Source organism: Labeo rohita, chromosome 17 (assembly GCF_022985175.1).
Source record: "Labeo rohita strain BAU-BD-2019 chromosome 17, IGBB_LRoh.1.0, whole genome shotgun sequence".
Classification (NCBI taxonomy): Eukaryota; Metazoa; Chordata; class Actinopteri; order Cypriniformes; family Cyprinidae; genus Labeo; species Labeo rohita.
In genome coordinates, this window is record NC_066885.1 from 11,403,054 (window position 1) to 11,512,495 (window position 109,442).

The 109,442-nt window shown below is 36.8% G+C and overlaps 3 protein-coding genes across 4 annotated transcripts; 2 read left to right on the forward strand and 1 right to left on the reverse strand.

The window, feature by feature from the left end:
- Positions 1-29,788: 29,788 nt before the first annotated feature.
- Positions 29,789-30,536, forward strand: LOC127179627 (uncharacterized). The gene has a single exon (XM_051133289.1). It carries the CDS (start codon positions 29,868-29,870, stop codon positions 30,534-30,536), a length of 669 nt encoding a protein of 222 aa, XP_050989246.1. The 5' UTR covers positions 29,789-29,867.
- Positions 30,537-34,643: 4,107 nt separating this feature from the next.
- On the reverse strand, positions 34,644-60,645 carry vrk1 (VRK serine/threonine kinase 1). Of its 2 annotated transcripts, none has more exons than XM_051133506.1 (14): positions 60,541-60,645; positions 53,232-53,363; positions 51,361-51,530; positions 51,216-51,271; positions 49,744-49,813; positions 49,078-49,165; positions 48,803-48,911; positions 47,380-47,472; positions 45,805-45,937; positions 42,063-42,183; positions 41,724-41,782; positions 38,757-38,929; positions 35,031-35,124; positions 34,644-34,926 (listed from the first exon to the last, which is right to left on the reverse strand). In XM_051133506.1, exons 3-14 carry the CDS (start codon positions 51,524-51,526, stop codon positions 34,808-34,810), a joined length of 1,281 nt encoding a protein of 426 aa, XP_050989463.1. In that variant the 5' UTR covers positions 51,527-51,530; positions 53,232-53,363; positions 60,541-60,645; the 3' UTR covers positions 34,644-34,807. The 2 variants fall into 2 exon arrangements, with proteins under 2 accessions (XP_050989463.1, XP_050989464.1); XM_051133507.1 differs by having other exon boundaries at positions 34,644-34,923; positions 60,541-60,636.
- si:dkey-288a3.2 (protein phosphatase 1 regulatory subunit 37) lies at positions 54,244-108,752 on the forward strand. Its single transcript, XM_051133290.1, has 11 exons — positions 54,244-54,337; positions 55,935-56,032; positions 60,385-60,430; positions 63,125-63,225; positions 65,134-65,253; positions 66,201-66,348; positions 69,504-69,659; positions 69,782-69,894; positions 74,179-74,320; positions 74,435-74,601; positions 106,994-108,752. Exons 1-11 carry the CDS (start codon positions 54,247-54,249, stop codon positions 107,156-107,158), a joined length of 1,347 nt encoding a protein of 448 aa, XP_050989247.1. The 5' UTR covers positions 54,244-54,246; the 3' UTR covers positions 107,159-108,752.
- The last annotated feature ends 690 nt before the right edge of the window (positions 108,753-109,442 follow it).

Genomic DNA, 109,442 nt, shown 5'->3' on the forward strand with positions numbered 1-109,442 from the left:
TATGATAGCACTGAGCGGGGGCTGATTGGGAGGGGGGGCGGCTAACAGCTAGGAGGATTTCGGAAAGGAAAAAATACATGTATCATTCACCTGATTTGAATTGTAGCTCCCTTTTTTGAACCTCTGCCAATTCATTTTGTACATTAAAAATTGGTCAGGGTTGATAAGATTCCATTTTCACGGTTGGCAATGCAGAACTGGAGAAAGAATACAATTACAGACCCCAGAGTAAACTCTCCGAATGTCAACTTGATGTAAATGATCAAGAGCGGCTGCACAAAAGAACAGGCTTCAACTTCAACGTCAAACCCCCCCTCTAACTCTCTCTCTCTCTTTTCTCTCACAGGGACCTTTTCACCCCAGTGATCTTGCCCCCGCATAGCCGGTTATGTAAACCAAAGCTCTGGTTCAGTCTGTTATGGAAACGCTGGTAGAAAAACAGGCATTTTAAAAATAGGACGGGGTTAATTGACTCGTAAAATGTTTAAATTAGGGGTTCCCGAAACTTTTTTTGTCGGTCGAACCCCTAAAACATAAAATATTTACTTGAAGAAGCCCCTTAATATTTTCATAATTTCACAAGCAGAGCTGGGTCGTTTACTTCAAATTGTAATACATTACTGAATCTAATCTAGGTTACTCATTTTAGGTAATGTGTTCTGACTACTTTTTAGATTACTTTTAGGTTACTTTTTTTATCTAACTGGTTTAACAATTGAACGTACCATACTATCTCTAAAAAGCAAAGAGAAAGAAAATACATTCAATATTTATTTAATTCAACATTATAAAATGCATTAAGCATTACATTTTAACCAGGGTTTCCCAATTTGGGCTTAATATAAGAACTGCAGTGGGTTTGCGATTTGATAAAAAGCTAATTATTAATTAAACACTAATAGAAATAGAAAAATATATAAAATTTGTTTACCTGCATGTCAATGTGACCATTAAATGGCATTAAACTGTAAACGTGAATGTGTTGTTAAATGTTTTAAATATTAACTTTCTCAGAGATATTTTAAGAAAATACTTCACGTCAAAGTGGTTTTGGCTGACAAAATGTTTGGGAATCAATTTAAAAGTTATGAAGTTATGAATAATTTATATTAAAAATACAATAGCTAAAAATGCATTGTATGGGTCAAAATAATTCATTTTTCATTTATGCCAAAAATCATTAGGATATTAAGTAAAGATCATGCTCCATGAAGATATTATGTAGATTTCCAACCATAAATATATCAAAACATAACTTTTGATTAGTAATTTGCATTGCTAAGAACTTCATTTGGACAATTTTAAAGCCGATTTTCTCAATATTTCGATTTTTTGCACTCTCAGACTCCAGATTTTCAAATAGTTGTATCACACTAGATTACATTACTATTATGTTAATATCACAAATATTGTCCTATTCTAACAAACCATACATCAATGGAAAGCTTATTTATTCAGAATTCAGATGGTGTGTAAATCTCAATTTCAAAAAATTGACCCTTATGACTGGTTTTGTGGTCCAGGGTCACAAATGCATTAAACGTTGCATTTAAACTAGGGTTTTCCAATTTGGGCTTAATCATTAATTAAACACTAAAAATAGAAATATCTTATTTGTTTACCTGCATGTCAATGTGACCATTAAGCAACACTGAACTGTAAACATGCGAATGTGTTGTTACATTTTTTAAATATAATCTTTCCCAGAGATATTTCAAGAAAATATTTCATTGCAAAAACGGTTTTGGCTGACAAAAATATTTGGAAATCCATTTAAAATAAGTTACGATGCTATGAATAATTTACTGCCATTGTGTGAATTATATGTAATCATGTAATCCATAAAAAATAACTGTAATCTAATACACGTCTAGTTACTATTCAAATATTTTTGTCTTAAATTCTTCACCACCGTCTAGTTACAATCCATTTCAAGCTTTTAGTTTGACAGAATATTGGTAAAATGTTATAAAGTTCTGTCCACAAGCATGTTGAAATAATTTGCAAATGTGAAGGTAAATAAAATGAAGCTAGCATTAGAGCTGCTCTGAAAACAGTATTATAAGCTGTATGTGTGTAAATAAACACAGTGCCACTCTTCACTTCACTATTTAAATCACAGTCTTCAATTACTATTAATGATTTAAAACGATATCACTATTACTAATATTACTATATCAACAAGCAACAAAAATACCTTCGGCATGTAAGTTTAGCCCTGGTGCTCTCGTGGGAAACGCGGGTTTGATTATGACTTGCATCATTTTCTGGTCCCCTTCTCCTTTCTACTTCCTATCGATGAAAAGGAAAAAGAAACACAGTCATTAATTGCATTTACTTTGCGTTTCAACAGTAAAGTCAACATGAACTCTTTGTATGTTGTCTGAAAGTACAGTCACGGATAAATGTCTGGTAATGAGAGCAGTATGTAAATGTCTCTGGGCACATCAGAATTCAAATGTCAACCCCTTTGACACTAGGGCTGTTTGGAGAGACCTCCGTGCTATATTTCGCTCTGGTGTCATCACCCAGTGCCAGCCAGGGCGGAAGCAGCTGCATGGGGCGACACCTCATAATTACAGAGCCGTGCTACCGCCATATTATCAGACAATATTGGCCTTTCTCTACAGTCATCTCCATCTAACCTTTACAGACAGCTGCCCTCTTTCTTTATCACCATTTATGCATATGTCCCCTCAACCAAACGGATTAGATTTCGATAATGACCGCCATGGCCCCATTAACAGGAGCTAGACACACGGACATCGGAAAATAGGATGGAAATCAAACGCAGGTCAGTCGTGCGCAACCTGTGTACAAAGTTAGCATTATCATAGGTGAGAGGTCCTGATGAATAAATGCACAAACTACATGATAATGCCTAAATGGCACACAATGCTGCCTCGTGGGTCATTGTCATAGTTTAATAAAATGTTCTGGCAACAAAAAGTGTTGTTTATAAGAGTATAATTTGTGCATATTTAATTTGGAGTTTACTAATTACTGTTTTAATTACATTTTTTCTAATCAAAAATCACTTTTAATTTATATAAGATTTGTAATGGTCACTATTTTGCATCCAACTACAAAGAATGGGTCTTTCAAGCTTCAAAATGTGAGAAATGTGCTCCATACAGCTTTTGTGTTAAATACAATGAATAAATAAAGTTGTTTATTGATAATTCTTTTTTTTTTTCCATTAAGGTGTGACTGGATCACTGAGTCATTAAGAGAATTAGAACAGTACAAATTGTGAATGAATCATTAGGATCCGTTTGATGGATCAGTGATTCATTTAAATAATTAAAACAAAAGAATAATTCCTTTTTTTGCAAATTAAACCTCAAAACAAGTTTGAAAGACCCCAGTCATTGGATGACAAACAGTTGTTTGTAGAATTCTTTAAAATTCCATGGAATGAAAAAGTCAAAAAGGTTTGGAATGGCAGAAAGGTGAGTAATAACAGTTTTCATTTTATGGTGAACTATCCCTTTAAGCATCAAAACCTATTGAACACAAGGAGAATGCATATTTTGTAATCTGCACATGGCGCAGCAATATGGACATGAACACAGCAGAACATACCCCTGCGGACCCACTATCAAAGTCACAAGGAGACTAGATTAGAGGAAATAGACCCCGTATCTGTTTGACTGCAGTAAACACACTGGAAAGCGAGATTCATGGGAATATGGAGGAAAAATAAAGTGGAGTCCAAACAAACGGCACACTCAGAGGACTCGTTTTCTTGTTACGCCGGTATCATCGTATCATAGCAGTTTGGCTACTCTCACATCTGTTGCACTGCCTACAAAAAATGTAAACGGCACTATAGAATACAAATTTTGCTGTCTGACAGGCAGTCTGACAAAGTGGAAAGTGCTCTGAGATTTCTTCTTGCATAGAGAAGGCGCAGACAGATAGCTAATGGTCAAGTGGCTTAACTTTAAACAGCCAGCAAGTAATGCCTAAAAATAGAGAAAATCATGTTTTTTAGAGGTTTAAAAGTTCACTGAAATTTTGACAGTTCACATCACTCTTTTCCATGCAATTAAATTAATTTAGACTGAAGCTTAAAAGTTTTTTAAGGTACTGTAAAGTTTTTATAATACTTATGCTTTATATTCTTTATATTATTATTATTCTTTATAAGTCTTCAGAAGCCATAAAATATTTTGTCTGACCCAAAAATGGCACATATTTATTATTTCATGGCGTCAATGGTTCATACCATTTTGTGAATTAAATGAACTAATCACTGAAATGAACTAAGTTAGAATAATGATTCATTCATGTATCCAACATCGCTGATTTCCAAAGAATAACACAGGGTTTGTACAAGGTGCTTAACGTGCTTGAAGTGCTTGAATCTGACTTTTTGAAAGTTAAGGCCTGGAAAACCCTTGAAAATATCAATATTCCTGAAGAGGTACTTGAATTATTGAAATACAATGTTATCTATGAAGTAAGTGTTTAATATTTTTAATAAGCACATATCTTTTCATGCAAATTTTTCCTATTTCAGTTAATGCCATAAAACTATCGAGCTAAACCAGTAGTAGCACTGACCGTGTCGTGTAAACATAGCTAAAGACGCAAAAAGAGGAACAAAAGAACCACATCAATTGAGGGAGTCATTTAGGCTGGAACTGCTCTGATTGATTTAAACTCCTGATGACTTTTCATTTCAAGTGATTCACTTGCAAAAACCAGATCAAATTAAAAGAGCCATTCATTTTCGATTTTCAACATCACTTGTAACCATTTTAAAAACTTTTAAAAACCATTGCGTCGCAGCATGATTCATTGTTTTGATGTGCTCCAACTGGATCACATATTGTGAATCATTTTATTCAGATCGGGATTTAAATCTTGTATCATGAATCATTTGATTTAGATCAGAACTTTGGAGTGGGTTTGTGAATAATTTGACTTAAAACGGAACTTTGTGTATTGCAAATTAACTAATTTAGATCGGAACCTCAAGCCACATATTGTAAATCATTTTTAGATCAAACTTTGCGTATTGCGAATCATTTGATTCAGGCTTCATTTACACTAGTGTGTTTTTGTTTTAAAACGCATAACTTTTGCTACGGTTACACCTGTCGTTTACACTACTTCGGGGTTTTCGACCCTTGAAAACGGAGACTTGCAAAAAATGCTGCAGAGCCCGTTTTAGTTTGAAAATTCTGGGGTTGCATTTCAGTGTAAACAGACCAAATCTGAGACTTTTGAAAACAATGGCATGGCTGCCGTGTAAACATGGCTAAGGACGCAAAAAGAGGAACTAAATCAATTGAGTGAGTTATTTAGGCTGGAACTGCTAGGATTTATTTAAACTCCTGATGACTCTTCATTTCAAGTGAATCACTTGCAAAAACCAGATCAAATTAAAAGAGCCATTCATTTTCGAATTTCAACATCACTTGTAACAACTTTTAAAACCATTGCGTTGCAACATGATTCATTGTTTCGATGCGCTCCACTCAGATCGCATATCACACATTTAATTTAGATCCCGATTCAAATTTCGTATTGCAAATCATTTGATTTACATCAGAACTTTGGAGCGGGTTCACAAACCATTCGACTTAGATCAGAACCTCAAGTCGTGTATTGTGAATCATTTTTAGATTCTACGTTTTTGATCCTCGAAAACTGAGACTTTCAAAAAAGCTGCAGACCGTGTTTTAGTTTGAAAACTTTGGGGGTGCGTTTCAGTGTAAACAGACCAAAACGGAGTATAAACAGGGCCTCAGTTTGGGACTTTGGAACTCATATTACGATTTATATCATTTAGATCGTAACTTCAGAGCAGGTTCTTGAATCATTCTGCGAATTGAAGTCCTGAGTCCTGATTGGAACGTTGCTTATCGTGAATCATTCGATTCAGATTGGGACTTTGGAATTCATCTCACAAATCATTTGATTTAGATTGGAACTTCAGAGCGGGTTCTTAAATCATTCCGCGAGTCGAATGAACCATGAGTCCTGATCTGAAACAATGGTTTGCAAATCATTATTCAGAACAGGACTTCAGAGCATGCATCACAAATCATTTGATTTAGATCAGAACTTTGGAGTGGGTTCGCAAAATATTTGCTTTAGATTGGAACATAGGAGTGCGAATCACTAATTTCATTTAGGAGTGGTTTCGGAGTGGTTTCGCAAATCCTTTTGTTTTTCTCAAACAGTAGAAAACATCAAACCATAAGTGAGATCTCTGACTGGAGTCCTTGAAATTCCAAAAAGTCGTGAAAATCCTTGAACGTCCTGGAATTTTATTTTACAATATCTGTATGAACCCTGATAACAGCATTTTTAGGGTCTGTCAATTATAATCAAATGGAAAAGAGCATGAAAAAATGACTTTTAAATTAGAACAACATGAATGGTACAGTAAATGACAAGAGTTTTTTCATTTTTGGACAAGCCATTTCTTTAAATGTTGGCTCAAGCATTTTAAGATGTCCACTCATCCCTGACTGTATTCAAATGATTATCTGTCAAACACATAACAGAAGCCCAAAACTTTAGCATAAAAGTTCCAAAGTGCCTCAGTGTGTGATGCAGCTTTGATGTGCTTTAAGTGGGCTGATGAATTTCAAGCATAACATCCTGCTTTCATGATGCTTAAGATCATCAATATTCATTCCCTTCTGACAGCCCCAGTCGACTTTGCGTAACAGTAAACGCTTTAAAGACCGCACGGAAAATTTGAGGACGTCAGTCTGTCTTTGAGCCACGTTCATCAACTAAGAGCGTACACAAGTCGCACTGGACACAGGTCCTGCGACTCTTCTGGAGCGGCTCGACGAAAATGGGAGCTGACACCATTTGCGAAGTGGAAATGAGGATAGGCAACGCGCATAGCTGGAGCGGATGCCAGGGAGCTGACGATCTCTCACCCCGACTGGAGAAACAGCCTTTGACACCCGCGTGGCACCGCCATCTCTAATGACCACATGGCCATTTCAAAGAGATAAAGAAACACGCTCCGACAACCATCTGATGGGCCTAAAGCCGCAGCGCAGGAAGAGGAAATGGATCGGAAGGGGTTACTTCATTATGCAGCAAATTAGAAAAATTCATAATTTATCATTACACCCAGCCGAAATGCCACCCGACTGAGCCTCACCCTGTGAAAAACATCACGCGGAAAGGGAAAAAAAAAAAAAATTACTGTCAGAGGCCTGCAGCAGCCAACGGGCAAAATTAATATGCAAATGTATGCAAGAAATTAAAAAGCAGAATTACACAGGCAAATGAGGTAGCTACACTTGAATTGTTAGGATTATGAATAATTACTGCGAATTTCCTGCTCCTAATATAACTTGTTTTTTGATAAACAAAGACTTAATTATCGAGATGCGCTGGAGAATTTCCGCGGCACTCATTAATCTTGCAGAAAAAACAAGTCCCCGGTGGCCGGCGGTAATGAAGAGAGCGTGCCCTGAATCGGCAGAAAGATCAGAGGCACCAGGGTGCCAGGGTAGCAGGAATGAGATGACAGTGCCACTGTCCCTCACGCGTACCCAAGAGTGTCATAACTTCTTCCCCTAACTATCAAAGGGACTTATTTATGCTGGCAACCGAGCCATAAGTCCAATTTTACGAGGCCTGGAGCGCTTGAGGGATAGTATGTTGATGCGCTCTGGAAATGCCACTTTTGTCGGCTCCCCCAGCTTGGTCCCCGCTGATAGCGAACGGTAATGGACCTGAAGGTTGCTGGCAGAGGAAGGGAGTTGGCACGCCGTGGTGCCAACCTACGGGGGGCCATCGGGGCCAGGCACTTTGGGGACACGTGCCATAGGTCTTCGGTAAGGAGCTGGAGTCCGGTGGTGCAGTGGGGGTTGGGGGGAAAGCCTTCCCGGAGGACGGGGGAGCAGATAAACATGGACGCACGCTACAGATGGCTTTAATGGGGCCTGCAGGTACCGTTTGTTCTTTGGGGAAATCAGCAATCTTCCAACCTTTCCAACCGGTCTCAGACAGACAGGACGTACACACACAAAGCCGAACCTGCACGTGATAAACAGAGAGAGATGAGAGAGACGGAGACAAAACACACACACAGAAAGGCACAAACACAAGTCAAGGGCACACTCCTTCTTGGCTCGCTCGGTGTCATCTGATCTGCTGCGCTGCTCCCAAAAGTGAAATCTGAACCTGGAATGAAGATGAATCCAGGGCCCAAGTCTGGCAACAATATTTCATTTATTTATTTATTTGACGTGCTCCGAAGTATATACTTCCTTTATGTTTCTAAAGGCATATATAAGGCACTTCAGAGACTTGACAGCGTTATGGGCATTAGGTGAGACGGTCGTCCATCTCCAAGACGTCAAAACAAACCCAGAACAGACCAAACAGTTAATAGAGGATAAAGAATGGCACATCAAAGAGTGAGATCTTGAAAATACTTTACATCTTGTGCATCTGTTTTTACCATGAAATATGGATATGTTATCAAATGGATAGTAGAATGTTCGTTCATTCTTTGGTCAACATAGGTGTCCACAAGTCGTGCTTAAATAAATAAGCCATGCTTAAAAAACGACGCTGTGAGACTCTTGCGTCATACTTTATTTTAAGGTCCAATTCCCACTATTAACTATGACCTTCGCCTCAATAAACTCTTTAATTTACTGCTTATTAACAGTTAGTAAGGTAGTTGTTAAGTTTAGGTATTAGGTAGGATTAGGGATGTAGAATATGTTCACGCAGAATATGTGCTTTATAAGTACTAATAAACAACCAATATGTTAAAAATAAGCACGCTAATAAGCAACTAGTTAATAGTGAGAATTGCTCCCTATACTAAAGTGTTACCAACTCAATTAAATGTGTTGACAAAATGAAGCAAGCTATAAATTATCATCTTATGATGACTGAATGTGTGATGTAACAACAGAATGCAAAGTATGTCCCTATAATTCAAGATATGAAGACAAAAAAGTCACTTGGTTTGTTTCCGAATTAATCAGCTGTTTGTATAATTCAGTTAAATGTATGATTGATTGACTCACTCATTAAGATAGTGACTTGCCATCACCTACTGGTGGTTTTAGTTTCATATTTTGGGTATAATTCCATTTAAAAAAAAATAAATAAATAAATAATATATACCGATACTAGCCGATTATTAAGAATGATATCGGCCAGTACCGATAATTTGATTTCTTCTTGAACTAAAGCATAAAATATGAATAAAAATATCCTGATAATTTACTCACCCCCATGCCATCCAAGATGTTCATGTCTTTCTTTCTTCAGTCGAAAAGTAATTAGGATTTTTGAGGACAACATTCCAGGATTTTTCTCCATATAGTGAACTTCAGTGGGAACCAATGGGTTGAAGGTCCAAACTGCAGTTTCAATGCAGCTTCAAAGAGCTCTACACTATTCCAACTGAGGAATAAGGGTCTTATGTAGCAAAACGATCAGCCATTTTCAAAAAAAGAATAAAAATGTATATACTTTTTAACTGCATCAAAAAACTATTGCAAGACGAGCATTTGTGGTTAAAAGTATACTATTTACATATATATATATATATATATCACTAGACAAGACCCTTCATTCTCGACTGGGATCGTGTAAAGCCCTTTGAAGCTGCACTGAAACTACAATTTGGACCTTCAACCCGCTGGTTCCCATTGAAGTCCTTCATTTCTTTGTGACTGAAGACAGAAAGACATGAACATCTTGAATGACATGTGGGTGAGAAAATTATCAGGAAATTTATTTTGGAAGTGAACTAATCCTTTAATGGCATTATGTTAATTCATTATTATTGCTTTAACACTGATCACAAGCTATTTTTAAAAATCAAATAATTGCAGATAATCAGTATTGGCCAATAAAAGCAATTGTTTGCTATATAGGCTACCAAGCGATTTAAATTTATAATCTATATATCTATATGTAATGATTAATTACCTAATGTGTCAAATAAAAATCTAAGAAATCTAATATACAGTGGCATGCAAAAGTTTGGGAACCCCTTGCAGAATCTGTGAAAATGTGAATACTAAGATGATGTCATAAAAAATGCATGTTATTTTTCATTTAGTACTGTCCTGAGTAAGATACTTACATTACATTACACTTACATTAAAGATGTTTACATATAGTCCACAAGACATTTTTAAAATAACCCCCTTCAAAAGTTTTCTTAATACTGTGTGTGGTTACCTAGATGATATACGACTGTTTTTATTTCTGTTTTGTTTTGTGCTGGTTGCTCATGAGTCCCTTGTTAGTTCTGAAGAGTTAGTCCACAAGACAAAAAAATAGCTGAAATTATTAAAATAACCCCCTTCAAAAATCCTCCAGGTCCTGCAGATTTCCAGCATCTTTTGCATATTTGAACCCTTTCCAGCAGTGACTGTATGGTTTTGAGATCCATCTTTTTACACTGAGGACAATCAAGGGGCTTAAACACAGCTATTCAAAAAGGTTCAAACATTCACTGATGCTCCAAAAGGAAACAAGATGCATTAAGATCTGGGGGTGAAAACTTTTTAATTTGAAGATCAAGGTAAATTGTTCATAATTTGTCCTCCAGGAAATATGCAAGTATCTTCTAAAATGATATTTTAACAAAACAAGAAAAATTTCTTCATCCTGTTCAAAAGTTTTCACCCCGGCTCTTAATACATTGTGTTTCCTTCTGGAGCATCAGTGAATGTTTGAACCTTTTTTAATAGTTGCGTTTGACTCCCTCAGTTGAACTCAGTATGAAAACATGGATCTCAAAATCATATCGAATCAATCAAATATGCAAAAGATGCTGGAAAACTGAAGAATCTGCAGGAACTGGAAGAATTTTAAAAGGGGTTCTTTTAGCCATTTTTTGTCTTGTGGACTATATGTAAACATCTTTTATGTAAAATATCTTACTCAGGACAGTACTAAATAAAAAACAACATGCATTTTGTATGATCTCTCTTATTTTGTTAAAAAAAAACCTTTCGTATGTCACTGTATATATACTCCTGACATGCCATAAGGTCTACCTACAGTTACTAATTATATTTATGAAAGGAAAAAAAAAATACTTTACCAGTTGTAAAATTTTGTAGGTCAACATCAGATACTTTTGTATCAATTAGCCAACACTCCTGTCACACTGGCAGCTCCTGTCTGTTGTTTCAAAACAAAACCATCTATCCCAGTGATGTCTAGCTTTAAGCTGACAGGGGGCTTTGATGCTGCGATGCTGCTCTCCTATGGAACACTTCCACCCAACACTCACCTCTCACCACACAGCCAGCGCTGTCTACAGCCGGCCTGATAGACATGAAAAGCAAAATATATCTTTAAGGAAGCCCTGCCATGCCCCATAAATTACCTCTGAAAAATCTGAAAACAAGCCTTTCGACACTTGTCAAAAGCATCATTTCGGAAAAGCGGGGTATGGAAATTAATAGGCAACAGTTCCTCACAGGTGATGGAGAAGAGGGAAATAAAAGAATAGAGGTGGTTTTAATTTTCAAAGGCTGTTCTATCAACAAGCATGCCATGGATGCTGTTAAATCACTGTGAAATAAGCACAATGGACAATTTGACTACATAATCAAGTCTTGCTTAAAAATAAATAAAACAGATACTGCAACAGAGGTCCAAAAGTTCGCTCTTATTTTGCAGAGCTGCATGAACGATGCTAGTATACTGACTACAAAGTGGCCACAGGAGGTCATGGAACCTCCAACATTAAGAGACCACTAAGACCCAATTAGAAGCATGGTGACCCAGAGGAACATGGCCCTTTTCCTTCAACCACCCTCTGTGGAGCTTCATTACAGGAAAGATGCACAGATCTGATCTCCAAGGACGTTTTGGACAAACCAACAGGGCTCATCTTCCTCTAAACACACGCACACAAACACACCATTAGCACAACATCCAAAAAAACAACAACAACAAGCAGGGTTTATGTCCACGATGAGTTGAGCATGCATGCAATTAGGCGCAGTGGAAAAAGAAGAGACAACAGATGGTGAAGTGTTGAACATGCCATGATCTGGTCAAGCAAGGACATGGCAAGCTGGTGATTACACCAGCACCCAAAAACAACAACTGCATTAGAGCTGAAAATGAGGTGATAACTGTCGTGCTATATGACAGGCTACAAGACCGGCTAGTAGGGAATAGATTACTGAACAACATGTTTTATGCTGGTTTATAATCGAAAAGGGATGATATTTAAAAGGGAAGCAAAGGACAAATGTTTGCACTTAAAGAGACAATTCACCCAAATCAAAGCAGTCTGTTTACTCACCAGTTCGGTTGTTCCAAATCTTTATGGCTTTCTTTCTTCAGTGAAACAACGAAACACAACACACACACACACATAATCAAAACAAAAAAAAGTTAAACAAAAAGTAAAACCAAAAATAAAAAAAGAAACTAAAACAAAACAAAAAAAAAATCTAGAAACGAAAATAAAACAAAAGAAAAAAGAAAAATTAAAAACAAAAAAGAAAACAAAAGGGAAAAAAAAAAATCTAAACTAAAAAGTAAACTAAAATAAAACAAAACAAAAAGTAAAAGTAAAAACAAAAAAGAAAAGAGAACTAAAGTAAAACAAAAAACAAAAAAACAAAAAATGTATATCAAAACAAACAAAACACAACGCAAAAGGTGCAATAAAATCCTAGCAAGTTGTGTGTAACAAATGTAAATGAAGATTAAAGCAGTCAAGATAAAAAAAATAAATAAATAAATAAATAAAATAAAATAACAAAATAAAAATTAAAATAAAATAATATGTACATATATATAATTCAAGACCCTTTGTGTTCCACAGAGAACAATAATTCTTACAAAAATGATGAGGTATATGAAAAAGGTTAAAAAAAGTATAAAAATAAATAAATAATTTTACAACAACAAATTTTTAACAACAGCATTGTTAATAATAATAATAATAATAATAATAATAATAAAAACACAGGAAATGTACTGCCAGATTTTCTGCCAGAATATTATCCAGTAATTTTATGGACATTTTCGTTAACATTAATAAAGTGCAAATTTCAGCAGTGATGCCAAAATCCACGGTTTTCCTGTGGAATTGGGCTGCTTTAACACTGTTGCCGTGGGTTGTTTTTCATGTCCGCAGGTTGAAGCGACCCCGTAATATTTAGCCCCTGGAATGCTAATTTTACCAGGGTAATCCTGCCCAAAAATATGTATTTTAACCCAAAATTATTTTTCCCAGGGGACCCCTCTCAAAACGTGATTGGGCTATTTTTGGGCTAGTTTTGAGTTGCAATTGGGCAGGTTTTGTTGTGAAAACCTGGCAACCCTGAAATACAGTTAAAACACCTGTAAAAATATATACAGAAAATTCCTTCATATTAAAAGAGGTACATTGTGCCCTATTTTTACGGATTTTTTACAGGTGCAAAAGTATATACCCATTGCATAACAAGTCTTTCTAAGAGTATCTCATGAATAAACGGTGGCAGAATGTAGTACTCTTGCCCAGGGCTTTCCAATACTGTCCATATCTCCCTCAGTGTCTAATAGAAAGAACTGCTTTCTTATGGCTCGGGAGCCCTAAAGACATGCCTCTGGATATCCTGGCAGAGAGATGGCAGTTAATGTGTTTGACCAAAGATCTGAGTCTCACAAGCCAGAAGGATCTTGTTTTAATTGAAGCCCAGTCCAAACCAAAGCACCAGGATTTTTAACACATGCTTGGGAGTTATAAATGCAAATTTACAGCCCTCGATTTGCCACAAATGTGCCCGTCTTGATACTTAAAAAGCCAAGATTTATACCCACGGTGCAGTGGACACTGTCTGATGCGATGCCAGTTATTGCAGGGCGCAGGGGCATGTTTTCGCCCTGGCGCAGAGGCAGGGTGGGTTCTGGTGGGTTGGAGTCGAGCTCCATTTGCACAGAGAGCGTGAGGGTGGCTGTTAACGGATGTGATTGCGCTGTGAAGCGAGCGGTTTGTGTGAAGAGGTGATTAACATAGGTGGGAGATCGCACGTATACGTGTCATCAAGAGGAGCTGTTGATTCTAGCCTGGGGACCAGAGACAGTGGTTTCTTAACTCTTGTACTATATGTGTGTGTGTGTGAGAGAGAAAGACAGAGACACAGAGGGTGTGTTTGATTGTTCTCAGCAGGCTAAGCCCAGAGTAAGAGTACAAAAATGATTAGCCAGTCTTTCAGTTATCATTTGAAGTTGACAACGATATATTATGGTTTGTGTCCCTTTTAATTAATAAATTAAGTCAAGCTAGCTCTTTCATGCCAAGCCCATATACTGTACGTCATCATGTCAATTGCCACTTAAAATACCTGACTTTTCCTTTAACTTAACAAAAATCATGTACTGTAACATCTATTTTTACATTCAGATGACCTTTTTCAGGCCATAATACATACTTAAAGTTAATCTCGCAAAAACTGTATTAATACAAATGCAAATCTCAAAATTAATATCCATTTTACAAACTGTAAGTGATGCCTAAACTCAGGTGATCAGACTTATTTATAATTACTTGTAAAAATTTCTTTGCTAACCTATGTTTATTTTTTATTAAAATAAACTCTTATGCAATTTATATATATTTGCTTATTGGTTATTGGCGATTACATCAAAATAATTAATAAAATAATGATAATTATTATTTTATTTTTAATAATGATTATAATACTGATTAATAATTATTATCAAAAAGCTTTCACAAAAATGTGAAATGCATTCATATTTTTGTATCATTTATATATTTTTTTAATAATTTTGTTTTTGTTAATGTCGTTTGTTAGTAGTTTTTGTTTTATATTTTTATTTTGCTTTTACTTTATTATTTTATGTTATTTAAGTTAATCATTAAAAAGATGAATAATATTATTAATACAAATGCTATATTTAGCAAATCTCAAAATTAATATCCATTTTACAAATGGTAAATGATTCCTAATTACTTCTAATTATTAACTATTATTTCTAATTTATTAAGAAATCTTTTGTCATTTCTATTTAATTTGTTAGTTATCGGCATTACATCAAAATAATTAATAAAATAATAATAATAATTATTATTATTTTTTTAATATTAATTATAGTAATTATTAATATTATCACTAAAAAGCTTTCACAAAAAATATGAGCTGCATTCTTATTTTAGTAGTATAGACCATTATAGAATTTTTTTTTTTAAATTGTTATGTGAATGTCGTTTTTAGTAGTTTGTTTTTTATATTTCTATTTAGCTGTTTCTGTTTTATTATTTTATTTTATATTATTTAAATTAATTCTCAAAAAGATTGTTATATTTAGAATATCCCAAAATGAATATCCGTTTTACAAACTGTAAGTGATGCCTAAATTCAGATATTTCTAATTATTACTATTATTTCTAATTTATTAAGACAAAAGCGTATGTAATTTATATATAATTTGTTTGGTTATCAGCCATTACATCAAAATAATTAATAAAATTATAATAATTATTATTATTTTATCTTTAATAATAATTATAAGAACTATTATTATCAGTAAAAAGCTTTCACAAGAATATGAGCTGCATTCTTATTTTTAGTATTATTTATATATGCTTATAGTTTTTTTAATATTTTGATTTTTTTTTATAATTTTGTTTTGTGAATGCTGTTTTTAGTAGCTTTTGTTTTTTATACAGCATTTCTATTTATATTATTTATATATCATTTATTTTATTTTATTTTCGATTAATCTGTTTATTTAACTTTTACAATAACAGGATAAAAATACAGGAGAACACTGAACAAAATATTGTTCCCACTCCACTCCACCCCATCCCCACCCCAAAAAAATTATAAATGAAAAACTAAATTAAACAAACTAAATTAAAAATATATACAAAAAATAAAATAAATAAATAAATAAATACATAGTCAATACATAATCAAACTGAAATACAGAGTACGTCAAGCATGTATAGAATCATTAATTTAGCTATATTTCAAGTATACATATATACAAGTATACAAGTATATACCTACATAGGTATCCACACAGAAGAAATTCAATATTTAGGTTTATTTTTATTTATAACATTTTTAACAAATGTAGTATTTTAACATTAGTTGAAAGTAATAGCTTAAATTAAAAAAAAATACCGTTTTAACCATGCAGAATCCATTGTTAGTGCATTACTATAAATCCAATTGTTTTTACAACCTGACGGCCGAGTCAAAATGATTGTCTGTGGTAATCGATAGCACGCCACAGATGTTGTCGACAGAGCTTAACTTATTTTGAACAATCCTTTAAAATCTAAAAGGATAATGCGGTTAACCATTCCCATTCCCCTGTGCAAATGTGCCTTCCTGCATTTTCCCTTCATTAAAATTAAAACCGAGTGAATACACCCACTCGTATTCCTACCTACATTTCAGAGAAACATCTTCCAAAGCGGTTAGCCAGGCTCGCGTAGTTGCTGGCAGCCGATTGGCTGACGTGGGGTGAAGGGAGGGAAGTTCAGTAGGCTCATGGACTCCTCTGAGAAGTTCCCCTCAAGGCAGTCTTCAGGCAAGCTTCAGGACAACACCAACATGCTATCACCACCCTGTGGAAAAACAGTCTGGAGAGGACGGCACTATGCGCCGCTAAGAACCCATCTAATTGTAAATTTATAGCTGCATTAAAAGTTAACATTACCCTGATAACTATTTCCATACCAACCACGGGAAACAACAGCCATTGTGTTAAAAGACATTTCAGTACCCGTAAAAAGACTCGAAGTAAGAGGTTACGTCTCCGAACAAAGCACACATGGTGTTTCGTCATTCAGTGAGGAATTTAACATCGCCATACACACACAAACAAAATCAACATCTAGCGAGCTCTGATTCGACTGAAACGCTTCACGCTCACTGCTATCACTTTTAGCTGGAGCTTCCAGTCAAAATAAATAGCAACTGATTGGGGGGTAGGCTGGTCTTTGTGATTAGCCTGCCTTTTATCCTGTGTGGCAGAAACATTAAAAAATCAACTTCATTACAGTATACAGCATGCTTTTTGCGGCGGTGTCCGTGTCCTACTATCCTTAAAATGAAAAGACACGCGAGTCACAAATTGTTACGTGCAAACCTCGCGCCTGATGAATTTATGAGTAAACTACAACCTCGTTCTAGCGAAGAGGGACGGAGGGAGGGGGATGCGAGAGCAAAAGAGAGGGGCGGTAAACACAAGCGGACTGGTTTGAGGCCACATTTCCATCCACAGAGGGCAAATTCAACATGCATTTAAAAAGGACAGTTCACCAGAGATGAACATGCTTTTATTTACTCACCCTCATGTTGGTTTAAACCTGTATGACTGACTTTCTTCTGTGGAACACAAAAAAGATTTTGATTAATGCGCTCGTTGCTCTTTTCTATGCAATTATTAAGAATCAGCACACTTTCAAGCTTCAAAAAGAATGTAAAAGTATTATGAAAGTATAATGGTAACACTTTACTTTGTGTCATTTATAAATTCTGTTGACTTTGAATCAACTTCGCAAATATCTGTAAGCTTATTTTACTTACCCTAACAGTATACTAATACTCTAACACTCCAATGACAAATAATTGACATGTACATTAGTTGAAAATTTCCTTATAGCCAACTATTTCTAAAGGGGGCCATCAAAATAAAGTGTAACCAGTATTATAAAAGTAGTCCATGTGATGACTGAAGTTTTAAAAAGCCATATGATGGTTTTGTGTTAGAAATATGTGACCCTGAACCACAAAAACAGTCATAAGGGTCAGTTTTTTTTATTTATACATCATCCAAAACCCGAAACCAGAATATAAAAGCTCTCCATTGATGTATGGTTTGTTAGGATATGACAACATTTGGCAGAGATACAACTATTTGAAAATCTAAGGGTGCAAAAAAAACTAAATATTAAGAAAATCACCTTTAAATGAAGTTCAAATGAAGTTCTTAGCAATGCATATTACTAATCAAATTAAATTTTGATATATTTACTATAGAAAATTTACAAATTATCTTCATGGAACATGATTTTTACTTAATATCCTAATGATATTTGGCATAAAAGATAAATAGTTCATTTTGACCCATACAATGTTTTGGCTAATGCTACAAATATACCCGTGATACTTAAGACTGTTTTTTTTATCCTGCTAGCTCTTAAAACAAAGTTTTAAAGGGATAGTTTATCCGAAAATGAAAATTACCCCACAATTTACTTATCTAGTTAAACGATGGGTTATTTTCATTAAAAAAAATACAATTTAAAAATACAAACTGCATTTTGGAAGTTCAAAATTGGGGCACCATAGAAGTCCACTATATGGAGAAAAATGCTGAAATGTTTTCCTCAAAAAACATAATTTCTTTAAACCCGAAGAAAGACAGACATGAACATCTTGGATGACAAGGGGGTGAGTACATTATCGGTAAATATTTGTTCTGGAAGTGGACTTTTCCTTTAAAAGCTTCCTAGTTTATTAACACAGCGTCATGTGAACCACTTTTATCATTCACTTGCATTATAATGAAAAAGAGAAAAGAAAAAACACTTGCGTTCCACAGAAGAGAGAAAATCACAGGTTCAGATATTATGAAAGCGAATAAACGATGACAGAAGTTCTATACTTAAACGAAACGATTCCTTTAACACTACAACACACACTCCATGTTTCTACACGGATATCGAAGGCATATTGATTTTGTTAATGAATTCCAAATATTTCACACGAGTGAGAAACACACAGTGTGTAATTAACTTCTCTCCAGCTTCACTCTCCCAACGCTGCCGCCCCTTCGCTCGAGCCATGTCACCGGCCTATTGTGTTTACCGTGCGTGTGCGAGTGTGTGTGTGTGTACACCACTGTCCTCTCTCTCCCCAAGGATGTTGCAGCAGTAGCCGTCTAATGAAGTCCCACAGAAGGGAGCTAAACCTGTCTTGTTTTTTCATGCTCTCCTTTTGGGCCAAGAACTTAATTGGGGACTGAGTATCCAATTAACGCTGAACGATTGAAGGGACTCATGTGGAGAGCATAAGGTGGCTCGGCTAATATTGTTTGGTGCTGCCTTGTACGGGAGCAGGAGACGGTGGAGGCGGGGGCTTTAAGTGGGTAGGAGGGTGCTTTGGGGAGGGTCTAAATGGAACCATCGTTTAGCCTAGTGGCCGGAGGGACGTTTAATATCGAGGGACACTGATCGTTTACTGTAAGTGCTCGCTCCTTCTCCACCCCTGTCCAGCTGCCGCTGTGAAAAACCCATTAGTGTGTTTATGAGCACGGAGGACACTGGATGTTCACGCAAACAAAGCCGGATGTCCTTTCCGGAGACCAGCGCAACTAGGTCACAAACAAATGCGAGGACAGGCAGGCGCTTCTTTGGAGAGGGAAAAATCACATTAATGCCACCGGGACAGGGAGTCCCTCAATCCCTTCTTCATTAAAACTAAATAAAAAAGCCAGGTCATTTATCTCCTTCCCTCTAAAGCCATAAACACAAATACGTTCGCTCTCCTATTTTTCTCTCACTCAGTACTACAGCATATATCATTGACAATAAAAGTCCGCTTTTCCTGATTTACTGTACTAAATTGGAATGTAAAGAAAGAGAGAGATTACGGGGTAATTGGAAGAAATATGGTAAGGATAATGACACCAGGGTTGCCATTAAGTTGTCCGCTTTGAAGAAGAGAGAGTCGCACCGGAGAGGGCCACTGGCACCGCAGCCCACCGTTGGCCGCCAGTCAACGGATTTAATAAAAACTAGCCTTGCATACTGAGCAAGCCAACAATGGCGGGCGAACCCTGGGGGGGCGTGAACCCTCAAAAGCGTTTCAGCTGGGTCCTGAAATAACAAACGGACGCTAGATCATTGTGTCTGTTATTAATTGGATTACAATTAGCCAGATTTAACCCTTATTAATGGGGCTCCCGTATAGATGACGTGGCAGTCGCCCGTACGCCCCTGCCGGAGTGGGGCCCAACCGCGGTCTCAGGGTACAGCGGGAAGCTGGAGGATGACAGTGACAAATCATCACTAAATTACAATAACTTCACGCCATCCCATGCAAGGTGCAGAGAGAGGAAGGGAGGGTGAAGAGGAAAGAGAGAGCATGACTATATAAATCATGACATTCATCCACAAAAGGAGCCTGTAAGTTGGAAGTGCTTATGTAAAGGAAACGTATTAAAGAAAGGGAAAGCATGACATTTAAAGAGAAAAAAAGGCATATAAAGAAAATCAGACTATTAATTGTGCATACACTTCCAGTCAAAAGTTTTTGAACAGTGAGATTTCTAATGTTTTTAAAGACGTCTCTTCTGCTCACAAAGCCTGCATTTATTTATTTATTTTTTGCGTTTTAATGCCTTTATTTGGCAAGTTGATAGGACAAGTGTAGATGGACAGGAAGTGGGAGAGAGAGAAGGGGATGGGATCGGGAAAGGTCCATGACCCGGGATTCGAACTCGGGTGGCCCGCAGCGCAATAGCACCATATGTCGACGCGCCAACCACAAAGCTATTGGTGTCGACAAAAACAGGACATTTTTAAAATGTTTTTATTATTTAAAATAACTGATTTCTATCTGAATATATTTTAAAATGTAATTTTTAGCATCATTACTCCAGTCACGTGATCCTTCAGAAATCATTCTAATATTAAGATTTGCTGCTGAAAAACCATTTATTATGTTGAAAACAGCTGAATTTTTTCAGGTTGTTTGATGAATAGAAAGTTGAATTTAAATGAATTTAAAGCATTCTTGCTAAAAGAATATATATATATATATATATATATATATATATATATATATATATATATATATATCCAAGAATCCCCAAAAAATGTACTCAACTGTTTTAAATATTGATAATAAAAATAATTAAAAATGTTTCTTGAACAGCAAATCAGCATATTAGAATGATTTCTGAAGGATCATGTAACAATAAAGAGTGGAGTAATGATGCTGAAAATTTAGATTTGATCACAGGAACAAATTACATTTTATAAAATATATTCAAATAAAAAAATAAAAAGCATTTTAAATAGTACTATTTTATTTTAAATAGTAAAAATATTTTACAATATATCTGCTTTTGCTGTATTTTGGATCAAATAAATGCAGGCTTGGTGAGCAGAACAGTGAGTATTTGTAACTAAAAAAAAATACAGGTTAAATTTCAAGGAAGCATGTTTATGTCTTAAGAGTATGAAACAGATGATGTAAAATGATATTTACAACAAGGAATAAAGCATTTAGCATTGTGACATTATTCTCATTAATATTAAGCATATTATATATTCAGCCCAATTATCATTACCGTAATGCATCAAGATGTTTTACAGTGTAGCTATTTTAAATAATTAGCACATTTCAATATTTATGTAATATCTAAATAAATATTATAAATTAAAATGTTTAAAAACTTTTTCAGATTTTTTTCGTTGTTTTTTTGTTTTTGTTTTTTTAATGAAAATTGGGTGATTAATTTTGCTGCGAAAAAAATAAAGTCTCAAACCTTAATGATCTACAAGCTTAATTTTTGTTATAACTTTTTTTTTTTTTTTTAATTTAGATACTGTGGTGAAATAAGAGCTGGATATATATCCTAACACAATATTCTGTATATATTCACTTAATTTTGATAACAAAAATTCTTCCCACTTTATATTAGGTGGCCTTAACTACTATGTACTTACATCAAAATATAAATACAATGTACTTATTGTGGTCATACTGTATTGCAAAACACTTTTGCTGCTATCGAGGTGGGACATGGGTAAAGTTAGGGACAGGTTTGGTGGTACGGGTAGGTTTAAAGTTGGGTTAAGGTGTAAGATATGGGTCAACAGTGTAATTATGAAGGTAATTACAGAAATGAATTACAATGTAAAAATATGTATGTACACAAAACGCGCATTGCATCAAATTATTAATTTAAATGTAAGTACATAGTAGTTAAGGCCACTTAATATAAAGTGGGACCCCAAAATTTTGATATCAATTAATTGTTTGCTTCTCACCGACATGATCATAGCAAGTGTGTATGTAAAGCTTTCTAAACGTGTGCATGTTACCAAGGGGACAGTAACCAGGGCACGCTCAGGAGCACCATGGGAGAAGGGGAACATTATTACTGTGTATTCAGCTCAAAGCCACCACAGGAGGCCACCGTACCACATGCAGGCAGACTTATCATCAAAAGTGTTCGAAATGGCTCATTCATTACATTTGGTGATGGGGTTAGTCGATCACACGAAGCAATTTCTGCTTCTCATTCGGACAGTATTCCTTTATGTTTTTTTCACAATGTCCTTACAAACTCCAGGCAGCAAATGGACAGCAATGAGAGATATCTGAACAGCTTTGTAGTTTATCTTGCTCGCTCTCGACCCATACGCGACAGGAAAAACCTTTGATACTGAATCTATTCGCTGACACTGCTCACGTCCCCAAAGCTAGCCACTTCCGACCTCCGGCCTCTCCCACCGTGCCCTCGGTATGTATAAACGGTTTATGTTTTTACCCTCAGCAACGCAGTGTATGTATAACTGCTCTTTTGCTTCTACTTTTTGCCCTCCCAGCAAAGAACCAGAAATGTTAAGGACGTCCTATTTGAATGACACCTCTATTGTATCAGCGGAGGCAGGGACAGCGGTCCTTTGGACTTGAACTTCAACTTGACCTCCTCGCCTGGATCGGATATCAAAACACAGTGCCATCTGGCCCAAGTTCTGCCCCCAGTGTGGGCTCAGGAGCGCAAGGTTAATATCATACGGTTAGGGAGCGGAATAGAGACTGCAATTATCTTCAATTCCAGGACAGAAAATCCTATTATTTGATCCCCGGTCTGACAGATGGAGCGGCAGACACATCCTCTCCCATTCCTGAGCAAACCAATCTGGTGGCTGGAGCCACAGCTACAGAGCAAGAACACAATGGTGGGAGAGGGCAGAGGGTCAGCAAGGTTGGCCCTTTTTTGTGTCAAGCAGGAGTGGTGCTTCGTGAAACCTGAGCTGGTCGCTTCTTCTCCTCCCCACAAGCCGGACACCACAATAGAAGCCGCAGGGCTGTTTGAAGCCCTCAAGCATTAGCTGCTGCTGGGAGCTGGAGAAGCTGATGATGTTATATGATGGGAACCACTCTCTCAGAGGGCTCTCGCAACCTGACGATTCATCATCATCATCATCATCATAATTCTGCCAAATTAAAAAAAAAAAAAAAAAAATCTTCCACATTTTTATCTGTAGAAAGCATATAAATCCAATACACAAATATACAATCTGAAAATCTGACAATAAATCACAGTAAATGACAAAAATGTATAGAAATATTTAAAAATTAACAATTAAATATTGTAATATTTAAATATACACATATGGATATATGAATGTATATACTGTATACATATACATATACATACACACACACTACACACATATTAATAAATACATACACTACACACACATATACATATATATAAATAAATTATATTTAGTAAAAATTATAAATATATACTTACATTATATGTTTGTGTGTGCATGTAAAAAAATGTAAAAACAAATTGACAACAAATCACAATAAATTAGAAAAATGTATAGAAATATTAATATGTATGAATTTAAATATATATATATATATATATATATATATATATATTATAATTATATATTTGCATTATATATTTGTATATGTGCACATAAAAATTGGCAAAAATCTGACAACAAATCACAGTAAATTATAAAAATGTATATAATTTATGAAAATTATATACATATATATATATATATATATATATACATATATACATATATATATATATATACATACATATATATATATATATATATATATATATACACATACACTACCGTTCTAAAGTTTGGGTTTGGGGTCAGTACATTTTTATTGTTTCTTTTTCTTTTTTTTTTAAGAAATTAATACTTTTATTCACCAAGGATGTATTAAGTTAATAATTAAAAGTTTATTAAAAGTTAATAATAAATAATTTACATTGTTATAAAATATTTATATTTTGAATAACCACTGTACTTTTTAAACTTGTTATTCATGAAAGAATCCTGAAAAAAAAAAAAAAAAAAAAAAATCACAGGTTCCAAAAAATATTTGGCAGCACAACTGTTGATATTATCCAACATTGATCATTCTAATAATAAATCCGCATATTAGAATGATTTCTGAAGGATCATGTGACACTTAAGACTGGAGTAACAGCTGATAAAAATTCAGCTTTTCATCACAGGAATAAATTCTATTTTAAAGTATGTTAAAATAAAAAAACATTATTTTATATTGTAAAAACATTTTGCAATATTACTGTTTTTTTCTATATTTTTAATCAAATAAATGCAGCCTTGATGAGCATAAGAGACTTCTTTAAAGACTATTACAAGTCTTACTGACCCCAAACTTTTGAACGGTAGTGTATATATATATATAATTTAATGAAAATCAAATATATATATGTGTGTGCATGTAAAAATTGTCAACAACAAATCACAGTAAATTACAAAAATGTATAGTTTTTTATACTTAATTATACTCATATACATGGATATACAGTGTGTATGAATGTATGTTTCTATCTATATCTCTATCTATCTATGTATATATATATATATATATATATATATATATATATATATATTACTATCTATTTATCTATATCTACTCTATGTATATGTATATGTATATGTATATGTATATATATATATATATATATATATATATATATATGCGTGTGTGTATTTGCATATATATGCATGTATAATTCCATTAAATACACAGTATTATTTTTTATTTTACTATTACATTACAAAATAAATGCTCTGTTTACATGCTATCCTTTTGAAAAAAGACAAAAAATATGGCTGTTGGAGTGATTCATACGATTTCTAGAAGGCCGTTCTCTTATCTCAAGGGCTGAAAATGACATTTTTAATAACTAAGGAGCTGCGAAAGCCATCAAAGCTTGTTAAAGGTAGTTCATAAAATACCGTGACAAATCCAGCCACAAACTGACCACAACAGTGGTGTTCGATTGCCTCCAAATAGGCACGCCGTGTTCCATAGGCCACATGCAAGGCATTGCCTCAGGCATCCCACAGGCCCTACACTAAAGAAAAGATCTCAGCTCCCTGCTGAACCGTCGCCTGCACTTACTGTAGCAAAACTGATGGTCCAGGACAAAACCACTAAGATGGACTGAACGTATTAATTGCAAACCCTACATCACTGATCTCCACCGAAGCATCGACAGTATCATGGCAAACATTTCCATCAGCACAGCCATCCATCAGGAAAGATAATTGACTCCCTGTTAATAAAATTATGTTCAGCGTCCCATAAATTGCTTAAATAAATACGTTTTGTTGCCTTAAACGACACACCCAGCGTGAAGACCATTAGACAGTGGGACCTAATCGAAGACCCGTAGCTCGCGAGCAAGCATCCAGGCGTATTTTTTAAGCCGTGTGATTTTGATATCACTGAGAGACAACGATCACGGGCTAACGGGGCGGAACGCAAGTTTGAACATCCTCTTTAGGACCCCTTCAGAGTTCATTAGAACATCAACCAGCACTTCATTAGCCATCTTTCAGTGGGCATGAGATACGTGTCCATGTCACATTAATTAAGACTCCTGCCTCTTCTATTTTCTCGCCCATGTCACCAGCAGTTACTGGGTCCGTGCTTGGCACTCATCACTTGTCTGAGACACGGAGAGGTTGAGGGAGTCGTCTGAGAGAGTCCCGATGAACGGCACGGACAGTTCGGAGTAAGAGAGCTCGCCTCACGCTGATGAACATGTCTTTTTGATGACCACTAAACCCACTCAACTCCGCTGCCAAGGGTAAATCGAATTAAAGATTGCAATTTGGCCCGCAGACTTGGACTTGGCACTTTGGTTTTGGACAAGTCTTTCGCCTGGAGGATCGACGGCTTACGAGATGTACGAACGAACAGTAAAAGCACACACTGCGCTGGAAGAATCCAGCCCGTAATGCGGAAAAGAAACAGAAAAATCAGTTCATTTATTTATTTTTTAGAGTTTCTCCCCTGTTTCCCCCAAAACAGAAATTAAGCGTGTATCTACATTTTATCATGTGTAGTATCACCTTTGAAAATTGCAGGTAGTGGAGTGTTTAACATTCTCTTGTCAAGCATACCCCTGCTGGGACAATAAATGCCTGTCCAGTTTTGCTCACAGCGGCGGCGGCAGATTAGAAACAGCAGGAGGACGGTGTAGTGTGAATACAATACCGATAAGAACGCGCGTCTTAGCCCCATTGCTATGCCTTTCCTCGGTGAATGTGAGAACCTGCTGTTTTCTAATATTTACACACAACTAGAATCGCAAATGTACCATAACTGCATTGAAAGAGCTCTTTCTCTCTCTGCCATGTAAAATCAGTATATTTCTTTTTCCATGTGTGGGTATTTCGGAATAGGGGCACATGGGGACGGGAATAAATACAAACACAATAACAGTGAAATTTATTTCATCTAAAGGAGGGGAGAACGACAGAGAAGAAAAAATAGAGCTGGTGTTGATAAGTCAGAAAAAAAATCTATTCTTTTACACTTCCAAAACACACAAATGAAGATACAAGCTGGACAAACGATGGCCTAACAGACCGTAACAACGTAAAAAGTATGAAGTCTGCTATTATAATTAGCTTGGAACCATCGATGACCACCTTTAATGTTGATATTCTATCACTGTTGCCTTCCATACAATGTTGGATTTCTGTAAGACAAATAAATGTCACTGAAATGATAGAAATGAATACTTTATTTAGCAAGGATGCTTTAAATTGATCAAAAGTGACGATAAAGGCATTTATGATGTTACAATGATTTCTATTTCGGATAAATTCTGTTCTTCTGAACTTTCTCTTCATCAAAGAAACCTGAAAAAACTCATTACATAATAATAAATGTTTTTTGAGCAGCAAATCAGAATATTAGAATGATTTCTGAAGTATCATGTGACTGGGGTAATGATGTTAAAAATTCAGCTTTGAAATCACAGGGATAAATTACATTTAAAATATATATATATATATATATATATATATATATAAAGTGCTACTTTAAAAAGTAAAAATATTTCAAAATTTTACTGTTTTTGTTGTACTTTGGATTTTTGAACTGTAGTTTCTATTCCAACATGCAGCCATAAGTTCCCAAAATCACTGGGAACCCTTCCAGGTGAATTTACAAGCTTCTGTAATACATTACATTCAGAAAAAGTAAAATTATGAAGGTAAGTTAATGGTTTTTTTTTTGTTTGTTTTGCTTAGACAACTCAACAAGGTTGCATTTATTTGATCAAAAATTTAGAAAAAACAGTAACATTGTAAAATATCATTATAACTTAAAATATTACAACACAAAATGTTATTTAGTTACATTTTTAAATGTATATTTTTTTCTGTAATGGCAATCATTAGTGTCATGATCCTTCAGAAATCAATCTAATATGCTGATTTATATGGAGTGAATTTTGTGCCTCCCGTGGGCCCACCACCTGCGGGAGGGACCATAGGGGACCGGTGCATTGTGGGATGGGTGGCGGTCGAAGGCGGGGGCCTCGGCGACCCAATCCTCGGACGCAGAATCTGGCTATAGGAACATGGAATGTTACCTCACTGGGGGGGAAGGAGCCTGAGTTGGTGCGGGAGGTTGAGAGGTACCGACTAGAGATAGTCGGGCTCGCCTCCACGCACATCTCGGGCTCTGGAACCCAACTCCTCGAAAGGGGATGGACTCTTCACTATTCTGGAGTCGCCTGCGGTGAGAGGAGGCGGGCTGGTGTGGGCTTGCTTATAGCCCCCCAGCTTAGCCGCCATGTGTTGGAGTTTACTCCGGTGGATGAGAGGGTCGTTTCCCTACGCCTTCGGGTTGGGGATAGGTCTCTCACGGTCGTTTGTGCCTACGGGCCGAATGGCAGTGTAGAGTACCCGGCCTTTCTGGAGTCACTGGGAGGGGTGCTGGAAAGCTCTCCGACCGGGGACTCCGTTGTTCTACTGGGGGACTTCAACGCTCACGTGGGCGATTCTAGTGATACCTGGAGGGGCGTGATTGGGAGGAACGGTCCCCCTGATCTGAACCCGAGTGGTGTTTTGTTGTTGGACTTCTGTGCTAGTCACGGTTTGTCCATAACGAACACCATGTTCGAGCATAAGGGTGTCCATCAGTACACGTGGTACCGGGACACCCTGGGGCGGAGGTCGATGATCGACTTTGTGGTTGTTTCGTCTGACCTCCGGCCGTATGTCTTGGACACTCGGGTGAAGAGAGGGGCGGAGCTGTCAACTGATCACCACCTGGTGGTGAGTTGGATCCGTTGGCGGGGAGGAAGCTGGACAGACTCGGCAGGCCCAAACGTACTGTGAGGGTCTGTTGGGAAAGCTTGGCAGAGCCCCCTGTCAGAGAGGTCTTCAACTCTCATCTCCGGCAGAGCTTTAACCAGATTCCGAGGGAGGATGGAGACATTGAGTCCGAGTGGACTATGTTCTCCGCCTCCATTGTTAACGCGGCTGTTCGGAGCTGTGGCTGTAGGGTCTCTGGTGCCTCTCGTGGCGGCAATCCCGAACCCGGTGGTGGACATCGGAAGTAAGGGATGCCGTCAGGCTGAAGAAGGAGTCCTATCGAGCCTGGTTGGTTCGTGGGACTCCAGAAGCAGCTGAGAGGTACCGGTGGGCCAAGCGGACGGCAGCCCGGGTGGTTGTGGAGGCAAAAACTCGGGTCTGGGAGGAGTTCGGCGAGGCCATGGAGAAGGACTATCGGTCGGCCTCGAAGAGATTCTGGCAAACCGTCCGGCGCCTCAGGAGGGGGAAGCAGTGCCCTACCAACACTGTGTACAGTGGGAGTGGGAATCTGCTGACCTCAACTGGGGACATTGTCGGGCGGTGGAAGGAATACTTCGAGGATCTCCTCAATTCCGTCAACACGCCTTCCATTGAGGAAGACAATAACATGTCTTCCATTGAGGAAGCAGAGGCCGGGGGTTCAGAGGCGGACTCGACCATCTCCCGGGCTGAAGTTGCCGAGGTAGTTGAGAAGCTGCCCGGTGGCAAGGCCCCGGGGGTGGATGAGATCCGCCCTGAGTACCTAAAGTCTCTGGATGTTGTAGGGCTGTCTTGGTTGACACGCCTTTGCAACATCGCGTGGAGGCTGGGGACAGTGCCTCTGGATTGGCAGACCGGGGTGGTGGTCCCTCTTTTTAAGAAGGGGGACCGGAGAGTGTGTTCCAACTATAGGGGGATCACACTTCTCAGCCTCCCTGGGAAGGTCTACGCCAGGGTACTGGAGAGGAGAATTCGTCCGATAGTCGAACCTCGGATTCAAGAGGAACAATGTGGTTTTCGTCCTGGTCGTGGAACAATGGACCAGCTCTATACCCTCTTCAGGGTGCTGGAGGGTTCATGGGAGTTTGCTCAACCAGTCCACATGTGTTTTGTGGATCTGGAGAAGGCATTCGACCGTGTCCCTCGCGGTGTCCTGTGGGGGGTGCTCTGGGAGTATGGGGTCCGGGGTCCTTTGTTAAGGGCTGTTCGGTCCCTGTATGACCAGAGCAGGAGTCTGGTTCGTATTGCTGGCAGTAAGTCGGACCTGTTCCCGGTGCGTGTTGGACTCCGGCAGGGCTGCCCTTTGTCACCGGTCCTGTTCATTATTTTTATGGACAGGATTTCTAGGCGCAGCCAGGGGCCGGAGGGGGTCTGGTTTGGGAACCACAGGATCTCATCTCTGCTTTTTGCGGATGATGTTGTCCTGTTGGCTTCCTCGAACCAGGACCTACAGCAGGCACTGGGGCGGTTTGCAGTTCAGTGTGAAGCGGCTGGGATGGGAATCAGCACCTCTAAGTCTGAGGTCATGGTTCTCAGTCGGAAAAGGGTGGCTTGTCCTCTTCAGGTTGGTGTGGAGTCCCTGCCCCAGGTGGAGGAGTTTAAGTATCTGGGGGTCTTGTTCACGAGTGAGGGAAGGATGGAGCGGGAGATCGACAGACGGATCGGTGCAGCTTCTGCAGTAATGCAGTCGCTGTACCGGTCTGTCGTGGTGAAGAAAGAGCTGAGCTGTAAGGCGAAGCTCTCGATTTACCGGTCGATCTACGTTCCTACTCTCACCTATGGTCATGAGCTTTGGGTCATGACCGAAAGGATAAGATCCCGGATACAAGCGGCCGAAATGAGTTTTCTCCGTAGGGTGGCTGGGCGCTCCCTTAGAGATAGGGTGAGGAGCTCGGTCACTCGGGAGGAGCTCGGAGTAGACCCGCTGCTCCTTCACATCGAGAGAGGCCAGTTGAGGTGGCTCGGGCATCTGTTCCGGATGCCTCCTGGACGCCTCCCTGGGGAGGTGTTCCGGGCATGTCCCACCGGGAGGAGGCCCCGGGGGAAGACCCAGGACACGCTGGAGGGACTATGTCTCTCGGCTGGCCTGGGAACGCCTCGGTGTTCCGCCGGAAGAGCTGGAGGAAGTGTCTGGGGAGAGGGAAGTCTGGGCGTCTCTGCTTAGACTGCTGCCCCCGCGACCCGGTTCCGGATAAGCGGGTGAAAATGGATGGATGGATGGAATTTTGTGCCAATATTCATCAAACCAATGCAGCATTTTACAAATAAACAATCTGATTTGCAAAGAAAAAACGCGACTTTCAAACAAACGCAAAGTGATTTGAAAATATAAAACTCTATTTGAGAGAAAATGCAGTGGTATAGACAAATATATTTAGGCCCAATCCCAATTCTATTTTCTACCCCTTTGCCTACCCCTCGCCCCTTGAAACGAAGAGGAAAGGGGAAGGGTTAAACATTTTTCCTAAGAAATGGGACACCACTACTAAACGGTTATACACGTCATCATACGTTGTCGCTAGCTACTAATGTTACGTCAGCGGACATGCGCTGATGTTTATCACAAATTCCAAAGATGTCAGTCATAGCAGTTGTGTGGGTTGCAGCGATTTTTTTTTGCAAACGTTTCTTTACAGAACATCACCGTAAACACAAACACAAGATTGAAGGAAATATACATATAATAAAAATTGTCATAAAAATCTCAAGTGAGCAGCCATGTTGGAAATTTCTCTTAGCCCTTCGTTTGAAGTGAGGTCCCGAAAAATCTTCGTTTGGAGGGCTATCTAGCCCTTCCCCTTCCCCCTACCCCGCCAACAAAAAAAAAAAAAAAAAATTGAGACACCCTTACCCCTTCACGTAAACGCACCAAACGGAGGGACAGGGGAAAGTGTAAGGGGTAAGGGGTAAAACTGGGATTGGGCCTTATTGTATATTACAACTGTGAGACTCAGTTGCCTTTTTATGAGGAAACTTGGCTTGATTTTCTCACAAATGCGTGCAGGCAGATTTTCTCACAAAGGCAATTGAGCAACTTCCTTTTCCAAAAAAACAGCAGATGGCGCTGTCGGTCAATTTACACAAGTCTCCACAAAGTGTTTTCACAAACATTTGGTACATTTACATAGCTGAATCACAATAAAGCTCACATGAACTTAAACTAGTTTGATTATAGTAGCCTATTTGTATAATTAGATTAGCCTACTAGGTTGTCTATATGTAGTTTTATACTTATACCTTATACTATATTTCTCTCCACTGTAGACTATGTCTCAACACAAAGCAGAATTACAATAAATGTTCACAATAAAGGTGTTTTGGGTCTCAGGAGACTAGTGTAAATTGACCGACAGCACTATCTGTCGCTTTTTTGGAAAAGGAAGTTGCTCAGTTGCATTTGTGAGAAAATCTGCCTGCACACATCTGTGAGAAAATCAGGCCAAGTTTCCTCAGAAAAAGGCAACTGAGTCTCACAGTTGTAACACCCAATACATATGTTTGTCCATACCACTGCATTTTTTCTCAAATAGAGTTTTGTATTTGCAAATCACTTCGCGTTTGTTTGAAAGGGGAGTTTTCTTTGCAAAGCAGATTTTATTTGCAAAACGCTGGATTTGTTTGACGAATATTGGCACAAAATTCACTCCATAGATTTAGTGCTTAAGAACCATTTCTTATTATTGTAAATGTGGAAAATGTTAGCTGCTTAATATTTTTCTAGAAACAATTTTTTTAATCCTTTGATAAAAAGTTCAAAAGAACAGCACTGTTATTAAAGAGAAATTTTGTAACAATATAAAATGTCTTTACTGTCACTTTTAATCAATTTAAAGCATGGAGAATAAAGATTTTAATAAATTTGGAGAATAAAATTATTAATTAAAAAAACAAACAAACAAACAAAAAAAAAAACACCTTACTGACCCCCAAAATTTAAATGGTAATGTATCATAAATAATAAATAAATAAATATGAATTTTCCATAATTTAACTGTTTTATTACAATAAATAGTGTTTTAAAAAAAATGGAGTGCCATCTTGCCATTCACTTATCCACAAAGTTTCAAAAATGCATCTAGCCAATAAAACCCAAAAGTTTCAACCCACGAGCACTGGTAACCGTTAATAACCACAAACCCGTTCCAAAACGTTGAGGAAGGCAGAAAGCCAGTGAAACCTCTGTGAGGAGAAATTATTTTCCAGCATGCAGCCCTCCAGCAAAGCCCAACAGCCCAAGACAAACTCTGCAAAACTAAGAGAGTGGATATAAACACAGGTCAATCAATGGCCACAGTCAGGCCCATCAAAGCAGCATGTCCTCCAGTGAGGTACAGGTGGTAATGTTGTGTTTAAGGTTTGCCTCCCCCACCCACCCTCCACCCCCCAGCTGTGCAATCATTATGTACTACTGCCCCCTACTGCGGAGCAATGGCTGTGCGCCCTGAAGGTCAGTGGTGAGGAAGGGGAAGAAAGCACACAGGGGTGCACTTTAGTCCTCACTGTTGGAACAATCGATGCCGGCATCAACTCAGGGCTCACGCAGCTCCGCTCTGAAAACAAACATTAGGAGAAACATCTTCCTCTTTCACTGTTCTTGCTGGGCCAACAGAGTCTAACTAGAGTTAACAAGGCAACCAAGGCTCGGGGTCTCCCTCAGCAAGGAAACCAGAGAGGGTGAAAGGTGGGAGATTGGCCTCAGAGGAGCTACGAAATGGGCAAATTGGGTATAAAAGCACCAACGATGGTTTTTGTGTACATGAGGGAGAATTGCTACATCTGACCTAGAGCAGATGACGGACAACTCAGTTCAGTGTTAAAAGAAAGTTGGGGTTTTTGGGAACCACACAAATGGTTTGGCAACTCAAGTGCATCCATTTACTGTCCCTTACTTTGGTTTTAATGGTTTGGCTTTGATGATAGGACACATCAAATTTCACAGATTTTCCAATTAATTCTGAAATTCATTTGAATAATCCTAGTACTGGTTCCCAAAAATCATAAAATCTTTTACCCTATGCCCATTACTCAGTTGCACGCAAAAAAACCCCAACATACAACGTGACCGGTGTAGTGCAATTCATGAACAAATGACTTTTACAAGCATAAAAGTTCAAATAATTACGCAGTTTAAATCGTTAAGTCAGTTAGCACTGTTACTACAATATTGAAGGTTAATATCATAATACTAAATATTAACTTTAAATTATGTAATTTTGTATTATGTGTATATATATATATATATATATATATATATATATCTTGTATATTTAATAAAGAAAATGACTTATCCGATTACTCGATTTACCGACGGAATAATCGGTAGAATACTCTATTCCTAAAATAATCGATAGAATAGATTTAACAGATTGATTTATTCATTTGTAACAAAACAGACATTCTTACTGAAATATAACCAAATAAATCAGAATGTGCATAAGATTCAAATCAAAACGTGAGCCTGTGAAACAGAATTGAATCAGCAGATGTGCTGATACCCTATATTGATTCTTTCTTTGAAAAAAAACCCCTACACTACTGAGTTTGTTTTTATCTATTACAAGTACATCTCCCCGAACTCTTGGAAAACACAACTCTGCTCTTCCAGTCACGACCCTGTATACATGCCATATCTATTATTCATGTATTCTAACCTGTCCTCATCAAATTATTCCCGTCCCCTCAATGTCATATCAATTTTACCGCGATTACAAAGCAAACAATTCAAGCTGACATTTGGACCTAAAAATACGCCTGCGAATGCTGTCGGTGCGTTATCAAAACCAGCGATAAAGTTACAATGCATAACAAGTGGTGCAGCCACAACTAACTTTTAATGATAGCTCTTTGAAGCCATTTCCTAGCGGAGAACAGGAAGTTAAGAAAGACTCAAGCGAGAGTGACACAGAAAGTAGGACCCAAGTGCTAGTCTTTTGTCTCCACCTGATCAAATGGCAGCCGAGCGGAAAGGCGCAGAGCCCCCTTCTCCAAACGCACGTACCCGGCTCTGTGGCGTCTGCCACACGTTCGCCTGCCTCGATGCAGGTATCAAAGACCAGCTCGCCTCTCCCACAGACGTCGGAGTGCCAGCCGTACGCCGGCTTTCATAGCACAACAACAAGGGGAAAATGTGGCGGGGGAAGAGTCGGGACTCTGAGCTCCTTCAGGGATTTCCTTATCGGGGGCAAAGCAATCCCCCCTGGACCTCATCCGCATAGGCTTGATTATTCAGGCATTACAAAGGAATGAAAATAACTCACAACTCAAAGCCACTGTCGTTTTTTTTTTTTTTACCCTTATTTATTATCATTTCACTGCGAGAGAGTGTGCCCAACACCCTGCTAAAGTTTAAGAAAATGCAACCACAGAGAACAAATACAGACCAGACAATTTAAAAGATACAAAAAGGAAACAACTTGAACTAGAGTGCAAAAAGGATTAAGAGTTCTTCTTAGGCCTTCCCCGGGTTTTCTTCACCGCTGGTTCAGACGAGGCCTGAGCTTCTTTCTTCGCTGGACGCTTGGCAGGACTTGCCGTCTTTTTAGCCCCCTTCTCTTCTAAACAGATTACACATTTGGTTCAAAACATTTACCACAACCAAAGTTACTGATATTGATAATAGGTGAACAGGCCAGCTCAAAAATCCATAAACATGACTTACCCTTCTTTTGAGGAGCTCGCCTCTTCTTTGCAGGGGCTCCGTCGGTTTCATCAGCAGACTGGCCTTTTTCTTCGGCTTTCTTTCGCTTGGGAGTCTTCCAGTCAAAAATAAAGACACAAACATGGAGATGGAAAAGATGGAAGAGCAGTGGTCAATTCACTTGCCTAGAGCAACCTTGGAGGAAGTTCAAATCAAATATTAAGAAGGGACCTTTTGCTCTGTATACACATGGAAACTATTATGCGCGCCTTGAGCGCTGTGAACGCTTGAGAAAATGTAATTACAATTTAGCTATCCAGTAAATCGGGAAAGAACAAATAAAATAATTTTAATGTCAAATGCAATATGCACACTACTGTTCAAACGTTTGGGGTCAGTATGATTATTTATTTGTATTTTTTAAAAGAATAATACTTCTATTCAGCAAGGATGCATTAAATGGATTAAAACTAGCACTGAAGACTATAAATAAAAATATAAAAAAATAAAAAGGAAATGACCAGTACTGGGAATATGGCTGGGCGATATGGCCAAAAAATTATCATGATATTTTTTTCATATCAGTCTATATCGATGATTAATCGATAATTATCACATAAATGTCATATTTTTATTTCTTTCAAGTTTAAAGGCAGATTTTTGCTACAATGTGAAAGTTGTAAAAAACAAACCGTTAATTGTGGCTTTAAACTATTTTTTATGGTCAGAACATTCATGTTTCTTAAATTCTGAAATGAGTGTTTTTTTTGTTTTTTTAACCATTGGTCTTCTATAGTAGCATACATTTAAAACATGATAACAGTTAAAACCACAAATATAGCACCTCAATACCATGGTAAAAATGTAATATGGTTTCTAGGTATTTGTATGAAAAACAATAGTCTAAATACATTCAGTATAAATGCATAAATGCTATAGCTTCACAAGAAATATTATATTCCATGACTCCTCTTCAGTATGTTTAATAATGTCTACATTAATAATATAATAAAATTAGACACAAATACCCACATTTCTGACACAATAGCACTGTGCAGCAAGTGCTACTAATGTAAATCTATGTTAAATGATGGCGATTTGTACTGTAGATTAAAAAGCTATGTGACTGTATTGTTGCGCACAGCCTTTCTTCTGTTTGTCATCTGGCTATAAACTGACTTACTTGTGTTCTTCGCTGAATCGACCATATGCATGGATTATTTCCTTGTTTTAGACAAGCCAGCTCAGTCAATCAACCATACTGTGCCGTAATAGGAGCGTCCTTTGCTTGATTTCTCTACATAATCCATTCACAATTCGAAAAGTTTTGTCTAAGAGGAACAAACGTCCATGTATACTGTAAAAAATTACACGAGTAAATCTGCTAAAAACACGAGAGTAATTGCTATGATTGACAGCGATAACCGAACAAAACATCTGACAAGCCGATGTCAAAAATAGAGCTGTGCATTAAATGATTCAGAATAAATTCAGAGTAACAAAACCACAGCAGTAACAAGTTTGTATTGGTTAAATATAGGCTATTTAATAGCTTTTATGGCTCAAGATAAAACTTAAAGGATGTAGTTATTAAATTAAATCTAAAATATTTCAAATTCATATTGATTCATATTGAATGCATTATTTAATTCTTAATATTTAACTCATTTAATTTGAAGTGAACTATATGTATTTAAATAATTTACCCTTATTCACCCTGTTAGTGTCTGGGCTTATTTATGCATTTATTTATTTATTTTAATGATTTTCTGCACCTGCTATACTATATACCTCAGTGCGGTAAAAAGTACTAAAATTTGTTATACTAGCAAATTTTATAAAAAACTGAAAAGCAAGACTTGAAAAAACTAGGGAGTTGAAATGGCAGCTGCAGCCAATGAGTGATCCTCTGCTGCCATCTTCTGGTTCTAAGGGTAATTTCATGTCATTTTCATCTTAAAAAGTCGTCTTCCGTGAAAAGACATTTTTTATGTCTTCTATATGAATGAAAAGTGAATCTTTGAAGTGATTTTTGCACAAAATTTTAAAAAGGTGTTAATGACTTTGAAGGCAAGTTATTGATCATCAAGAATACTATTAAGACGTCGTTGAAGAGAAGCCTCGTTAGCTAGCTAAAATTAGCCTAAACAGTTATAATAGAGTTTAGCTGTCAGCATTTAAATGTACAAGCGAATAAACGGTCCGAGTGGCGCACTTTAAATGACTAGCGCTCTTTTGTTTCGCCTTTGCCGCATAAACATTGTATCGAACATTTATCGAACTTGTCATCATTGGTCGAGGAAATTGATATCACGCGATAATTATCGTTATCGATTTGTCGCCCAGCCTAACCGATTTCAATGTTGGGAATTTTTCATAGAATTGCAAACAATAAAACCTACTATGAGTTAATCTATTTTAACAAGTTCATCAATCAAAAATCCTTGTTTTTTTTTCTCTCCTCAAATGAAAATTCTAGCATAGAAGCTCAAGTCTTCAATTCAAGGAAATCGTACTAACCGAACCAGGGGTTATGAAGAAGATGCACTTAACGACAGCAATCAAATTCTCCCTTTTCTTCACTCAGACTGCATAATGAATGCTCGCCCCTCTCTCGGACTTGAACTATCATCCTTACTAGCCCCCCCCACACCCCCTCACATTTCCCTTCCATTTTGCCAATTGCTGCCTCATGATTACCATCCAGACCCTGCTGAGCTGAACAGATTGGCTCGATAATTACATACAATAACGGCAGTGGGCAGGTAACCCTCAGCTGGCATGGGCCAGCTCCCTGGTGGCACCTTCCATATGCAAACTGCATTGTGGGAAGCGAGGAGAGTCCGTCCCCTCCCCTGTCGTAAGTGCGGCTCGCTGATTGCCGGCCCGCGCCGACTCCAAGGTTACCGTGTCAGCAAATTTGTGATACATTAGCAGGGAATAAACACAGGCACTCAGGACCTGTCTGTGGGAGGAAGAGGAGGGGCCACTGGGATAAACACCCGGGCGCTGGAGAGAACCTGAGATGCAGACGGCTTTGTTGCCAAGAGCTCTTTGTGCCGGACCCCATGAATGAAGCCACAGTCTTATCGCTTTCACAAAGTATATGCCATCAAGGGCATCTTTGTGGGCTCGGACGGTTTGTTTTACACGAAATACACAAAAAAGAAACACGACGGCTGCAGAATTCGCTTCTAAAGATCGTTTAACTTGCAATCCAGACAAAACAATTCAGTGATTAATAACCTCTTCCCAAGTATTCAGAGAAGCGGTAGTATTTCAGAAGTGTGAGATCTCATTCCAGCTGACACCTTGAGGGTGTTGACTGGTCAAATGACATCCCACCATCTGAAAAATACTAAAAATAAATCAGACAAAAAGCTATTCAAAAAAAATATTAACATCAAGACACACTAAGGTAAAATGAGGGCACGTCTGTGTGTCGTTTCCAAGAATCCAAATAAGCTCAAGAAACGTTGGTTAAAAGCATCACGCATTAATCGTATTTGAAAATCAATGCACTCGACAGCATTTCCTACTAACCCGAGCAATTAGTCTTGGATCGTGTGTGGGCATTTTCAAATTTGAATCTGCTTTCAACAGGTAAACAAATTATAGGATGTTGAAATGGGCTCGTTTTTAAACAGCGGGCTTCAAAAAGGGACTGTCGCAGCATTTTCAATGCGCCGTGAATGAGGGAGGGCGACAGAGGTCGGTTTTTGATGTTCTGCTGAAGGTGGCTCTCACCTTGACAGAGGGCGGGCTTGTGCCGTTGGTCGACACGCCGAAGTCCAGCTTTTTGTCGTCGGACGCTCCTATGGTCTTCAGGCCTTGTTGCAAAATACCTCGCAATTTTGCGTAATCTGGCTTGTCTGTGTACCCGAGAGCCTTGACCTCTTGCATGAACTTCTTCATTTCCTCTAGAAATTGAAAAAGACATTAAGCACAACAATTTAATCTTAATGCAGATTTACTTTTTCAGACTTAGCAAAAGAAAGCTGTTAAAGACGCTTCTGGGTCAATAAACAAACGAAAGTTACTTGGACCTCCGTCTCAAATGAACACGCAAAAGTCCGACGTTAATAAGCTGCACGTGCACGTTTATGTAGGAAAGACAGAACAGTCCCTGTAGGGCAGTGTCTTCTTAGCAGACGCTCACACTTTAACCTTCAGGCTAAGTTTAGAGGAGAGGGGCTGACATTTGTCACTTTGTTCCTTATACTTCTCCGCTCTCAAACTGTTGTTTACTGTCGGCTGCTAAAATAGTCACACCAAACAGAATTAGTCGTGATGGCCGTGCTAACAGTGCCGCCTCCCATCACCTCGGTGTTGTGATGCGGCGTGTACGCACAAGACAACAGCCTGAGGAGGGATCTCGCCGTCTGCCGCGCGGCTGTCACAGGGCTTAAGAACTGCCATCACATCAGCGACTGAGCAAAGGGAGCCAATGACATCTTTGATTTTTAAACGACACAAAGAAAGAACACCCTAAAGTTCTGCAAAAGTAAAGACTGCCGCACGCTGACTGCAAAACTAGGCAATGCAGAGGTCGAGAACGGAGAAGGGTGAAAAACAAGTTTGTTTAAAAACTTCAGCTTTTATTTATTTCGTCATTTTGTGGTCGAGTAGGGTTGCTAATACAACACACTATTTATTATATGTATATGGGTCATTCTATGGAAATGTCCATTTTTCTGTCCTTTGCCTTTACAGAAATATAACACTTGAAAAAGACTTTAGAATTTCTTTATATTTTAAAACGAAAATGTTATTTGAACAATGACACCTTCTTGAGCAATTAATGTGGAACATTTGTTTTTAAATTAATTATATGAATTTCAAGCACCACAAAACCACTCGTCCCCACAGCCATGTACAGAGGGGAAGTGCTTTATTTTGAGGTCAAAAACAGGTTTTTCCTACCATTTAAAACACAATAATATATTCATGACTATCAAATATATGATGTAAACTGCATAAAAAACTAAATGTCGATTAAATATTATAAATTATATAATAAAAGTAGTGGTCCCCTGGAGTTGTCACTGGTGTTACCGTTTAACAAAAATCGTTTATTTTGAAATACAAATCACACTCATAACATCACTTAACTTCCTTCTTCCCATTTCCTAAAGATCCATGAAAAACCGCACGTTAAGTCTACTATCTCTTTTCAGTTATCAGAAATGTTCTTATTTATCTCATGATTTCATATGAAGCTTCATAGTTGAAGTCACTGGTGTGACCTACTTTATCGCTAAGGAATTGTTTAAAAAAAAAAAACTAAAATACAAATGGATTAAACTACTTAATTTAGTGAGTGACAACATGTTGTTTGATACCTTGCAGCAGCCATTTTATAAAATGCATTTTTCAAGAAAATTTTCATTGGTGTTACTGTCACTGGTGTCACCTTCCTTATGGGTAACAACAGTGAAGATCAGTATATATCAGGTCTTATGTATGTCACTGGTGATTCATTGCGTCACTGATATTACTGTTTTTTTTCTGTCACATTAAATAAATCTCCTTATTTCTTGCATTTTCATAATTTTTCTGTAACTTTGACTACATGTGCTGAAAAAAAAAAAACCCTAATATTTCATAAAAAAAAACATTAATATTTAATGAACAAAGGTACATGTGATCTTTAAATAATCACACAAAAAAAGATTAAAAAAAAAAAACAATAAGTTGTCATTTATATGTATTCAAAGTCAAATGGTATCTAATAATGTTGTCTAAGTTTAAATGTTAGAAAAATAAAAACATTTTAAGACCTCTTGCCAACTGATATTTCTTTAGAATTACCCATATATATATATATATATATTCATATTCTGACTATTTCTAGATAAATTTGGGACATTGAGTACAAAAAATAATCAAGAAAATGCAACAATTCATGATTCTAAAGACTACAGTATTAATATTTATTTCAATTGTGCATTCAACATTTCACCCAATTAATAAAGAAGCAAAAACAGTGGTCAGAGCCATTTTTATGACGCACTGCACTGGACAAAAACAAAAACATGTACACTTTTTGGTTACACTTTATTTTAAGGTGTCCTTGTTACAGTGTAATTATATATTTAAGTACTAAGTAATATTAATCAACTACATGTGGATATGGTTAGGATTAGGGTTTGGCTTACAGATACTTAACAAATAATTATGCATAATTACATATATTACAATAGTATGTACATGTAATGTGTAACAAGGACACCTTAAAATAAAGTGGCACCCACTTTTTTATATTTACTAAACATTTTACACAAAGATATTTGTCAACAGAAAATGCTCCAGTTTAAAGTTAGTGTGAGAAGTTGCTGGGAATTAGCACAGAGCTGATAGATTAGCTCTAATTAAGACTAAATCACCAGGTCCACACTCATTATCAAGAGAAGAGGCCCTCATGCTCTTGTTTGTGCATCAGAGCTCGTAAGTGCGTCACTCCAATTACCGCTTGGCAGACAAACAAAAAGTAATACTGCAGAATTCACAGGTGCTTCTGCGGTCGCGACACGGTTAAAAAAAATAAATATGTTTAAATCCCATTTAGATGAAAGAAATTTCCTAAGATTTAAGACTATTAACCTACCATATTACAAACTATTTAATTGATATTTCAAAACCAAAGTGCATTCACCTTTTTAAATATATGAAAGCTTCTCTTGAGAACTTCAAGATTGCTCAGTTTTTCCTCACCTGGTTTATTTTCTGAAGGGAAACAGCTTTTCAAGAACTCATCGATATTGTCTCTACACCTGGAGAGAAGGATATTTAAAAATGGATCAAACAAAATCAAAATCTTAAATGTATAATTATAATTATGATTCATTAAATCTAATACTCCATTATTATCGGTAAAAAGAAATTGGCTGCAAGGAAATTAATGGGAGAAAAATGAATTAGTTATACTGCAAAGAGGCATATTAGTTATTCATTACTCATTATCCTAAAATTCATTATCCCATGGCAAAAAAATAAGTGACAGGTAAAATAGGTAGATTACGTTCAGAAATAAGTGAGGTTAAAGACAGTCACCTGAGTTTGGAGTCTCTGACATACAGTGGGTCCTGAAGTTTGTCCTCCCAAGGTAGTCGACCACAAAGCCACTGGATCATGCAGTAGCCCATGATTTCCAGATCTCCTCTTCTTGAAGGGGCTGAAATGTAATATACAACCACACACTTTAAGGGGAAGCCTATCTCTGTAGTATCTGATGCAAAGTACCATTACATCAACACTTAATATAAGTTCTCTTCACAATTAATAATCTCTAAGACCACGTACACACTGCAAGTTTAAGGAGTGACAACCGTATATGTGACCCTGGACCACAAAACGTCTTAAGTCGCTGGGGTTTATTTGTAGCAATAGCCAAAAACACATTGTATGGGTCAAAATTATTGATTTTTATTTTATGGCAAAAATCATTATGAAATTAAGTAAAGATCATGTTCCATGAAGATATTTTGTAAAATTCCTACTGTAAATGTATGAAAACTTAATTTTTGATTAGTCATATACATTGTTAAGAACATTATTTGAAGAACTTTAAAGGCAATTTTCTCAATATTTTTATTTTTTTGCACCCTCAGATTCCTGATTTTTAAATAGCTGTATACTGGCCAAATGTTGTCCTATCCTAACAAACCACACATCAATGGAAAGCTTATTTTCTCAATTTTGAAACAATGGTGATATGACTGGTTTTGTGAACCAGGGTCACATATAAAGGAGAAGTCCACTTCCAAAACAAAGATTCACAAATAATGTACTCACCTCCTCGTCATCCAAGATGTTCATGTCTTTCTTTCTTCAGTCGTAAAGAAATTATATTTTTTGAGGAAAACATTTCAGCATTTTTCTCCATATAATGAACTGATATGGTGCCCCGCTTTTGAACTGCCAAAATGCAATTTAAATGTGGCTTCAAACAATCAAAAAATGGGGTTGTAAAACGATCCCAACCGAGAAAAAAGGGTCTTATCTAGTGTAACGATCAGTTATTTTAATAAAAATAATAAAATTTATACATGTTTTAATGCCAAAAGCTTGTCTTGTCTCACTCTGTCTGGACTGTTGTGTCGAAAAACTCCCATCTCATGTTCTCCCTCAACTTCAAAATCGTCCTATATCGCTGTTTTACCTTTTTTGTTAAGAGTGTTTGATCTTCTTTGCACTGGGTCGGCACTTCTGCAGCGATGTAGGGTGATTTTGAAATGATTTTTGAAGTTGAGGGAGAAAATATGACTGTTTTTTGACATACCCTAACAGGCTTGCCACGATAGACGGTGTAGACGGTGTTGACGGTGTTACCGGTTTTAAGACGCAACACCGGTGACATCACTTTTCCACCGTGACTCCGTCCCCATATTTGTTTTTTTTTTTTTTTTTTTTAAGTATTTGTTTTTTTATTAAACATTTATTTGAATTAAATGGAAAATACAATTCTAAATAATTTACTTAAGACGAGAGCATGCACTATAAAAACTGAACATAGCTACAATACGTCATATTTCATTTATCACGTGAGGAGAACGAGAGGAGTCGAATTTACAGAAAGAGAATGGCGGACGATTTAGTGTCAAAACGCAATGCAAAAGCGCCTGTTTGGCAATATTTTGGGTTCAAACCAAATGCAAAAAGGGAACCTGAAAACGTTAATGAGGCAATCTGCAAACTTTGCCTGACAAAGGTGGCAGCATCTGGAGGAAACACAACTAATTTATAAACGCACCTTCAAGCGCGCCACAAGAATGAGGCTGCCAAAATCTTTGCGTGTGCGCAACAAGCTGCGCATCCGAGAGAGTGTTCAGCACGATGGGGAACATAGTGAGCCTCACAAGATCCCATCTTAAGCCAGAGATGGTCAACATGTTGGGTTTCCTGGCATAGAACATGTAGACTGCACTGTTAATAAATGCCAATTTATAGTGTTTTTGTTTATTTATTTATTTTTTTAAAGACTGCTGACTTGTCATTTTTGTAGCCTAATGTCATTTTGGAAGTTTTTCTTTTATATTCGTTTCTTGTTCATTCGTTTAATCTTATTTAAACTTTGTGCAATTTGTTGATTTATCTTTCTATTTTATTTTCTTATTCGTTTTAAAAACGTTCTAACATAGGCTACGTAATAAACGTTCTATGGTTGTTATTTGTTTGGTTCCAACTTCCACAGTTTTTTCAGCCTGTAGCATTGTTGTGTTTTTTTTTTCGTTATGTTAATAAAAGTTCTGTTTAATATCAGTAATTTTTTTTTTGTTTGTTTCACTGTCGTCCATTCAAACAATTGACGCCGAATTGCCAATTCCCGCAAAACTGAAAGTGAAAGTATAATACGCACGCATTTATAAGCTATTTAAAAGCAGAAAAAACGAAGAAAAGAGGAAACCCCCACCCCCACGGTGATACCGGTATTACCGGTGTTGTCACATGTCGATTAACTGGTTGGGAAATTTCCTCATCGTCACAACCCTATACCCTAACTGTCTTGAGTCAGAATACACAGAGTTCAGGGAGAGAAAGCCAAGACGAGCATTTGAGATTAAAAAGTATTTAAATTGATTTTTTTAATGAAAATAACCGATTGTTTCACTAGATAAGACCCTTCTTCCTCGGCTGGGATCGTTTACAATCACATTTGGGATTGTTTGAAGCTGCACTTAAACTGCATTTTGGAAGTTTAAAATCGGGCCACCATATCAGTCCATTATATGAAAAAAGAAAAATGCAGAAATTTTTTTCTTCAAAAAACAATTTTTAACGAGTGAAGAAAGAAAGACATGAACATCTTGGATGACAAAGGTGTGAGTACATTATATGTGAATCTTTGTTTTGGAAGTGGACTTCTCCTGTAAATGCAGGAGTGCATCTCGTAAATTATCATTCCATAATACGGAACAGCAGTCACTCCCGCATTTGTAACCAGAGCAACATTTTGGCGTCTTGTGGGAGTTAATAAGAATTTAATCATTTGGTATCTGCCATTTTTTGTCTGCCGATTTTATCTAACTACCGCTAATAGATGCGCCGTGTTTCGTTTATGCTCGGGAGGCTGCTTTAGAGAGCGCTGTCTTGCAGTGTTGCCATGTCCTCATATTTACAAGCACTTTTAGGCATTTGGTCTTAGCTCATAAAGCTAGCCACTTTATGAAGTTATTATAGTGGTTTGTGGATATGAGATATATGATTTTTTGGTGTTATAAGACAAAGCATTTGGGTGTTTTAGTGTTTTTTTGCACTTGTCCTTGTTTGTTGATGTTTTTTTCTTCTTTATGAGATCTGGCAACACTGACAGTTTACCACAGGACTCATGAACGCAAGTAGCCCCGTGTCAAAATGTGCCAAGGTTAAGACTTCTTTTACTGTTATTTTCTTGCATCTCACATACATACAAAGACACATTTGTGATGCATCTTTAAATACATCAACAACTAGTTGTTCAGTTCAGTTCCCTACACACTGTGTAGAATTTCTGTAAATTGACACTACCTGTATTTTTCCGAAGTTAATACGGTTGTCGAATGCGGCTGTCACTCATGTATTTTAGTAAATTATGTGCGTATAGAATGCAATTAAGGAGTAAAAGGTGAACTGACAACCGACTTTAGCTGCAGTGTGTATGCAGTTTTCTCCTAATAATCACAATGTGATGTTCTACAGAATTAATACTTAAACGGCTCCTTAAATGTGCGCTACCTGAACCTCCAGGGGTTAAAAAAACATTTTTCAAACTATAGAGATTCCCCTAGGCTTAGAACTGATTGTTACAATTTCTTACAGACTCCTTTGTGCGCATCAATGCTAGTGAACTCGATGGTCCCATCATGACACCTCTTTGGGTCTTCTTTGTACTCCTTTGGCACTCCTTCTGGAGAATATCTGTAGGCCAATCCATAATCCACTAAATACACCTGGATTAAAAAAACAAATCAAAATCAAATGGTTACTGTGCAACAAAAATTTAAAGCACTGTTAAATCAATTACAGAAAATAAAAATAAATAAATAAAATTGACAGGGAAATGAAATATTATTTAGAGATATAACACATCCGAGGTAATAAAGTCACCGTAATTTGACGATTACTACAAATAAATCACATTTGAAGCTGCAAACAGACTGATTGCCAATTAGCAGTATGTGTCACTCATAAAAGAGATCTGACAATTAGCACTTTGTTTTCAAAGCAACAGGAAGCAGTTAACAGAGTTCCAAAGATACCCAAAGAATCAGTGCACAAATTGCAGGTGCACTTATTACCTCCCCAAAAAGTGCAAAATTATTTGATGTGTCCAGGAAGTGTGTTTCAGAAATAACTGCACACGCCAATTTGCAACAGTAAAGATTAACAGCTCACCTACAGTGACAAACATCACAAACTTTTTAAAAAAGTATTTCAACTAAACTTCGTCATGTGGTGTTCAAAGCTGGGGCTGCTGATTAGAAACTGCCAGCATCAACACTCAGTGCACAAAAAATATTATCAAGAAGACAAAACTGCCCTCCCCAGTCTTAAAATACAAAACATACTTCATTTTTGAACAGAAAGAAATTCCTACAAGTGGTAAATGAATGAACACCTTGCTAAAACTGCATGTATAATTACTATTAGTTATTCGTTTAATAACCACTGGATGGACTTTGTCAGACTGATTCAAACTGGTAACTTATGAGTTTGAATCTTTTGGAATCATTTGTTAAAAGAACCAGTTCATAGGAGTCATTCACATTCAATTCAAAATTCAGTGTTCTAAAGTCATAAGAGAGTTAATTATAATGGTACAGTTTCTATACCAATGGGTTAAAATACAAAAACATTATTAAGCATTTCTGCAATTTAATCTACAACCACTACATTTATTATACACAGATATATGTGTATTCAGAAGCCAAAAGAACACCCTAGCAATTTCAAAAAAGGATGCTCAGTCACCAAGTAAGCAGCGACTAATCCCAAGAGGCCGAGTTTTAAATTGTGACTTTAAAAATAGCAGCTTAATAATACACCACTGATACATTATTAATCTTCAAATTAAATATTTGCCCCTGCCCAGCCCCCAAACCTTATTTGCTAGCGACAGCTTCAATACTGTCTCTAATCTCTCCAGTTTATGAGCCGCATTAAAGGCTTAAATTGTTTTGCTTTTTTTCTCCACCCAAATCTCATTAACAGATGGAAAAAAAATAAGACAAGTAGTTTCTTACATTGCAAATCACTGGTACTCCAATTAAAAGAAGCAGGAGCTCTGTATAGTACTGCAGTCTACACGCACTGCCTTCCAAGTCTCTACAGTTAGAGCCGTACAGCCATGGCAACAGAGATCTGTTTAACATGTGGAAGGCTTGAAACAAACCTGATTGGGGTTGGTGTAGGACAGAAGGAGGTTGGAGGCTTTGATGTCTGCATGCACATATTCATGGTCATGGATGTACTCCAGAATGTCAAGCTAGAGATGAAAGATATGTTAGAATATGAGATTTTTATAATAATAAAGGAATATAAGATTTGCTCCCACTGCCTGCAATGCCAAAACAGTCACTGGAAAAAAATGTGCATGTTTAAAAGGTTTTCATTTATAATCTATAGATATAAAATTTATTTGCATTTAGTGACAAATATGTTGAATAATTATTAGTATTTTATTCTACATAAGAGTGGCCTCCTGCACTGTTCATTTTGTTTAGTAAACCCATTTATTATGAGACATTTATCATATACATACACTGCTGTTCAAAAGTTTGGAATCAGTAAGATTTTTAATCTTTTTTAAAGAAGTCTCTTATGCTCATCAATGTTCCATTTATGTAATCACAAATATAAAAGGTATATGAAATATTATTGCAGTTTAAATTGACTTTTTTTACTTTAATATACTTAAAAAAATTATTTATTTCTCTGAATTTCATCAGACATTATTCTGGTCTTCAGTGTCATATGATCCTTCAGAAATCATTCTAACATGCAAATTTATTATCAATAAAAAATGTACAGCTGTGCTGCTTAATGTTTTTTTGGAACCTGTGATACTTTTTCAGAATTATTTGACAAACAAAAATAACAGCTTTTATTCAAAATATACATTTTCTAACAATGTAAGTCTTCACTATCACTTTTTATCAATATAACACATCACACATTTAACAAAGTATTAATTTCTTTCAAAGAAAGAAATTTGTTAGAATTAAATTAATTTGTAAGAAATATTGTTAGAAAAGATTTCTATTTTAAATAAATGATATTTTTTATGTTCCAGCCATCAACAAAATCCTAAAAAAAAAAAAAAAAAAAAAAAGTATCAGAGGTTCCAATAAAAAAAAAAAAAAAAAAAAAAAAAAAAAAAAATAGCATTACAACCCTTTCCAACATCTATAATAAATTAATATGTTGGAATGATTTCTGAAGGATCATGTGACATTGAAGACTGGAGTAATGATGCTGAAAATTCAGGTTTGCATCACAGGAATAAATTAAGTTAAGTTTTAAAGTATATTAAAATAAAAAAACACTATTTAAATTGCAATAATATTTCACAATATGACTCTTTTTTTCTGTGTTTTTGGTCAAATAACCAGCCTTGAGCAGAAAAGACTTCTTTAAAAAACATTAAAAATCATACTGTTCCTAAACTTTTGAATGGCAGTGTGCGTGAAGTGGCCATTTCTACAGTGATATTTGTAACATTAAATATTTGCTTTGTCAGCAAAAAAAAAAAAAAAAATTATAATTTTCAGCATACATTGCTACGTTTGACAGAGATGCTTTTAGAAGAAACCTACAAGTCTGAGTCCCAACTGAAGAACCAGTTTCCTTGGAAATTTCTTTCCATTTCCCTCAAACTTCTTCTGTAGGTCCATTCCAAATCGATCCATGACCATAAATCTGTACCTGTCATGAAGATTTAGGTTAAATCATTATACTTTAAATGTCCTAGTTGCATGTTCAAAAGATCAAAAATGTTTGTAAATTTTCTACATATTTTATTAATTAAAAACAAACAAACAAACATAAGATTTGTCGTGTTATTTATCATGTAAAGTTTTTTCCCCCATACCTCTTACCACCTTTCTCATGAAAACCAGAGCCCCAATATTTTGGAACTCCCAAATAGTCCATTTTCCTAGACTTCATCCAAGCCCCAACTGAAAAACAAAAAACACTGTCATAACATGACTCACAACATATTAACTAATCCATATCACAACAAAATCATGAAACACTACTGTGTTCTAAATCAGTTCTAAAATAGCTAAATGAGATTATAACAGTTACCGTTAAATGCAATCATATTGATCAATTCCTAAATAAAGTGGGTAAATTATTCAAAACTTTTATTCTTTAAACTTGTTGGTGCTCAAAGTAATATAAGAGTATTCCTCGGGGACCAAACTGCAAGTGCGCCGCAAGGTAATCTGCTGGTGGGACAAATATTTACCAACATTACAATATTCCAATGAATAAAACATGAGCATCCCTTAGTAATATAGCAGTTAATTGTCAAGGGAGACTGACATTTGGATTGTTATTAAATAAAGCGTAATGCTGTGGCCTTGGGGCAGCCATAAGAGCCACCAAAGGCAGAGAGTTGTGGTTTGTCTGTCTCCATAAGGCCCTCAATGGTGAGCTCACAACTTTCTTTAATTAAAAGAGTTGCTCTTCGACTTTTTTCAGTCTGGCTCATCATGCATATGAGGGTGTATTTGCAGTCACAGGGGCATACTTAGATCAGGTTTGGCAGCTCGCATGTAGAACTTCAGTTCAGAGAAGAGAGGGCCGTTGTCACTGGGCTCCTGCAAGACACAGTGAAAAATGATCACCAAAAATAACTGACATTTAATAGAAAATATAGAAATGTGAACCCACATACATTAAAAAAATAAATAAATAAAATAACAGCAGAGGGAAAGTATATTATCGCACTTCCATGCAATGTCATTTTACCATAGCACTAGATTTTTCTATTTAGTTTGCTTGTAAAATGTAAACATTTGTTTACACGCCCATAAAAATGTTACTAGGACACTGCTGGATCTCTAGGTCTCCATGATATTATGGTCTTTAATGTAAGTCACACTCTGTAACCCAAGTTATTATCTATCAGGTAATAATCGTAAGTTTTATTGCTTTGTTTACTTAAAATTAAATAATAATAAAATTGATGGTTGTTAAACATCGTTTTGATTTCAAATAATTCCTCTAAGTTTATTCCTTTTTAATCATTTGTTTACAGTATTACTTAAGGTCACAGAAAAGCCTCTCACTGATTGACATTACATTGCTGACTACCCAAACCTCACAGGCATTCAAAAAGTTTAAGATCAAGACATATAGTTGAGGTCAAAAATGTATGTAAACCTTGCAGAATCTGCAAAATATTAATTATTTTACTATTTTAACAAAATAAGAGGCATCATACAAAATGCATGTTACTTTTTATTTAGTACTGACCTGAATAAGATATTTCACATAAAAGATGTTTACACATAGTCCACAAGATAAAATAATAGCTGAATTTATAAAAAAGGCCCCATTCAAAAGTTTACATACTCTTGTTTCTTAAAAGTGATTTGTTACCTGAATGATACATGAATGATTTTTTAAATATTGATAATTGTTCATGATTTCCTTGTTTGTCCTTCTTCAGAAAAATCATTCAGGTTCCACAAATTCTTTCGTTTTTCAGCATATTTGAACCCTTTCCAACAATGACTATGATTTTGAAATCCATCTTTTCACACTGAAGACAACTGAGGGACTCATATGCAACTATTACAGAAGGTTCAAACGCTCACTGACGCTTCAGAAAGAAAAAAAAATGCATTAAGAGCTGGGGGGAGAAAACATTCTGAATTTGAAGATCAGGGTAAGTTTAACTTATTTCGTCTTCTGGGAAACATGTAAGTATCTTCTGTAGCTTCTGAAGGGCAGTACTAAATGAAAAAAATATGATATTTAGGCAAAATAAGAGAAACATACACATCTTCATTCAGTTCAAAAGTTTTCACCCCTGGCTCTTAATGCATTGTTTTTCCTTCTGGAGCATCAGTGAGCGTTTGAACCTTCTGTAATAGTTGCATATGAGTATGATCCCTCTCATTTTGGTAAAAAAATTAACGTTTTGCAGATTCTGCAAGGTGTATGTAAACTTTTTATTTTAACTGTATCTTCTTGGAAGCAACAAGAGTCCCTTACCACTTTAATTACATAAGGTGCATCAGCACCAACAGATCCTGAAGAGTCTTCGTTTGCTAAAAGATATGAGACAAATTTACATTTGAGCAACTGATAAACAAAACAAAATAAGGCATTAGACCTTAACAACTTTTTTGAATCTTACCAAGATACAACAGGCCAAAACCTCCCTGCCCCACAGCTGATCCAAGCTTCCATTTTTTCTTTCCATTATCGATTAGAACTTCTCCAGGTGGGAATTCTTCAGCCAGTTTCCTCTTGGGTGGAGCTCTCGCTTTCTTCGCCCCATCTGCCTTGGACTTCGGTGGCATTGTACTGTATAATTGAAAGTATCAAACAAGAGAAACACAAATTAGAACCGAACTAAAGTTGGGACCATTAGGGATAATGATTTTCATTTGCATTATTTTCTATTTGTATATAACATTACCCATTACAAATACATTAGCAACATTGCTTATATAATAAAAATTTAAAATCAAAATGTTACTTAATTTGTCTAAATGTTTAGCTATTTGTATCTATATTTACATGACTTTTTAAGATTGTAGAAATGCTTAATTTCTATGACTTTTGCAGCTTTGGAAATCACGTTTTTGAAATTCTCTGCCACGTACAGATTTTCTATGATGAGATGAACCCTGTCAGTTCCACATATTTACTTTAAATTAGTGATCAACAAATAGTGTTTTCACGACACGTCATCAGTTGGCCATATTGGCGACACTGAACGTAATCAATGCCACTGAACCAAATGGAACTCTCTATTTTTGCTGATTATTGCTGTTGAAAATGGTCAATTATTGTCATGTTTTGGGCTAAACTAATTGGTTGGACCAGAAAAAACATTTGGATTAGTATAGAGTGCCAAAATTTATAACAAATCAAGGAGAAGAGTGCAAAAAACTGTCTGAGGAACAAAAGGCTTTTGTGGTTGGCCAAACTGAACCATGATTTCCATGGCAAGAATTCTGAATTCAAACACATTCGTGTTTGTTCTTATAATTTCCAGTCAGGTAAGTGAAATATTAGACTAATATCTTAATTAACACTGCTCGTACATATCTTTACCACCTATTAACTTTAGTTTGTCAAAATATTGCACCCTTTCCTGCTTACTAAATCTTTCTCTATATGATTTAGCAGCTTCCACACATTTTTTCAGTGGTCTAGACAGCATAAATTAGCAGAACAACGTATTCAGTAGTACATTACCTATACAATCAATGATGTTGTTTACATCCGAGTATCTCCAATATGGCCATGTATCCAGGTAATTAACCAAACGGTGACCTAAGTGCAAACCCTCTATATTGCAAAACCTTAAAAAATTCCATCCAGTGGTTTTGTGGTTTTACATTTCTCAACCTCACCATAAAATCTGAATCTAATCATCAGATGTAGTCACTTCATATCAATACAGATATATAAACAACAGACAGCAACTCTGAACATCCATCTTTTCTTAGACAGAGGCCTACTAATAGTTACACTACAAGTATAAACAAGAAATAATAATACAAGGGTGTGTCATAAAAGTCATTAAAACTGTCATACAGGTGAGTGTTTGTGCTTTGTTGACATGAAAAGTAAATATATTGAAGACTTTCAGCATCACAGATGCACTTAAGCACTACAACTGATGACAAACTCATTGTGATATGGATACAGTTTCAATTTGCACTCCTGCCAATGATGCTTTTTGTTTCACTTTTTCAACAGACATTAAAAGCTGTGGTTTCATTTTTTTTATGTGATACAAGTTTTTAAGAGTGATAAAACATGCGGTTAATGTCACACATGTTATCAGTAAGAGTAACACTGGGCTGTTGATATTGTATTTGGGAGGAAACTGCAAAAGGCGGCTCAACTATTTCAACTTGCTATGCTAGTACGATTAGCTGCCTTCTTACGGCTTTTTATCACAACAGGGCTGATGATTTGTCCTCATAATTCGCTACTGAATACATACGGACATTATGCTTTATTAAAGCAGATAGAGAATATTCTACTAACCTTTCCGCAGTTAAGTGGCAGGTTGTAACAGCTCTTCCTCTCCAAAGTTCCCGCAAAACTGCTTATCAGAGTGAGGCTCAACGAACGCGATTGGTTAGAGACAGGGCTGCGTGGTTCCTGGTTGTGCAATGCCTGATGGGATATGTAGTTTTAATATCAGTTTTTCCACAAAAGGTTACAAAAGTCAAATTACGATGTTTTGTAATCATAATAAATAGACCAGTTTAATAAACTGCTACAAAAGAGCATTTTTAAACATTACACTAAAACGAATGACTGAATTATATTGTCTTCGATTAAATTACGTTTTCACAGGTGGTGGAACTCACCAGAAATAAATATGAATTGGCTGCTAGAACATTGTATGTTAATTTTACGGACATTTCTAAAACACAACGCAATTTAAAAATCTAAATATAGGTAAAATAGCTGTAAAAAAAAATCAATATGGACAATTCCTTCATATTTATAAAAAAACATTGTGCCTTATTTTTATATATTTGTTAGAGTGTACTGCTATACATTTAATGTGAGGTATATTTACATAAGTATCCCTCAAAAATATTTTAGGCTCTGTTTCCCCATGTGCATATTTGATATTGACTTATATAGAGCTGTACTAGCGTTGAGAGGCACATAGTTTATGAATAATTGACCATGTGGTATCCTGTAACTGTTTTGTAGAAGTGCTATGCTGCGAGTTTAAGTTTCCTTTTGCCTAGTGACTATTGGGGTACAGAATAACAACACAAGAACTCACAGCTGCAGATTTTGGAGGACATCTCATGGTTTGTTTCCTGCAGCAATGAGGGATAGATAATGTGTCTGGAGATGACATATATAAAGGATTTTATAGTTTAGAGGACTGATGTCTGAGCTAATGGGATGTCTGACATAGAAGTACATGACATCAGAGCTACATATTGATAGGAATTTTGGTTAATCAACTTTGTGGGACATCGCTTATAGCAGAAGAATGACAGGGCACTCAGAGGAAGAGGCAACATCTCAGTCTATGAAGGAGGGCAGAGAAAAACGCGTATCATTTCCCCCAGATGAGCAGATGGTGTCTGACTTTGTGGAGAGAAGGGCTGAACTTCAAGAGGGTGAGACGGCGTTGATGTTATGCTGACGGCCTCTTCAGATCAGCTGTGCTCGGTTTTTTTTTCGTGTAACATCATGCATTTGCCATAAGCAAAATCAGCATTGATTATATACAGCTGAAGTCAAAAGAATCTGCAAAATGTTAATTATTTTACCAAAATAAGAGGGATTATACATTTTTTTAGTACTGACCTGAATAAGATATTTTCCATAAAAGACATTTACATATACACTACCGTTCAAAAGTTTGGGGTCAGTACATTTTTATTGTTTCTTTTTTTTTTTTTTTTAAGAAATTAATACTTTTATTCACCAAGGATGTATTAAGTTAATAATTAAAAGTTTATTAAAAGTTAATAATAAATAATTTACATTGTTATAAAATATTTATATTTTGAATAAACACTGTACTTTTTAAACTTGTTATTCATGAAAGAATCCTGAAAAAAAAAATTACAGGTTCCAAAAAATATTTGGCAGCACAACTGTTGATATTATCCAACATTGATCATTCTAATAATAAATCCGCATATTAGAATGATTTCTGAAGGATCATGTGACACTTAAGACTGGAGTAACAGCTGATAAAAATTCAGCTTTTCATCACAGGAATAAATTCTATTTTAAAGTATGTTAAAATAAAAAACATTATTTTATATTGTAAAAACATTTTGCAATATTACTGTTTTTTTTTATTTTTAATCAAATAAATGCAGCCTTGATGAGCATAAGAGACTACTTTAAAGACTATTACAAGTCTTACTGACCCAAAACTTTTGAATGGTAGTGTACGTTCACAAGAGAAAATAATAGTTGAATTTATAAAAATGACCCTGTTCAAAAGTTTACACACACTTGATTCTTAATACTGTGTTGTACCTGAATGATCCACAGCTGTGTGTGTGTCTTTTAGTGATAGTTCATTAGTTTCTTGTTTGTCCTGAACAGTTAAACTGCCTGCTGTTCTTCAGAAAATCCTTCAGGTCCCACAAATCTTTGGTTTTTCAGCATTTTTGTGTATTTGAACCTTTTCCAACAATGACTGTATGTTTTTAAGATTCATCTTTCCACACTGAGGACAACTGAGGGATATACAACTATTATAGAAGGTTAAAACACTCACTGATGCATTAAGTGCCAGGCAGGTGAATTTTTTTTAATTTGAAGATCAGGATTAATGTAACTTATTTTGTTTTTTGGGGAACATGTAAGTATCCTCTGTAGCTTCTAAAGGGCAGTACTAAATGAAGAAAAAAATATGAAAAATGTACACATCCTCATTCTGTTCAAAAGTTTACACCTCTGGCTCTTAATGCATCGTTCTTTCTTTCTGGAGCATCAGCGAGCATTTGAACTTTCTGTAATAGTTGTAAATTTGTAGTGTATGTATGTAAATTTTAGAAAAGGGTCAATTTTGTAAATTAATTTGTAAATTAATTGTATGATCCCTCTTATTTTGGTTAAATAATTAACATTTAGCAGTTTCTGCAAGGTGTATGTAAACTTTTGACTTTAACTGTATATATATATATTGCTTTTTTTAATTATAAATTCTTGATGTGGCTCTAATATATGGGTTTTACATTTGTTCTGTTTTAGCTGACAGTCTCACTCTGACAGATATAATTCTGGCCTACAAGCAGAGCTGTGAAAAGCACCACGTGAAACCAAACCCAAAGGCTCTTGATCAATTAAAGGTACAGTAAAGTAATGTGCAATAATACACATAGCACTTCTCATGCTTTGATTTCTTGCTAATATTAGGTTATTTGTGCAGAAGGTTTGAAATAGCTATGTGTAATGAACATTATTTGGTGAAAATAACTTTGAAATTAAAGAAAGAAGGAGGATGAAAAGAAAAATAAACACATTTTAATCCCTCTTAGGGAGCAGGTTAATTAGCCAACCACGTTTTATTGAACTAAAAAAGCTAGACAATAACAAACAGGTAAATGAAAGGAAATGAGAAGCACACACACAAATACACACACTCGCACGTGAGCACGCATGCATAATTCACGCGCCGCACTTGCTTATTTTACTTTGACCAGCAACGTTAAGAGCATCGGTTTTCTCTTCTGCATAAATTTACGTTTAGATCAAGGAGAATTATTTGTGGAAAATTAGGGACTTAGCAGTGCTTACATTAAACACACTCTCGGCATTATCTCCACGCCGCTAATGAACCCCACTGCATTTGAAAGGAATGTAGGTGGTCCCCCTAAAAGGGTGAAATATGTATGGTTAAGCAGAAGCTAAAAGGATGGATATTTAGTTGAGGACTGTGTGTGAATTTCTAATAAGAGAATGCTAAATGAAATTTGCTGCTTAAAGAGCATATTTATCAAATTAGGTGTTTTTTTTTTTTTTTTTTCCAGGCAGGATCGTCCCTAGAGGATGACTGCTGAAAACTATTTAAAGCTTTTATTGTACCCGTGGGCTTTCTCTTTTCTTTGATTTTTTTAAAAGTGGGTAAAACAGTATTGCTTTTGGTTACATCTTCACAGAAGTGGTAAACAAACAAAAGGCCTGTATGAAGGACTCCAGGCCCCCTTAGTTCAACACTGGCTAAATGCTTAAAGGAATAGCTCACACAAAAATGAAAAATTGCTTAAAATTTACCACACAAAAGATCTGGAGAAATTTAGCATTACATCACTTGCTCACGAATCGATCCACTACAGTAAATGGGTGCCGTCAGAATGAGAATCCAAGAAAACTGTAGTGTTGTAGAGTTTTCTTGATCAAAATAAAATGGACTGAAGAGGTTTTGAAGCCAGATAGACCTTTATTAACAACAAAAGGCAGAGTAACGTTCGCGAATTCCACTCGGCTTTGTTACCTTGTTAATAAAGTCTGGCTTCAAAACCTGTTTAGAGCACTTTATTTTGATCAAGAAAGCTATACAACACTATTTGCATTCTCATTCTGACGGCACCCATTCACTGCAGAGCACAACAATAGCTGGTAAAAACATCACAATAATTCACAAATAATTTGTGAAAAGCTGTGTGTTTGTAAGGAACAAATCCATCATCCAAATGTTCAAAATGTCCAAAAATCCAAATGTTTTTAACTTCAAACCGTTGTTTCCGGCTAAAATACTCCTTGATTCATAATATTGTTTTCTTGAGTGAATCAGGAGAGAAATATGCTCAAAACAGTTCTAAACAAATATATGGTGGAATTTGATCTGAGTGGACAACAAGGGATGCTTTTCACTGGAAATACAACAGTGTATTATGGACTCCTATTTTGGCCAGACGGCTTTAAAATTAAAATGCATGATTAATGGATTTGTTTTTTGTTGTTATTGTTTTTTCAAACAGACAGTATTTTAACTTAACAGAAAGTTAACTGATGGACCAGAGTTGTAAGGATTACTTGTGGATTATTGTGACGTTTTTATCAGGTGTTTGAACTCTCATTCCGACGGCACCCATTCACTGCAGAGGATCAGTGTTGGGGAAAGTTACTTTTAAAAGTAATGGATTACAATATCGCATTACTCTATAAAAAAGCAACTATTGCGCTACTTAGTTATTTTTTATGAAAAGTAATGCATTATGTTAGTTTTGCATTACTTTTTGTCAGCTGGATTGCTTATTCATTTTTAATGACAGAAACCCCAAAAGTTATATTTTTTGGCAACTGTAAAGGCCCTTTCATACCAAAAGTGAAATTAATAAGCCTCAGTGTCTGCACCTCACTCCCAGTTTCTCTCAACATGGGGACAGGAATCAGTCAATAAATGAGAAAACAAAGTAACTTGTAAGTAGTCTGATTACGTAACTCACACTACTTCTGTGGAGGATCCACTGATGAACAAGTGATGTAATGCTAAATTTCTCCAAAACTGTTTGGATGAAGAATTTTGGATGGCCTGAGTTTTCATTTTTGGGTGAATTATTCCTATTCCTATCATTTTCATTCTCATTATTCTTTGTTAAGCGTTCTGTGCTCGGGCTGGAAGTTTCTCATTCAAAGTTTTCCGTGTCCAGTCCGTCTCAGAACACACAGAAACTTCTTGATACGAGTTACTATCCCAGGGGCTTGTAAATGAGTAACGTTTGTTGAAGTGTCACCGCCACTGAAGTGCAAATCCTGTCGGAGGTGGTGGCAATTGTAGTATCAGAAAATAACAAAGAGAAAAGACTTACAGAAGCGCCCCATACAGTATGAGTGCTCGCCTCAGAAGCCGAGGAAGCATCATCAAACGATTCAGCATTTCACATCTCCCTGCAGGATAAGGCGTAGATTTTGTGAGAAGTTTGTATTTCAGACTGAACCGTCCTCCCATTAGAGCGAATGCAGCGCTGCAGAGCTCCCCGAAAACATCCTTGCTCCCAGCCTGACTCTGTCGAGCTGCTTAGCTGTGAGCGCTGAACATTCATCAGAAAGCCAGAGAGTGTCTGAAGTGAAATAACTGTCCTCCCCCCTCAATACGGAGTGGAATTTCACAATCTCTCACATCTAAACACCGTCGAGTATAAATAACTTTCCTACTTTTAATCTTTAATGTCCATCGCACCCTCTAGACTGTGAGGATTCGCAGTGATTTCTTTCTTTACTGCACAGAATAGGCATGTTTATTTCCTTCCCAGCCGTCTGGAGATGCAACGCTGCAGTCACCATCCATGTAGCCAATCATGTTGTTTTTGAGGCTAGTTATTTATCATTTTCCATGACAAGCACCAAATTGTTCTATTAAATGTCTTTTTTTCCCAGCTCTGGTGCTGATGAAGAGGCAGGGAGACAGCGTAACAATTTTAAAACTAAAAAAATTTTGTACATTTTCATTTTGTTAATGATAAATTAAGTTATTAATTTTGTCTATGCTCTTTCTAGACACTGCAGGTTTAATTGCTAATTGTTAACTGGGAATGAATATATTTGCATATTAATTAGATCCCAATTTACATTTTTAATTTGCTGCCTTCAAAGGGTGTGAGATAAAAGGTCGTGTTATTTTAAATAATTTATCCTTTATTGCAGAAAAGATGCTGAAAGGAAAATGTGCGGCTGATTTTAATCCCTGAGAGCTCTTACTGTATAAAATGTTTCGAAATCATTTTTTCAACTAATTAAATGAGGAAAAAAGGCGAAATATACGCTCTCAAACAGTTGCTAATACAAAGCCACCCAGACTGCAGAGCGCTGGAGTGGGTCTCCAGGAGTCTTTGAGTGAAGAATTGGAAATGCACTTGAGATGCCGTCTGTGGAAGTCAAGTTTATAAGCTGTGTCCCGTTCTGCCTGGAGGAAGCAAAGCTCTTTTTATCACTTCATTTTGTCCTCTCCCTCCTGACACATCAATGCATTTTGTACTTTGTCATTTCATTTTCCTCAATACACAGCACAGAACATTGCTTAGCAGCGAAGGGCTTCAGAAGTTTCCACATTTATTAAGATGGAAAACATCAAACAAAGAAAGAGAGCTACAAAACCATGGCCTTAAGTCATCCTTGTCGAGACTTTTCTTTCCGAATAATATTAAACCGTGAGAGCGTTCGTCCGCACATTGCGCTGCTTAATTTGTTTTGCTCTAAACGCAAAATCCCATATGACGTCCTGTTCGTGTTTACAGCAGGTTGACTGAGGGACTTCATCAGTCCGTCGCCTGATAGATGCTAACTGCCATCTGCTAGCTACAGTCTAGCGGCTAGATTGCCAGATTGAGCTCAAATGATCTGCGCTGTGACGTACTTGAAATCAACATAAACTGTTTGGTGTCACTTTCAAACGTTGATGATTGCATTTTGTTTGAGGTATATTAGTGACGGTACGATTACAAGCTTCACTAAATACTTTGTGATACCTATCACTCGCTGCTTTCATTTTAGATGCGATAAAATCAACTCTCTAATATAAATAATTGGGACCTAAATGTAATTTTTAATTAGAGACCACTGCGATGAGAATTAACTTTAGTTTTTACTGTATGAAGCACATTTCCAAGGTTTTACCTTTTTTGAAATATTCAATATTGGTGAATATTGAAACTTTGAGTACATAAATCTCTTGATTTCGATCTGTCTCTTTTTCATACAGCAAATTACTTGTGTTACTGACAGAGCCAGGTGTTTTGACCTGTCAGGTAAGTTCAGTAATTCACTATTTATTATTTTTGCTATCCCTCTTGAACAGCATTATTGGTTTTTCAAAGCTAAACACCACCAGAAAAATCCCCCAGTGCTATCATTTCACCTGAGACGCTCATCCCTTCATCCGTCCAGGTATGCCAGCTTTATTCATCTTTCCATCAGCACGTATTTGGCATCACTAGTCTGACCTGCTGTAAACGCTCTACTGCGCGATCCTAAAACAAACAGAAAATCTTTCAAATTCATAGACACAACTCTGGGAGGAGATGCACACCAACCGTGACAACATAATGGAAGGTTCAAACATGCATTTTAGCAATCAGATGTTTTGTTTATCTTTCCTTCAGTTGTAAAACTCGGGTAATTTGCCCTTTTGTGCTGCGCTAAAATGTGGAATCACGTATAAGTGTATTTGTTCTAAGAATCTATGGAAATTATATAGAGCCATAAGAACATGTAGCCTGGTTTCATTCATTGAGAATTGTAAACAACAACTAGAATTGTAAAACACTGCCCTAAAATCTTGCCTTTTATATGAAACAAGATATGGGAGAAATGAGCATTCACAGAACAGTGGCTTTGTTTTAACCAATAGGGATAATTGACTCAAAAATTTTAATTCTGGCATTATGTTGTTCCAAACCCGTAAGACCTTCGTTCATCTTGAGAACACAAATTAATATATTTTTTATAAAATTCGAGAGCTTTCTGACCCTTCATAGACAGTAGTTCAACTGACACGTTCAAGGCCCAGAAAGTTGGTAAGCCCATGTGACATGAGTAGTTCAGCCGTAATTTTCTGACACGTAATTTTTTTTGTGTGTCCAGAGAAAACAAAAATAACGACTTGTTTCAACAATTTCTTCTCTTCCGTGTCAGACTTCGACATACATTCACGAGAGTACCGTGACGGGTGTGGTGATGTTGACGTAGGAACCAATGTTATTTTTGTTTTCTTTGCGTGCAAAAAGTATTCTCATAGCTTCATAAAATTACAGTTGAACCACTGATGTCACATGGACTATTTTAAAGATGTCCCTACTACCTTTCTGGCCCTTGAATGTGTCAGTTGCGTTGCATGGAAGAGAAGAAATTGTTGAAATCTTTGTGCACAAAAAAATTACGCTTCATAAAATTACGGTCGAACCACTAATGTCACATGGGCTTACCAATATTCTGGGCCTTGAACATGTCAGTTGAATTACTATGCAGGGTCAGAAAGCTCTCGGATTTCATCAAAAACATCTTAATTTGTGTTCTGAAGATCTAACTTACAAGGTGGGGATTTTGTACAATGTGATTTGTATGTAAACTTATGAAAAAGACAACCCAATCTCACAGCAATTTGTAAATACTTTACAAGGTTTTTGCTAAATCATACGTATTTTACGAGTTTCGTATTAATTTATGTGAATGATCTACCCCTAACCCCACCCCTAAACCTTCCCGTCACTGGGGTCTAGACAAATCGTACAAAATCGTACGAGCGAGGTTGTACGAATTTTCACCAATTAGACAACTCTTAAAATACGTATGAACTGGTCATGAGATAGCATTGGAAAAGGGGAAAAAACTCATGAAAGCATGAAAGTTTGCCAAAAACATCAACATGAGAATATGAAAACATGCAAATGAGATTGTACAAATTCATACGAATTAGTCACAATTCACCAAACTGTGAAATAGTTACAAACTTCCATAAAGTGTGTTGACCAGTTTCAGTTACTAAAATTTAGCTTTGTCATGGAAGACGGCAAATATAAGAAAATATTTTTCTGCTGAATGTTGTGATTAACCAATCAGAATCAGTATTTCAGACAGTCCTGTTATAAGTTTGACTATTGTTCTACTAAAGACCGTTTCTGATTTTTATATTTACACTGTGTATTTTAAGCAGTTTTGTATGTGTATTTTAAGTTGCTTAGCAGTAGCAGTCCCGTTATCCCTGAAGTGTGGTTTAAGCAAACTGCCACTGTACTTTTTAGAGCTACCACACTTTGATAAGATCAGAACTGTTAATTGAAATGTACATGCCGATGCTGAAGGGCATTAGTTTGGGATTAAACTGCTGTCCCTTTGATGACTGAAACAGCGGTTATTGATACCAGCAGAAGTGAGCTTGAAGTGCGGGTCAGCATGTTCTGGCTTCCTGCGCCCTGTCACACACTGATGCCATCTAACTCCAAGTCTCAGTGTCATTATCTGCACATGGCAGAGGGGATTAGAAAAATGGGATTTCTGATCCCCCCTTCCTATGGTACAGTTAAGTGATTATTGTTAAAAAAATTACAAATGATTATGCTAATGATGAATAAATTATTATCTCCCCAACATGCAGCTTTGAGCGATCTGGCTTCTCCCCGACCAGGAAGATAAGAGTTTATGAGGGGAAGGGGGCCTTTGCAACGCGTGTCTAATATAGACGGACTGCTGTGGCCATCAAAGTATTTCTCAGGGCTTTGTTTAAAAGTCATCTGTTCCTGCATAATCAGAAGCTCTTTGATTGTCTCCTCCACTGAAGGGAGGGGATCAGACGTGATCGTGTTATGTGTGTTAGTGTCTAATATGCCTCACTACAGAGGGGCAGAGATTGTGTAGCATAGATCTAGGTTTGGTATTAGCGCTTGGTCGAGAGAGGGTCACCCAAAGTGTAAATAGTGGTATCTCCATTTTGATTGCTTTTCCAGGTGAGAAGTTAGATTATTGCTCCTGCGAATCTCTTGAAGAGATCCTGAAATCAGTGCAATTTGATTTTATCAGTCTGCAGGGGGCCGAGCTTGAGGAAAATGTAAGTATATGAACATTTGCATTTAAGGCTGTTTTCACACTTGGTTCAATTGCTAGGTCACATGTCAATTTTCAAAATGTACTTATTTTTGGTAAACTTTTACGAACCACAGTACAACTGTGTTATCGGCATTAGTGCTACCACCTTGATTAAAAAAAATCTATATGTATATATCTATAACAATAATGAATATATTATTAAATTGTATTTTATTTAAATTATACAACATAGCAGTGAAAGTAATGACTTGGTTTGATGATTCCAATGGACCCTTTTCACATTTTTTTCTCAGAAATGTAAGTCGTCATAGTTGTGCAAACTTGACTTACTTGAGTTCACACTTTTGTCACGATTTGGTTAGTTACTCGGATGCTGATACTTGAATGTAAACACCTACCCTGGAAATCCTGGTTCAGTTTGGTCAACCACAAACGCCCTTTGTTCTTCAGACAGTTTTTTGCACTATTCTCCTTGATTTGTTATAACTTTTGTCAGACTATAGTACTCCAAATGTTTTTCTCAGTCTAAACGATTAGTAAAGCCCAAAACATGGCAATAACTCACTATTTTCAGCAGCAATAATCAGCTAAATTTGCGAGTTCCATTCGGTTCAGTGGCATTGTTTACGTTTAGTGCCACCAATATGGCTGATTGATGACGCTTCATAAAAACACTCTTCTATATGAACTTTTTTCCAGAGTAATGGATGAGCGGCACCATGATAGATTCTAACTTCCATTTGGGTGCTTTTGTATTTCGGTCTCCATAGAAATACATGATAAATCAGGGTAAAAAAAGATAGATTGAATTAAACTTTTTCAGTATAACTAAATGTAAAAATGTGCGTAGGTTTACGTTATATTAACAGCTCGGAAAATATATTTGACTAGAAACACCAGAGACTGGAAATGTAAAGCACCGTTCCAGTTGGACAGACTTTCCCGTTTAGAAAAAGGTGGATAGGCATAGTAGAGAATTTAAACTACAACAAAAATATATGAGTTTTAATTTGCCCCAATAACAAAAAGCAAAAAGATATCCACACTATAACTTTCCAAAGAGTTTAAAAAAGGTCAAATTTGCCGTCACTTCCTCAGCCTTTGTATTACAAACACCTACCCTGGTGAAAAAACCAGCATATGCTGGTAGGTATGTTTTGATTCTGGGATGCTGGTTAGGTAGGTTTTGATGCTGGTTTAAGCTGGGCCTTTGGTGGTTTATGCTGGTCCTTAGCTGGTTCATGCTGGTCCTTGACCAGCAACATGACCAGCAAAGGACCAGCTTAAACCAGCTAAGGACCAGCATAAACCAGCAAAGGACCAGCTTAAACCAGCATCAAAACCTACCTAACCAGCATTCCAGGATCAAAACACACCTACCAGCATATGCTGGTTTTTTCACCAGGGTAGAAAATGACAGTGCCATTAGTATACATAATGTATTATTTATTTTTACACTGAAAATAACAATACTTTGCTAAGATGTCAATAACTGTGAAAACGTGTCATCACTGTCTGTGAAAAGGGTCCTTGGTAACGTTTGAATTTGGGAATCATTCGAATGATTCATTAAGAGCTGGCTGCTCGATTCATTTGTTCATGTCTAAGCTTGTCGTGCTGTATGAATTGCGTGAAACACGAAGCCGTGTTTTCTTACCATTATTTCGCGGCAGACGATGCTTTTATCTTAAAACTTCGAACTTAACCCATTTGGGTTAAATAGGATTTCTTTCGCCCTTTTGATTCAATAGCGGTCGCATAGATTCCCGAACTGCCGCATTCGCGCCAAACAAAGCAAACAAGCCTTTGACGTCATGCTCGTGTCCGCTCCTAACGCTATAAAAATATTTCTTTTTTAATATCAGGGTTCTGTTTATTTGTTAATACTGATTCATTTTTTTCTCATTAGGGAGCATCATCTTTGCTAGATATGTTTTTGTACTACGAGTCAGCTACACACCTCGATGTGTCCTCGAACTCAGGCATGGGTTTCTCAGGTTGGCTGTCACTGTCTCACCTCCTCCGACAGGTAAGATTTGAATATTTTCACACACTGCACATGAAATCCTACTGGCCAATGAGTCAGGATATAATTAAGTTATAATATGCTGTTTTTAACCTTTTAGTAGTAAGCTACAATGCAAAAATGATTCTTTTAATCAAGTAAATAATGCCGTGCGTGTAAATGGATTCCTTTACTTTGTGATTCACAGATTTGTTCATGAACAAAACAAAATAAAAAATCTTAATGATGTAAATACTTTTAACAGTTTGTATCTCTAATGCCTTTTTTGGTTGATTTAGTTAAAATAAAATCAACAACTGGCAACTTGAGAATTTATCTTAAAAGTAAATGAATTCAACAAAAAAAATCTATGCAAACAGCTGCCTTCATTTTTTAAGTTCTATAACACGCCTCATGTTTTAAATGTGTCATGAAGTGTGAAACGATACCTCACAGTGGTATTCAGATTGAATTGGAAGCAATGAATTACCACGCATCAAAGATGAAAATGTCCGCACTGCTGAATAAAGCCACGTTCACACTTTGATTTTAATGGACATCATTATAGTCCTCATAAAACTCCTGACAATATGTGTTCATTTAGCAACAGCTCTAGATGAAAGACGGCATCACCTCATGGTGATGAGGACTTCAATGGTAAAAACCAAAGGCACGCTCTCAGGCAGTATTATATGAGATCAATCAAAATCTCCCAAGAAAGGGAGAGAAGAAAAAAATCTGGACACTTTTGAAGTGGTGGACTAAAGGATGAAACTCCGGAATGGCCTGCAGATCTTTGGGAACCTCCCGTCAGAATTGTTTTCCGGTTTTGACATTTCTGCTTCTGTAGACAGGGTGGTTTTTTTGATGAGAGAGGGTGAGACAGAGAGGCCAGTCCGCAGCGAGGGCAAAACCAGGCCTCTGAGTCTCTCTGTCTCTCTCTCTGATGGTTTGCTGTCTGGTCTCTTCAGAGTGGATGCCTGTGGAGGCTGGATGCTTGCAACATGCCCATGGTGGACTACGCCGCACAGGCCTTGTCAAAAGCCCTTCTCACCAGCAGGCTGACAGTGCTACACCTTGAAAACACCTGCCTGAGCGGCAAACCTCTCTTCACACTTGGTATGCCCAGCACACACCATTCACTTGAAGTGCATGCGATCTAAGAATGGAAGAAAGTTTGGGTGCTAGCGGCCTGAGAATGTGACCCTGTGCTGTGAAATGCAAATGATGCAAACAGGTGCATTGTGGGAAATGGGGTCAACTGCATTACTTAAAGGAGTAGTTCGACCTCCACAAAAAAGTCTGTGAATGGGTGCCGTCAGAATGCAAATCCAAACATCTGATAAAAACTCTGGTGAACTGAAAAGCTGCTTTAATTATAAGCCATTTTAAAGGAGTAGTTCACTTCCAGAACAAAAATTTAAAGATAATGTATTCACCCCGTTGTGATCCAAAATGTTAATGTTCAATGAACTTCAGTGGTGCCCATGAGTTTGAACGTCCAAAATGCAGTTCAAATGCAGCTTCAAAGGGCACTTCACAGGGTGCCCAACCCTGTTCCTGGAGATCTACCTTTCTGTAGAGTTTAGTTCCAACCCTGATCAAACACACCTGTCTGTAATTATCAAGTGCTTCTTCAGATCCTAATTAGTTGGTTCAGGTGTTTATGATCAGGGTTGGAGCTGAACTCTGCAGGAAGGAAGATCTCCAGGAAGTGAACATGCAAAGGAGGTCAAATGCCCTTTACAAAAAAGGTAAAACAGCGATGTAGGACGATTTTGAAGTTGGAGGAGAAAATGAGATGGGAGTTTTCCAACCTACCCCAACTGTGTCTGTATTACACAGAATATGCATGCGCATCAGAGAGCTAGACAAGATGAGCATTTGAGGTTACGAAGTATATAAATTTTCATTTTTAAAGAGTAAAGGAAAGGCATGAACATCTTGGATGACAACAGGGTCGGTACCTTATCTGTAATTTTATCTGTATTTTTGTTCTGGATGTGAACTAATCCTTTAACTTTAAACTATCACTTTTGGCCAAAATATGAGTCCATAATTCATAATAACATCTCCTGTAAGTCCTCTCATATATAATTTTCTCATGTTTGTTTAGAATTGTTTTGGACTATTTTCACTTGTAAGCCTTGTTTGATTTGTGCATGTTTCTCTCAAAGTAATAATAAGGATTATGGATTTGCATTTTAGCTGGAAGCAACAGTATGAAGTTAATTTTATGGACTTGAGTCGAGTGGATTACTTGTGGATTATTGTGATGTTTTTATCAGCTGTTTCGACTCTCATTCTAACGGCACCCATTCACTTCAGAGGATTGGTAAGCAAGTGATGTAATGCTAAATTTCTCCAGATTTTTTTTAATAAAGAAACCAAACCAACTCGTCTACATTTTAAATGGTCTGAGGGTAAGTGAATTTTCATCAAAATGTAATTTCTGCATTAACTTTTCCTTACAAAACTCTTTTTACATTTGAATTAATGTGGCTAAATAGTGAAAAACACAGCAATGCGCATCTCTGCTAATATAGACTCATCACAAGGGTGGCCAAATGTTTTTTATTTTTTTTATAGTGACATTTGGCTTGGTGTTGGTCTAGCAAGTGCTGTGCAAAATTTCCCACTGCATAAGTACATTTACTCCAGGCAGAGTTTTAAATCCTTTAATGATATCATGACAGCACAACATACTGTCCCAAAGGGCACGCTATCTTCAAAAATCACACCTAATGTTCACAAAGATTTTTTTTAACAATACAGAAAGTGTTAATATCAGTCTACGAGCTTCTCCGTTTGCCCTCGTGTGAATACTGCAATATGTCAGTACTAAAGTACAGATAGCATGTGTTTGAAATGAGCGTTCTCCATGAGTGGCCCTGGCCAGCAGGAACAGATGAAGCAGGACAAGGGGAGGAGTGGCAGATTTTGGCCCAGTGACCCTAACAGCTAGACTGGGCTTGGATTAGATGTCGTAATCTTCTTCCTGTCACTTTACACATTGCTGCACCGATCCATTCAGGACACTTCGGCCAGCACACTGTGAGATGGAGTCTTTCCCACGGCACTGTAGAGCTAGCCTCCTAAAAAGGACACGGGACTACAGCCACAGCTTTTACAGAAATGCAGTGGCCCTTATAGGGATAATTAAGCCAAAATGAAAATTCTGTCATTAATTACTTACCTTCATGTTGTTCCAAACCTGTAAGACCTTCGTACATTTTTGGAACACAAATTAAGATATTTTTGATGAAACATGAGAGCTTTCTGACCCTGCATAGACAGCAACGCAACTACCACATTCATCAAGGCCTATAAAAGGTTGTAAGGGCATCGTTTAAATAGCCCATGTGACATCAGTGGTTCAACCATAATTTTATGAAGCAACAAGAATACTTCTTCTGCACAAAGAAATAAAGCATATCATACTGCTTTTTGTTCATCAGGATATTCTGTGCATAGAAAGAGTCTGTTGCCACTGCTGAATCATCATGCCATTTTCTGAATAGAAATGTCAGCTCCGGAAATGAATGGGTAAAAGACAGAGAAAAAAGAAATAGTGTAGACATAGGCCATTAACAGAACCCAAGTAAAATGACCTTAAATGAGACGGAGGAGTGGAGTGGCACATCCTGTGTCTTCACGGCTCTGTCTCTTTAAGCGGCATGTGGATCCATTTGATATTTTGGGGCCACTCGGCCGCCCCCCTCATTCTTCCCAGCGGGACGCCCAGCTTCTGATCATTGCTATTGATCGGTGGGGCCCTGATTGCGGGACTCGCTGACTCGCACAGTGGAGTCCCTCCGATCAATTCAACGATCCCCCTATTTGGTTCCTACTGTGTATGATGACGATGTTGGCATTCCGCATGCAACCGAAAGGGTCTGATCAAATCTGCCGCATTGATTTGGACAGACAGCTCTGTGAGGCCACAGACAAAAAGCCCATGAAAGCTTCTCCGGCCCTAAAAGGGACATGTAATGATGTTGACGATTAAAATGATGACCGTGATAATAACAGCGATGTAAATAAAAATGATAATGGAGTTAGTCCTGCACAACCTTAAAGTTTTCAATGAGCCTTTGTTGTCATTGGGAAGAAGAGCTGTGGGCATTCACAGAAATTCGTTCTTCTTTTTTTCTGCAGATTGTCTTACATGACATCTTTTGTTGTTGCACTGTGCCAGAGTTCTTCAGCACACATACCTCGGACAAGGACAAAGCACCGTGCTTATTGAAGATTTTTCTCAATTCTTGCCCTAGTCGGTGCTCTGAAAAGGAACGTCGCTTTGCAGGAGCTTTACCTCTGTGAAAACAACCTCAACGGCTACCAGGACTCCATGCAACTTGGCGACCTCCTCAAATACAACAGCACTCTTAAAACCTTGGACCTAAGCAACAATACCATGTGTGACTCAGGTATGCCCATTTTGTTTGAGGACGTATTGTGCGCTTCCAATAGCATGCCTGAAAAGGTTTTTTGTAGTTAAAATGCACAATTTGTTTCAGCTCTTGTGTAGTCATCTCTCTTTGTTCCACAGGTTTGGAGGAGATTTGTGATGCTTTGAGCTCTCAGAAGACTGGTTTGAGAACGCTGATACTGAGTAACAATCACATCACTCATCTTGGCATGAGCCATCTACAGAATATTCTGGTGAGATTTTCTCTCAGGCAAGATAATAGAGATATGTGCAATTTTAATCATTACAACAGCACTTCTACACCCGCGAAGTGTGATTAAAAAAGCAGAGGAAGTTAAAAAAGTAACACATCTGGAAGATTGTGCATCAGTAATTTGCTGAAACATTTTCACAACTGCTTTTCACACTGTGTTTTATTTAAAGAGAAAGGTTCCCCAAAATGGAAAGTTCTGTCATCATTTACACACTCTGATGTTTTTCCAAACCTGTATGGCTTTTCTTTCTTCTGTGGAACGGAAAAGAAGATATTTGGAAGGAATGCAAAATTCATTCTTTTCTATGCAATTACAATAATTTACTCATGCCTATGTCATCCAAGATGCACATAGCTTTCTTTCTTTAGTTGAAAAGAAATGTAAAACATTTCAGGATTATTCCCCATATAGTGGACTTCAATGGAGATCAGCGAAGGTCGAAATTGCTGTTTTAATGCAGCTTCAAAAAGTTCTACATGGTCCCAGCCAAGGAATAAGAGTCTTATCTAGCAAAACGATCTGTCATTTTCTAAAAAAAAAAAAAACACAAAACGTATATACTTTTAACCACAAATGCTTATTTTGCACTAGCTCTGTGATGCATGTCTACGACTTCACGCATTATGCAATCACGTTGTTGCTTTTAATAGATTCTCATTTTTATGAACCAATATCGCTTCTTAAATTCCAATCGATCTTTTAGTCTGTGCTGTTTTCAGTTGATCAATGAACAGTACATAGTGCGCCTCCCATCCAATAAATCACAATAGGCTAAGCTCTGTGCTTTGTTACTGAGACTACTTTGTTAGTCTCAGATTTCAGATTCTGTCCATTTCATTAGGAAATTCAAGCAATAAATACTGTTTTGGCGCTCTTTAATGTGGCATGATAAATTGTTGTAGCTTAAACTTACCAGGGTTGCCAGGTTTTCACAATGAATCCCACCCAATTGCTACTCAAAACGCGTTTGGCGAGGTAAAATACTACATGCGTAGTCTCTGTAATCCGGGTCAGTGCAGTTGGGGTATGTCGAAAAACTCCCGTCTCGTTCTCTTCTTCAACGTCAAAATCGCCCTACATCGCTGTTTTAACTTTTTTTTTTGTAAAGGACCTTTGATCTTCTCTGCATATTCACTTTGTAAACACTGGGTTGGTACTTCTGCAGCGATGTAGGACAATTTTGAAGTTGGGGATAAAAATGAGATGAGAGTTTTTTCGACATACCCTAACTGTGTTGACCTTATTGAACCGGAAAAAACAGAGTTCGCGCAGACTTAGACAAGATGAGCGTTTGAGGTTAAAAAGTATATAAATTGTCAATTTGTTTCGAAAATGACCAATGGTTTTGCTAGATAAGACCCTTCTTCCTCGGCTGGGATTGTTTAGAGTTATTTGAAGCTGGATTTAAACTGCATTTTGGAAGTTTAAACTTGGGGGCACCATTGAAGTCCACTATATGGAGAATTTTGGAATGTTTTCTCAAGAAACAAAATTTCTTATTGACTGAAGAAAGAAAGACATGAACATCTTGGATGACAAGGGGGTGAGTAAATTATCTGTAAATTTTTGTTCTGGAAGTGAACTACTCCTTTAAAGTAACCAAATTCTGCAGAAAACCACGGACTTGGCAACACTGCTAGGTACTTGCCTGTGCTTAATCAAACACATAGCAAAAGACCTGTGACAGTTTCGTTTTTGTTTTGGATCCTGTGCTCTGCTGCCACACTGGAGCGCAGTCACCACCAACTGGAAAGGGGTGGGAATTCCAATTATAAGTTACAACAGATCACTCTCAGTGCAGTCTGTCAAAGTGACGTACTGCCTTAATATGTTTCCGTCACTTATAAAAAAAAAAAAAAAAAAAATCTGTAAATGACGGACAGTTTTCTGTTAATGCGACCCCTGGTCATGTGTGACCTTTCCAACGTGATTATGTAATGCATGAAGTAGTGGAAGCAGAGCTAGTGCAAAATGAGCATTTGTGGTTAAAAAGTATATAAATTGTAATTTCTTTTCAGAAAATGGACGGTCATTTCACTAGATAAGACCATTATTCCTCGGCTGGGATCATGTAGAGCCTTTTGAAGCCACTGAAACTGTAATTTCTTTTTGACTAAAGAAAGAAAGACATGAATATCTTATCAGAACTATATCATCATCATAACATTTATTTATATGATTATAAATTGCTATATTACAAGTCTTCTGAATCCATACAGTACAATAGCTATATGTGACTTGCGTTTGGAAATTTATGTTTTTATTCACTCATAAATTTGTTTACTGTTGTAAACGGATCACTAAGCCAGTAAACTGAATCAGTTTGATTTGATAAGACTTACATTAGGTTTGTGAACTGGATCAGCTGATTCGTTGAAAAGATCTTTTTTCAAAGAGCAGTTAATTCACGAATGGTTGTCAGGATTTTTACTGAATAACAATTCGATTTGACTCACCTTTTGTATTCCAGGGAAGTTTCATTTTGGAGTGGGTCTGTTCCTGTAGAATAAACTGCGGGTTGCATATAGTAGTAAATACAATGATTTTCACTCAGTATGTTACTTTTTTAGTCAGTTATTCATTCCTATTTTATCTGAGTGTGGCTTTGATTAAAGACGAACAGTGACACTGCATGTGGCCCCTGCTTGGCTTTGGAGAGGAAGTACCCAAACCATCAACACGACAGCTACTGGATATATCTCTCTTTTTTTTTGTGGTCTACGGCAGAGTTTGACACACAGAGAGAAAAGAGAAGAGAACAAAAGGAAATGGCTTGTCTCATCCTCACTGGAAAGCTCATCTCTAATCCTTAATAATATCTATTCCTCTTCAGCAGCTCTGATTGTCAGAATAAACTGTACCTTTCTGTCATCTGAATGGCGATTCAAATCAAAAGCTACAAATTAAAGGCCTGCTTTCTCTTCTCTCGGCCTTTGGCGTGTTCACAGAGAATTCATTCAGGCCAAAAATAAAGCCTGCTCATTCCATTTTGCCTGTACCAAATGGGAACAGTTTGATTAAATAATAGATATGTGTTTAGAGGGCTTTTTCATGTGGTCTGTCATTAAGAAGGATAAGTAGACATCCATGCGGCCATAATGAATATAATTAGTCCAATGGCTGGTCGTGTCGAATATGACACAGGAAGGGTTGTTATTAACCTTTCTTTCTTTTTTTTCCTGGGGTTTCTTTAAAGGCAGAAGAAGAGAGAGAGTGAATAAATGGGTTATTTGGGCAGACACACAACTCTCTGATGTCAGCAGAACATAATTAAATCACAATGTTATCCACATTTTTCAGCGGATCCTTGTCTGACCAATTGGAAATCGGAAGACTGAAGTTGTCAGCCATAGGCTGTTAGAATAACGCTACTTCAGTTAACTTTCAACACTGTGTTACATTATGTTAACAATACTTGTCTGTAGTAAAATGAATCCTACTTTTTATTGATTGATTGCTTAATTTAAATACTTTGCATTTTCTTAATGCTGTTTTTTTCTGTTATCAGCATCATTTGCAAACAAAAATGTATTTAAAAAAAAATATATTATTATTATTCAGAGACTCTCATTGTATGGGGAAAACACTGAGACATTAGTCAAAATATCTTCTTATATCTATGTACTAAAATAAGTTTATATTGGTGCATTATTATATTTACAGGTAAAAACACACCTGATAACAAAGCAAATACATAAGTGTTTTACATTTGAAATGACATTTCAGTGACATTTTCTCTAGTTTCTTTCTCTGAATCTTTGACTGGGCTTGTTGGTTGTGTCTGCATACATATACCGTATATGTGCTTGTGTGTATATATATGTGTGTGGGTGTTTACATCCTTGAGTGTTGTAATAGTGACGCAAATGAACTGCGAGTTGATCTCTGAGCTTGTTTTTTAGCTGTCTGTGGTTTTTCATTTAAAGCAGGAGACTAAGTGAGAATAATGAGTGTAGCGAGCTGGCATGGTGTACGTTCTGTTATGCAACATGGCTTTTCCCTCATGTGCTCCGCTATCTCCTGCTTTATATGGCTGCTAATCGTGCTTCATAAATGACGCGGCTAATATGCTCTTGAGAGCCAATCTATTGCCACGGCGCGGCGTGACACTTAAAGCTCTCAAAGTGACACAAATTCACCATCCATAATTGGATTCAAATGCACAGAAAAAAGACACTTTTGAGTTATAAAAAGTGATTTAAAAACAAGCTCATCAGTGCATGTTTTTTTTAACATCCTGTTTCAGTTTTTTTTTTATTCCAGCCCCGCTTAAAAACGCTCGAAACGTTGAACCTTGGCAAAAACATCCTTGAGAACAGAGGCATTCACACATTAAAAGAGTCCCTCATGATCAATCGCTCTTTATTGCAACTTGGCCTAGCCTCCACAGGAATAACATGCGAGGGTAGGGTTTGTAATATTGCTTTTTGACTTCTTTGGCACATTATCTACTTTTTTACTGGGATGCATTTCTGTTTTACCTTATAACTAAGCCTGTGTTTTCTACCGAACGTGCCAGGTGCGGTGACTTTGGCTGAGATCCTTGCAGAAAGTCCACAGATCCAGCGTTTGGATGTACGGCAGAACCAGGTGCTTGCTGGGGGCCTCATGGCTCTGGCGTTGGCCTTAAAGATCAACCGTTCACTCATCAGACTGGATCTGGACCAACATCTGAAAGAGGAAAAGGTCAGTTGTCAGCTTTACCCCATCCTGATTATCTAAGTGTTTAGAACAGTAATTGTGCATGCAGATGGTCTTCAGGTCTGCCTGGAAATATCAGGATTTTTTTTTTAAACTCTAGTTTTCAGACATGGAATATCCTGGACCACAAAACCAGTCTTAAGTAGCACAGGTATATTTTCAGCAATAGCCAAAATGGGTCAAAATGATCTATTTTTCTTTTATGCCAAAAATCATTAGGATATTAAGTAAAGATCATGTTCCATGAAGATATTTTGTAAATTTCCTATCATAAATATATCAAAACTTAATTTTTAATTATTAATATGCATTGCTAGTAACTTCATTTGGACAACTATAAATGCAATTTTCTCAGTATTTTGATTTTATTTGATTACCTCAGATTACAGATATTCAAACAAGTTGTAACTCAGCCAGATATTGCCCTTTCCTAACAAACCATACATCAATGGAAAGCTTATTTATTCAGTTTTCAGATGATGTATAAATCTCAATTTTAAAAAATTGACCCTTATGACTGATTTTGTGGTCCTGAGTCACACACACACACACATACACACTGGAGTAACAAAAATTAACTTTTAAGTTGATATAGATTTTTACCTTTTATGGGCATTTTTGCCTTTATAGGGCTATTTTTTTCTAACCTAAATATATGCAGCATTTTAATTCTTAAATTGAATCAGTAAATTCAAATAGTAAGACACTATACAGCTGTTAGCAATCAAATGAAATCAGTATCAACAAAACTTGTGTTTGCAATACAGAGGTGGCACAGAATCTGAAGAGAATCTGAACAGACTGTTTAATGCAGAACATGAACGCATTTACAAATGTAAATGCAGGTTAATTAATGTTTTAACAACTTTGAACTACTGAAATTTGAAATTATTTGGTTGAAAAAAGGGAAAATATACTTTAAATGTAAACCTAAAATCGCCAGTAGGTGGTGGCGAATCACTGCATAAGTGAGTCATTAGCTATGTTTCCATCACCCTGTTTTTATGCGCATTTTGAAGTATCGCATCAGAAACAAGTGATGGAAATGCTAAAATTAGAAAAGAAAACCCCTTAATTCACAAAAAAGTTTTTTGCGCTCACTTGAGGTGGTTTTTGAATTGTGCGAAAAAGAGTTAATGTGAATAATGGGATATGGAAACGCATTTTGCGAATAAATTCCTCCATGCGCACCAAAAAAAATTTGACTTTGCGGTATGGGACGGGATAACTTGACTAACCAGTGGACTGATCTCATTGCACAGAATCTGAAATGTTATGGTCAGTGTTGTGCAAGTTACTCTGAAAATGTAATTAAATGATTACTGATTACTGATTACTCCTCTAAAAAGTAATTAAATTACTGTTCTGATTACTGTATTTCAAAAGTAATTACTTACATTACTCGTTACGTTACTTTCTTCTGTACATCCAATTTACGTAAAATCGTGAACTTGTAACTGCCTACCATCCCAGCATAAACGCTCCGATAAAATATTTGTTATTAAAGCATCACCATTCACAAACCGCTGTTATTTTAACTAAAAGCAATAGGCTGCTGTGTGCGTGGTTGCAGAATGCACGGCATTTCAAGCGGTGAGTGGATTCTCTGATTGTCCATTGCATTTCAGAAATCAACATTGTTCAACACTGCAAACACGTTATAAATAGAAACTCCACCTATGCTTACGCCTGTTAATCGTGTTTGTTTTATATAGTTGGTCTTGTTGCTTTTGTGCAATACATGAATAGCAGTTCATTTGTTTTAGATATTTTATTTTAGACAGTTCTATTTTGTGGGAGTCCCACAAATCATTTTATTTTATTGCATCCCGCACACACGAGTCTCTGCCCGAACGCGCCCGCACCCGCACTCGCCCATCAAGTCTTGTACCGCGCAAGTCTTGTACTCTCTGTTGTGTCGAGTCCAGTACCAGTAGATTAGAGACCACTCTCATTGGACTCGACGCAACAGAGAGCGGCGCGGTACGACAACGGAAGCTGATGTGTTGCTCTCCGCACCCGGTAGGTTCTCAATAAGTTTTAATGTGCCGTGCTGCCCTTTCAGAGGTTTTAAATTGGATATGGAGTTTTTCACGGTTGAAAAGGCTTTCTTCCCCTCTAATTGACAACGCACAATAATGTTCTTGCTTTTGACAGAAATAAACTCAAAATAATGATTGTATTTCCAGCTACAGAACGTGTGCTTTCCACTCTCCATGCTGACTATGTTTTCATTGGTAGTATCCGCCTCACAGGCGCTTTCCAGTCAAAGTAGTTCTCACGTAGAGGACGTCGCGTGTGGTAGCCAACACCCTTTTTATAATCTACATTATAAATCACATTCTGTCAGCAGTGATGTAACGCAGCAGTAACGCATGCTTGTAACGATACTCTAATTACTAATTTAAAAATTATAACGCATTAAATTACTCTGTTACTAAAAAAATAATCTAATTACAGTAACGCGTTACAAAGTAATGTGTTACTGCCCAACACTGGTTATGGTCATTCTGAAATGCTTGAGCAAAGTCTGTCGTCAAAGTATTTCTGTATAATTGCCTCCAAGAACTGTCTTACAAGACTGCGTTCCCAAACAGCTGACATCTGAAAGCAATGACCGGATTTTTTGTGTTTCGTCTGCTTGCTCTGAGGCACAAGTAATTTATAATATATGAAAATGGTAATATTCATTGGCTTCTCCTACTTTTGTTAGAGATATTTAGTGCTAGTTTATCTGGAAATAATGATTTTGTTCTCTTTGACTCGTTGGATAGAAATGGTGCTTTTTTGCAAATGTTTTATGCAATATTCCTATTTTGCAACTAAATTCGAAACTTTGGATGAAAACGTGGCTGTTGAGTCATTCATTCAACCGATTCATTCAAACGGCTGATTGATTCAGTCACACAACACTGTTGTGTGTTGTTCAGAGCCACGAAACAGTTCTGCTGTGGCTTTGTTTGGAACTACTTTCGTTGTTAAAATAAAGCAAAAACAATAACTGTTGTGTCTAAAATGTAAGTCACTTAATTTCAGCTTCTTGTTTATTGAACTGTACATCAACTCAGTATCACATCTGCAATTGTGCTGATATTCGGAGAAAAACGTCACTCTTCGTGTAATAATAACTATATATCAGATGATACAAATATAAAAGGGGATTTTTGCCTATTTATCATGAATTTTGGGGGAATTATCCCTAAGGCCTTATCCACACTAATATGTTTTTGTTTGAAAATGCATCTTTTTGTCTCCATTTTGGCTTTCCGTCCACAGTTTTTGTCAAGGAACTTTTTACGATTACAATATTATCATAGACAATATATATCACACACCCCTAATTGAGGATCCAAATATAATAGAATTAAACTGAATTTACTTTTTTTTTCACACAAAATTTGGTGGCTTCATCCTATCATTCCAAGTCTGGTGATGCAAATTGTGGATTTTTCTTTTACAATTAATATTGTAAAGTTGCTCAGGTAAACTAACTTTTGCTATAGAGTGGTTAAACTTTAATCAAGTCTTCAAAGACAGAAGTTCCCATCAAAGTTAGACAAAGACACGAGTTGTTGCTGATCTCTTAGAGCTGCTGCTTCACACATCGTTGCAGACGCCCTGAAAAAAAAATTGATACCGCAACTTAAGAACATGCCAGAACAGAGAAAGTTCACTTGCCATCTGTTTGTCAGGATTTTATCTCCTCTATCTTATTTGCATATTAAAGCATTAATTAAAATCGTGAAAGGACAGAATGCTCTCTTTAAAACAGATTCTAAAGCTAGAAACGGACTTGTTTTTTTATTTTTTTCTATCAGTCATTTGTTTGGATTCTGATGTTGTTCCCCCCGTCAATCGGTCGCACCTCGAAATGTATTTTCATCGATAAACGGCCTGAAAACACACCATCTGTCTTAAATGTGTATAAATGTGTCATATTTAAGCTCAGCTGAAACAGAGGACGATGTTATTAACATTTCCACCGTGATAGATTACAGCAGGGTGGTATTTAACCGATGGAGAATGAGACATTTCACTGTGGCAGTACAAGAAGACACACTGCTGGGATTTGTCTGGGCCAGGCACAACGTGGCAGAACGACTGACGATTGTATTAAAAAGCAAATCTTTCCATCAGAAATCAGCGGGTGGTCAGATCAAGTGTTCTGATTCAGTTTCGTAAAATTCCCTGGGACTGAGAAAAGCGAAAATTCCATTCTTCAAAAGAAAAGTGTATGCGGATGTGTGCGTGTGTGCGTGGCGCGATTTTACATGCGCATATTTAAACGAGAGGAAGGTGGTAGGGAGGGAATGTAGGTCCTTGGGTCTTTGTTTACAGCATCTGATTTGGCGTGTCTGTTGAAGCCCAAGTCTATTTGATCATTGGCCTGTTTGGTATTAATTATTAATTATTTACTGGTCTAAAATATTTATTGTGGGAGTCTTAGGAAGTTCAGATATTTGGGACCATGTTATCCATCTCTTTAGCAAGGTGCTTGTACTCTTAATTAAGGTCAGACTTTACACATTCAACATTTCTCATCAAATTCTTGCCTCATTTTTGTCTTTTTATTTCTTCCAAAGAAATTTATTTTAAAATTCTTGACTTAAAGGGAAAGTTCACCCAAAAATGAAAATTCTGTCATTACTCACCCTCATGTCGTTCCAAACCCGTAAGACCTTCGTTCATCTTCAGAACACGAATTAAGATATTTTTAGATACTCTCGTGAACGGATGGCGAAGACTGACATGTGTTTCTTTGCACACAAAAAGTATTCCCGTTGCTTCATAACATTAAGTTTAACCACATTTTTGTTCGCGTTGCTGTCTATGCAGTGTCAGAAAGCTCTTAGATTTCATCAAAAATATCTTAACTTGTGTTACGAAGATGAACGAAAGTCTTATGGGTTTGGAACGACATGAGGGTGAGTAATTAATGACAGAATTTTCATTTTTGGGTGAACTATCCCTTTAAAAAACATTCTTGTCTTAAAGTGACAGTTTACCCAAAAATAAAAAAACCCTCTCATTTCCTCATCATCATGGAACAAAAAAGACTATATATATTTTTTGTCCATGCAGTGAAAGTCAGTAGGGTCCCAAATAGTGTTGTCACTATACCAAAATTTTGATTTTGATACGATACCTGAATAAATATCACGATACTACTACTGAACCAATACTATTTTAATGGTTACATTAAAAAATATATTTATCAAAAGCATGTCTAATTAATTGAAATCATGAAACTTGCAGAATTTACCAGCAATTTATTAAAAGTTTAACAGAAATTACATTTGCATTTCAAAATTTAAGGCCCCATAAAATGCTTTTTTTTTCTCAAATTCAGTTTCGTTTGTGAATCTCTGTTTTCCATTAATTTTCTGGATTCTGTTTTAATCGTTTCATTACATGCATGTATAATGAATTTATAAAGGATAATTAGATTTGATAAAGAATTAATTTATTATAGGCTATTTCTTTTTTTCAGAAATACTGCGTTGTGTATTTACAGTTTTATTAGTAGTAGTGCTACCTTTACATTAAGTAATATATTAATGTATTTCTAGCTGTCAAGTTAAACCAAACTTTTATTTTGACGGGTTGCTGTGAAGACCTTTAGGGTCTTCATTCATATGACGATAGTTTTCTGCAAAAGAAACGGTGAAATGCTCATGAAGTGACTCTCCGAGCAGTTCTAGAGATAATGTTAATGTGCTCATGTACTCATATATTGAGGCGGCAAAGGCTGAAAACACCACGAGCGTCACGCGTATGTGTGTAGAAAACAAAACTGCGCATCTCTGCCATTCACTAACACATACACACAGAAATACGGCTCTTATTAAAATGTGTTCTTAAAGTACCGGTACTAGTAAAATGCAGAATCATACCGTTTTTAAAAGCAGGGAATCGCAATACTTTTAAAGTACTGGTATATTGTGCAACACTAGTGCCAAATGACACTGGACCCCATTGCCCTTTATTGCATGGATAAAACAGATTGAGGTGAACTATATCCTTTTACGACAATGATGTGCAACAGTGGCATCATATTGTTTCCTTTGCTGTTTGCTCAAAGTCACTGTTGTTGTGCATGACACAGTCAGGTTGCTGTGATGTCTCTCATTAAGGATCATTAGAGATGCAGGTAGGGCTGCAGGGGGGCAGGTGGTCTTGTGGGACAGACTCCAAGTGGAACTAAGAGTTGGTTAGTGTTTGTGGTCGGTCATGGTGTCTGACTCTATGATGGCTGGAGTTGAGTGAGTGAGCAGACAGAGAGCAGGTCCTGCTCATGGGACCTCTGATGAGCTGCTTATGATGAGCTTTACACACACACACACACACACACACACACACACTTGTAGAGAGCTCAGTTTTTTAACTTGATTCTTTGTGAATATTTACATGGCTTCAACCCATTGCACTACATTGCTATTTTTCTGCCTATTCAAAATGAAAAACAAAATGTTTTTTTTCAACACTGTCTTTGATTTTTAGAAACTGTAACATGAAATAAGAAAAATTGTAAGAGGGGAAAAAGGGGTAATTTAAAGATTACATATATGTGATGCGATCTAGGAAACCCCAAAACATGGTGAAATTTTACCTTTTTAGGGTTTGATACCATATGAAAGCTGGGTTCAAGCCCTTTTTGTTTTTAAAAATGGGTTTTCCCATATCGCATCAAAATACTGACCAAAAACCAGTCATAAAGTTTTTTTTGAATTGAGATTTACAGTATCTGAAAGCTGAATAAAAAATATCTTTGATGTATGAACATGATAGAACAATATTTGGCCGATATACAACTATTTGATTTTTGGCAAAAAAAAAAAATCAAAATACTGAGAAAATCACCTTTAAAGTTTTGATATATTTACAGTAGGAATTTTACAAAATATCTTCATGGAACATGATCTTTAAATATCTGGATTTTTGGCATAAAAGAAAAATCAGTAATTACAGGGTATTCTTGGCACATATAATAAATTAAAACTGGTTTTGTGGTCCAGGGTCACATATATAAATACATGTCCATATATATATATATATATATATATAATACACACAAAGATGCCAAAACAGTGGTACATTAATCATTAATATCAGGTGATGCGTGATGCCCAGTTACACAGAAAATTGTTTTGGATCAGCTTCCTTCAAAAATCCTATTAAGGGATTCCATACTTTAAAAAACTTCTCAAGTTTTCCCTTAACAATTTTTGTAAGTTTTTCTAAAACCAAGCAATAAGACAATTCTTGTAACCATTGTTTAAAATGAGGGCTTTCTGTGTTTTTCCAATGACAAGCTACTATAAGTTTTGTTTGTAATAAACAGAATTTCAACATTTTCTTATCAGAGCTAGTAAAAGTGCATGTTACAGAGGAAAAACTAAATTTATTTTAAAAAATCTAGTTCATGCTATTTTTTTCCATCAAAGTTGTGTTAATGAATTTCTGAAATAAAATAATATATATATATAAATAAATAAAACAAAAAATGTAAAAAAAAAAAAAAAAGTTTGGGGTTGGTAATAATTTTTAATTCAAAATCATTTAATATATATATATTAAATTATTAGTTTTGGATTAAAAATGGTTTGTAATTATTTCTTAATTTATACTTCTTGTAAATGTAAAGTAATTTAATAAATTAAATAAAAGTAACAGAGAAGGGAGGAGGGGCCTGAATATTGCTCCTATAACTGTAGTCTTGCTTTCTTTTAATGGGGCAAAATCATGTGGTAATAGGGTTGTACATACACCAGATGTGTGATACATTTTTGTAAATTAAGATTAATAATTAAAAACATTAATAATTAAAACAGTTACTGCAATTAATTGAATATCAATTCAACGGTTTGTCAAAATTATGACATGTTTTATGATTTCAGTTGTTGAATACAATTGGGACAGGGCAAAATTACCATTGTAGGGGGCAAAACAGACGTTTGATGTGTGTAAAACCCACTATTTTCCTAATCTGATGTTAAATAGTAGTTTATCTAATGTAGATAATCTTGTCTCTTTATTGTTTTCTTCCGCTCCTATGTCTAATTAAATTTTAAATTTATTTGCCATTATTTTGAATAAAACTCAAAGTTCCTATGCATTGCACTACAGCTTCATATTTTTTCTGCTTTTATCTCTTGAGTGACTGCAAAAAATATCTTTAAAGTTCCGTGCGGCCTTATACTTTAATTAGAGAAGTGGAGTTTGTGAGTAACATGTTCCATATTTTAGTGATACTTTCACAGAATCTTCTCCCATCAACTTCACATGGTTGTAGGGCATGAAAACGACAGCCGTATATAGCAAAGCAGTCAAGTGTCATATGTTTATCAAAGCTAAACCAAATCACACTCTCACATCTCTCTGTTTCTTTGCATCTGCTCTCACTGTCATGGAAAAAAATAGCACTTGTCACCAATATCTTGTTGCAGAAGTCAGTCTGCTTCGACACTAAACACTGTATACTTACTAGAAAACATATGTGAACAGATATGAGGTTGTGAAGTGCAATATTTGTGCAATAGTTGTGAAGGTCTGTGTGTATATATATATATATATATATTTTTTTTTTTTTTTAACATTTTATCAACTGTACAACATACTGATTGGACTGTATCTGCTTCTCTCACTGCCTTTTTTCATTTGTGTTAAATTAAATGTGGCGTCTAATTGCATTCAAAGAACCTTTGTACTGTCCTAAAATATAGCTGTGCAAAACACTGTTCAGATCTCCCAGATACACTGTTCATAAACTTTTACCCTTTCACCAGTAAAACTTTGAGGTGAAATTGTCTTCGCAGTTTCGAAATAAACCTTCTGTCTCTTTGCATTCACAATCCACATGCAGTCTTGCTCATTTCCTGATGTAGTTTTGGGGGCAAAACAGGCATATTTGCCAGCTGTGTAATTTACTGTGGCACTCATTTGCATATTAAAGCATTAATTAGCCCCTCTGAGCGCAAGAGCGGGAATAGTGTAATCATTGGACGTGTAGTCGCGGGGGACGAGTCTGTGTTTGGGTCTGGGGGGAGGCCGAGAGGAGAGCGCGGGAGTCTCTGGGTGCTTGTGTTGACCATGCGGCGCGTGCTTGTCGGCTTTGTGTTATTTTTTTTTTTTCTCTTCTCTTTCCCGCCGGAGGGTGGATGAGGAGGTTGCGCTGCTCAGTTTTCCAGCTTTTTCCAGACCCTTTGAAGTGTCACACACGATCTGTCTCCGTGTCATTTTAATGGCTTTACTCTCCCCCGTCAGTGCAGTCAGAGGTGCGACCAACAGTTTCACAGGAAGTAGAGGTTGTTGTTGTTTTTTTTCCATCCGTTTTTTTTCATTTGAGGGTGAAAAGGGGGATGGGGGTTGAGGATTGTGGGAAGAGCATATGAAAAACAAACTGATGAGATGTAAAGGCTGTTTAGAAGTTGTGGCGCTAGCAATACAAAATGGACACAAATCTTGTGGAGATCTTAAACACATATTACACTGCTTACTTGAACATGACAGTTCATTTTATTAGTAATGTTCCTGTGAATATTCACACTTTTTGACATTTTGGTCTGTGAACAGTATTCTCATAGCTTTATAAAATTAAGGTTGAACCACTGACGTCACAAGGACTATTTTAACAATGTCCTTTCTACCTTTCTGGGCCTTGAGCGTGTCATTTGCGTCACTGTCTATGCAGGGCCAGAAACTCTCAGATTTCATCAAAAATATCTTAATTTGTGTTCTTGTGTTCTTGAGTAATTAAAGAAGAACTCCACTTCGAGAACAAAAATTTACAGATAATTTACTCACCCCCTTGTCATCCAAGATGTTCATGTCTTTCTTTCTTCAGTCGATAAGAAATTATGTTTCTTGAGGAAAACTTTCCAGATTTTTTCTCTATACAGTGGACTTTAATGGTGCTCCCAAGTTTGAACTTCCAAAATGCAGTTTAAATGCAGCTTCAAATCTCTAAACGATCCCAGCCGAGGAAGAAGGGTCTTCTTCTTCTTCGTCTTGTCTCATCTCTGCGATGCACATGTGTAGTCTGTGTAATCCGGGTCAATACAGTTGGGGTATGTCGAAAAACTCCCGTCTTGTTTTCTTCTTAAATGTCAAAATCGTCCTACATCGCTGTTTTACCTTTTTTTTGTAAATAGTGTTCGATCTTCTCTGCATGTTCATTTTGTAAACACTGGGTTGGTACTTCTGCAGCAATGTAGGATGATTTTGAAGTTGGGAAAGAAAACAAGATGGGAGTTTTTGAAAATGACTGATCGTTTTGCTGGATAAGAACCTTCTTCCTCGGATGGGATCGTTTAGAGCCATTTGAACCTGCATTTAAACTGCATTTTGGAAGTTAAAACTTGGGGGAACCATTGAATTCCACTAAATGAAACAAATTTGGGAATGTTTTCCTCAAGAAACATGATTTCTTATCGACTGAAGAAAGAAAGACATGAACATCTTGGATGACAAGGGGGTGAGTAAATTATCTGTAAATTTTTGTTGTGGAAGTGGACTTCTTGAATGACAGAATTGTCATTTTTGGATGAACTATCCCTTTAAATTTCTGTAGTAATGCATATAGTCGCCAATGTGTCTATATAGACAGGTGGAGTAAATGTCCAGTAAAGTGTGAGAAGCCTTTGCTTCAGTGGTTCTTTGTTAAGCTGTCTCAGAAGCCTTTGCCTGAAACACACTGGCTCATATTTTGATGGGACTGGATGCTATCTTTTCCCTCTACTCCACTAGAAATGGCCCATTGGATGAGTTGGTCCATCAGAATTTCAGAATCTCCCTCTGGGCATGTCCTCCAACTCCATGCTCAAGCGCCCTGAGTCACCAGTCACCCACAGTGAAGGCTCATCTGAATATCATGAAACCTGTGAGTCACTGCCTTTATCAGAGGGCTTCAGCCAGAATCTTTTTTTCCTTTTCAAATTAACAGGACTGCAGTGGCATGATCTGCATATGAATATGCATGATCTATTAGGTCATCTTTGCAAGTAGTGTAAGTGTGCAGCACTCAGCTGTCTATTTGTTTTTTCAACTTTTTTTGCTTGAATGTTTGAGCGTTGTGACCTATCACAGATATTTTTGATTTTTAAATTATTGGTAGGCCTTTAGACCTGCAACAACCAGTCCTAATAAGCAAGATTAAGGGTTTACTAGGTTAACCATTTTGTTTTTCATGCTACTATGAGGGCCTATCTGAACTGTTGTCTTGTCTTTTAGTGATGGACTTTGTAAAGTCATGTTTTCTGGCTATTGCTATTTAAGCAAAAATTCAATAATAACCATTAAGTTAATAATGAGTACCTCACTACTTTGAAAATTGTTTTAAATGAAGCAACAGTGACCAACACACCCTTGAGCGTCTCAGAGCAACACGCAGCAGTCGCATTTAATGAATCAGAGTTTTAAACAAATAATTTAAATGAACAGTTCAGTGACTCAGCAAAGCACAATCAGCTGTTGCATCTCTGCAGGCAAGACATATTAATGGTGTTTAGTTCCTGAATGAGTCAGTGTTTTTGAATGAATCATTTCAATGAACTCACTAAACCTGGAACAGCCTCATGTCTACAAGTGACATTTTATTCCTAAATGAATAGGTATTGTTGAACAAATCTGTTGGGTAATTGATTTAATGACTTGTTTGAGGACGATTGAATGATTTGCAATAGAAGTCAATAGAAGTAGTTCATTCAAACTTTAAAACTCATGTTGTTCCAGACTCATAGAACTTTTTTTGTCTTCTGTTCAGCAACCACACAAACACACACAAGTAACATGTCTTGTTCCTCAATGAATAGTTGTTGAACAAATCAGTTCAGTAATTGATTCAATGACTTGTTTGAGAGTGACCAAATGATTTGCAATACAAGTCTATAGAAGTAGTTCACTCAAAAATGTAAACTCATGTTGTTTAAAGCATGTACTTGAAGCTTAAAGTTAAGAACTTGTAACTCGACTTGGACTTGCCCGTCTGGACTCGGGACTTGACTTGGGACTTGTCTGTCTTGACTCGGGACTTGACTCGAGACTTGCAGGGACTCGAGACTGACTTGTGACTTGCAAAACTATGTCTTGGTCCCACCTCTGGTTTTTATACTGTACAAAGCATATTTTCTATCGCCCTACACCAATCCTACACCTAAACCTAGCCCCCACAGGAAACTCTGCACATTTTTACTTTCTCAAAAAAGCTCATTCTGTATGATTTTATAAGCCTTTTGAAAAATGGGGACATGGGACAATGTCCTCATAAGTCACGCTCTCCTTGTAATACCTATGTCATACCCATGTCATTATACAAATTCGTGTCCTGATATGTCACAAAAACACACACACATAAAGTAATTAATTCAATGACTCGTCTGAGATCATTTAGTTGTTTTGCATCTCAGTAGTGGGTTTTTCGATTATGAATGAATCGGTGTTTTGAACAAATTTGCTGATGAATCATAGTTTGGTTACTTGTCATTCAAGTGATTCCCTTCTGCACTAAACAATATGCACCAATACACAGGGTGAGGACATAAAAGTATTTTAATGTTATTTCTGTTAGTCAAAATTAACTCTTTCCCGGCTAGTTTTTTTTTTTTTTTTTTTTTTTAAGTTGCCAGCCACCGCCAGCATTTTTGGTGATTTTCACCTAAATTTGATGACCCTCAGAATATTAATATGAACATATTATGTATCAAAATAAAGATCCGAGCTTGATCCGAACTATTTTATTCTATCTTCATGTGTTCATGTTTTATCATTACTTAAATGCAGATAGTTTTCATCAGAAATGCAACATTTTGGACAAAAAACAGAAAAATGTATTTTTTATCAAAGCAGTTCATTTTCAAGCAAAATACATTCAGATGTCATATTCTTTCACCTGTAAATAATTATATGAATAATTGAAATTGCATTCAACAAGCAGACACACACATACACAAATACATATTCTATATATATATATATATATATATATATATATAATATGTATATACACACACCCATACATATGTTTGTATACACACACACGCACACACACACATACAAAGATATACGTTTATGTATGTATATATAAATACACAACACATGCACACACACTCATATATATACATATATAGATAACACACACATATATACAAACATGCATACATATACATATTCCAATCGACGGGTTATCTGTCTGTCTACGACACAACTATAAGTTTCAGTGTTATAAAGGCATCTCCCTCACTGACTACTTCGTTCTGATCAGATTCAAAATGGTTAAAACATGAGTGATCGGAGTTTGAGTCCATCAACACCTCCAGTGTCTGTTTAGATATATACCTCTTCATTATTATATGTGATATGATCTACATTTTCTCTGATTTTTCCATTGATGCCAATCGTCTTGTATTCACACCTGGAAGACCCGGCCAGGGCTTTCTCTACTGTAATACACAGAACGCGGATTGCCGTAAAAGCTTGTCAGTGGCGGGGAAGCGTTGTCTCTTAATTGACAAGATATCTTGTCAATGGCGGGGAAAGAGTTAATGATTGACAATATTAAGAAAAACACTGATTTTGTAATAGTTGTGCCCCCTTAGCTCTTTATACTAGTCCTATAGTGCCTTCTTTCTCACTTCACCTCGCTCTCTTTCTCTGGCTAATCATCAGAGGTGAAGATGACCTATAAACACTGATAAACAATCAATACTTGTTTCCTAAATATGCATTTAACACACCTCTAATGCTTCCAGTGTAAGCTCATTTTGTGTATGGATATTTAATTGGTTTATACAGGTTAACTCAGGACGTGTCACCTGAAAACACTCATCACAAATCAGGTTTGTGCACAGCATGCATTAAGTCAGTTCTGACTTATATATATCCATATAGTGGGACAAGTGTGTCAATGACAAGCCACCATGACCGATGGCAGGATTACAAAATAGATCTGTCTATCTACAATGGATCTATCTATATGTCTGTTAATTCATTCTACTGTATCTGTTCTATTTATTTGTCTGTTCATTCTATTCGTTCATTCTAGCATTCTATCGCTCAATCTAGTGTATATATACAGTCTGTCTGTATATCTATATGTATGCGCCTGTCTATCTGTATACCATTTCTGTTCGTCTGTCTGTCTTGATCTCTCTGTCTCTGTTTCTTTGTGTTTTTTCTTGCGCAGACCACAGGAGCCCTCTGTTTGTCCTCTGGTCCCTGTGACTGGAGTGATAGGGCAGTAGTCAGTGTGTTTGCCCACTAAAATCAGAGGGAGGGGTGGGATGGAGTGGGCAGGGCATTGCCTATCCCCGTCCTCGTCTCTGTCACACCGGCATGGGCTGCCTGGGCTCCATGGAGGGGAGATAATTGGATTTGTTGTCACCTCCAGTTGCTGCCAGGAGCGGGCGTCTGCTCCGGTTAGCGATGAAGACATCATCGTGACAGGGACCCTGGGAGAGGATCAGCTGGTGTGGTGGGCACCACTATAGATGCTCTAGAGCTGCCATGTCCAAGCGGGCAGGCGTAGGCCAGCTGTTTCCTTGCCCGTGTCCTCAGGCCAGGCCAGAGACTGAGCTCCAGATCCAACGGAGAGGGGGGGAGAAAGGAGAGGTTGACCTCTGGCCGGATAGCACTAGATGTTGAGGATTGAGCTGTGCCATGTGCCCCTGCAGTTCCTGTGAAAGGGTTTTAGGCCCAGGCCAGGGAATCATGCCACAGTAGACAAGCGTGGCGGACAACCAGGGATGGCACCTGCTTGGCGTGGGTGTGAGGTAATGATGGGCTCACAGGTGAATGGCCCCAGAGGTAATCAGTAATTAACTCACAGCCACTCCATCACCACAGCTTTGGGCCTGAACCGAGTACGGCTGCCATGTCCTACAGACAATAATGCCCTCCAAACACTCCTTGCACATGCCCAACATCAGGTTGTTTATTTTTTATATGTTATCGGTGGTTTGAATATGTTTTGCTTTTTTATTTTATTGGGAGTCTATTTGCAAGACTCTGCGACGAGTGTCAGCAAGGGCTTCTGGTTTTATTTTTAAAGCTTCGGTCTTGGAGGGAAAAAAATCCCTTTGCCTCCTGTATAAGAACTTTTGAAGGGACTTTTGAAAGATGGTCTCTGTTCTGACTTCTGTGAAGAGCAGTTCAGTGGCTGCAGTGGAACGGGAAGGTGAATTATATTTATACCTGGAAGTCCTGCCTCTGTCTGACTGACCTCCAGTCAGAAATCCACACATGCTGTTTTCTATTTTCCTGTCGTCCAGTGCAAGCCTACATACTCATTCACTAAGCGCACGGTTAGCTGTCATTTAAACATTGGCAGATGGAGAAAAAAGATACAGAGAGACATATTTTGTGGTGTGTTCAGTGCTACTTTAGTGTTGCTGTTTTCACCCAGTGTCTACATCAACACTGTAGTCAACACTGACTACATGTCGCACTGTAGCGCTCTTAGCTCACAGTCCTCACAGTATATTTGGCCATATTAAGTCAATTCAAATTATGGGAATGTATATGTCTTAACATAATCCATACGCAGTCAATTCACCACACTATATTACTGCAAGTTTATTTCTGCATAATTCACCTAATTTAAAGCCACAGTATGTAATTTTCGGCGCTAGAGGGCGCATATTCAAAACAAACAAAGAAACAAAGGCGTAGTTTGATTGCCGTGATTAAGTATGGAGTCATGAGAGCTGTCGTCTTCATTCCCAAAGCCGATCCAATCCGATGGGATGAACGATTTACTGTGTTAAAGATTTGTTGAAATTAAATGAATTAAAGGAGTAGTTCACTTACAGAACAAAAATTTACAGATAATGTACTCACCCTCTTGCCATCCAAGATGTTCATGTCTTTCTTTCTTCAGTAGTAAAGAAATTCAGTTTTTTTGAGAAAAGCATTTCAGGATTTCTCTCCATATAATGGACTTCTATGGTGCCCCTGAGTTTGAACATCCAAAATGCAGTTTAAATGCAACTTCAGATGGCTCTAAACAATCCCAGCCGAGGAAGAAGGGTCTTATCTAGCAAAACGGTTATTTTCTAAAAAAAAAATACAATTTATATACGTTTTAACCTCAAATTCTCATCTTGTCTAGCTCTGCGTGAACTCTGTGTGTTCCGGTTCTTGACAGTTAGGGTATGTTGAAAAACTCTCATCTAATTTTCCAACGTTTTTTTTTTTTGTATAGGGCGTTTGACCTTCTTTGCATGTTCACTTTGTGAACACTGCATCAGTACCTCTGCAGCAATGTCGGACGATTTTGAAGTTGAAGTTTTGGATATTTTAATTTAAAAAAACTTACATATTGTGCCTTTAATCGTACTTGTAAATTTATTTATTTATTGAATATTTGCTATACTTACAATTAACAATCCATAATTATACTTGTATCTAATTAATTTGTGTGTGTATATATATAGCACTAACAATTTGTAATAACGTACACAAAATTAATACTTTAAAATCAATATTTTTATTCGGAAAGAATGTATTAAATTGGTCAAAAGTAGCTGTAAAAGTAGAAAAAAATTGAAATTAGAGCTGTCACGATTTCTCGATTAAATTCAAGTACCTGATTTAAAAAAATCCTCGATTGCATTTTTCCAGTGTCGAGTAACTGGCAAAATACCAGAAGTGGCGCATTTCATGGACGAAAAATTTATGCAACACATTATTAGACTGTTTTCCAAAGCTGCATGATGTATTAAACCTATTTAAAATCATAATAAAGCATAATGTTATTGTAATTTCACAAACGCTATGATTAAATAAATATATGTGATGCAGGTTTATTAACACTTCAGTGCTATTATATATGTATTCCAAGCAATGTTAAAGGCTATTGTTTGCTTAGGTCTATTTTTTTATTATCTCACAAAAATTAATTATGATTATAACTATCCAATTACTCGATTAATCGTCAGAATAATCGACCGATTACTCGTTTACCAAAATAATCGTTAGCGGTAGCCGTAAAAAAAAAAATAAATGCTGTTCTTTTGAACTTTATATTCAGCCAAAAAAAAGCCCTGAAAAAGTATCACGGTTTTCAACCGTGATTGAAAAATACACAATTCTCAAGCACCAAATCAGCATATTAGAATGACTTTTGACACTAAAGATTGGAGTAATGCCTGCTAAAAGTTCAGCTTTGCCATCATAGAAAGAAATTATATTTTTAAATATCTTTAAATACAAACTGTTCTTTTGAATTGTATTAATACTTCACAGTATTAGTTTTCAATTTATATTTCATCAAATAAATGCAGCCTTGTTGAGTATGAGACTTTAAAAAAGGACTTTCCAACTACAAACTTTTAAATGATGTACATAAACTACAAAATTCTATGTATTATTTAACCAATGTTTTATATGAATGCATTGTATAAGTATAAACGCATGTACAAATATACTTCTTTATATAAGAAGTATATACATGTGAAAGCAGCTAGTGTTTATAAGGTCGTGTCAGTGGCACTGAGGTTCAGACTGTGATGTGCGCTCTGATTCTGTTTTTGGGAGCACGATGGCATCCGTAATTGGGGGAAATGTGGATTCGGTGGGCCTAGACGTCTCCGTCCCCCAGGGATCAATTACAGAAAGACTCATTCAGCTCGGTCTATTCAAATGAACACCTGAAGAGCGGGGACAGTGTGCTGTTTTAAAACTAGAGGTATTACGAGATAAACACCGTCCCAGTAAAGACCTCATCAGCAGCAATTTATATGCATTTACGCAGACAGTCAGGGTTTCGTCTCCTTCCACTGTTGTCTTACCTTGTTCCTCATGTTTTTAATCACAGCTGTAAAAAAAAAAGAGAAAAAAATAAAATAATAACCTTCCACTTGGAGTGCATGCACACAGGCGGGTAAAAGTGACTTTTTCTTTGACACATCCACATTAGGAAACAGTCAGTCTAAAAGCAAGCTTAGCAACCGTCTTGCTAACAAAAACTTGAGCGCTTTCTAATAAGGATGATCTGAAATCTCAAGTGTTATTAATATCCCTCTGAGCACATATTTGAAATAAATTCGTTCCTGTGATTCACTCCGTGTCTCTCAAGGTTTTGGGCATTAGTACAGTGTGAAGAGCTAGCAGTGTTTAAGTCCTTCAGACCTTGCGAAAGTAATGAATGCCAGAATGTTTCTAATCACTGAATCATTCATGCTGTATAATTTGCTGTAAATAGCCAAGGTGCACCCTTGATTTACAGCTTGCTCAAAGATCCTTGACACCACTTAGCGACTAAAAAACACTCCATATATACATTGAGGCTTAGTTTAGCGCTTTGAAAGGAATTCAAGCTGCAACTTTTCATAACATTTTCTCATAACCGGTCACCCAGACCCTAAATGGATGCACAATGATTCAGAAAGAAAGAAAAGCGCTTCGTTTTTCATCTTTGATCTCGAGCGCGGTCGCCACAGGGTAAATAAAAACAAATCTCCTGTAGGTTTTGAAAAGGGCTTCTCGGAAGAGGTTTCCGGTCCATGTTCTGACACTGCGTTAACGGTTCCACCTGTGGTGACCTTGTCCCATCGTCTCTGTACTCTCGACAGAGAGCGTGAGATGGATTACTGTGACCGCTCGGCTACCTTACAGATGGCGCAGTGCCGTCACCGGCACCTAATCTTCATAGCGTGCATCGAAATGACTCATTAAAATCAGCACAGGCAAGACCGGCGAAGAGGACGCCCAGCGACACACGGGCTAAGCGCGGGCGGCGGTGTCTGTTTTCCTCTCTCCTTTCTTTTCTGTCTTGGTCCTTTTATTAAATTTCTCTCTCTTTCTTCTAATGTGGAATTTCAGTGCCTTCTACCTTTGAATGATTAGATGTTACTGTCATAGTTGAGCAGAGGGAAATGCACTTTGAATCAGAGGCACTGTTTCATTTCTGTTTTTAAATTTAAAGGCAGTAGCATGCTTCTTGAGCCTCTTTTTTTTTTCTTTTTTTTTTGTTCACACAATCCTTCTTTTAGAATGACAATAGTATTTGCACTTGTAGCAACAACAGTTCAAAACTACTACCAACCAACTGCATCTTTCCAAGCGGCAGATCGATGTTTTTTAGGCTGAATAAGCAAGATTATTATTATTGTTATTTATTTATTATTTGTACATTTTTTTTTAAATATTATTTATTATTATTATTTATTTAACATTTTTATTTAATAGTGTGCATATATATAGTAATAGTATTTATATAATTAATAGATACATTAATCAAATAAATATTTAATTTTACTTTAAAAGTATTTAATATTTAATGTTATTTTTTAAAAATATAATTTATGTGTCTGTATATATGTAATAATGTTTACATATTTAAAAGATAAATTAATAAATGTAATAAATATTTAATTATAATAATAATAATAATAATAATAATAATATTATATATTATAATATTTAATTTAATTTGAAAAATATATAATTTTAAGGGAATACTCATTATAATTGCTTGAAATAATTCATTGTACATTTTTTATAATTCTACATTTTTATATTTAAAAATAATTTTAAAAAATTTAAAAAAATTACAAATGTTTTTAAACAATTTTCTATTTTTCTGTTTTTTTTTTTTTTTCAATTTTTTTTTTTAATCTAATCTATCTATTAAATATATAAATACAACTATATATACACAGTTCAATACAAAATGTAAAAAAAAAACCCAAACAAATGATAATTTATTTGACTTTTTTGTTTGGGCCTGAAAGGTGTGAGTGTGTGTGTGTGTGTGTAGATAGATTGTTAGATTGTGTGTGTAGATATATATATATATATATATATATATATAAATAAATAAATAATATGGATAAATTAGATTTTTTTACAATTTATTCCATTTTTTTTTAAAACATCTCATGTCACATCATTCATTCATAAAACATCTAAAATTCAAAAGAAAATGCTGTTTGGACTCATGTCACGACGCAGGACAAGCCATGTTTTTATAGCACATCACTGTGACATTCATATTGGCATGTGTAGCAACAACAGTTCAAAACTACTATCACCCAGCTGCATCTTTGCAAACGGGCGGATCGATGTCTCGCGCGCTTTTAGGCTGAACAAACAGAAGAGTTTAGTGGGGAGGGAAGCCATCAGGTCAGATCTGCACGGCGAATAATCTCTCCTCAGCCACACGCGAGAACAAAGCCTATCTGCGGCTCATCGCCACTGTGATGATATTTAAATGTAAAGCTGAGGAGATCAATTAAATTAGCCGTGGCTTCAGCCAGCAGCTCTCCAGACTGCCCCTGAGGTCACAGCGGTGTACTTTTCAGCTCTCGCCTCTGGTAATCGCTTCAAATCAAGCCTCTCTTAAGCACCGCGGCCCACCTTAATTACACGTATGAGGTTGAGATTTCACACCTCTGGTAAAGAGAAGATAAAGTCAAATTGATAATAAACGCCTGAAAGATACATTTTTGAATCAGCCAGGAGAGCTGCGGATCGCGGAGCTGGCTGCCGTCCTCCGCCGCACTCACACAGGAGATATATATTCAGATGATTCACCGTGTGTGAGTGTGTTTGAATATGTTTATGATGATGTGCAGAACTCAGCCACTCGTCTTTAGTGCTGTAACTTTATTTTGACACAATGTCACATTCGCCTGATGCACTTCCAATATGAGTGCGCTTATTATAATTATCAGATTGCGCATTCATTGTACTCCTCATGAGTAATACGTGGCAATTATGAAAATGTGTTGTTAAGCTAAATCGAATAATTGTTTTTGCAGTTTCACACAAATGTAAAACAAGAAATGGATAATTTCAATCTATCAGTCTTGCACAGACTCAAAATATTTATGATTTTTGTTTTTAATGTTGCATAACTAGGCTTGGGGCAGCACATCAGCATTTATGAATGCGTAGTAGTTGCAAAGTTTCTTACGAAAGAGAGAATGATTATTGATAAACTGGTGGAAGAAATTAATAAGCATGCGCTTTTATTGCAGCTTTTATTTATTTAAAACACTGATTTAATTGATGATTCGCTGATAATAGCAAATAGGATACAGATTTAAATAAATTAATAATGAATTTCAAACCTTAATTTGCAAGCAAAAGATTAGATAAAACAGTTCATTAATGCAGCTAAAATATTTCGTTCAAAGTCTGGTGTCTGGTAAATTTGTATTTTCATGAATTTAAAACTTGAAAAAAATTTGTATTTTAAAATACAGCTTACATTCGTAAACATAGTTATGTCCATCTATCTAATATATTTCTTAGATCACAATTGTTTTTTTTTTTTTTTAAATGTCTTATACTTATTTACCCAACATTAAACATCCATCATCTCTCAGCCTGAAGTTTACAGATCCATTTAGTGTGCAACAGTGACATCTACCTTCAAATATGAGAAGCAGCTGAACTTAACGCAGGACAATGGAGAGCACACTTTTGATGCAGGTCATAGAGTGTGTGTGTGTGTGTGTGTATGTGCATGTGTGTGTGAGGGAGAAAGAGAGAGATAGAGCGAGCGAGAGAGAATATGTTGGTAATTATAGCTATTTATGTTAAGAGAAAAGACCTAGTCAGATGGCGAAGTGCATTCATTAACATTTACTTAGCGGTGAAGTCATTATCCTCTTTCCCACTAACGGAGAAGGGGAAAAAAAAAAGAAAAGAAATAGAAAAAATATTAATGTGCCGACACAATGACAAATACAAAATCCAGGACGCACTTAAATAGGATGTATGGTGAGTGTAAAAATGCAGTTTGACTGCTCGAGTGAGAAATAAATGTGTTTGGCGCTGCGTTCGTACGTGGAGTGACTAATTCTCATTGTCACAGTGGTAAACAAAGAAATGATGCAAGCAAGTCCGATTGTTTCAAAGATTCTTTCTGTTGCAGAGCGTTAGCTGTTTGCGTTGTCTGAAATGATTATTTGAAAAGTGTTAAACCACACTCAAGCTGTATTAGTTTTACTAATGTATTTAATTGTTATTTTCCCATCCTAAAATGTATTTAAAAACTGTTTATTTAAGATTTAAAATAGTGTTTTTGAAAATAGACTTAAATTGTATTGCACAAATTAAAAATAATATACAATACAAGCATAGTTTTTACTGGCACCTCAAATGCTGAGTAATTTACATATATTAGCATATAAAGTAATTGGCACAGATGCCAAGAAAACACTGGAAAACAGATTAATTGTCATCCACCAGCCACAGTGACATTGTTAAAAATGAGATGCTTTTAAGAAGCCAATTATCAGAGAGTTTCTGAAGTAACCCTTTTTCATCATCGAATATCAACTTAAAGCCAGCTTCATACAAATATGCAATGATTCCATATCCAATCCCAAACATATAACATGTATATCCCGAAAGATGACAAATATGTGACCCTGGACCACAAAACCAGCCTTAAGTAGCACGGGGTATATTTGTAGCAATAGCCAAAAACACATTCTATGGGTCAAAGGTTTTCTTTAATGCCAAAAATTATTAGGATATTAAGTAAAGATCATGTTCCATGAAGATATTTTATAAATTTCCTACCGTAAATAGTAATATGCATTGCTTTGAACTTAAACCGGACAACTTTAAAGGTGATCATCTCATTATTTAGATATTTTGCACCCTCAGATTCTACATTTTCAATGTTTAACGTATAAATCTCAATTTCCAAAAATTGACCCTTATGACTGGTTTTGTCAACCAGGGCCATGTATCATATTAAACCAGTTGTGCATCAACTTCCACGCTGTTATATGAGAATCATTTTAGGATTAAAAACAAACCAAACCGCAACATTTAAGGTAAACTAAAGATTAAGCGTCACTGTGATTTATTGCAATACATCATAAGCGAACATGTTGCCGTCAAGGTTGACGAATATTCATGTGTTTAGGTTTCGGTGATGTGTCACCTGCCCTGTGTGGAGTAGTTTTTGAGGCATATGGGCACAGCCTTTCTCTTTCACACACACGCACACACACACACAAACTCTCGCTGGTAATAGATTCTGCTATGGTTTGCTGGAGCTCTAGTTTTATCCCCTGTAATAATTGGATAGTGCCTCCATTTATAAGGCTGTCCAAGGGAATGCAGAGTGAACAAATGAGCTAGTTTAGTTGCCAAGACCACTGCTTGGGGAGAAGGGCTTAAATGACTCCCATTTTCACAGCCATTGTGCAATGGCTACCTTAAATAATATTGAGATTACACGAGGGAAGGGAAGACATGCTGAGGATCTATTGTGCAGATAAAAGGAGAGAGGAAATTAAAAGATTTTAGGGGGAAAAATAGAAACGAATGCCTGTTTGAACAGACAATGAAACAAAATGCTGTGCATGTACTGATATATACTAATCTATCTGATATAAAAGAGAAATTGCTATGATTGCTAGATAATTTTGTTTAGATTTTGCTGTAATATACAGTGTATGGGAATCTGACACATCCATGATCATTTTTAAGCAATTTTCTAAAATTTTACTCACTTTTTTATAATAGCTACATGCAATTATATAAGGTGGATAGATGGATAGATTGAATGTATTACACCTTTTAAAAAATAAAAATAGTTTAATGCGTAAACTTAGTTAATTATGAAAAAATAACGCGATTAAATTATTTTAACGCAGTTAGTGCACTAGCCCCGCCCCCAGACCTGTACGTTTTGGATACCAATGACTTTCAATGCATGAACAAAAAATACTGAGGCGTTTCTCAAATTATCTTCCCTTATGTTCCATAGTTTACATTATACCATTGCAGCCTAAATGTTTATGTGTAAAAAATCAAATAAGATATGTATTTTTAAAGCTGCAATTTGTAATGTCTACTTGATACTTTCTCATTTAACTCAAAAATAGTTTTATATAATCTTTTGTGGGCATTTTTACAGTCAAATTTATTTTTGCGATTAATTAGATTAATTAATCGAAACATCATGTAAATAATTAGATTAAAACTTTTAATCCACTGACAGCCCTATTATAAATGTGTATATATATACATGTACAACAATTAGCGAAAATAATAGATAGCTGCTAGATAAATTATTATTTTTTATTAATGTTAATAATTTTTTACAAAACATTTTAACCCACTTTTTTTTTTTTTTTTTTTTACATTTTTAAAATGGCTATAAAGTTAGAATATATAAATACTCCCTATAATCTCTCAAGTCGCATTGCTCATTATAAAAACATATATGCATGTCCTATAATTAGTGAAAATGCTGTTGTATCATGTCACACTGCAGGACAGCCCATGTTTTTGGAGACCATCAAACAGTAGAAGTGAAAATCGGGGTTGTTTACACACTCGGAGACGTCCAACCTCGGACAGATTCCCCAAACCGCTTCCCTCCTCTCAGACTCAGCTGGTCTGAGAAAGCCTCCTCTCCTTGCCCCTTCGTTCTCAGCCTTATTTGTATTCGTTAATGACTTTATAATTCCTGGCCAGCGGGAACCTGCTTTTATCTCTATTAGTTTAGTAGCCTGGCAAACAAAGGGAGTCTGGGGCTGGTGGCACCATGCCAGCAGGAGCCGCCACCATAAAGGCTCTTGTCCATCTGTGTCGCCTTCGAACGCAGCTTCACTCCTCCTCTTTTTTCGTTTCGTTCTCCCCGGTGCCATTTCTACAAATACTTGTGCACCATCCCCGGTTGATATTCCTCTTACCGTCGCCCGTATTGATCTCCGCGATGGCCAATGAAGTGTGAAAGAGACTTCTGTTTTTCCCGCAATGATAAAATGACAGCTCGCTCTGTCGATGTGAAAAAACCACTCGATCGCAAATATCCCGGAGTGACGTTTTCAAAACGTGCCTCGGAATGTGACCGAAATTCATTTGTATTGTCAGGTCAGGATGCGATATCTTTATTAGGGCTGAAATGAAGCGAGTCGAGCGCGTTTACCTCCCATTTCGGATGTTTTTCAGGTCATTTCATATGCTTGGAATATCATTTCGGCTCAAGCGGGCGTTAATTTGACATTTGTAATGCATGTACGACGTTCCATGAATGCATTCATAAGGCCTGAATATCTCAAACTTTTGTGAGGCCTCTTTATTTTGCTTTCCGTCTCTCTCTCGCTCCCTCTGTAACGTGTCAGAAAAGACTGCATCCTCCTCTCATCTGAGATGCTGGTCAGATCAGGGGGCCCTTCATTGTATATTTTACCTTGGAGTTGTTTTGATCTCGCTGAAGACAGGGAGCAGCTTTTTTTCCGTTTCCCTTTCTCTCCCTCTCTCTTTTTTTTATTCCTTCGGCAGCCCGTGTGTCTTTTGCATGCATTGTCTTTGAACAATGCTCTGTTTGAACAGTGTGCTCGCAACTCAGGATACAGGCGCGCTCGACGGATCGACTTTTATCACCTGCTTTTCCCAGTGATTCTATTAACGCTTCTGTTTCATTAAAAAAGGGGGACGCGGCCAACAGACAGGCGCACCGGCGAAGAGACAGACAAGAGTGACTTCAAACAAAGTCAGTCGCGAGATTGCCACAGCGCGCAGACAGCCCTTCATTCGGGGGGACTGACAAAGCAGGGCCGGATGAGGCGTAGACTGTGTATGTGTGTGTGTGTGTGTGTGTACCTGTGAGGTGCTAAATCATTAATTAGAAGGAAGCCACTTCTGCCTCTCTAATGCACTGTTGCTAATCCATGAGCATTGAAACATATGGTCCCACAATCAATCTAGTCCAACAGGCAGAGTGGGTCAACAGTTATGTTTACTCGCGGAGGTCACTATACATCGAAGCGTACACATAATCAGCTAAAGAAAGAACAAACAGAATTATAAACATAATTAAATGAGGATATGTTTAAAATCAACCATGCAAGAACATTGATTTATTTTAATTAAAAGTAACAATCTAGAATTTCAATTGAAAGTGCGCTTGAATAAAATGTGCTACTGTATGTGATGTGATAATGTTCTTGGACTTTATACTGACATCTATTGGCCATGAATGATTTTTTATGCAAGCACAAGGCTTAAACATTTGAATTGATTTTTTTTTTTTTGTCCAAGAAGTCTTTTATGCTAACATAGACTGCATTTATTTGACCAAAATGCAGTAAAAACAGTATTTGGAAATGTATTATTACAATTTAAACTAACTTTTAAAATTTTATTATAAAATTTGGCAGTCATTACGTGAGTCTTCAGTGTCACATGATCCTTCAGGTGCTTAAGAAATTCCTTATTATCAATATTGAAAACAGTTGTGCTGTTTAATATTTTGTGGAAATCTTGATACTTTTTTGTTACACTATGTAAAAAAGTCAGGTGTGCAGTCAACAACACATCTGGCAAGTCAGCACTACACTGTAAAAAATAAAAAAACAATTTGTTGAGTCAGCTTAAAATTATTTGTTACCCTGCTGCCTTAAAATTTTAAGTTCAGTCGACTAAAATAAGTTTAGTCAAAATAAGTCAACTTTAGTCAACCCAGCTGCCTTAAAATTTTAAGTTGATTCAACTCAAATATCTAAGTTGTCACTTAGTATAATTTAACATTTCAAGTTGAATAAACTTTTTGAATTGACTGAATTTAAAATTTTAAGGCAGCCAGATTACAAATTATTTTAAGTTGACTCAACAAATTGTTTTTTACAGTGTACACATAAATTTCAACATTGATAACACACATCATAACATGCAGTGAAATGTAAACTTAGAATCAACTATGAATAGCTCCCTAAACTTATCAAACACTTTTAAAACCTTACCAGATAATCAGATTAAACATTAAAATGTTTAAATATTGAAATGGTTTATGTGTATCTGTTTAGATAATCATAGTTTTTAAAATGTAATGTTTTATATTTTTATGATGCATTGGAAATCTGTGACTGAGACAAGTCTGTATATAAAAGTCAACTGAAAAGTTAAAAATAAGGAAGGAAAAGTTTTAGAAGTTTTAATTTTCATATAAATAAAAATGTAGACTTTTATTACAAGGATAGTTTACCCAAAAATGAAAATTCTGCCATTAATTACTCACCCTCATGTCGTACATGTGTCGTGGTACTCTTGTGAACGTGAGACGACTGACACGGAAAAGAAGAAATTGTTTAATAAAGTTGTATTCTTGTAGCTTAATAAAATTAAGGTTGAACCACTGATGTCACATGGACTATTTTATCGATGTTGTTACTACCTTTTTGGGCCTTGAACTTTGTAGTTGCGTTGCTGTCTATGCAGGGTCAGAAAGCTCTGGGATTTCATCAAAAATATATTAATTTGTGTTCTGAAGATGAACGAAAGTCTTATGGGTTTGGAACAACACAAGGGTGAGTACTTAAGGACATAACATTAATTTTTGGGTGAACTATCTCTTTAAAAATCATTGACCTAAAAGTATCTGAAGTTGAAGAAACAAGATATTTGCTTAATTTGTTTTTGTTCTAGTGTGAATGTTGCATCTCATTGAAAAAAAATATTTTAATATGATTTGGTGCTTAAGAAATGTATTTTTATTATCAATATTGAAAACAGTTGTGCTGTTTAAAGTTTTTGTGAAAATTGATGTTACACTATATAAACCAAGTCAGGTGTGCAGTTAATAACAACACATGTCTGGCAAGTCAGCGCTACACATTATAAATATCAACATTGATAACACACATCATAACATGCAATATTACAGTGAAATGTAAATTTAGAATAAACTATATGTATGAACTACGAATAGCTCTCTAAACTTGTTTCAAACACCTTTAAAACCCTACAAGATATTTAGATTAAACATTAAAATGTTTAAATATTGAAATCTTTTTAGATAATCATAGTTTTAATAATATAATATTTTATATTTTTATGATTCTTTGGAAATCTGAAACTGGGGAAGGGATATAACAATGAAGTCTATATATTAGTCACTTGAAGAGGTAAAAATAAGGAAGGAAAAAGTTTTAATGTGACTTTCATATAAATAAAAATGTGACGGATAGTTTACCCAAAAAGAAAATTCGGCCATTAATTACTTGCCCTCATGTCGTATGTGTGTCGTGGTACTCTTGTGAACGTGAGACAACTGACACGGAAGAGAAGAAATTGTTCAATAAAGTCATTTGTTGGCACACAAAAAGTATTCTCGTAGCTTCATAAAATTTAGGTTGAACCACTGATGTCACTATTTTATCAATGTCCTCACTACCTTTCTGGGCCTTAAACATTGTAGTTGCACTGCTGTCTATGCAGGGTCAGAAAGCTCTGGGATTTCATCAAAAATATCTTAATTTGTGTTTAAAAATGTATCATTGACTTAAAAGTATCTGAAGTTGAAGAAACAAGATAAAAATATTCACGTATGTTGCTCGGAGCCCGGCAGTCAGTCTGCTGCAGGCAGCGGCGTTGAACTCTGACTCTGGCACAGGAAGTGAAGTCAGCAGCCGTGTAGCTGCTGCTCCAGAAGGCGATGGCTGTGCTCGCGGCGGGGCTCTTCCTCCCCGCAGCAAGGTTGGCACGGTGCGGAGGTGCTGGTGGCGCGGTGCTGGTTCTGGCGCTCTTGGCTGCTGCGAGCGGTGCGTGCCCTCTGTCATTCATGGGGAGTGGCTCTGTCCAACTGTCACTTCCTGACAGGCTGATAATCAATCTCTTTATTAACTGCTCTGCTGCAGACGGCCCGCCCGGTAGGGAGGGTGGGCAGCCTGCACGGTACACCGCAGCACCGCGCTCCGCTGGGGTCGGAAAGGTTGGCACCGCAAGACGGCGCCGCTTCCAGGCAGGACCTATCCTTGCTGCCGTTAGGAATCACACCGGCGAGGCCTGATCATCCCGGTGATAATTTATCAAGAGGAAAGGTGCGGTGACATTAGCAAAATTTGATGTGCAAAAAAGGTCCATTGTCAGTAGCGCAGAGATGTATGAAGCCGTGCTCACACAGAAGTCCTTTTCAAACCAAGCAGCTTTCTGTTGTGCAGCATCAAGAATTTGCATGGCCAACTTGAATGTGAGCAAAAACTGTGTGGTGCACTTTTTCGCCCTCACATGAAACTCCGAACTGTGCAAGGTCGTATTAAAAATATTAAAGGAAATTCAGATCGCTTGAAATCTGTGTTGCAAGCATTTTTGTTCTCACACGAAATTCCCAAATGTGCAAGGTTCTATTGAAAGGATTTTATTGAGTAACGATTAGCATGAGCAACTTGAACATAATCAATATCTTTATATCAAAACTCTCAATTGCACAAATTCCTACAGAAAATGTTAACAGAAATTCTTAAACACTAGCAAAATCATTCTGGCAAACATTCATGCCCTCATGCACAACTCCTGATCATGCGAATTCCTATTGGAATGACTGGATTTCACCCTCAGTTCACATGACCAACTTGAACATAGGCAAAAAATGCATAGCAAACTTTTTCACTCTCACATGAAAATATCAGTTGTGCAATTGTGCCTATTATAAATGTTAAAGAAAATTCAAATTGCTTCAAATCTGTTGCGAACTTTTTTGCATTCTGGCGGTTAGAGCACTGACATATTGTGCAACTGCACCTCTGGCAACCCGAGTTAGAGTCCTGACTCATGGTCCTTTGCCAATCCCATTCCTAACTCTCCACCCCATGCTTTTCTGTCATTCTCTACTGTTCTGTCTGTTTAAAAGCATGAAAAAGGCCAAAAATAAAAAAAAGAAAATGTTAACAGAAATTTTTGAACATGAGCAAAATTGGTGTGACAAACTTTTACAGCTTCTGATCTTGTGTATTCCTATTGGAATGACTGGATTTCACCCTCACAATTTTGCCGAGCAACAATTTGCATGACAAACATGAACATTAGCAAAAACTGTGTGGAAAACTTTTTCGCCCTTACATGAAACTCCCAACTGTGCAAGGTCTTATTGAAAATGTTAAAGGAAATTCAGATTGCTTGAAATCTGTGTTGCAAACTTTTTTGCCCTCACGCAAAACTGACGATTGCCCTGATTGCTATTGGGATGACAGGATTTTGTTGAGCAATGATTCGCATAACCAAATTCAAATTAGCATGACCAACTTGAACATGAACGAAATCTGTCCTGCCGCCACTTGAATCCCCAGACTGGAACTTTCGCTGAGCAGTGGTGAAAGTGACTGTAACTAAAGCTGTACCTCACAAGCCAACCATGATTTGCTTCCCATTTTTTTTATAACTCTTTGCTATCAAATTGAACATGCCAGTCAGAGTAGCGATTGTTTTTCTACTCTCACTCATCTCCTAATTACACAAATTCTTATTGGAATGATGGGATTTCATTGAGCAATGATTAGAATAACCAATTTGAACATGAGTGAAATCGCAATACCGAAACGCAAGCAAAATTGGCTTCGCAAACTTTTACGCCCTTACGCACAACTCCTGATCTTACGAATTTCTATTGGAATGACTGGAATTCACCCTCAAAGTTTTGCCGAGCAGCTTGAATGTGAGCAAAAACTGCATGGTGAACTTTTTCACCCTCACGTGAAATTCCAAACTGTGTGAGGTCCTATTCAGAATGTTAAAGGAAATTCAGATCGCTTGAAATCTGTGTTGCAAATTTTTTGCCCTTATGCAAAACTCTCGATTGCACATATTCCTATTGGAATAATGGAATTTCGTTGAGCAACGATTAGCATGACCAACTTGATCGATATCTGCATACCAAAATTTTTTGAACTCAGACAAAACTCTCAACTGCACAAATTCCTATAGAAAATGTTAACAGAAATTCTTGAACATAAGCAGAATTGTTGTGGCAAACTTTTACGCTCTCACGTAAAACTCCTGATCTTGCGTATTCCTACTGGAATGACTGGATTTCACCCTCAAAATTTAGCTAAAAATAATTTGCATGACCAACTTGAATGTGCGTCGAAGTCTGTCCTGCCCTCACTTAAAACTCTGGATTTGAATCCCTATTGGAATGACTAAATTTGCCTGCAAAATTTCACTAAGCAGCGGTAAAAAATTGCTGACTAGAACTGCCAACATGCCTCACAAGCCAACCGTGATTTGCTTCCCTTTTTTTGTGAAACTTGTTACTACCAAATTGAACATGTCAACCAGAGTAGCGATTTTGTTTTTACACTCACTTGTCTCCCGTTTATGCAAATTCCTATTGGAATGATGGGATTTCGTTGAGCAACAATACACATGACCAACTTGAACATGTGCAATATCTGCATGCCTAAATTTTTTGCCCCAACATGAAACTCTCAGTTGGACAATTTCCTAAAGAAAATGTTAACACAAATTTGTGTGGCAAACTTTTATACCCTCATGCAAAATTCCTGATCTTGTTTATTCCTATTGGAAATACTGGATTTCACTCTCCAAATTTGCATGACCAACTTAAACGTTTGCAAAAACTGCATGCCAAACTTTTTCATCCTCACGCAAGGCACAAATTCGTATTGGAATGATTTAGTTAAGCAACAACTGGCATGACCAACTTGAACATGATCGAAATCTGCATACCATAATTTTTAGTCAACCTAACACAAAACTCTCGATTGCACAAATTCCAACAGGAAATGTTAACAGAAATTTGTTTGCCACACAAATTGGTTAAAAAGTGACTGCAACTGAAGCCCTACCTCACAAGCCAACCGTTATTTGCTTCCCATTTTTTTTTAACTCGTCGCTACTAAATTAAACATGCCAACCAGAGCGATCGCTTTTCTACTCTCACTCATCTCCCAATTACGCAAATTCTTATTGTAATGATGGGATTTCATTGAGCAACGATTTGAATGACGAACCTGAATGAATGAAATCTGCGTGCCGAAATGTTTCGCCCTTACACGAAACTCTTGATTGCACTAATTCCTATAAAAATTGTTAACATGAATTTTTGAATGAACGATTTGAATAACAAACTTGAACATGAGTGATATCTGCATGCTGAAATTTTCCGCCCTCACATGAAACTCTCGACTGCGTAAATTCCTATAGAAAATGTTAAAAGAAAATCATAAACATAAGCAAAATCATTGTGCCAAACTTTTACGCTCTCATGCAAAACTCCTGATCTTGCGAATTCCTATTAAAATGACTGGATTTCACCCTCAAAATTTTGCCGAGCAACAATTCGCATGACCAGCTTGAATGACCACAAACTTTTTGCCCTCAACTGAAACTCTGAATTCGAATTCCTATTAGAATGACTGAATTTCGCTGAGCAAGTGAGCAACTAAAGCCATACCTCACAAGCCAACCATGAATTTGCTTCCCAATTTTTAACTCATCGCTACCAAATTGAACATGCCATTGAGAGATTGTTTTTCTACTCTTCACTCATCACGTGTCAATTCCATACAAGCTAATGTCAAAGTCATGTCAGATGGAGCACTGATGAAGAAACACGGCTGTATCACATTAAATATGAATAAGCTACAACTCTATCACTTTCTGTTCATAGGAGGACTTCCTGGTCGAAACGCAGAAGACGCTGCTATGCAGGATCTCCGATCTGTGTGCGGCGAACGCGACAACGGCCAAGGGGACGGCTCTGCGCCCTGCTTCTCCAGACCCGTCCGACTGCGCCGAGACCACCCATCCTCTCCCCACCCAAACAGCCGACTAGAAGACATATAAGCATAATAATTCTATGGCAAATAACGATAACCATAAAACTCCAAATCCTGGTAATAAAGCCGAAGCCTCTCTCCCTAATGAAACAGTGGCCCTCCTGCTGTTTCCTGCCTAATGTTCCCGCCGAGGCTTCCTCCACTTTCCATAAAGCAATTTTGCAAGCCCACTCCCAACGTGAATCATCTCGAAACGAAGAGAAGCCTCTCCCTCCATCTCTCCTCGTGTCCCCGGAGGGTGACGCTGACTAAATCTGTGTTGATACAGAGGTGTGCTCTAAATCCTGTTTGCTCGGGTTCCATCTCCCCTAATATTCACACTCGTGTATGAGGCCCCTTCCCTGCCTGCGTCTGCTAATGTAGCGTATCGTCGTCTGGATGACAAGACGACATCGGCGAGCGCCTCAAACTCCCTCACATGTATCGTTTACTGCTGGTGCAGAGAATCACAATGTGTGGGAAGGAGAACATATGTTAAATTTAAGAAGCTGGGATTTACCTCTGCGCGGGTCTTAGTTTACATGCGCTACTCGACGCTAGCTAACAACAAAGGACGAATCGCTTTTTCTTACGCTTTAAGTTGTGGATGCACACGAAAAGGTGTTACATCTGAAATTGTAGGCGCGTCTTTTGTAGAACTCGCACTAAACGCCATCTGCCGCGCAACTTTAAATTCAAGGTAATTAAGAATATGTTTGGTAAATGGAAAACTACCTTTCTGAGAGTTTGAACGGCGAGATTGTAAATTTGATTTGAATTTCCGTTTCCCTCACTCTCTATGTAATTATAGTGTTTAAAAATAGGCTTGTGTGTTTTTTAATCAATTAGATTTAATTTCTCCAACACATGCCATTAATTTATTTCTAATTAATGGTGTTTACCTATTAATTCTTCAAAAACTATAAAGCTGTCGATATTTTTATTTTAAAAAATGAATAATTATGTAAAGGCCAATTCAGAATTGTGAATTGTTCCACACACATTGCATATCAAAAACTACAGTACTCACTCTCTGAGATTTGAATGCTTTTCTTGGCAAATCCCAAATTACTCAAAGATTTCTTGATTGACAGATGAGGGGGGATAACTGTATTTAGCCAGGGACCATCTTTCCTCGTCTGGCGTGATTTGGGTCTCATGGAGGATTGGCCCCCCTGGTGTCTGCCCCCCTCCTCCTCTCGGCACGGGGCAGGGGCAGATTGACAGAACAGCATGGGGGCAAGCGCCGCTGTGCCAACAGCCCCCCCCACGCTCTACCTGATGTTTTTAACAAAGGCTTCCATCTCACCAACTCCGCTGCCGAACATCGCCCAGCCAGCTTCAACCCACCCCGGCTCTGGAACAAACAGACTTTGAAACCTGATCGTAAGGATGTTGCGAACAGATGCACAGACGCTGGGAATGATGCGGCGTGTACGGCTGTACTCAAAGATAAAATGTCAAACATTTTTCAGTCGGAGCCCAAGAAATTGGACAGTTGTTAGTATAAGCACCTGCTTGCAATTGACAGGAGGCTATTGGGGGCTTGTTTTCTATGATATATAAATATAGTTTTGTTTAGGGGGAGACTGGGGCTAGTTGTCACACTTTTTTTTTTTTTAACCAAAGTGAATATTTCACAAAGTATTTTATTTTTTTTTTTCAAAGTCAGTTTCTGTGAAGACTCATACACTAAAATATTCACTAAAATGCAAACAAACAAATCATTTAAAAAAAAAAGTTTATTTAACAACCAAAAGTATGGCATGTTATGTCATACTGTGTGGGGTTAAGCTGTCACAATTGAGGCTAAGCAAATACATATAACAAATTCAATAAAAAATATATTATAGCTTTATGAAATATGAAACAATTGATAAAAGGTAAACATAAAAAGTAAAATAAATAACATTTAAAACTAAGTAAATACAAAGACAATTTTAATAAATAAACCGTATGAAACAATAATAAATAAATACAAATCTGCACTGAACAAACCAACTAATAAAAAGGCACATGTGAAAAATAAATAAATAAAAATAAAAAATAAACAACTGTACCTAATCAAATACATAATGATAATATTATATATATATATTTTTTTACAAATAAATATATATTTTAGCTTTATGAAACACAAACCAATTCATAAGAATAACAAGGAAAAAATGTAAAAGGTATTTACATTTTGGTTAAAAAGCTATATTTTATAATATACAAAATTATATTCACACACACACACACACATTTATTTAAAATAAATATTTATTTTTTAGCTTTCTGAAACGCAAACATAATATA

Coding starts and splice junctions, on each gene's coding strand:
- LOC127179627 (XM_051133289.1), top strand. CDS start 29,868: ATGGGAATCAGCACCTCTAAGTCTGAGGTCATGGTTCTCAGTCGGAAA.
- vrk1 (XM_051133506.1), bottom strand. CDS start 51,526: ATGCCACCGAAGTCCAAGGCAGATGGGGCGAAGAAAGCGAGAGCTCCA. Junction 49,166..49,743: donor AGCTGCCAAACCTGATCTAA/GTATGCCCCTGT, acceptor TTTGTTTTTCAG/TTGGGGCTTGGATGAAGTCT. Junction 34,927..35,030: donor GCGAGCTCCTCAAAAGAAGG/GTAAGTCATGTT, acceptor TAATCTGTTTAG/AAGAGAAGGGGGCTAAAAAG.
- si:dkey-288a3.2 (XM_051133290.1), top strand. CDS start 54,247: ATGAAGGAGGGCAGAGAAAAACGCGTATCATTTCCCCCAGATGAGCAG. Junction 54,338..55,934: donor AAGGGCTGAACTTCAAGAGG/GTGAGACGGCGT, acceptor GTTCTGTTTTAG/CTGACAGTCTCACTCTGACA. Junction 74,321..74,434: donor CACAGGAATAACATGCGAGG/GTAGGGTTTGTA, acceptor CGAACGTGCCAG/GTGCGGTGACTTTGGCTGAG.